The sequence below is a fragment of the Tetrao urogallus genome, assembly GCF_951394365.1.
Source record: "Tetrao urogallus genome assembly, chromosome: 1".
In the NCBI taxonomy this organism is placed as follows: Eukaryota; Metazoa; Chordata; class Aves; order Galliformes; family Phasianidae; genus Tetrao; species Tetrao urogallus.
In genome coordinates this window covers 126,151,352-126,294,914 of record NC_136813.1, presented here as the reverse complement: position 1 = coordinate 126,294,914, position 143,563 = coordinate 126,151,352, and the positions used below count along the sequence as shown (strand labels likewise).

The 143,563-nt window shown below is 43.6% G+C and overlaps 3 protein-coding genes across 3 annotated transcripts; 2 read left to right on the top strand and 1 right to left on the bottom strand.

Annotated features, from left to right (window-relative positions):
• Nucleotides 1–60,667: 60,667 nt before the first annotated feature.
• PPFIBP1 (PPFIA binding protein 1) lies at nt 60,668–107,792 on the top strand (the record flags this gene model as incomplete). The annotated part of the gene is made up of 28 exons (XM_079548067.1): nt 60,668–60,731; nt 62,825–63,030; nt 74,175–74,261; nt 75,357–75,470; nt 76,003–76,134; nt 80,391–80,483; nt 82,723–82,837; nt 84,317–84,349; nt 85,718–85,779; nt 86,170–86,254; nt 88,019–88,176; nt 89,069–89,199; nt 90,344–90,397; nt 91,500–91,566; nt 92,664–92,696; nt 93,838–94,012; nt 95,507–95,539; nt 97,757–97,898; nt 98,306–98,434; nt 99,049–99,199; nt 99,647–99,758; nt 99,922–100,010; nt 103,895–104,017; nt 105,274–105,399; nt 106,222–106,410; nt 106,975–107,154; nt 107,503–107,568; nt 107,652–107,792. 28 exons carry the CDS (start codon nt 60,668–60,670, stop codon nt 107,736–107,738), a joined length of 3,036 nt encoding a protein of 1,011 aa, XP_079404193.1. The 3' UTR covers nt 107,739–107,792.
• A 9,617-nt stretch (nt 107,793–117,409) lies between these two features.
• On the bottom strand, nt 117,410–130,084 carry CYB5R3 (cytochrome b5 reductase 3; the record flags this gene model as incomplete). The annotated part of the gene is made up of 9 exons (XM_079538344.1): nt 117,410–117,582; nt 118,965–119,064; nt 121,393–121,478; nt 121,604–121,687; nt 122,016–122,145; nt 122,792–122,898; nt 124,905–124,977; nt 127,884–128,015; nt 130,064–130,084. The coding sequence occupies 9 exons, from the start codon at nt 130,082–130,084 to the stop codon at nt 117,410–117,412; spliced, it is 906 nt and encodes a 301-aa protein (XP_079394470.1).
• A 156-nt stretch (nt 130,085–130,240) lies between these two features.
• On the top strand, nt 130,241–143,075 carry LOC306959043 (poly(U)-specific endoribonuclease-A-like; the record flags this gene model as incomplete). Its single annotated transcript, XM_079550724.1, has 8 exons — nt 130,241–130,285; nt 131,419–131,519; nt 138,526–138,625; nt 140,024–140,135; nt 141,298–141,419; nt 141,496–141,608; nt 142,222–142,375; nt 142,818–143,075. 8 exons carry the CDS (start codon nt 130,241–130,243, stop codon nt 143,073–143,075), a joined length of 1,005 nt encoding a protein of 334 aa, XP_079406850.1.
• Nucleotides 143,076–143,563: the final 488 nt, after the last annotated feature.

Sequence of the window (143,563 nt, the reverse complement as noted above, 5' to 3'; positions counted from 1 at the left end):
ATTATTCAACGCATTCAGCTCCAATATTCTTTCTGCACATATAGAAAAATTACTGTTATCAAAAGCTGGTTCAGTTCAGCCAGTTCTTGTTCCAGATGTTCAGATGGTAATTCCATCACTTCAGAGATTTTATGTTCCTTTAAAACTTTAACAGCAAATGCTTATGGTTTTCACCTTAGATTTTATGACACTCATCTTTAAAATTATATTGTTTCAATAGCGCATGGAAGAATGTCACACTTGATTTTAAATAGGCTTATCTCTAAGTAGGATATTGAATTACTAATAAGTCCAGTTCAAGTGTTTACATATGTATACGTAAAAGCATACAAATATACTTTAAAAGAAAACAAGATTTTTCAATGCCATGTAGTCTGAAGTCCTAGTTTCCAGAGATTAAGGGGAACACTTATGTTTGCAAAATGCCTGCCAAAAGATAATGGGTACTTCTGACTCATGCTCTATCTTAAATGTGAAAACACCATTCCTCAGATGCCTAAGATGGACTGAAGCTTCTTTTGAATGTTCCTTGTATTTGTTTTGTATATGAATTAAAGACCTCATATCTGAATTTAATGACATATGGTGTTGAATTTTAGGGTGGTTTATGTATGAATACAGCAGTGCTGTATGCAGCTTTACAAGAATCCATCTGAGGAGGGGGGAATGGGAGGATACATTATTTGGAAATACTAAAATGGTTCTTACCTGCATCCAGGATTAGCAGAAATCGGGCACAGATGTTAAGAAGAAACAAGAATAACTTTGGTCATTCAAATTTGAAACTTTCTGGGAGAACTATTTTAAAATTTAAAATTTTAGGAACCAGAGACTTTATTGTAAAAAATGGATGTAGGTGTTCTCACTGAAGCAGATTTTCTGCACTCATTGACTGAATTAAAGGGGAACTGTTGCTTTAAAGATGTTAACAGAAGTTTTTGGCACAGAGACAAAAGCCTCACAACAAGGCCGCTGGTGCAGAATCCCGGCCCTGCTGCCTGTGCATTAACAAATTGTGCATTAATTAGCTGATAGGGCTCACAAAACCACTTCGAGAACAGTGTATAGCCATTGAGGAGCAACAACCACATGTATTTTTGTGAAGCTGCAAGGGAGGTGTGCCTTCCATCTTCAGCAAGATTAGACTGAGAGCGTAATTAATCTTATCTGAAATGCACATTGGCCATGGGCTTATCCAGACTTTGTTTTCTTGTACTCTGTTTTCTTTGCCTTACTTTTTCTTTTGCACAAGTTTAGCTTTTTATCATTCATCAGCCTGCTTGTTTCTGTAAGATAATTCCACCCATGTGTTTGTCACAGTGAAGGAGATGCAGCAGGAGACCTGAGAGGCACAAAGAAGGCCCAGCTCCATGAGGAGGAGTGCTCCTGTGGCCTGGCAGAGCTTCTGTGCTGCTCTGCTTGCCCATGTGTGTGCATCCCAGCACGGCCTTCACTTTCGATCTTGTTCATCACTGCTTGTCAGATTGAAACTTGAACAACCATTCACATATTCCCATGAAATACCTCAACACCTAGATTCTGATTTTAATATTAACTTCCTTGCCTCCTGTTCTTGGAATATTTCATTTCATGAAAATCCTCAATATTCATCTCTTTTTCCCAAATGCGTTGCTCTGTTTCTCTGAATGTGAAAGCCAGTGCTTTGTCTGGGTTGGAAGCTAAAACATGTAAGCAACCTTAATGGAGACAATGCCAAATAAATGCAATCTGAAAAAGCCTTCTGGTATCTAAATTGTTATATAACTTCAACAAGATACTTCTGTAATGGGAAGAAGCCACCATTTCTCCCACGAACCAGCAGATAGATGAAATTGTGATCATCCTGCACACCCTTTGATGGGAAAGCAGAAGTACGGTTTTAATTCCTCCCCACTGTTGCCTTGTGAACAATGCCTGAATGGTTCATTTTAGGTAAACAAGGTAATGAGCTTTACAAAGTCCTATTTATAAACCCTTCATATCAGCCATACTAACTCAGATATGACTTATTACCCACTTAAACAAAATCTCTTTGTCTCTTCCTTACCCTTAATACAAAAAGACAGGGCTCACAAGTGATGCAGAGAATAAAGATCATTTTGATGGTTTTTTTTGTAACCTAGAGAATAAGTATCTTTCAAAAACAAAAGCTTTATTCTCCTTCTGCCTAAAGTGAAAACTCTCTGGAAAGAGAAAGAGAGAGATAAAAAAAAAAGTTGCAAAATTGATGATCACCACCTCATGAGGTGTGTTTTCCATGTTTCCCTCTTCTTTCTCTAAAATAATCCCCATGTTTCAGTTGCCTGGCACTTTGCACTGAGTGAGGCAAGTGTCCCATTGACTGATGCAGTAAGACAGCATGGTCACCATATTTGTCATCCCCTAAGACTTCCCCTACCACCACCTGTTTTCTCTAGACCAGAAGATTTTAGTAACTGGGGCTGATGAATTGGCGTGGTGCTTGCTGCCTGTGGCCATCCCTTCCTACCCTGCATGTCAAGGGTGACTCAATCCCGCCGTCCGTCACGGTTTCCCACGCCTGTGAATCACCATCAAAATGCGTCCCACCAGAAGTCACTGGTGCAGGAACGCCATGGTTCAAGTACCTCATGCTGCTTGAAGTGGGAAGCAGGCTCAGTTCCTGTTCTCGTTGAGGCAGGATGTGTCGCCTTCCCCCGAGGCACTTGTGGCACTAGTATGTAAGGAATGTCTGAACCTGCCTTGTTTTCCTCTTTCGAAGGCCAGCTCTGCAGTGAAAGCACGAGGCCAGCTGGTCGTCTGGCTTTGACACTGACTCATTGTCAGATCCTGAGCAAGTCACTACAGTTATGTCTACAGCGTGCCAGGCAGAGATATCTGCTGCTCGGGGCTGGGGCTGGCCCCACATCCTGGCTGCTGTGAGTGCAAGGACTGGGCAGTGTGAGCACAAATATTTGGCTTCTCCATGTTGTGCAGACATACTGCCTCATGCAGAGGTTTGCTCAGTGGTCTCTCTGTGGTGTTACGCTGCAGGCATGGAAATATCCTTCACCTCTTTATCCCTTGTTTTCTCCCTTGGCACTAGAGAGCAAATAACTTCTCTGCAGTACGGTGCAGTATTTTCAGACTCCCTTAAGAAAGGCACTTTATTGATGTACTAGTGCTTTTACTTGCTGAAGAGCCCCACTAAAGGGATTTGGGGTGTAGCTATAAGCCTGATTTTAGCAGAACTGTAAGAAGACTACATGCAGCAGCACCAGCTGCTGTTGGTTGGATTTTTGTGTGTGTGGTGCAGTCTAGGAGTTGGTGCAGGTAACAAACTGGCTAAGAGACGTGCCTGGAAAAATGAAGCAGGCATCATTATGAGAGGAACTGATGGATGACAGTGTCTGCATGCAGTGTGAGGCAAAAGGGAGCAACATCAGTTCAGAATTAGTAGGAGGTGAATAGTGAGAGTTGTACTAAAAGTCAGGGCACAGAAGCTGATGTCACCACCAGCCAGGCAGAGATGCAGGGAAGTGGTGAGGCCAGATGTGAACAACACTGTGAGTTGCACAAGAAATGGTCTTGCTTCTATCTAGAAGTGAAGCCTCTTCAGATCAGGCAGGTGCTACAAAGGGTTTTCAGTAAGCACCAGGAGAAGTCAGTGCTGTTGGCTGTGTGTCCTGTGTGTCCACCGTGCCTGCTTTTCTCTGATAATACTGTGCCATGCTGCATGGACTCAGGTGTTTGCCCTGCTGGCTGATCACTGTGCAAGCTCTGTGTGTGTTTAAGTGGAGATGTGCTTAACTGGCACGTTCAACCAAGACCATATCAGTAAAAGGTAGTTCCACTACCTGTAATGCCTCTCTCGCTGACTACTGAGACAACACCAAGTTGTTGAATGTTTCTTTCTTGTGTCTGAAGCTTAACATTCTGGATACCCAAAAGGCTACTGCCTCGCACTGGACCAAGCTGTCATGTTTTACTGAGTACATTGGGAAGCAGCTACAGAATGTAGGAGTTATCTTCTGGTGCAGAAAGACAGCAGTGAAAACTGCATGGGCATGATTCTAGAGGGTATTGAGCCCAGTGAAACTACATCTATAGCCACATGAGTGAGCAGCAGAACTCCATATAAAGAAAAATATGTTTTATATACTTGCAGAAATTAAAGAATGTAAATTTTCTGCTTTTAGTCATAGCAGTCAACCAAAATAATGGGAAGACAAAGCCCAGTTGTGCTGTTGTGGACACAGAAGTTGTTCGTATTCCTCCATCAGAGCCCACAGTGCTTCCCCTCATGCCAGGAGGGTGTCTTGCTCTCCACGGAAGGAACACCATCTTCTTCTCCCCAGCAGTATTATTTTTGTGGTTGGGGTTTAGCCTGGCAATTCTCTGAAGTTCACCTCAGTATTCAGGCTGGAGAAGTTTCTGCTGTCGATTACTTTGCACCCTCACAGATACATAGAGTTTTACAGAAAGATTATGTGTCCACTTGAAAAAAAACCTTGGGTTTGCTTTTTCTGGTAACACTTCCAAGGGTAACTGCACAAGCTTCCAGATAAAACAAGCAAGACTGCTCATCTCATTAAACAACCTCACGACGAGGAACAGATTGGTCATCTCTTAAATGGCCTTCTTCCTTCTGGGACACTTAAAACTGGAGAAAAACCTTGGAGCTCCTTGTGTCTCTCTGGCCAGCAGAGGCAATCCGAGGCAGCATCCCATCTGAGCGCAGTAGTGCATGCAGTGTGCAAAGCTTCCTCAGCATTTTCAAAAGCTGAGCTGCAGGAAGAGGCAGCGACAGGACAACCAAGGTCACAAGTTTGGCAGTTCTTGGAGCATTATATACTGAGGTTGCTATGCACTGTTGATGCTCTTAGCACTGAATCTCCTCCGCTTTCCTCCTCTCATTTTTATTAAGAGATTGGAGGGGAATTTAAACACGTGAAGGAAAGTAAAATTGTTGATTTGACAGCTATAAGTGGTTTGTACAGTGCTTTGTCCTAGGATGTGATAGATGAGCTCAAGTTTGTGGCTCAGACAGCCAGCTCTGTGATAGCTAAGGGTTTAACAGGCAGGGTACCTCAGGTAGCTGAAAGCCAGGGCAGCTCGGACAGCACAGCTAAATGGCAGCTCAGAAAGCAAACACTCCCAAGGTAGATGCAGCCGCTAATAGTGAAAGTGAGCTTCTGCTGAGCAGTCAAATCCCAGCTCCCTCAAGCAAAATAAGCCACCCTGACAGAAGCATGGTTCTCCTGCATGAGTGCTGGCGCTGGCACTGCTCTGCCACCAAAGGGCAGCTCTCAGTGCAGCCATAGCTGACACTGCTGTGCCAGGGGGAACAGGAGCAAAGACCTGGCCCTAAACCACCTTGACTCAGCTTTGAGGTTAACCCTAGGCTGGGAGCAGCTTGCTGAATCCACTTTTTAAGTTCTCCTAAAATGAAAGCATGTGTGCAGCTTTGGTGTGAAATTACCACCTGTGTGGAAGGAGATCTCTCAGCACTCCCAGCTGTCACGTTTTGGCAAGTGATTTAAGTCTAAATGTAAAATTTCTGGGGCCCAACAAAGCGGTGAAATTTTAAAGTAAATGAAATAAAAGAGAATTGGCTTCAGAGTGCACAGCCTGTTGTTGTAGTTAAGGGCCCTGCCCATAAGCCAGAACTGATATCAAGGAATGGGGCTAACGATGGATGGCTGTGCTTTTAAAACCAGAGGAGCGCAAAACTGGAAAGTGAATCACTCCCAGTTAACCAGTGTGGGTCACTTAAACTGTGCAAAGTGTGATAGCGATGCCTGTGAGAGGGTGCTAAGGATAATAACATTAAAAACTGTTTTAAACAATATTCTTATCATTCAGGAGTGAAGCTGAGGCAAAAACATTTAGAAGATACAGCACAGATTTAATAAGAGTGCTGGTAACATGTTTTGCAGCGGGTTTAATCTGCTCTCAGAGTTGCTGAGAGTGGACAGCACAGTCCTGCCCTGGTCCTTTACATGCTGCTTTGCACCAGCAGTCCTGGGAGCCTAATCCAGCTGAAAAAAAATAACACTGTGAAAGAAAACAGTCATTTTTCTACTAGTTAAGATGAACAGAATGGGGAAGCTCCTGGTCACTTAAGGCGAATGCAAAGGAGGGGCTGGCAGCAAGGATGTGGCACTGTGGAACACAGCCTAGTGGGATGGGCTGATGGTTGGACTAGATGATCTTAGTGGTCTTTTCCGGCTTTATTGATCCTATGATTCTAGTCCATGATTCTAACATGATGAGGAGATAGAGTGATGATAGGAGCTGGAGGAGCTGACATGCAAACCCAGGTCCTGTGTCGTACAGCACTGTGAATATACCAAACACTCCAAACACTACCTGCAGAAGTCAGTGTAAGACAGTGTTTGATGTGCCTTCAAAATGCCTCCAGCTGCTCTTGAAATACTGGGCTTACCACCACTTACTGATCTGTGTTACGACTGCAAAGAGGGGAAAGATCTTTCCCTCACCTCCTTAGGCAGTGAAAAATGCAGAGAAACGCTCCAATTTGTCATCATGTCCCATGACCCTCACAAGAGGGACGTCTCACGTGTTTTCACAAAGGTATAGAAAATCAGCTTTTCCTTGCAAAGCAGCCTGGGGCAACAAGGACTAAGCTATTCTGGGAGATGAGAGATAAGCAAGCTAGAAAACCTTATCAGAGATTTGCCTCAACTTGCATAGGTATTTTCTGTAACGCAAAGGTATTTTCTCGGACTGATGGTTGTTTGAAAGCTCTGTCCACTCAGTTTCTTTCAGATGAATCTCACTCATGCACTGTCCTAACAAAGCCCTTCTGAGCCAGATGCTGTAAGAAGAATCTTCACTTTCTGAATTAAAGGATTAATAAAAATGAAAAAGGAATTAACAGAAATGAACAGTTGACTCAGAAAGCAAAGACTGCTGAATGTGGGGCTCCAGTTGGGATTGAAAGCTGTTTCAGGAGTTTGTTATGATGCAAGTCCAGCTCCAGTCTGCCCTGAGATGGGAAATGGACAGAGAGCAGGACAGGGAGCCTTGTGTTTGAAGCCAACAGTAAGATGCAGAGCAGTGCCAGCCTTGATGGATTAAATGAAGACTCAAGAAAATGAGCAAAAAACAATGGCAGAAATGGATGTAATAGGGTTGAAACTTGCAGTTGGCCACCAAAGCGTTGAGATGGAAGAGCTAAAGGACAGCAGGGAAGGAGGGGGATTAGGATTGCACAGCTGCATTTACTCCTTTTCTTGCAGCCTGTTCAGTCAGTGATGTGTGGAGCTCTGTGCCCTATCCACAGATGGGTAACCTGATACAGGAAGGTTTTTGGATCAGCTTCTCCCTGTGCACACTGTGCTTGAACAGCAAGCGGTAGACTCCATGTTTTGCTGAGAACCCAGAATGTTTGCTTTCCACACAGTTTTGAATGGAAAAAAAAATCACTTTAAGAAGTTACGGTCAGAAGCGAAGCAAACCAAAGTCACTTTTTCCACATACAAAAACATCAAACCCAGCGTTCGCACAATCCAGCTCCGGGAGGAGGGCACGGGACAAGCAGAATAACGCGGTTCGGGGACAACCGAGCCCCAAGCGCAGCTGGCCGTGCCCAGCCCTTCTCCACAACCGATGCCATCCCAAACGCCCACCTGAGCGTTTCGCACCGCGTCAGCGCAGCTCCACGGCCCAACGCTCGGCCGAGGGCCGGCCGCCCAGCCCGTGCCGAGGCGCGAAGGCGGCGGGAGGGACACCGGCACCACCTCCCCCTCCTCCCCTCCCGCCTCCGCCGGCTGAGTGACCGCCGTCGGACCCAATCGGCTTCGGCTCTGCCCGGAGCTGCCGCCCGCCCCGTCGGGGAGGCCCGGCCCCGGGGCGGGGAATGAGGCGAGCGCCCGGCGCGGGGCGGCCCCGCTGGGTCCCGGCCGCCGTGTGCCAGGCGGGGTGCGGGCGGGGCGGGCCGGAGGCCGCCCGGAGCTGGCGGAGGCGGAGAAAGGGGCGCCCCGCGGGAGCCCGCCGGGGTTTGGACGCGGGTAAGGGGGCACCGGGCGGGCGGAGGGAGGGGGTCTGGCCCCGCGGGGGGGGGCCTCGCCGCGCACCCTTGCCCCGGGGAGGCGTGGGGCCCGCCTGGGGCGGAGGAGCGCGGGTTCCTCCAGTCCGGCTGATCCGGGCCGAGCCCAGCGTGCCCCGCTGCATCCGGCGGGAAGGGGACGGCGGGGCAGGCTGTGCGGTGAGCTGGTGGGAGTTACTCTGCGCCTGGCGGGGAGGCGTGCGGGGCTGCGTTCCTCTCTGCGGGGCGCTGCGGCTACAAGTGGTGGGGAACTTCGACCGGGAGTTGTGTCCCGAGCGGGCAAGTGCGTTTCGATGTAAGGCCTGGGGGTTCCGGCATCCTGTAATGATTTCTTTTAGGTCTGTTTCTTTTAGGTTTGCCACTGGTACGGGCCGAAATAGCCGTGCTGGCTCACGCCCTGGCTGGGTGCAGCCGTGGTAGTGAAAAGGTGCTTTGTAGCTGTTTCCAGGGGGGAGAAGTGAGCTGTGCTGTTAGTGCTCCGCTTCGGTGCGGCACCACGCGTGTGCGCTCCTGGGCAGGGGCAGCGCGGCTGAAGCTGTGCTTGGGACGCGGGTTCGGCCCGCTCTGCGGCTGTCGGGGGCTCTGCTGTGTCAGCCCAGGCACGACAGCAGAACGTACAAGTGTGGTGTGGATTGAAATGGCAGCACGACTGAGCAGTGTGAGTGCACGTATTCCAAAAATGAAGCAGCAAAAATGGGTCACCCGAAGCGAGACTGTTCTTTGTGCTTCCGTGATGGAGTGTCTGACAGCAAGAGGTTCCGGTGTGCAAAACCCAGATTTATTGCTCCTATTAAAGATAGCGGCCATCGCTTCAGATTTATGTTTGTGAAAGACAAAAGTGGTTTATAATTGCCGTAAAAACCTGAGTGTGGATCTCACGGAAGCAGCGTGCACGGGTGGCAGAGGCATCCCACAAACCAGGTGAGCTGAAGTCTGTGTGAGGTCTCAGCTCCAAACGCAGCTGGTGTTTCAGTCTCTTGGATTCCCTGTGTCAGTAGGAAGCAAGGAGCCGCAGCACTGCACAGTTTGGGTGGAAGCCATCCCGGCAGAGTTTTAGTGATAGGGTTTAGCACAATTTCTTAAAAAGCTGTATGATGTAGATCAGCTCCTAGCAGCAGGGGGATCGTTTGGCGAATGGGTGACAGTCACTGTGTGCCACATGGCTCGTGCATTAAGATCGCTGCTTCTGTGCCTGGAGTACAAAGTTGCTGCTGTTCTCCTCCACGAAGGAGTTGCACGTGTTTGCCTGGCAGCAGAGCTGGGCCTCTAGGAGCTGTCTTTCTCTACGGCAGCACTGCTTATGTTTTGAGGCACACTGCCTGTGAGCTAGGCAGTGGTAGGTGCTCTGCTGCCACGATAGCCTTCCAAAGTAAGATAATGGTGAGGGCGCCAGACAGAACACACGGGGCCAGATTCAAGTGCTTTCTTGGCGAGTTCTGGGTTTAGCAGTTCATCTGAAGAGCATTTGAGCTGCTCTGTCCTGCGTGTACATATCTTGTGTGGTGGAAAAATTAGTGAGTAACGTTTCTGCTTCCATTCAGGGTGGAGTGCCTTGAGGTCGGGTGTCACACGAGGCAGAAGGCTCTGAGTGTTGTCGTTTTTTCCTGAATCCTCTTTCTGCTGTGGCCTGTGCTGCCTGCTGCAGTGTAAAACACATTGCGGGAAGTGATGTGGTCCTGATGAAAAGGCCTGCAGAGGTGTTGTGGGAGACCTTTTTTGCAGCAATTGGTGTTCCTGGAATTACAGACACTCTGGGAGATGGTCTTGTTCTGCTGTGATACTGCCATCCTGGTCCCATCAGGACCACTGCTTTCTGCTTACCAGATAGGTCAGGATGGTGTGAAGACATCTGTGTGCTGACGTGCAGACCCAGCATTCTGCAGAAGGCTTTGTGTCTTATATTTGCACAAGTGGGGCTTCTGTGGTGTTTTCATCTTTTACCACATCAAGAAATCAAGGTGGTTTCAGTGAGCAGAAAGTTCTCTCCCTGAAGTAAGAGGACAGAAAGCTTAGTCACTTTCTTAACAGTGAGTGATGGCATCAAAATGTACCTTTGGCTTACTGGGGGCTAGCAAGATAGCACTGCTCAGAACCTGCCTGAGTTCTGCAAACCCAACTGATTTTTGTTGTGCTTCATGTTAGGTCTCTGTAAAGGTGAGGGAGCACCGGGAGGTGCCTGGGTCATGGCTCTGGTGTGATGGTCAAAACATTCCCTTGACTCCTGTGGTGGGGTCTGGAGGGGGGGGGGGGAGGAGAGGGGTGTCTGCTAGTTCTTCCTAGAAATAGTTCTTACTAGAGAAAGAAATAGGCCAAATATTTGCCAGGATTTAGGGAGAGAATGGAGTATCCTGGAAATTCCTCGTGGAACAATTGAGGAAAGCCCCCATTCCACTGCTGAATCTATGGGCGTTTTGGCAAGATCCAAGGTGCCTTGGCTCAGAAATGGCCATGGTGGTTATACCCAAGACGGCTTCTTCCCTTTAGGGTCTGTACCTTTGTTATTTTGTGCCCTCAAAGCAAAACTCCAGTGTTGTTGCCTCTTTAAAGCTGTGCAGACATATTCTGGCCCATTTTCGTTTGGCCTCACTACATCCATAGCCTTGAAAAATGCAGTAGTTTTTTTGGAAGGGTCAGGCAGGTTTTGTTGTGTTCACTCCTCTTGTATGGCATCTGCATACAACCGCATGTTAAGAATAAATAAAAGCACTTAGTACCTTAATAATAAAACTGCTTAATGCCTTTCTGCACTCAGGCTGAGCAGTGCCCCTGACTCCCCCCCCCAACTGTAATTGTGAGATCCCATTAGTCATCTCATTAGCAACTGTACTCTTGGGTGCAGTCCAAGAGAGGTAAACTACATCGCCTCGCCTTGTGTTTACTGCTGGTGTCTGTACCCAGGCGGTCACTTAACGTTTATTGAACGTGTACTATAAATTCAAACCCTGTCCTGCCCTGTGGTCACTTTGTTTGCGTGCCCAGAGCTGAGCTGGTGTTCTGCAGCGTCTCCTTAGCAGAAATACCGTGTCTTTTTCTCCTTCACCAGTCTTTGCATTCGCACCGACTGTTCTGGTTTCAGTAGGATAGGGACATCAGCCTGCCCTGTGTCATGGTAGGAAAACGAAGATTGTTGTTGGAAGGTTCACCGCTGCCATTTAATCACTGCCTCGGGAATCGGTGGGTGTCACTGTTCAGGTAGCTCTTTGGAGGTGGCTGATTTATAAACAGCACTCATTGCAGCCTGTGCTAGGAAAGGCTGTGTATTCCTTCTGAGAGATCATATCTGCCCAGTTTATGAGAAGTCAGCATCTTGTCCAGAATTCAAGCCTGGTCTTTTTGGGTAACAGTGTTTCTCTTGCCACAGGGTTGTCTTCCACAGCTGTTGCATCTTTAATTTCATTCAGCTGTTGGTTATGTTAAGTCCTAATGCCTATCTCAGTGGGTTTTTCCTTGCTCTGAAGACTCCAGCAAGGGTGTTCAGCGATGAACATGCTGCGAGGTGCAGGGAAGGATGCATCCATTCTCTCTTTTAAACACATTGATGTATGGTTTGGTCCATCTTGGCCTTTCATTTTTCTGGCACCATCATTTTTCTGACACTGCTGCCTAGATTGTACTTCACTTCTATGTAAAGGTTGGAAGTTTCTCTTAGTAATTCAGTCATCGCACTGGGTTTGCTGTTGCTTCCCCACAGTTTGTGTTGCCCTTTCTGTGGGCATGTATGATTTCCCCATATCTTTGGCTTCCAGAGTGTTTTGTTCCTCTCTGTCTTCTGTTATACTTGAAGAAAATGTGGTGTGTTAAATCTTTGTGCTTTTTCCCACTGCTCTGCTTCTATTTCTGTAAGAAGACCAAGATAAACCAATTAAGAAGAAGAGATGATTTCTTCCCTCAGTGGAAACACGCTAGGTACAGAACTTGACATTGGCTGTAGCTATAATCTTCTCCCTGTGCTTCATCTGCCATCTTCATCTGCTGCAGAGGAGGCGGGAAGAGAAGTGGAGGGGCACTGGCTATGTGATACAGCGTTGCAACCTTTGAATGAATAGTGTATCCCACTGAATGCTATTTGTGAGCAAAGGGTTCTGAGATCAAGCATGCTGACCCTGAAGTTGGTGTAGACTCGCATCTTTAAGTAAGGACTTTTTCTTTGATGGTAGTAGAGAGCTCACGCCAGAGAATCGAGCCAACTATTGCAGCATCTGAACTCTAAACTGGAGAATCTTTGCGTTGTCAAAGGCAGCCATCTAAGTACATCTCAGGATGATTTAAAATGTGCTGATTTATGGCAGTGGTTATCAGATTTTCAGAGCTTTCTCATCGCTCCAAATGTGGCAGATTTGGGAGAGCAGCTTTATTTTCTTGCTTTGTAACAGCTACAGCAATGTAAGAGGAAATCATGATAACGATACAGACTTACATGCCTTTTCTCAAGGTGATGAATTCTGAAGCGAAACTCTAGGGAGAAAGTATAGCATGCATTTTAAATATGAAGGTAGAATACAGCCCCAAATAGTTCCTAGGACAAATGGTATTGAAGGGAGATGCAACATATGTGAAATTCAGTTGGTAACAGAAAAATAGCTTTAATGTGGTGAAAAAGAGCAAACTGCCAAACATCCCCCCCCCTCCACGCACACCCCCATTCCTTTCACTGTCAAATTGTTTCTCTGCGTGAAGGACAGAATCAGGAGCACATGTGCACTTACTAAATAACAGAGGGATCTGTTTTTTAGTATGAGGAAGGGCGATGCCTTTTATCCCATGACAGCTGTGCATGTGGCTGTCCATGTGCTCCATGTGGTAGGCATGCTCTGTGAACCCAGTTCTCTCTTGGTTACTTAATTGGACATTTGTGACAAGGCTGAGGGGCTATCCAGCACACTGAGAATAGTAAGACATTTCATAGTAAGTTGTGAAATGCAGAAAGAAGGTTCTTAAAAATTATTATGTATGTTTTTTTCCAAAAAGAATCGTTTAGTAAGTAATCAGAACCCACTGTGTTGGCATTCACCTCTTGAAGCAGAACTCAGCAGATACTTCAAGGCTGGCTTCTCTGGAGCAGAAAGATGCTGTGGAGGATTGATCCTGTTTGCATTTGGAGAGTCCAAGCCATGGCTCACAGACTGTGTTCTGTTCATCACGGTAGTTTCTGTGGCTTGTGGCTTGCTGCTAGCTGCCTGTTTCCCTGGGCACCCACTGGAGTGCTCCACGCACACCCAGCAGTTGGGCAGCTGTTCTCGCTGGATGTGCAGAGTTTACTCGGTGTGCTTTGACTACTGTGTGCCATTGAGCAGCTTTCTGCAAAACAGCTCTTGACTAGAGCAGAATCTGCTTGGAACTTAAGTCATTCAAAGAATCATAGAATGGCTTGGGTTGGAAGGGACCTCGAATACCCTCTAGTTCCAGCCCTTCTGCCAAGAGCAGGGTTGCCAACTGCTAGATCAAGCGCTGGATCAGGCTGCTCAGGGCCCCGTCCAACCTGGCCATAAACACCTCCAGGGTGGAGTATCCACATTCTCTCCAGGCAGTCTGTTTAGTTCCTCACCGCTCTCTCAACGAAAAACATCCCCTGACATCTAATCTAAATTACCCCTCTTTTAGTTTAAAACCATTCCTCTTGTATTGTCCCTGTCTACCCATACTGCTGGTTCATGGTAAGGGCTACAAGTCCGTAAACGTATCTGGGATTGCTACACCCAGGTGCAACATGGATTCAGAGGACCTAGAATAATCCAGGAATTCTGCGTAGGTGTTTATCCTGACGTCTTGACTTGGTATTTTCTCTCCCAAGTGTATGTAAGCATTAGCAGAGGTGGATATGTTGAGCAGTTGAACCCCAGGAAAGGCACAGGCGAGCTGGATACCTCCTGATGGGTTTAGGAGCTGGCCTTGTAGTGCCCCAAGTCCTGCTTCCAAAACAGCATTAGTTGGAGGTTATTTCTTTACTCTTAACTGTGGGAAGTTGGTTTTGCTTCAGAGCAGAGACCTGAAAAGGCTTGTCCATTCACCCTTTTTTTTTTTTCCCCCTCTCTTAACCATAGCTCATTTGACTTATGACAGCGCTTTTAATTTGCTATGTTTCTAAAGGAAACATCAGGGCAAGGTTCAGAATTGCATATTTATGTTTCTTGGCTAAGTGTGGATCTGAAAACCTGTTTTTCTTATTTCAGCAAAGGAGATTTTGTTGTCTTAGGTAGAGCAGTTTTTTCTGTTTGTGGTTTTTTCCTTTCCAAAAAGAGCATGCAGTGGCTTTCGCTCGTCTGACCTTCTTTTGGGCGTGAAACTTGTCATTAACAGGTCCTAACCAGAAGTGTCCTCTTGGACTTCTCCTAATTCATTCTGGTGTTCCTCCCACCATGTAGTCTGGACTGGTGCAACTGTGCCCATGCTGATACAGAAACATGGCTTCGGGAGCATCCTCAGGCTAGGAATTTGGACACCACAGGCATGTGCAAGGAGCAGTAGCAGATCCCTCATGGGTGCAGATGCTTCTGCAGCAGCTTGTTGTGCTGGCTATCCCTCCATTTGCAGCATTGCCTGAGAGCATCCTTTTGGTGGGACAGCTGTGAGGCTTAAAATGCAACACGGAGATAAGAGCATTGTGATTTGTTTTCAGGGTGGTGCTGGTAAACTTCCTGCTACTTGGTGGGAAAGATAATCCTGCAGGTTCAGGCTCCATTGTTGTAACTGGGTCTAAGGTGAATTTAAGAAAAATATTTTGGCTGAAAAGGCTTTTCCTCTCTGTTTTATCCAAAGGGAAAAATCTGTTTCGAGCCTGATATGTCGTTCTCATTATTGAGAGATTCTGAATGGGACCTGAATCCATAATTACTTGCCTGTCCTTATCTGTGTGACACAGTGTTTTCCAGCTTGGTTGCTTGGGTTTTGGAATTGCGTGTCACAACATGCGGTCTTAAATCCACGTATGCAGAAGTGTTTGATGTCAGAATGGCAAACGGCGTTTCCCTTGGGGTTCTTTTGGATATCAATGTCCTTTTGACCTCTAAAGGACAGGGTTTACTCTGCTTACAGCAGGCTCTTAGAGCTACTGTTGGAAAGGAGAGCGAAGTGCAGAAGATGTTGCCAGGATAAAGTCTCACAGCATCTCTAGAGAGCTTTGTGTCGGAACAGAACAACAAAAGGCCTTGGAAATTACCTCCTTTTCCACGGGATGGTGGCAGACAGAGCTGCAGGTGTTATTCCTTCTGGACCTGGCTGGCAGGCTGTCCCTCTTCTGCCCACATGTTGCATAGCGGTGAATGTTTGCTACCTTGCTTGGCTGAAATACTGGCGCAGTGCCTGGAGCTCAGGGCTTCTGTGCTGCTGTCTCCATCAGAAATCCTTCTGAACCTCCTTCAGCTTCCTGCTCTCAGTCCTCGTGGGAAGCTCCTTCTTCTTTCCCTGCTCTTCCAAGGAATTTTTACAAACAAATCAATAGCTGTCTAGTTATGACAGAAAGAAGAAGGTGGCAGTAATGTCTCCATGGCTACCTAAAAAGTACTTGCAAAATGCAAATGGAAGAGAGTGCCCTCCAATTATATCTTATGTTCCTTGCATGCAGACTGAAAATCGTTTGCATTAGTTAAGTCATTGTTGCACGCTTGTCCAGCATTTGATTACTGCAATAAATTGCTGTTCTTTTAACCTTGCGAGGCTGAAAAACAAGCTGTTTTAAATAGAAAACTAACTGACCTGAACTCCTGGTAGATGAGCTGATTGTAAGTGCTCCAGCTTAATCCAGTTTTTCCTCCTCCTTTCGTGTAGCATCTGAAAAGAGACAGCTTGTGGCAAATTAGCTAGGGTAAGGCTACAAAAAGATTGAATTATTCCTGTTTGAACAGCTCCCAGCATGCGAGCACTTGCTGGCTGATTTGTACATAATCTGTATCTTGGGTGAGCTTGCCAGAGCTGCCGCGATTGAGGGGAAAGTAAATAATTTCCAACTGGAAACCTTGCCTTTGATGTAATGATAATTTATACATTCATTGGTGAAAATACCACCGAGATACGGTGAGCGGGAGTCGCGGTGAACATTTGTTCATGTTCTGGCAACAAATGCCTGGGCCCATTTTGTTTGGTGAAGAAAAAGCAAGTGACGTCCCTGTCCTGCGCTGTCCTGTAAAGTCACTTTGCTCCCAGTGAAATACAGCACTGGTAGGAAAATGCAGCTGTCAAAGTATATGTGAGGTCGCACTGTGCGCGCCGTTGATCTGCGTGCTGCTCTGCTCCAACTTCAGGGCATGGCACAAAAATAACAGGCTGCAGAGCTGGGTCTGCGGTGGTTAGGCAGGGCTAATTGTACTGTCAGGCATCTGTAAGTGCAGAAGAAGTTGGAACAAGATAATGTTTCTGTAGGGACTTGCCTCGATACGCTGATTTATTGCAGTACCTCTTTGGGAGGGGAGGGACTGGACAGGGAGGGAAGTTGCAGCGTGTGGCAATAGCTGAGGATTGGATACCCGCTTGTTTGGGACGGTGCTTCCAGCTGAACTGCTGCTGCTAAACTGGAATTTGACCGTGATATTGCAGTTAATTCCTCTTCGTACAAAATGTACTATGCCATTTTTTATGGCTGTGGGGATTCAGGCCTGGCCTCATTGTTGCATGCAGTGGAGTCCTGCCATGCCTTACCCTGAAAAGTGAGGAAGTGTCCTATACCCTTGTAACACCTGGTACTGTCAGGGAACTGAGACAAGCAGTCGCTCAGACTAATGCTTGATTAAAAACAGCAAAGGAGGCCCTTCCACTTTTGTACTGGACATGCTTACCCTGTTGGCTGCCTTTCTCTCTCCCTTGCATGCTAACAACACTGTGCCAGTGTCCCTGGCTCTATTTGCTGCTCTTGAAATCAAGGAGAGGATCCCGCTCTGGTCAGCTCGGGGTTCTTCCTTTAACCCTTCCTGTCTAGCTTGCATGATAGGGCCCTGAGGCAAGGGCTTCGTCTCTCATCTGTGCAGGTTCCTGCCTGCATCTCGCCTGTGTTTACACAGAAGTGTGAGGGCAGCCAGAGGTTCTGCGGAACCTGATAGAAGCCATACGTGAGATTAATCCCAATGAAATTATGTTACGCCTTCTACAGTAAGCAGGAGATTCAACATGTTGCATAGCTTTAAGACTATGAAGGATGTGAAGCCAATCCTCCTCCAACAGTTGGCTGTGCCTGTTCAACTTCACGAAGTTCTGAGACGAGCCAGAGCTCCGAGTTCACTGTGTGGGTGTTTGCAAGAAGCAAAGCTCCTTGGATGGGTTTAGGAGGAGGACTGTGGGTGCTGGGAGGTGGAGTGGTGTCTGAGATATGAAGTAAGGTAGCAAAACGTAGCACAGACCTGCTCAGCATGAGGTTGTGGTTGTGGGCTCGTGTGCTCCTCCCTGCAGCACGTGGAGAGGCCAGGTTGCATGCCGCAGACCATCCTGGAGCTGGTTAGCCTGCCTGGTGGGAGCTTGCTTATCATCTGGATGGGTGTGCTTTATCCTTGTGCTTGACAGTGGCCGAGCTGGCAGCAAAGACCTGGCGCAAGAAGAGAGGTGTGCTGCTGAGGGAGCTTTCCGGGGCTGCCTGTGGTCCTGAGCCTGTTGGCCAGCAGTTGGGTAAAGGTGTGGAGGAGCATCCAGCAGGAAGGACAGCCTCAGTGACCAGCAGGATTTCCCCTGGATGGGATCCAGGTCACCCTGCACTGCCACAGTATGGTTTCAAACTGCACATCAGCAGGGGAGCACGACAGTCTGGTGGAGGGAAACAAGCATGCAGCCTGTCTGTGAGGCTGTGCAGGCTGAGGGCAGCTGTGATCCCACACCCATAGTTGAGAAAAGGAACAATTCTGTGTTGCACAGTGGGAATCACATGTTGGCTTTTCAAGCATGCTTCTTAGGAATAAAGGACAGAGGAAATGCTGCTGAAGGCGAGGAAGGAACGTGCCAACTCTGTCCCATGTACCGGCGGGGTCCCTCCTCCCTTTCACTGCTTGCTCAGCATACGAGCATGTTAACTACTTGTGGTGCATTTCCAGAGAGGAGGCTGCCTCTCAGGGCTTCCTTCCTATTGTAACTCATGTATGAGGTGCATGCAGATGCTGCGCTGCAGGCAGTGATTCATGTCCAGCTGTGTGCATACAGAGGGAGAGGTGTTATTTTGGCTTCTACAATGACAACTTCCTAAAAATAGTCTGAAGCCATGGACTTGGCAGCAAAAGGAGTTGTCCCCAAAGTCTTGCTTGATGCATCTTTCTGATGGCGTGCTGTGCAGAGCCCTTGCCATGTACAAGTGCTGAGTGAAAGCAGTGTGTTTTTGAGGAGGCAGAGCTGGGGCTGTCACGCTTGGCATTGCCGTCATAAGGTTAGTAAGGCAAGAGGGGCTGGGACCTCTGGTGACCAAGGGCTGGCTTCATTTTCAGACAACAGAGTAAGGCTGATCACTATTAGCTTGCCTTCACAAGGCTGTGCTGGCTGCAGCTTAGCTGGATTGTGTGAGCTTGTACCCAGGGACAAGCAGGCTTGAAGACTGAGAATCAACTGTGACTTTGAGCAGAGGGGGGGTGGCTCTCAGCTGTGCTCTTGTGGTTGTGTTCTGTTCATTGACTGTGTGGCTGGGAATAGTAAACAGTAGTGTTGGATTTCTGGACAGGCTTTTCAACAAGAGCTTGCCTCCGAACACTCTGTAAACCACCTACTGTAGTTCAGAGTGCTGGTCTGTTGTTTTGCAAATTCAATTGTTGAAGAGCTCTTAGGAAATTAAAAGATGCCATGTGTTAGTTCAATTTCCTGCATAAGACATAAGCTTAGATATTGGAAAGAAGCACTGGAGATGCTTAATCTGAGTAGAAGTACAGTTTCCTTGTGTATGTATGTGCAATACTCAAAGGCTTCCAATGGCATAGTGAGCAGGGAGAATGCATAAAAATACACACCAGAACGCAATCCTATAAAACTGGTCTGTTTTAAAGAAAAGCCTTGTTAGTGGGGAGCTGAATTATGGAAAACAGTCAAAATAAGAATGGAGAAAAATATTTTTGGGGGGTGACGTTACTTTTCATCATCTTTTAAATGAGATTAAAGCCATATTGCTTGTGAGCCATCAAGATTCAGTGGTGATTTTGTGAGCATAAAGACCATTATTTGGGCTTCCTGCCTGGGTTCAGAGTTGAGGGATCCTGACTCAGGACATAATGCCTGCTTGCCTTAGGCAAGTGTAACTGTATATATTCATAATTAAAAAGGCTTAGTTGCTTTCTGAATTTGTTCACAGGATATGCGGTTGTTGTTCCTTCCCACCTGTGCCCATTTTGGGGAAAACACTGGGGCAAACTTGCAGGACTTAAGGATACCCCAGTGCTGCCTGCCCCTTTCGTGTCTCTGGAATGCTCTTAGTTGAGCTGTTGCCTCCGTCTCCTTCTAACACAAATTAAAAGAGCCATATTCCAATTAGAGATGCAGATGGGAGGTCAAGCTAGGGGCACCGCTTCAGTTAAGTTTTTCAATGTATACAAGCTCTCTGCTAATTAGTCTGTTTATCTAAGTCCTGCAGCAGTTTTGTGTATTTGTTGTGCCGTTTTCTTCCTCAAAGTCTGTCTCGTTTCAGAAGTGGCTGCCTATCAATAATACATCAAGTGGTGCTCCTCAGGCTGCGTGTATTATAAAATGTATTGTGGGTATAGCTGCTTGTATTGCTTCCAAACGCTTTTTATAGCAAGGGCATGACAATACGGTGTGGTTAATCATGGATTGAATTCACCAGAGAGTAATACCACTGTTAAATATACCCAGCGTGAGTGAAGCTGGGAACAGGGGTGGTGTGTGTACATTATCTAGTTAGCGCTCGCTCGGCCCTGTGCTGTGGAAGAGCTTTCCTGTCGCTTGTCCCTGCCCCAGGCTTTGCTCTGCATTTGTCCTGTGGGAAGCAGTTACTCAGTTCCCTTATGGATGAATGTTTGGGTGAGCACCTTTCCAGGACTTTTCTGTATACTGCCCACAAGTGAGACCCTGCTCTGCGTGCCCCCCTGCTGATCGGAGCCCCTTTGGGTTCAGCACTCTGCTCACACAGTGAGGGTGGCAGAAGCTGTTTCCGTGGGGTGACCTCATTTTGCCAAGCTTAATGTTACGGGTCACAGGAAGTACCACTATGTTGCTTGGTTCTTCCTTGTTGTTTAAAAGGAGATCTTGGGAATAAAGGCTCTTTTTGCTTTATTTCTTTGTTTTCTGTCTGCTAACAATCTTGGCTGCTTGTTTTCTATCTTCCCCCTCCTTAAAAAGACCAGGAAAACAATGGCTTCTTTTTTTTCTGAAATGAGTTTGCTTCAGTGTCTGTTGAACTAATAAATCTCCTTTTGCTTTTTTCCTGGATTAAAAATACCCTTAGTTGGAGGGAAGCAATAAATTTGAAGTAAAGAAAATTATAGCTTGACCTTTTTTCGTTAGGAAAAGACTGATGTAATGAAATGGCTACCGGGAGGACCAGCGAGATAAACTGTATGGGCTTGAGGCCTTTTATTTGTCACTTCCCTGGCTCTGCTATCCAAAAAGCCCCGTGCTGAGCCAAAATCAGTTCCCTGTGGCTGCAGCCATAATGCTACATGGAGCTCTAAGCTTGTTTGCGTGGCCACTCATCCAACCATCATCTCTGTTGTGTGTAGGCTGAGTGACGCAGGACAGCTGGCGAGGGGATGTGACAGAGCTCCCTGCTCCTGCACCTGACCCTGAGCAGTTCTACCCCATAGGTGCCAGCTGTGCACATCTGGAGCTCAGCCTGCTCTAGCCCAATTTCCTCCCCTCCAGATAAGTGGGAACAGGAGTGAAGAGGGATGGATCCCAGCCTGGGCCTTCACGAAGCTCTGGGTGGTGGTCATGCAGCCCTTTTGCTTCTTTGGCCATCCCACTGGCCTGCTGGCCCTCCTCTGCCCCATCCTGCCCCTGCAAATAATTTCGGGGATAATTATAGCTGCTCAGGAAAGCAAACAGCTCTGGCCATTGGATCAATGGTTACCTTGTGTGTTGGGATCATCTTCCCTTGGAGTTTCACGACTAGACTGTGTTTTCACAACTCCTTCTGTAAAAAAAAAAAAAAAAAAAAAAGTCTGTCTGACATGAAAGAACCTAATGAAACATTGAAAATTGGTTTAGCCCTACAAGCACCCTCTCGTGTGCTCTGATGATATGCAAGTATTACAGTCAAAATTCTGGGGCTAACTCAGTGTTGGCTCAAGCAAATGGGTGTTTGTTCCATTAAGTCAGTGATACAACCCTGTCAAAATTCCCCTCGAGTCAAAACTGTCTCCTTTATATTTAGACAAAGAAAATGCTTGCTGTTAGCAGACCACAGTGATCTGTTCTCTCTCCCTTTCTTGACTTTGCTGCACCTCATTTAGGCCTCAAATGAGGTGTTACCTTGTTTCAGCTCTTTGTGTTGTATGATTGCCACAGAGGAAATCTCGGATGAAATCCTCAACCTGCAGCAAATCCGATGGAGCACGTAGTGGTAAAGTGCCCTGCTTAAGCAGGGAGCTGGGGAGACGCACAGTGGCTCACAGACCTTGTAATAAGACTGAGGTTGGGTTTGGCAAAGCTTAGCCTTCAAAAGCATTTCTTGTGCCTTCATGTATTTTTCTTTCTGTACTAACAAAGCTTATTTTTAACTGTATCACAGATCTTGCATGGAAGTTCTAAGATTACCTGTGCATTTATTAGCGCTGACTTCACAGTGTGGGATTTGCATAGGCTTAACAACCCTGCAATGTACTATTTTAATTAAAAGTGGTAGGACCCTTGGATAGGAAATCAAATGCTGAGTTGTTAATACGGCGCAGTTAAGTTTCTCTGTGCCTAGATAGTAATAATACAAAACTCACTGCGCCGTGGAAAGGCTGTTTGGAAACCTGGAAGCATAGAAGTGTGTAATGGGATTTTTGCAAATGCTGTCTGAATTGTCCTACTATTAACAGTTTTCTTCTCCCTTTTATGTCAAATAGCACTATTTTTTGCGGGTAGGAGTTTGGAACTATAGTCTATTCCTTTGCTTGGGCTGAATTGGTTTTAAGCAGGTAGAGCAAAGAGGTTTGCATGTAATGAGGCGCTGAAAGCCAGCAACAGGGTTTCCCTTCTTGGTGAGAGCAGACACGACATCTGAGGGCTCAGCAAGGACAAGGGCTCAGCCATGAGCTAAACAGTCCATCATGGGTACTTTACGGAAGGTGGGATGCCAATCTGTATCTCTATTTTAGCCTGTCTGCTAGGGAGTGGTAGCCACTGTAGGACAGTGATTATTTCTGTAGTGACCTTTCTGGCACCCAGAACATCTAGTGTCTAATAAAAAGCTGAAAAAGCTACTTTGAGACTGGCCGTTAAAGTGTGGGTTGCATGCACAGGACCACAGTCTTAGTGTAGAGAAGGAGTTCTTTATGTAGGCTGTCTTTCCTTGCTTTATTTAAGGAAGAAATCACAGAATTATAGAATGTCCCAAGTTGGAAGGAGCCCACAAGGATCATTGAGACCAACTCCAGGCTTCACAAAAAAACCACCATAAATCAGACCATAAGACTGAGGGCGTTGTCCAGACAACCACAGGGGAGCCTATGCCAGTGTCTGACCACCCTCTCAGGGAAGATCCTTTTCCTTATATCCAACCAAACTTCCCCTGTCACAGCTTCATGCCATTAAGTTTGTGGATTTCTTTTGGCAAGAAATGCCAGTCGAATTTAGGGATGTAGAGTCTCCTCAATTACTCTTCTTTTCCACTCAAACTGCCTTGAAACATTGTGTTTCCATGATACCTTCTTTTCTAGCAACCCAATGTATCTGGCTTCGTAAAGAACATCTGAAAGAAATTTTGGGGAAGGAGGGCCGTGGAATAAACAGCAAATAACTATTGTTATTTGCTGTTTAGGGGAAAAAGAAGAGTGTAAAAAGGGGAAAAGAAGAGTGATTGCTATTCTGCAAATTAGACTACACGAGAAATTCTTTATAAAAATTATAGTAAGTGCCCTCGTGAGTAACAATCAGTGATGCAGGGGGGAAGGGAAGTGCTTTGTAGGGGCTGCATTACCGTCAAGTACGTAATAATTGCAGTAGTTTAATGAGCCTGGTAGGAGCTGCAGTGAGCTGTCTGGCTAATTTCAGCTTGCTGTAAGTGATCTCAGCCTGTGGATCGAAGAGGATGCATTTTAAAAGGTGGTATTGCATGTTGGTGACTAACCAACTAAATATGAAACATTTATCTACTCAGGGTGAAAATACTGTGGGTGAAGTGGGAGAGATAACAGGGCTGAGATCAGGGGTGAAGGTAGCTGCTTTTGGGGGTCAGATGTTCCCAGTCAGCTGATGTGTTTTTCATTGGGGGTTTAGGGCTTGTCATGCTTGTTGGATGCTTTTGTGTCCATGCTCAAGCTCTGTCTTGTTCCCAGCCCGTGTTTCTTAGCTTGATGCCATAAACTTTGTGTTATCTTTCTCTGACATGCTGCAGTGCTTGACACGGAGGCTGAGCTTTAGGTGCCAGCACACAGCTATTAATAAAAGGAGCCAGACTATCACAGCTGAAGAGAGATCATCTCATCGCAGGGCAGATCCGGTGACAGGATCAGTGCCTTTTTCACACTGCTGTAAGGATGCATGATGCTCTTGTTTCATCTGGGGCATTTACTGCAAAGCAGCTAAGGCTGCTGTGGCTGTCCAACTCTCCTGGCTCTGGTTATGTGCAGCTCCAGTATGTATGCAGGGATAAAATGCATGCTGACGTGTGGGCTATCATCCCAAGGAAGGTTTGCATATTAATACTGTGGAGAGGGTGTAATCATTCTGGGCTTGATGTGATAATGGAGAAGGGAAGAACTATTTTTCATCTTGTTGCTTATCCCCGAAGTCTTTTGCTCTGCCAGCAACTTTTCTGTCTCTTGAAAATGTGTTCTTGTTCAAAAAGGAACATACAGCCATCTGTTTCTTGAGCATGATCAAACGGGTTTTAAAAATCTTCTCTTGAAAGTATGTTCTTATTCTTCCTGATTTAATTACAGGCTACTTTTCCTCCAAACGTGATAACTAAATGGTGGAACTTGTCTTTTTCCCTCCCCAGTCAGTACAGGCACCACTTCATTGGTATTTTTGTTCCTGATCAGTTTGGTCAGTGCTTCCTGGGTATTTTCCCTGGGTGAAAAATAGTTGTTCTGTTGTTGCAAAACACTGACCTCTCTAAGGAAGGAGAGAGTCCAATAGCTGATGAAGTTTTTCCTCTGAGGATAACACATTGTAATTGCCAGTGGCATCATTCTTACTTGCTCCTTAAATGAAGTGCTCTAATAGATTGATTATGATAAAATCAACCTTGACTTGAGAGGCTTGGTATATTAGTGGGGAGGAGGTATTGGCATTCTGCTTTCACATTACAGAAATGTTTGTAGAAATGAATGCAAATAAAACCTCTGCTTATGCTATGCTCTGCCAGGTACAGAGAGGGTCTGGGCCAACCTGGTTTGCCAGTATTGATGGAATGTGCCTGGGTGCCTATTCCTGACTGGCCTTGCAGAGTGCTTCCATACCTGCCCCGGGGCACCTCTGAGAATGGCTGCTGCTGGCCCTCAGTTTCCCCTGCTTCTGAATCAGGGATAATAATAACCCAGGTTAGGATTAGGGTTAGTTAGACCTGCCCTGTCCTTGTGCTGGCAGGCCAGACGCTGGGATTAGCAAAGCCAGGCACTGCTGAGCTTCTGCAGTAGAGTTTAGCATTATGTGAGGTTGCTTTGCATGCTTGTACTCTACCTACCTACATGTTAATGTCTCCCGAACATGTGGGAGTGTGACATCTAGATCTCTTTTTCTTCTACCAAACACGGTCAAAAGTGACTACTGACTCGAATGTTTAACAGGGTGAGGGCTTACAAGCAACACTAACATATACATTCAGTTCCCTTGAGATTCCAAGCCAAAAATATGTGGTGAGGGTTTTATTCTACAATCATGTGCTTTAATATTGTGTGGAACAATGTGATTAGTAGAAATAACATTCTGAGGATTATTGGCAGTGCATATGGAAGCACATAATCTGAATCCTGTTTGCGTATATATTAACAGCTTAAAAGGGCTGAAACAACTGACATGTCTGTATAGAGAAATAGCAAAGTAAATGTATGAAACTTGCTTCTGTAGCCAGTAAAGCATCTAGTTATGTTTATCTTAATTTTTAGGGTTTTTTTCCTCAAATCACTTGACTGCATCTTTTTGACAGCAAAAGCAACAATGACAAAAAAAAAAAAAAAGTTCTTTTTGTTGGTAAGTGCTTTGATTTTTTGCTGTTTGTATAGCTTCTGCCTCACATCTTGGCTTTGGAAACGTAGAGCTTGTGTAGACGTGCCTCATGAACAGGGTTTCAGAAGTTTGTGGTGTTGGAGCTACTTAAGTTCCATCCAGGAATGGCAAAGTATCACTAGTCTTCAGAGTGCAGGATGCCTGGAACAGGTGAGGGTAATTGAAGAGCAGGCATCTTTCTGGAAAATGTTACTGCAAACCCTGCATGTGAGCCCAGATCCCTTTCTGTCAGGGGAGTGTTTTGTGCTTATTTCTTATAAAAATACTTTGAGTGAACCAAGGCTGAAGCTGTCCCATAAGCTTCCAACCTGGAGGCGTGTGGAAGCTTTTCCTGGCTCTTGCCTTTGTAGAAGAATAAACCCAAACCGGTGTCTGCGTGAGATGAAATCCCTTTGATAATCTGCGTTAGTTTAGTGATAGCGGTGTTACATCCCATTGCCATTATTTTACCCTTAAAAAAAAAAGAAAGTAATTGTCTCTAGGAAAGCTGCTGCAGCCTTTTGGCCTCCAGCACCAGGGCCACCTGAGACACAGTGGGCAGCCGGTGTCACCTCAGAGGCAGGGATCTGGAGATGGCAGCGTGCGCCAGCTTACCGTGTGGTTTACGAGGTCAGTGAGTTTGGTCACCTTTCTGCTAGCAAACTCGACAGAACTACAAAAGAGACAGAATCCTGGCAAGCAGCTTTTGTTGGTATTAAATTCGTCCTGTGGAAAATTGAATTATCTCATTTCTGATTGCACAGACTGCTTATCACAACACTTCCATAAGACAGGCGCTGTGCACGTGGGATCTTCAGTGAAGTTCATAAAGTAATCTCCCATGTCTTTCAGCTATTTCCATATACCCCCAATGGACTTCTGTTTTCACAGGCCGCAGCCTTGCTTTGACTTGCAGAATTCAAGCCAAGAGCTGACAGAAACTGTGCAGTGTGGGGCTCCGCTCACAGATTGACTCAGTCAGTGATTAATACAAAATTAGTCATAGTCTTAAAATTCTTCCTTGCCTAGATCATGTCTATTTCCACTTCAAATCACTAACTTAAAAGAGTTTAAAGGTGTTGTTTAAACCTTCTGCAGTTGTAATTTCATTATTTGTACTGTTTCTTGCAGGCGCTTTCTTAAATTATCTATCTGATATTCTCCTTTGACTCAGAAGATTATAAATATTATTTATTATGATCCCAGAAAGTGTTAATTTGCTGTGCCAACTGGCTGTGTTACATGTCCTTTAATGCTGGTATGTTGAGTCAGTGGCACTTGTGTTTGTTTGTTGTTTAGATTCACCATTTGGTGGTAGGAGATGTTGTTGCATGATGTATCAGCTGCTTGGGGCACTGGGGTTAACCATGTGGTCAGTTTGCTCAGGTCTCTTAGTATTCATTTTGAGTTTCTTTCTGGGCCAAAAATTCTCAGGTCTGGATGGAAGCTTTGTTTTTCAGCCCATAGCTGGCTCTTGCAGATTGGACAAGTACAGCTTCAGGTTTCAGCTGTGGGTGCAGTAATAGCCAAAACCGGACTGGGTTGTTAATGTGGATGCTGTGTGTTTATGTGTGCATCAAAAGACGTACAGCCTTCTAGAAACCAAAAATAAAGGGCTGAAATAACTGCTTTTGTATGTTTTGTTTAAGTGCGGCTCATCTGTCCCACTGTTAATAAGAGATCAGTTATGTGATCTGCAGCAGGTGAGAAATGCAGGGACAGGATGATTTAAATGTGAGAGAGATTGGGTGTTGATAGATGATACTTGGTGTGAATAGGTGATGTATACAAACGAGGGTGGAATTATTCAAGCTGTAGCAGTAATTATTTAATTCTAAATATAGAATTAAAAATAAAGGCTAGATTCAAACTAGCCTTTCCTAAAAGGCCTTTTACAAAAAATTATACCATAAGTGTTCCAAAGTAAAAGACATAAAATCATAAAATATTTGAAGTTGGAAGAGACCCATAAGGATCATCAAGTCCAACTCCTGGCTCCACAGAGGACCACCCAAAAATCAGACCATGCATCTGAGAGTGTTGTCCAGACACTTGATGAACTCTAGCAAGCTCAGTGCTACGACCACTTCCCTGGGGAGCCCATTCCAGTGCCTAACCACCCCCTTGCTAAGGAACCACTTCCCAGTATCCAACCCCAAACTTACCCTGTCAGAACCTTGTGTCATCCCTCGGGTTCTGTTGGTGGTCACCAGAAGCTCCTGCCCCTCTGCTCCTGCTCATGAGGAAGCTGTAGGCTGTGATGAGGTCTCCCCACAGTGTCCCCTTCTCCAGGCTGAACAGAGTGCATCAAGGGACTAACCCCTGGAAAATCAGTGGGTTCCCAAATCATTCAAACTGTGTTTCTTCATTGCTTTGCTATGTGACTTCAGATCCCCCATCCACCTTACCAAGGCAAGATGACTGGATGCATGCATCTTGCACTGGTGACTTCCTAAGAAATTAATTAATATATTTGTTAACATTTCTTCATAAAGTTTTGAGACAAGTTGTGCATAGTAGCATTGATTCATTCGTTAAAGAGAAAAAAAGAAAAAATGGTCTGTTGGCATGGAGTAATGACAGAATTCACAAGATCCAAACATGCTTCTCAAGAAAGAATCTTCTCAGTGTAAGCGTTTATACTCAGTGTAAGCTAAGTATTACTGTAGGGAAATCTGAAAGTTCTGCAGAAGTAACTTGTAATGTATTCAGGTCTGTTGGAAGCCAAAGAATCAGGCTGCAGAAGCTTTCATGCAGGTCTGGACAAGAAGGAGCTATGCCTGCACAGGAGCTGCTGGCTGCTTTGCGAGCCCAAGTGGAGCTACAGCTTGGCCAAGCTGCTGCACATGCCTCTGGGCTCTCATGAAGATGTCCTGGCTGCATCTGGATGGTCAGGCTCTCCTTGCAGACTGAAGGAAGCAGAGCACTCAGTTGAGCTTTCTTGCCTGGAGGTGTGTGTGTAAGGCAGGATGGGCCAAGGAGGCTGCTTCTTGGCACCTCTTGTGGCAGGCTTGCTGCAAAGAGGGCTGGCTCACTGGAAAGATCCAAGTGAGAAACTGGAAACTTTCTCAACCTCACTCTGAAGGGCCAAGAGGTTAGGATGTGTACAGAGCTGCTTACAACTGGGGAAGCCTCAGCTGTTGTCAGAGGTTTCCCGAAGAAGCTGCAGTGCTGCTTCAGGTTGGGAGTGCAGTGTATTACAAATGATGCCCTCTCTCGTTGAAGGGCTGAAAGTTTGAATATCCCCAGTGGATTTAAAGAATGCTCCCTGCCTGTGAAATTTTGGCCACCTTGTTTTACACTGTCCCCTGCTTCAGGATGAGCTGTGTGGCCTGGCTGATGTCAAATCCATCCCCCCTGTGTGCTTTGTTTGTCTGATTTCTTGATGCTGAGAGAGCCCTGGCTGTAGCCCAGATAACTTAAGTTGCTACATCGTGTTGACCGCATACATCCTCAAGTGGTCCAAGCAGCCAGCAGGCACAAAGCCTTGTTGTCCTGAGCAAGGCTGGTCTCTGCATTCAATTCAGGCTTCCGTGTGTAGGAAGTTCAGCTCATGAAGTGCTTTGGGGTGTGAGGGGGTGGTGGGAAGTAATGAAATGCAAGCTGCCTTGAGTTCTGCTGCCTGCAGAAGATGTCACATGGTTTTCCTTAAAATGTAGGAAGGATGTCATAGTGGCTTTTTAATTTATACACAAACACCCAGACATGAAGCAAGTGTGTGGGAAGGAAGAGTAATTTGAATTGTGCTGTGATTGCTTGGGTCCCATGTCACAGAGGCATTTTGAGTAGAATGGTGTTCTTTCAGATCTTGCAGCTCAAAGCCCTTCTTTTCTTGATCAGAAATGTTTAGGGAAAACTGATCTTTATTTATATCTAGCAAAGAGCAGAAGGAAATCAGATTATTTCCTTGCAGTGCACTGGATCAGATTCCTCCAAGAGCATTCCTGAACCGCAGCTCCAGTAGGTACGAAAAAAGGAATCAGGGCCATGTACTAAGAGAAAAGCAGTAGCACTAAATACATTGCAACTTCTGAATATTTCATGTATTCAAGAGTGGGGTTGTGTCTCTTTCAAATCCAAACAGCAAGTAATTGCATGCAATTTTGTTTCCATAATTCAAAAAAGAAATGTGTAGCTGTTGGAGAAAACCTTTGATTGGCAAGGTAAAACATTGCTGTGGAACATGGAAGATTGCAGGGTTACGATTTGTGTTTTCTTCCTGGTTAAGAGATTACAGTTTGATAAGGACAGAAAAATGTAATGTTTTGTGCCTGTCTTTTGTTTTGCCTTTGTTTATGTTTGTCTTGCAGTACTTCTCGGTGATATTGCAAAGTTCCTCCAGGGCAGCTATATTTTGCACTGGTCTCTGCATGAGCGTCTGATGGCCTTTTGTTTCACCTGTTGTGCCTCGTCCTGCAGTTAGTAAATGGTGCTCCTAAAAATCGGCTCTTGATTATGTATGGGCTTTTCTCGGCGGTTGTTTTTCATGCTGAACTTGTAGTGAACTCTGCCTGGAAGAACTGAGATTTGAATCTAGGCTGCAAAATTAGAGAAGCTACAAATGGTATTGTGTCAATCACTTTTCCTAGTAGATTTAGAAGCAAACTGAATCCTTCTGGAACACTTATCCATGTAGTTTATAAGGCGGTTAATTCACTTCTGAGAAAGGTTTGCCTGGTTTTCCCTTTCTCATTAGGTAGCCAGTGCCTATGCTGCTTGCTAGAGGTGTGGGCTGGGTCTGTGTAGCTCTGACTCTGCTCAGGAGGAAATGACTAAAACTTTCTGACAAACCACAGGAACAAAGAGCATCTTTGATTTACCAAAATAGTCGTGGTCATGAGGATCAGGATGAACTGCTGAAGCCTTGAAGCCAGCACTCTAGGCTGGGAAGAGCAGATCAGCCCAAAATTGAAGGGAGGGAGACCTGGCAGAAGAGTGAGGGAGCTTTGGGCTGAGAGATGTCTGGGGCTCCCTTGTACTTCAGAGCCCTTCTGTGATGGAAGAGATTGGGTCTTTCCCTTCTACTCTACTGCTCCTTTTGGGTCCTTGCAGCCTGAGAATCCCAAAACTCCTTCATAACTGCGAGCCTCGAGTGACTTAGCTGGAGCTGAACATTGGGAGTGAAGAGGAGAAGCTCCATTTAATGATAGATGTTTAGTTTCTGTGCATGGTATTACTTTAAGCAGACTTGCAATAACACCATTAATGTAGCTTTTTTCTCTAGCTTTGTAAGCTTCTACATGACGTTCTGCAGTACCCTTTATAGAAACCTCAAATATTTTTCTTTCCCCGCCTACCATGTTTTGTCTGTTTTTCCATCTGACAGATGTTTTTTTTCTTCCTGTGTTGCACAGGGCATAATTATTCTGTTGCAATAGCCTGAAACCTTGGTCCTGTGACAGTCTTCTAGCAGAGACTTATATATCTCTGTCCTTCATGGTCTGTGTACGTTGTTGTTTTTTTTTCCTGGTGTTTTTCCCAGTCTGTTTAAAAAAAAAAAAAAAAAAAAAAAAAAAGAAACAACTGTTCTGAGAAGCAATGAGCCAATTAGAATCATAGAATGACGAAGGTAGGAAAAGACCTCCAAGATCATCCAGTCCAACCTGTCTACCTACCCACCAGTATTTCCCACTAAACCATGTCCCTCAACACGATGTCTAAACATCCCTTGAACACCTCCAGGGTCAGTGACTCCACCACGTCCCTGAGCAGCCCATTCCAGTGCCTGACCACTCTTGGAGAAACGCGTTTCCTCATGTCCAGCCTGAATCTCCCCTGGCACAACTTGAGGCTGTTCCCTCTAGTCCTATCTCTAATTACATGGGAGAGAAGACCGAACCCTACCTCAGCACAACTTCCCTTCAACATCCTTTGTATGCTCCAAGACAATCTGTTCTACATTTTTAATATTTAGACCTGAGATTGCATCTTTGTTTTTGTGTCCTATTACCATATGCCGTAAGTCAGCTGAATTCTCTCTGTTTTAGCTCACACTTTCTGGATATTTGCAATCAGTGTTTGTTGTCGCAGATCAACTAGATAGTCTGTTTCTTTAGTCCTTAATATTTCTGAGTCAAGTGTTTGCATTCTGATGATGTTGCTTGCTTGTCTGAGCTTCTCTCAGCTTGCCAGTATCTGCTCTTGGCACAACTGTTGTTCCATGAGCAGTGTCTCAGCCTGCCAGGGCAGCATCCCAGTGGTACACCGAGATCATAACTAGAAGGTTACTGACCTTCCTGCAGAGTGATGCACAATACCTTTCAGCAGCATTCCTCGTTGCTTCAGTCCTACCGGATGTATTTCAACTGAGCACTCATATGGGAGTTAGATTTTTATATCTTAATGGAGGCTTGTGTAATTGCCTAGGCTTGGAATTCTTTAACCTTTCCAGAGTTTTATTCCCAGACTTCCCCCAGCATTTCTGAAGTTCATGCAGAACTTTATACCAGAAAAATTTTGTCAAGCTTCCTGCACCAAATAGCATTTATTTTGACCGAAATCTTTAGATGGGACTATCATCTGTGATGATGGGAAAGAGCTGTAGGATTGTTTCAGTGCCCTGTTCTGACCTTCACTGGCTTCTCTTCACACTCAGAGCTCTGGTGGTTTAGCTCCGTGGGGCGCTGGGCTGGCAGTTCTGCAGGTCACAGTAGTGAGAAGGAATCGTTTCAAAGCATCATTCACCTTCCTTGCTTTGTGTTGTGTAGTTATGATCTGCTGGGAGGTGGAGGCAGGCACAAACCTGGCCACTTAATGCAGAAATTACTGAGCAAGGATGTTGCTGTGAATTGTTAGGAATAAGTAAGCTCATTTCTTATTTGTACATCAACTGTCATCCTTTAATCTCTTGGCACATTTTTTATTGTTGTTGTTTTTTTAAATGCTGTTACGTACATCATCCGCTGTGCTTCCTGTATCCCACGTCACTTCATCATAAACTTTTACAAGATTTCACTTTAAGCCTCCTCAGACTTTGTAGCAATTAATTAAATTCTTTCTTTCTCTCCTTCCAGTGTCAGAAGCTTATATGGATCAGTGGAATTGGCTCAAGCGTAACAGCGGATATCAGCATTGAGGTTGCTCCCCTGGGTGAGTAACCTAAGCCAACAGCTTACTCCTCGCTATTGGATGTCAACATATCCTCTGGTTTTTGCTTGATACCTTACACAACAGCTCCTTTAGGCTTTTAGTTCAAACACTGGTAAAATTACAGTGCATTACAGCTTCCTGCAGGAGCTGTAGATGAACATCATGCTGCGTCTGCTTGTGTGAAAACCCTTTTATTTGACGTCTTTGAAAAGGTAGCCATCCCTTATACATTCTGAACTGCTGTTCAGGTTGAGGGAGGCTTTCTGCATTTTAAAGACAGAGGCTTAGGAGTTAACATACGGACTGTGGCAGTATAATTGAGTATATTTTGGTGATCCAGGAGATAAAAAGGAAATGACTGCTGGAGCCATTCTTGTGGCACACTGTGGACTCAAAAAATGGTGCCAATGCTTCAGGATGGGCCTCGCTGCACTTGTCACGCCTGTGTGGTGTGGCAGTGCTGTGTGTCTGCAGTTAATCTAACTCGACAGGTCTGTGGCAACGTGTAGAGAAACTGCCCAGGGCTTTCAGATCACTGGGGCAAGTTTAAGTTTATGTGAAAACCACTCTTGACAGAGTAGACTATCTGTTGCATTAGATGTTGGAAATAGCCCAGTTTAGTAGACTTCAAGGTGTGGCATTTTGCATTTGGTCTAGACTGATTTGATCCAAGTAGCGCAGTGCATATCAGAGCTGCCAGTCTTGTTTTGGGGATGGTTATCTCCTATCTGCTTAGTTTTGGATATCGTGGTATCATCTGGCACGTGAAGGACTTGAGGCTTCTAAATTCCAGCAGGCTCTTTGCTTGGAGAGCTGGGTTGAGTTGCTGCACCTGCACCTCAGCTTTGCATGCCGTGACTGGGATGCACCAACCCCTTACTATAGCTATACCAGCTTCTGCTTTACAGCCCTGTTGTGCTTCTTCTCAGATGCTATCTTTGCGCTGTAACTGCTTCATCAGGCTGCTCCCCACTCTCTCCACTCCAGCTGGGACCTTTTTTTGTGTGTGCTTTCTGTTGTTTTTTGTTGCTGTGCAGCCCTCCCATTTACCTACGCACAATGGTGTGCCTCACACTCATGGGGCTGAGACTGTCAGTGGTGACTGCTGTTTTTAACAGCCTGTGTCCCAAGGATTTACTTGCCGTGTCCCCAGAGATTTACTGTCTCTTTGGAGAGAGCAGAAAGTGCCCGGCTGCTGCCTGGGACTGCTGGTGTGATCAAGCTCCAAAGCTGGCTTTGGTCATTGCTGCTCCACAGTGCCATCCTGCATCCCCAGGCCTGCTGGAGATGGGGCTGTGTCTTGTTCAAGATACTATTTCCCTTCTCTTCCTTTCCTTCCCCCTGCTACAGTCCTTGGAGTGCCTCTTTTTGGGCCTCCAACCCTTCCCACTCTAAATCAGTATGTGTGAACTCTGTGGGATTGGGATCCATAGGCTGCCCAGGGGCCTGGAAAGAAGCGAGTGATGCTCTTTGTTTGTCAGGAACCCTGAAGTCTGACACCAAAAGCTTTTATTCCCCACACTCTTAATCAGTGGCCTGCTGGCTCCAAGAGCAGTTATCACCTATTGTCCTCCTATGTGGGTCCCATTTCTTCAGTTTTATTGCGTATCAGAGCTGTGGGATTACATTCCAGCTGGCCAGGCACTCCAGCTGGATTTGAATGGGTCATGACTATAAAAACGTCACTGAAAGTCTGATGTTGGCTGGCCTCCACTTTCTGCTGGATGTGTGTTTGGGGATTTTCAGTCTGCTGGCATGACTGTGCGAATGTCTTGCCTTCATTGAAAATCTCCGGATCCTTGCTTTCCAGATGTTGCTGCTTTTCCTTCCCTAGGAATAGGCAGAAGCACTGGGAGCTAAATCTGCCTTCTCTTCCACATTGCTCTGGGAGGAAGTGTGTGCTCGGATCCCTCCTAGTTGGCACCTGTGGATGCTGGATTCTCTCTCTGTTCCCACAGCCTGAGTGCCAGTGTATCTCTGCTGTTTGGAGGCTTTCTGCTTGAGTTAGTCCTGTTTCCCTCACCAATCTGTCCGGAAGGCTGGAAGTGATTTCTCCTTCTGCTACTTGCTTTCACCATCCAATAAGTAAATAAAAGCCTCTCCTAGTGTGATGGCCAGAAGTCCCTGCCTCTGACTCAGCACTGGGCTATGTTACGAGCTGCTGTCTGCTGCTCCCAGTTGGGCAGATGAGTGCGAGGGCTTCCCGTTGCCCTGTGTGTACATCTCATCATTGCATTTATTAGTGCCTGTGGCTTATCCTGTGGGTACAGCCTCTGTGCAGCTTTTCTTGGGCTTTTAGTACTTGTGCTAGACTCAGATATGCTCAAAATAGTGCCGAGTGTTTCCTCTGCATGCTTATGGGAGGTGTGGCACTGGCCATGGCTGGGGTGGGAAGGCAAGGAGTTGGGGTGTGCTTGCCTAGGGCTTGAGGTTGATCGTGGCCAGACACTGGGGCAAGGCACAACATGGGGACAGCTGTAGCATGTTTGGGTGAGGGTGTCACTTGTGTGTCAGTGTGTTACCTGGGACCACCGTGTCATCAAGAGTGCAATGCAAGATAAAGCTCCTGATTGGCAGGAGAAGTTGCCCTCTCCTCAAATTCAGCCTTGTTCAACCCCATTGTGCTGCCCAAGCAGTGCCAGGGCATTGAATGACATAGGGATGCTGGTGAAGGTCGTTTTTTGTTGTGACTCACTGCTGGATTCAAGAAAGGTTAAAGCCATGAATCTGCTCATTTATTTTTGAGTTAACATTTCTCTTGTGTGAATGGCACCTCCCTTTAAACCATTCGTAGGAGAAATGAACTTTGGGCCAGAGGGGAAGAAGTGTGTCACCCTTGGCATGCAGTGGGGGGGAAGGGGGCAGGGTTTTTATGTTCGGGTTTTTTCCATCCCTTTCTTCCAAGAGGGAATATTGCAGCTTACAGAAAGCAGTGTGCATGTCCCTGTGCTTTTGCTCTGATGTTTTATGCAATGTGGTTTGAGTAACGTTAACATAGCTTCACATTATGTTCACCCACAGTGCTGAAGGCAGCTCTGTAATACACATAAAAGTCTGTACGGAGAGAAAGGGAGCTGTGTTTATCTGCACACATTAGCTTACTGCCCTGTTTATCTCACATGTGACCTCTCTGCTGCACAGAGCCTTTCCCTGCTTTTCCCCGACTGCTTTTTTCCTTACTTGATTTTCCCAGTCCTGACAGTTGCTTTATACTCAGAAAATAAAAATTCATCCCCCACAGAGCTTTCAAATCTAATTCCATTTCTTCCCTTACTTCTCTGAGAAACTCTTCTTGATTTCTTCAAGACTGAGAATGTGTATTCTCCCCGTTTATTTAGGCAAGCTTATTTTGTCTGCAGAAACCTGGTCAACTGATATGGTTCAGTTTGTAAATATATAATCCTGTGAAGTTTATGTGTTGAGAATAATCTTTCTGAGCTGGAAGAAGATTGTCCAATCTGTTTTAAGATGTCCCACTTTCTGAGTAGTGCATCTCATTAGAAATAGGACTGTCTGCTTGCATGGCTTTTTTCTTTCCTTAAGTAGCTTGTGGGAAGAAATCTATCACTGCATCATCTGGTAATAATACTTGGCACTTTATTTGCATTTTCAAAATGATACAGCTCTGAATTAAACAATTTCTATATCACTGTGTAGTAGTTTTTATTTGCCCCATTTTACAAAGGGGAAAATGAACCACAAGTCAAGGGACCTTAGGCCGTGAGAAGAGTCAAATTATCACCCTGAGATCCTCCCTGACTGCTACTGGAGTAGCACCACACCTTCCTTGTTTAAATGAAGAAAAAAAAAAAGTAGGAAAAAGTCATGTTTGATTTCCATCAACAACAAAGGAAAAGGGAGAGATGTTTATCGTGAATGATCTTGCCTAACCTTTGTTAACTAAGTGAAGTTGTTGATGTTTCTGTATTTTTTCCTCTTATTTGGCAGCTGAGGCTGACACGGGAAAAGAGAGGTGTCCTAAATGGGAACTGCGTTACTGCACAGAAGTTATCTTTATTTATGTCCCCCATCATGTGCCACAGCAGTATTCTTGTTTTTTACCCTCCTATTGTTGGCTCTAAGTGGTCTCTGGGATGTTACAGAATCACAGAATGGCCCAGGTTGGAAGGGACCTCAAGGATCACCAAGCTCCAACCCCCTGCCACATGCAGGGCCACCAACCTCCCTGTTTAATACCAGACCAAGCTGCCCAGGGCCCCATCCAACCTGGCCTTGAACACCTCCAAGGACGGGGCATCCACAGCCTCTCTGGCCAGCCTGTTCCAGCACCTCACCACTCTCATAATGAAGAACTTCCCCCTGACATCCAACCTAAATCTTCCCTCCCTCCACTTAAAACCATTTCCCCTTGTCCTGCCATTATCTACCCTTTCCAAGAGCTGACTCCCCTCCTGTTTGTAGGCTCCCTTTAGGTACCGAAAGGCTGCAATGAGGTCACCCCACAGCCTTCTCTTCTCCAGGCTGATGGAGAGCCCAGCTCTCTCATCCTGTCTTCGTAGTGGAGGTGCTCCAGCCCTCTGATCATCTTGGTGGCTCTCCTCTGGACCCTCTCCAACAGCTCTCTGCCTTTCTTGTACTGGGGGCTCCAGGCCTGGATGCAGTTCTCCAGATGGGGCCTCACAAGAGCAGAGTAGAGGGGGACAATCACCTCCCTGTCCCTGCTGGCCACCCCTCTTCTGATGGAGCCCAGGATGCCTTTTGCTTTCTGAGCTGCAAGAGCACACTGCTGGCTCATGTTGAGTTTTTCATCCACCAGGACCCCCAGATCCTTCTCTGCAGGGCTGCTCTGAAGGACTGCTCCTTCCAGTATGTAAGGATGCCTGGGATTCCTTTGGCCCAAGTGCAAAATCTTGCACTTTGCTGTGTTGAGCCTCATTAGATTCACCTGGGCTCACCTTTCAAGCCTGTGGAAGTCCCTCTGAATGGCATCCCTTCATCCCTCCATCGTAAAAGGCCACCAGATTGGTTAACCATGACCTTCCCCTGGTGAAGCTGTGCTGGCTGTCTCCGATCACACTCGCATTCCTCATGTGATCAAGCATGTCATCCGGGAGAATCTGTTCCATGATTTTCCCAGGCACAGAGGTGAGACTCACTGGCCTGTAGTTCCCTAGGTCCTCCTTGCTCCCTTTCTTGTAAATGGGAGTGAGGTGACCCTTCCTCCAGTCATCCAGGACCTCACCTGACAACCATGACTTTTCATATACAACGAAGAGTGGCTTGGCAACCACCTCAGCCAGCTCTTTCAGAGGAGATCTGTAAGTTATTGCAGCAATGTTGATAACTACTGCTTTGCATTTGATTAAAACTCCTTTTTTTTCCCCATAATTTTTCTTTTTTTTTTTAATGAAATCTAGAATAAAGTGCCTCAGAGTTCTGAGCTGCATTAGAAGAGTTTAGCCCTGCTGAGGAGGACAGATAGCCTACTTGTTGATGAAGTGGCGTGATGCATAAAAGCAGAAATCACATTTCTTCATCTTTGGAATATTTCTGCTGCTTATCCACAGGTTCTCAGATACTGCCTGTCCGCCTTCTGGCTGGGTTCAGATGCCTTGTTTGATAAACTTTCTGGCGAAAGGCTTGCATAACTTCAAGCAACTTTATTCTAGGCATGCCTTGCTAGTAAAGGCAATGAGGAATGCAACTGTCTTCAGCCACGCGCTATCTGGGAATGCAAAACATTGCCAAGCCCTTTTAGGGGCTTGAGCTTTAACTCTGTGCATGTATTTTTTTTCTGTGTTGGACAGGTAGGACAGATATATTCTGATGCCTTAGATGGTATCTTCAGCAACAGATTGCAGCATCCAGGTACCACAGCCAGCTTTTTTTTTTTTTTCTTTGCTAGGAGGGAGGTTTGTGTTTTTATTTTCAACTCCTAAAATCACACATGGTGGAGCGTGCTCCTGAAGATAACTGGGCTGGTGACCTGGGCAGCTCTGACCACTCCCTCTATTACCTCATTTGTGCATGCTTTCTTCTGGCTCTGAGAAGAGCTGTCTTGTTCCATGGCATGTTTGCAGGGCTCTCATTTCATCCATTGTTTCACATGATACCTGAATTCCTTATGACTTGTCAGCTGATTTTTTTTTTTTTTTTTGAGGAACTGAACGTGGCTTATTCTGATTCTGGATATTTTCCCCTCATGCTGCTTGGGAGCCCACAGGGCTGAGTTGGGATCTGAATTTTGCACCAGGAAGAGCAGAGCAGCTGGTATGCAGACTTTCACGCTTTACTTGCAGTGCGTGTGCTCCTGTTGTTGCCTTAGTGTCTTTCCTTTATTATCTGACCACTTCTCTCCCTAGTCTTTGATTTCGACAGCTCAGGAGAAGAATCTGTGTGGGGAGCTGCACGTTTGCCTTGGACTGTTTTGTTTGTGGGTTGAATTTTGTGTGTGTGTGTATGTTTTGTAATTTTTTTGAGATATTGCACCCCAAAGGGGTGAATGCTTTTGTGAACGTGTCCAGAGCAAGTTGCTGGGATCTTGCTGATAACCCCCACCAAGGAATTTCTTGGAGATACTTCAGTATCTCCATGTGTTGATTAGGTATTTGAAATTAAAAGAGGGAGGGAGCTACCTAACTCTCCAGATATTTCTTCCTTTTCCACCCCCACTCCTCTAGTACAAATTCCCCAGAAGGCTGTGGTTGTGCCAAGCAGGAAAATAAGCGTTTTTTCTGGTGGTGGTGATGGTGGTGTTTTTTTTTTTGTTTGTTTGTTTGTTTTCACATTTCTTCCAAACTGTTTCCAAGCAGCAAAAAGAAGCTGTTGGATATTATGGGCTGATGGCAAATATCACTGGCACTCAAGGAAATATGAATGAAGTGGGAAGAGTGGGCAAGGTGGAACATTAGGCTTCTATGTGGAACAAAAGAAGCAGTCGGAGTTGGAGGAGGCAGTAAACTGCTGCCACTGGAAAGTGGGAGGCAGTGGGTACCTGAGCCAATGAGGTTCCCCACAGTAACTTGATTACTGCCTGCCCTGTTCTGCTTGCATAGCCAAGAAATTCCATTCTAAAATAACGTAAGCGAACACAGGGAGTTTTTTAACTGTTACAAGTTTAAAATTGCAACTTCTTCCACGTCCAACTGCTCATATCCCCACACCCTCATGAACGAGTCCAGCATTACAGTTTAGCTTCTTGTTACAGTTGTACTTGTTGGAGTAAGATGTCTAGGCTACCCTATCTCTAGGATTCAGGGTAAGTCTGGGGAACTGCTAGAGTTTCTGTGCCAGATGGTGATCCTTATGGCGGATCTGAGTGGTACAAGTGGATGTTTATGGAAACTGCCTCACATATGGCCTAAGGGATGTTCATGGGACCCTTGTCAGCATGGGCCTTCATATGGCATCAGCTGGGCAGCCCTGAGTTGGGAGGGCTGACCCAGGTGTGCAGACGCTTCCTGGGTATGGAAGGCTGGGTTACACTGCCTGGGTCTGACTAGCGGAAGCATGATTGTTTTTCGCTTTGCTGTCAGAGCTCTAAGCTGGCCCTTTGAGTTTCCCAAGGCAGTAGGTTCCAGACTCAGATGCCTGAACAGTGTTGAGGACTAGGCAACAAGGTGTGGAAGGCAAGGACTGCTTCAAAAGATGCGGCCGCTTCAGAAATCCGCTGGTTGTTTGCAGCTGATTGCAGGACCTCAGGAAGGAGTTTGCTCCACTGATGGCATGGCTCAGCTGGGGCAACACGAGTCACTCTGGTTACAACAAAAGATGTGCCTAAACAGGATGTCTGTATCGACCATCCTTGAGCCTTTCCAATTTGTTTCAGGGAGGCTCAGATTCATGCAGCATAAAATTGACATTTGTCTCAGGTCTGCCTATCTCCCTGCCAGCATATGCTCACATCTTTATTTGAAACAAACAAACTCCCAGGTGTTCTCTTATCTCAAAACCAGAGATTCACCTGAAATTGTTTTTTGGGGAATTGGAGAGGTTTTTGAGTAAAGCTGCCTGTCTGTAAGCATTTTTCAGGGCTCGTCACACTTTGAAATCATGGTATTAAAATAATTGCCTCTGAAACGAAGGGAGGGTCATATGCCCTACATCAGAAATTCCTCTTAGTACTTATTAATCCAGTATATAAATGTCATGGCTTACATCCACAGGGTGTTTATATTCAGTTTTTAGCTCTAACAGTATCCCTTACTGTTCAGAATAAATGCCATATAATCTGGTTATGAGCAATATTCTTAATTCAGCTACTAAAAATAGGACATAGACAGATCTGAGTTACTTTAAGAAAGTAGGAGAGCAAATAGCTTTGTCTGATGAGGGGAGATCAAGTTCACTTGAATCACTTAGTGTTCAGTATAATGGTAAAGCCAGAAAATTCTGTCTGTTTTGTTGTCATAATACGATTGCTGCATTTTTCTCTTCTCCTTGGTTTAAGGGCCTGGTTCTCCACTATCTTGCCTCCGGTTATACCTCTTCTGGAAATTATAAAGAAAGTGTAGGTTGAGAAACATCATGTTTTTTTAACTTTTTTCCCCCTCATTATTTCAGTGCACAGTGATTTGAGGTATAGGAAGCAGTAGGAGATGAAGTTGTTCCTAACAGCCTTGCAGTGTTGCACTGATGAGAACAAGATGCACATTCAGGGAGGAGAACTGTCTTTTTTTGTGGTAGGTGGACATCATCCAAGAGGCTTGGACACTTGGAACACTTTCCTCACTTAACCAAGTCCATTGTCTTGTGCTTGGAGGCGGTTGCCGTGATGCTGGGATGTTTGTCACAAAATGCTTTCTTATGCATTTGATGGCTGTTTATTTAAATATATAAAATATATATATAATTATATATATTATATAATTTATATAAATAAATATTATTTATATATAATATATATTATATTATATATATATTTTTATTTATTTATTTATTTAATATATATTTTATTTATTTATTTATTTATTTAATATATATTTTATTTATTTATTTTATTTAATATATATTATATTATATATTATATTATTATATATAAAAATTATTATAATTTATATAAATAAATAGTAACAAGAAAAGAATCAGTACCTAACAATAACCAGTACCTGTAAGCTAATGAAACTAACTTTCTTGACTGTCCTTGCAAATTGCTGGATCAGTAGCCAACTTCTTGCTCCTTGCCACCAGCTGTGAAGGCTGTTAACTTTCATCTGAGTCATTCTCTGTTTTCTGGGCAAGGGATGAGCTTCCCCAGGGCTCCCAGTTGCTTCTGTGGAGGTGCTTCCTGGAAGCATTTTTCTACCTTGTGAGGGCTTAGCATAGCCCCCATGGTGAAAGATATTATAGAACATCATTTGTTTACCCTGAATCTCTGAGTAATTTTTGTTATCTTTTCTGTATGGACTCAAGCTAAGTGGTCACAGAGGTTCTGTGTAAACTGTAGTATATTTTACCTAGAAATAGCCTACATAGTGGTTACTCTTTTTATGAAGTGGTGATGTTACACCTGGAGCAATCCAGAGCAAGATCACTATTGACTGTGTCTTTATGGCAGACTTTATTTGAGTTTTCAGCATTTTCCTTGAATCCAGCACACACGCACACACACACCAGTAGCTGTGCTCAGAAAGTCATTTTCATTGGAGAGGGAAGGAGGACTGCAGCCACAATGAGAAGGATGCTTGTGGGTACTTGATCTCATTCAGTTTGTGACAGAGCTCACATCTGGTGGCTGCTGGACTGAAGTCATTCAAGGTAAGGAGAGCTAGTATTTCACTGTGAACCTTATAACAGTGCTGATACTGAAAGCACCTGCAAGTTGCACAAGGCCAGCAAGATCTGGAATCATAGAAAATCCTGTGATAGATGGGACCCACGAGGATTTTCAGGTCCAACTCCTAATCTGTATTTTGAGGTTCTGTTTTGATCAATCAGTTGAAGAGGCACTCAGTGTTTAGCAAGTACTCAGTGCCACTGGCTTCAGTAGCATTAGGAACATGCTTATTATCAAATGTGGATTTATGCAACTTGCTGATCTCAGTCTGGATGGATTTTGCTGAAAAAATCCTGTGCCAATGGACAGATCATCATCGCTGTTCCAGGCTGTGGTTCAGCTAAGTTGTCAATCTAATTTCAGGGGAACGGATTATAAACAGGCAAAATGTTGAGCTTGTGTAAAGCCACTTTGTTTGATAAGGAGCTGCTCAAAATATTTTGAAAGTTGAATTCTGTTCTGGGACTGGGCAGCCAGTGTTAGCTGTGCTGATAAGGCTCTGTGCCAGGGCATTTTGGCTGCTGTACCTGCATGGCTTGCTGCTGAGCAGTTGGATTTGATGTGCTGTGGTGTCATGCTACCCAAGGTCTACCAGGCAACAGCTGTAGTAAAGCAACCTCAGGGATTCTGCCAGAGCCACCTACCCAGGCAGGCACTCCACCACCTTCTGTCTACATGCTGATGGAAAATAAGCTCAGCATCCCATCGGGTCCTTCAGTGTTGTGGGGAAAGCAAAAAACAAAGCAAAAAAACAAGCAAACATAAAAAAAGCAAACAACAAAAAAGAACCACTTATGGCTGCTCTGGTGTCCTTTGGATCTACTCCAGGCTCATAGCACAGAGTGAAAATCTTTCAGGTGAGAGATGTCACTCTGCCACATCTCTGGCTATCTGGGAGATAGCCTTGTTCACTATCAGTATTTTGGCCCCCCAGAAGTCTAGCAACAGAGCAAAGCTGGTCTGCAGTTCTGAGATTCCAAGTTCTCCTAGGAGCCTCTTTGTGGGTTTGATGCTTTCTGTCTAAGATCTTGGCATGAATTTCTGTTATTGCTGCCTTTTCTTTCCTCCCTCTACTTCTGACCTCTGTCAATACAATAGTTTCGTACTGGTTGCTGCTTGCAGGTTTGACACTTGGAGATGTTAATACTATTATAGTTTGCATCTTAGGAGTAGAGTAGCCAGCTTTGCCTTTGAATACATCTTGAACTTATTCATAGCCTATCTCATGTGTGTGGCCCATGCTGTGCAAAGAAAGAGCTCTGGTATGCAGCTGTGTTCCTATTTACAAGACCTCTGCCAGGCTTTATGCTGTGCTTCAGAGCTTTGGGAAGAGAAGTAGGAGCAATGATGTGCACCAGTCACTGGCATCGCTTACTCTGCATGGACTTGTGAGTGCTCATTGGGATCCTGTGCCTCACGCCATAGGATTTTCTTGCTGCCAGGATCTGGTGCTAAAGTTATGCTTTCTTGTTCAGAGGGGTGTTGTCAGATAGCAGTAATCTTTTGTTATTGAAGATAGGCACAGTACAACTAAGAGTAACTGCCTGTGGGAAGGATGGGAAAGAGAAGCCCACCAACGTTGCTACATCAGAAGAAACCATTGATGTAGACACTTGTGATGATGAGAAACCATGTACATACATGACAAGAACTAGTAATGGTAGAGCCATCTCTTTTAATGTTCCTGCTCTCAGATTAGTCGTCAACATCTGTTAATTCCTGCAGCCACAAAATACAGAGACAGTTCTGAGCTTTGCATTACTAAGAGTTAAGTTGTATGTAATTTACAGTGTATTATGATAGCCATAGAGGATGCTATGATCCACACAGTGAAGACTGTAGCACTGTTACTGCCTTGTGTGTTATCTATAACAAGTGTGGGGCTTTGCTTTTATCGCAGTAGGAAAGGAAATACACATGGTCCTATTTCTGTCTCTAGGTGTTTGCAGAAGGCTCTTTGGAATGCTGCATGGTGCCAGATGCTGCCAGCCCTACCAATTTCTTGGGATCATGTCAAATCTTGCAGAGAAATGCTGGGGTGGGCCGCAGTCCTTATGCGAGCACCTTCAAGACACAGAGACAATGAAGATGTCTTTTTTAGTGCCTTTGTGTTTTAATGTGCATATTGGATGAGAAAGCACCTGCTTTCTCCCTGCTGTTTAGAAAATCATAGAAAAGAATCATAGAGTCATTAGGGTTGGAAAAGACCATTAAGATCATCTAGTCCAGCCCTCTAGCCACTTCTCCCATAATGACTCATTAAGGGGTGACTGCACAGGCAGATAAATGTGCTTCACTCAGGTAGGCTGGTCCATCAAAGTAGCAGTTTGTGACAGGATTCCTAGCTCATATGGGTGACTTGTAGCTTAGACCACCCAAAAGGGCTCAAACTGCTTGTTTTAATGAAGCACTTTCCTTCATTTTGATGCCTATTTTAAGCAAGGCTAGCTCTCTTTAGTTAGGCAGATGTAATTAGGAAAACTATATTATTCTTAGTGTAGATGTACTCTTTGTGTTGCCAGACTGTTTGTATTATGTTCAGTCACATTATCCCCACTTAATTTGGAAGCTTTGTACTTGGACCACTGTGCTTTAGCATTGAGAAGCCAAACTGGCATCACAGTGCACAAACAACAATTTAAGGCTTCTTCTCCTTAAACAAAGAAGATTTTGTAAATCACAAGCAACTTTTCCTTGAATAACGTTTAAGAAGATTTGCAGAAGCTTCAAAACGGGCACAAATGCATCACAAGTGTGCCCAAGTTACCAGCATTTGTTTCACTGATAACAGATCCCTGGCTTAGGAAAATGGAATGGTGTTTAAGTAGCTGTCTTGTTCATATTATTTCCCAGCATCTTTTTTTAGATGCAATAATGCAATGCAGGCAATTAGAACTCTACTTTTTGAAGATTTTTAATTAGCTGACACTACTGATTGAGATCTTACAAGCTGTAAAATATAGCATTTATTTCTCTTCATACTACTTTGTCTCCTATGGCACTACACTTTCTTTTAAAGACGTATAAATAGGTTACTAGGGGGAAAAAAACCCTTCAAAACAAACCAGGGCACAGAAATGACAATTCAGTATTCTTGGCATTTCTCAGAAAGCTGCTTAAGATTATCTCCTTAAAATGACTTTTTTTTTTTTCCTGCAAGTTAAATAGAGAAGTGAGAACTGATATTTCATTAAAATATTGTTAGAGGCCTGAATGCTTTTATGATCCCTGAGACATTTATAGGAAGCAATAACTTGCTATTTATTTAGAACTGCAGAAAAAAATTATCAAAGAGCAAAAGGCTGATCTAAAAGGCCAGCTGCATGGTTCAGGTACTTCCACTTCCAGAGTTGTGGTCATCACCACACTGAGGTACTGGATCCTGTTAATGTACGTATCTGTGAAACTTTGGTTAGGCATTGTATGTTGAACCAGAACTTAGATAAACTGGAGTGATGATTGCCAGCGTTTGTTGTTAAATGTGTGGCCAAGTGAATTATCTTCTGAATATCTCTCAAGAGTTGATGAAAAATGAGGAAACCACAGCTTTCTCACATATGTCATGTGAGCAATGCTTCTTTTTGTTTGTTTTTGGTTGTTTGTTTTTTTTTTTTCCATTGAATTCTGAGTTTTTCCAGATTTTTTCCATCTCTCACTCCCTTACATCAAGGAGTTAGGCTTCTGTCAAAGACTTCAAAATGTAGTGGAAAAAAGGTTGTTGGAAAAGTTGGGAGATCGGAAGATAATTTGCTGGGTAAGGCCAATAGCAGCAGGAACAGTTGCATAGAGCATATTACTGTACCATTTTGGTCGTACTATTTTGATATTTCTATCAACAAGCACCAAAGGCAACAAGTTGAATGTTATCCAGCTGAATTTGCCACTCAGATTGCATTGCAGTAAATCTTAGGAAAATAGAAGGAAACTCTCCACTAGATTTATGTTGTAAGGTGTGTTCCGTCACAAGAATTTTTTTCTTACTAAAAAATAATGTTATTGAACTCTATTTGTAAAGGCTTTAACAGGGGTAATCATATACTTAGGTGCATGCATTCAAGAGCTCTTTATAGTTAGGTGGATTTCCAGCAACTTCAGCAGAATTTACTGTTGAACTTGCAGCTTGTTTGCACGCAGTATTTATTTTCAGTGATCAAGTGAGACTGTTTCCTTTAGGAAAACAGTTAAATTGTACAGTGAATTGCAGGAGCATGTAGCTTTTGCAAACTTTGGAGTACAGTTGCAGTGGCTGGTCTTAAAAGTTTGCCCTAGAATAGTTCTTATATTGTAGCATTTAAGTTACTAGAGCTTTCTGTGGTCTTGCTTTTTGGACTTCTCGATAGAAACTCGATAATAATAGTGTTATTTCAGTAACCCTGTATTTCCAGAGTATTTCAGTCCTTCAGAACTGTATATGGTGTATGTGAAGTGAACATTTTTGACCGTGTTGAATTTACTTTTCTTGTATCATATAGCAAGAACTTCAGAGTTGGGGCCTTGGCCCTGTCTTTTGCAAGCTCAGCCTGGACAAAGTGCTTTCTCTGTGTTCATCAGGGTAAGGTGTTCAAGGGAGCTCCCAATCCTGTGGCTGGGCAAGCAGTGTCCATAGTTGTTCAGAACTAAATGTCACCTTTCTGCAAACAGTCGCCTTACAGATGGCTCAGTAGGCAGGAGGGTAGTATTTCCCTGACAAAGGGAATTACAGGAACAATAACTTTGCTTTTATCAATTTGCTACATATGAAGCCATGATCAACCTTATAAAACTTATTCAGTCCTTGAGAACCAAGACGTCTCTCCAGGTAACTCCTGGGTCTCAATGTGTGAACATTGGAGACTTGGCCCCAGATGTTCACGTGGCTGCCAAGGAACTTGCTGGTTTGTGGGAATGAAGAGAAACTGTCATTACTTGTTTACTTTCTGTTTTGTTTTGTTTTTTAACACCTGTTAAACTTTGTAAGAACTTTGACAGTGCAAGTGGACCTTTGTTTTCCCCATAAACAGTTTTCTCCTTCCAGTGGCCTTCATGAGCCATGCACTGCCATTAATTACAAACTCAACCTTGATGTCAGCAAGACTGCATCCTGCAGATTAAGCCTGTGCTGCTTGCTGGGACAAGGATCTCAGCGAGAGGAGGGACTGGGACTTGTACCGTGGTATGGTTTCCTTTGACCTTTGATAGCTGAAGAAATCCTTCTTGGGCAGCTGCTATAGTGCAAACCTGAATATGGTTAACATATGATTTTCTGTGAGACTGAGTCTTCTTCCCCCCATCAAAGGTTGGGAATGTATGGAATAGTTTTTTTGTCTCCTTTTAGCATCAAATGTCTGATTTAATTTGTATGTAAGTGGGAAAACTTTGAAGTCGTTGAAATACAAAGGGAAAATACTTCAAAGAAATGTAGCATTAAAAGTGTATCTGATCCCTAGAGGTTTTTGAAGTTTTATCTTGAGAATGAGCATTCAAGGCAACATTTATATGAAAATACTGACTGCTTAATTCATCCAAAATATTTTGAGTGTAGCCTGTCAGCATTCATAGAACTGTGCTGTACTAGTTTTGATTTTACATGGAGGCAAGCAATTGTCTGTCTGCATTGCAGCATCCATCACTCAGAATTTTATGTAAAGTCTGACAGGGAAACCAAAGCATGAAGCTGCTGCAGCGTGAGATTAAGTATTATTACCTCATGCCCAGCATAGATTACTGGATACAGCTGAGTAAAGCTGCAGTGTGTTAAGCTCCCAAAACTTCAGGCTGAGGGAGCTGGATTTGTTCAGCCTGGAGAAAAGAAGGTTGTGGGGTGACCTCATTGCAGCCTTTCAGTACCTAAAGGGCTTATGAGTAGATAACAGCACGACAAGGGGAAATGGTTTTAAGTTGAGGGAGGGAAGATTTAGGGTTAGGCCCTGGGCAGCCTGGTCTAGTATTAAATGGGGAGGTTGGTGGCCCTGCATGTGGCAGAGGGATTGGAGCTTCATGATCCTTGAGGTCCCTTCCAACCCTGGCCATTCTGTGATTCTGTGAACTTCAGATGGGCTTCAGTTGCTCTGCCAGGGAAAGGGCAGGGTGGTCCGTGGGAGTCGATGGGGTGGAGCTTGCCACTCCAGTTTGATGGTGGATTGCGCATTGCTAATAAGTGTCTTGAACTTTGGGAGAGTTCACATCTTAGTTCTGAGATTTTGACTTTGCTCCTGTAAAAACATGCCCCATGTGCTGGAGCAGGGGGTGGTGGTTTTTCCTTTTGGCAAACGAATTCAGGTATCAATGTCTTTAATTGCAGGAATTATACTAGCATTTCCCAGGGCTCAAGGGTGTGTGTGTGAGGAGCTATCTAGGTGTGTATAAATCATGGGTGGGCAGAACTTTAAATACTGGACATATTGTTCCATCCTTGCAATCTGTTACAGTGGGGCTTCACAAAGCTGGAAAATTATGAAGTTTCATAAGAACTGCTTTTTCTCAGCACAGCCATGAAACAACAGTGAGGTTCTTCAGGCCTCAGCGTAGTAAAATCAAATTTATGGAAAATAGTTTTAAGTGACTTGTATTATTTTTGAAGCTTTATTTTAGTTACATCTTTGGTTGAGGGAAAGGTGGGAGAAAGGAAACAGTTAAGCAGCCTATACTGTTGTGGTTGTTTTTTTTCCAGTGTTGTAGACTTTAAGAAAGCAGGTGATCCTTCTTCCCCTCAGTCCCCAGCCCTTCTGTGCCTTATGATGCTGCATTTTAAATGAAGGGCTTCCTGTGTTCAGACTCAGGATATTCTCAGCTGACAGCAAGCTTTCTTCAGCAACCATGAGATTCAAATATGGTTTGTTATTTTACCTTTTCTTTATGAAAACTGAGATCCTAGTGGAATTACTTCACTGTAAGATCTTCGAGTCTGGGAAGAAATCAGATATTGCAAGGTTTGTGGTAGAACAGGCTTTCCAACAGTCTGTGAACCCAACTGGAGTATCAGAGATGTAAACTGGCACAAACACATTAGATATGAAAGGATGGGAGAACAGTGAATGGGGATGTTTCTCCACTGTTACTGTGTGATTTAACCATACCTTGATTTGTTTCAGACTTGCTGACTTGGGTTGTGGTGCTGCTGGCTGGGCAGCGCAGAGGGACATATGCTAAGCCATTTGCTGCTTACGTGGGTTCCTGAGAAGACCTAGGCTGCTCTGGGGACCTCAATCAGGTTGTTTATAGGTACATGGGTCTGTGACTTGGTTGTAAACTGGCTTGTACTGCTCTTTAAAATGGAGCACAAGATCATTTTTATGCTTTAGAGCGGTGTCTGCTAAAGGCAGCCTACTGTTAGTGAAGTCAGTAATGAAGCACAGTATATTACTGTTATCTAGTGAAACAGGCGTTTTTCATTACACAATCAAAAAAACATTGTTTCATACTTAGCAGATTATCTGTAGCAAGTAAACTCAAGTCTTGTAGGCTTTTTTTAATCACATCAGGAAAACATTAATTCTTAAAACCTTTAGTTAAGAAACTTCAAAGGCTTCTGGTGCTGTGCATTGTCCACCTCCCAGCAAGGCTTTTCCTTGCCAAGCCACTCATGTCAGTGTGACCCATCCCCTCATGCAGGGCACTGTGCTGAGTTGGAGCGCTCATGCCAAACTCCATTGCTAACACAAATGAAGCTATTATCAAATATGCAGTGACAGTCTGTGATGTGTGGGTCCACTTCTTTTTGGTATCTTTGCCTGCTTCAGTAGGAGTATTATCAACATAAAGGACAGTACTGGCCCTTAATACTACTAGTTCTGCACTCCATCTTTCTAGCTTTAGCAAAATAGCAAACTGCCTTGAGTTTAATGACGTGAGGTCCTTCAGAAGGCCCACGGCTTTGTTTATCCTCTGGTGGATTTGTGTGATGCTTCTACCCCTTGTCTCCACCTCAGCTCCTTCCAGTGCCTCTGAGAGACCGCTGGCTGAGCAAGCTGGCAGGAATAGGTGCAGGTGGCTCTTGGCATTCGAGCAGTAAAACTTGGGACATCTTTCAAAACAAACATGTTTGTAAAGGATTTTTCTCTCAAATTATGTTTTTTATGAATGAGAAGAGCTGGTGCAAGGGAACACCTTCTGAACTGAGCTGGTGTACCAGAAAGAAGGCTGCTGTATTCTGTGCCATGGGAACGTACCACATAGCCTCCCTTGTTCCCATCCCATTCCTGCTCTGTGCTGTGGTGACTGTAAGGTAGCCAGGTAGGACAAAGCATAGTTCTAGCATGCTTCTATGGAAGCTGGTTGTACTGCTGTCATCCTGTTGGCTGTCAGTGTGGAGCATGCGCTACCATGTTCCTTGCACCTTCAACAAGTCTGCAGATGACATTCAGCTGTGTGGAGTTGTTGATAGAACAGAAGGAAGGGATGCTATCTAGTGGAATCTGGGCAAACTGAAAATTGGGCACATGTTAACCTAATGAGGTTCAACAAATCCAAGTGCAAGGAGCTGCACTTTGGTCAAGGCTGTTCCAGATGTGTGTACTGACTGGGGGAAGAACTCATTGAAAACAATCCAGTGAAGAAGGGCTTAGGGGTCCTAATGAACGAAAAGCTGGACTTGAACCAGCATTATGCTCTCGTGGCCCAGGAGGTCAACAGTATCCTGGTCTGCATCAAGAGAGGGGTGGCCAGCAGGGTTGAAGGAGTGATTGTCCCCTTCTACACTGCCTTTGTGAGGCCCCACCTGGAGTATTGCATCCAGGTCTGGAGCCTGCAGCACAAGAAAGATGTGGAGCACTTGGAGTGAGTTTGGAAGAGGCCACAAAGATGATTAGAGGGCTGGAGCACTACTCTCTTAAGAAGAAAGGTTAAGGGAGCTGGGCTTGATCAGTCAGGAGAAAAGAAAGCTCTGGGGAGACCTCATTGTGACCTTCCAGTACTTAAAGGGAGCTTAGAAACAAGAGGAGAACCGACTTTTAACACTGTCTGATAGTGATGTGTCAAGGGGGAGTGGTTTCAAACTAAAAGAGGGGTGATTTAGGATTTTTTTCTTTTTTTTTTTTTTTTTTTAAACTCGGAGCATGGGGAGGTACTCACACAGACTGCCTAGAGAAGTTGTGGATACTCCATCCCTGGAGATATTCAAGGCTGGATTGGATGGGACACTGGACAGCCTGAGTTGGTGCATGGCAGCCCTGCCCACGGGAAAGAGCTGGAACTAGGTGTTCTTTAAGGTCTCTTCCAACCCAAGCCACTTTATAATTCTCTGTTATACAATTGCCTGTCAGACCTACCATTACAGTATCTTCACATTCTTTATCGGCTCACTGCCTCCTTCCTTATCTGTATTTGGCGTGCTGCCTCCTCACCATATTACGTCATGTGGGTTATATTCCCACAGAATTAATGATCCCTTCCATTGCTGTGGCATTTCCCTCTGTACATATGTATGCTTTGACTGTTTTCCTTGTTTCCTTTCCCTGTGCAACCATACTGTGATATTTTGAAGTTTCAATGGGTCCCACGTAGAACAGGTCACTGTACCACCCAAGCCCTGTTTTCTACAGTAAAGCTAACTGATGAAATTCAGCCAACTCTTTCTCTTGTTGGTGAATCTCCCTCAAATTCTGTAGATGCTTTTTCTTGACTCTCACAGATTGCAGGTTTACTCCATCAGTAATTTTCTCATCCTGCAGAAGCCTAGATAGGTTTGTGTCAGCTACAGAGCTGTCCTGGCCGGGCTTCAAAAATGCATCAATGCAATTATGTTCTAAGTTTCTGGCTGCCAAGATTCTTCTCGGTCTCATGAGCTGCATCTTACTCTGTTGTTAAGCTGACACTGTCTGCTCATCCTGCTGCTGGGACTGTGGGTGACACATGGGATACTTCTGCCTCTTACGTACGCACAGAGGCTTCTCCATGATTCAGGATGGAAGGAAGCAGCCACTCTCCATGGCTTTCTCTCCTGCTGGAGAGGAAGCAGAAGCAGGTCACTGTTTCCTCTGCCACCTTCCTTCCCAGTTTCCTTACTTTTCCTGCTTCAGAAGAAAGGGAAGACAATAGGGTTAAGACCAGGGTGGGATTTTTTTCCTGTTTATGAAGAGGTCACAGCTCTGCCTTTGTGCTGACTTGCTGCTGCCTCCCATCACCTTGCTGGGGAAAACCCTCCTACCCTTCAGTGCCACCCATATCCCGTGTCCATATTACCATCAAGGACACATGGCTCCTAAAAATTACCGTAATAATATAAATTTGTATGTTCCTCATCAGTGTGGCATTTGGAAGAAAACCTGCCCTTTCTCAGCGATGTGGACAAACATGCAAGTTTTAGGTATACATTTGGTGCATGAACTTCTCGGGCCTTTTCAAAGCTGAGAGTTAATTCTAAATTCAGGGTTTGAAATGCACAGTACATATGTCTGATATTTCAGTAAATCTCCTAAGTAGAAGATCCTTTTCAAATAGCATTTAAGACCACATGCTGCCTAAAAAAGGTTGTCTTGATGCAGTATTTCAGATTCCTGAGTGTACTACTTGAAAACAGGTTCTTGGCAAAGCTTTATCGTAAGGTTGATGCAGTGGAATTACAAGATACCGAGTTTTTAATGTTTTTGTTGTTTGTTTGTTTATTTTGTTTTAAGTGTTTGAAAACACCAATCTAGTTAAATATGTTTTCTTGATTTTCTGGTCTTTTGATGACTGGTGAACTCTACTTTTGCTTCGCACTGTGGTGACTCTCAAAGTGTGGATCTTGAAGGTCTGAAATCCAGGTTCTAGACCTGAAGATCAAAAATCCAAATCTGAAGCCTGTCAAATTTTTAAGTTTGTGAATTAGGTCTTTGGATTCATCACATTAAAAGAAGGAGGCATGAGCTGTAAAATTGGATCTAAACATGGGTTTATACAGCAAATTTAGTGGTTCTTAAGCTATTTTGAAGAACTACCTTCCAGACTCTGGATCAACAGTGCCTCTTTGTTTCATAGGTTGTGTGGCCACAGAATGTCAATAACATGTTGATGGGGAATGTGAGGCATTTCCTTACTTGCGATAGCAGTCTCAGAGAGAGGAATGAATATCTTAATTGTTTTCTAACCAGTGGACCCAAGTAAAATGTGAGAAAACATTAATTTCTCAGGCCCTAACGTGAGTAGTGGAAAGGATTTACTGACTAGCAAACCAGTAACATTTGAACAGCCTTAAATGAAGTGTTCATCTACTCTTCTATAAGCCTCAATTTGACCTTGGATTATTGTTTGTGCATAAATGGTTAAAATGAGTTTATGTAGTTTATACAGGCAGGTCTTCACATGACACATCTTTGCAGGTACGTGCTCCTGTGGCATGCAGAGAACACACATCTAACTTCTGCATCACAAAACAAAGGAACCCATCATATGCTTTGATATTATTTTTTTTTTTAATTTCTTTCAGTTAGAACAAGCAAAGCACTACTAGGACGTAGAATAACAGAGGTAGGCACCCTGAGACTTCAAGTGTTTACACAAACTGTTTGCTGTGTGCGTGTCTCTGTCAGAGTTTCTGAAGGATGCTAATCTTGTCAAGGCTTAGCTTTTGCACCACTTCTGATATGTTTAACAAATTTTAAGGCAAAGTGCAGAAAAATGTGTGCAGCTAAGCTGGTTGGTACTGAAGTTGTTTCATAGTTAGAAGTAAGTTTTTCCCAAATATTAACAATTATAACTTGGAAGGAACTTTTGTGCTTTATGCAATTAAAATAATTCAAAGCGTTTTCTATGGCTTAATAACTTTTGTGTCAAGAATGGCCATCCCTGGAGGCATTCAAGGCCAGGCTGGATGTGGCTCTGGGCAGCCTGGTCTGGTCGTTGGCGACCCTGCGTATAGCAGGGGGGTTGAATCTAGATGATCATTGTGGTCCTTTTCTACCCAAGCCATTCTATGATTCTGTGAGGACGGTGGGATAGGCCTTCTGCCTCTGTGTGTTTCCAATCAGCTTTATCAGTAAAAGGAAGTAAGTAATGATTGTAGGATAACGGGAAATAATGAAATTCAAGGAACAAAGTAAAGATCTAGAGTTAGGAAACAAAGGTCTTGCTTAATACAGGTATAGTATTGCTTTGATATCACTGAGTTTAACAAATTCAAGAAAAAATGTATAGAAAAAATAAACAGAAAACTGTTTAAGTCTTTGCCAACATTTGGATTGTTGTTGTTTTTTTTTTAATTCATTGCAGTATTTACAGTATATCCTTTTTGCATGAATGTGCAAAATACTGCATTTGGCCATTTCAGAAAGACCTTGTAGATGTGCTTGAAGTCAAATTTTTTGACTGATGCCTAAGCCTGTTTCCCACCCTCTAGCATAATGACAGTGTCTGGTGTGATGAGCACCTATCTGTTCCAGCATTCCTCCCTTCTGTCTGGATGCTACAAGTGCTTTGTGCTGGCATAGGTGGGATGTTTGGTGCCAACAGACCTTGCATCCTTAACGGGTGTGGCAGTTCCCACCTGCCAAGATGAGCCCACTGGAAGATGATGAAAACTGTGCTTCGTGAGGGACACCTGACATGTGGAGGAGCCACGTGTCTGGCCCTTGGCTGGTGCTGAGCCTGCAAGTTGGTGGCGGCTGGAGGGCGGCCACACTGGGCTTCTACTTTCACTGGACCATACAGTGGCTGAGGTTGGCAGCGCATTTGGGTCCATCTGCTCCAGCCCTTGCTCAAGCAGGGACACCTAGAGCAGGTTGCTCAAGGCCGCATCCAGGAGACTTTTGAAGATTTCCAAGGAGACTCCACAACCTCTTTGGGCAACTTGTGCCAGTGCTTCGTCACCTGCACTGGAAATTAGTTCTTTAGGGATGGGTCTCCTTATAGCCATCCTCCTGAAATGGAGCAGCTACCTTTTGTGTGGAAGGTCCAGCCAAGGGATGTGTCCTTTCTCATCAGCCCTTCTTGCTTCAATACGACTGCTCTCTTGTCACAGAGGGAGTAGCCTCCTTTCATGGAGAGATGCTTCACCATTTCCCGCTGTGGTGTGCGTGTGGGTTTCGTGGTTCTTCATGAAGGCTCTGGGCAGTCAGAGTGATGGGGAGGAAATCAGCTGTTGGATGTTGCAGGCAGAGGTGTCCACATACCACATGCCCAGGAGGGGACCCTGTCATAGACCAGCCATGCCAGCAGCTTCCTGGCAGGTGATCTTCAGGTGTCAGTAAGCTTCTTGATGCTTCATGCCTCTGAGGTGGCAGACAGGATGTGGTTTTCTTCTCGTATTCCTGTTCCAGACGTAGACACAGCTCAAAACATACTATGGGATGAATTTGGAATCTTAACTACTTTCTTGTCCTTGCATCATGCTGAGATTTTTCTCCAAGTTATTCCCACTAAGATATTTCCAGCATTTTTTAAATTATACTTTTTAAACTTCATCTGTTTTGCTGTAAAATACCAGGGCAATATATTCAACAAAGGTCCATTTTCTTTTTTAAGGATTTTTTTTTTCCAGGCCTGAAACATATGAAATGAAGTCGTCTTTTTAACTTAATTGTTAATGACCCCTAGTGTAAATGAGCTGAATGTATTCATTACTAAGTGTTACAATGCTGCTGACTGGTAGCACTGTAGTTGAATATCTTCGAAGCATCCTATGAGAAATGATGCTGGGGATTAACATGGAATTCATTTGAAGTAATCTTTAATTGTTATTGTAACATATTTCATATATAAGACTTTCTGTTCATGTTTCTGTTCTGATCAGCAAGTAAGAACACAAATAGGTGTCATTGTGTGTCTGAAATGACATTTATCTTCTTGAAATAGAGCTTTACCATATAGAAGTTGATTGCAAAGGTGTGTTGTTTTTGTGTTGTAAAGTGGGATTTGCTCCAAAAGACTCTTCAGGCCTCTTACACAGTCATCTCTTAGTGCAGGACTGAGTACGGTGACATTAATTTTTACAGCAAAGTGAAGCTGGGGATCTTGCTTCTGCTATGGAACAAGTTCTCTCCCCCCATCCTGCCCATAAAATATGACTGTAGTTTGTGGGCTTTTTTATTGCATTTTTGTGGCAGACTGCTAGGGCAATAGCTTAGTCTTCAGGGTTCTTTTTTCATTCTCTTCAGCAGTCAGAAACAAGACCTAATCAAGATTTTCCATTTCTGTGTATCAAAATTTCCTGTTTTAAAGACTGCTATGTAGCACTGGGAGAGCTGAGAAACTCAAGCCATCCATCTTATTGCATCACATTGTAAGAATAATCTGTAGCTGATGCTTTCTTTCCTAATGCCGAACATTTGCAGAGCGTGTGCATGGGGAGGAAGGCAAGTAGGATGAAAAGGCCAGACTGCAGTTCCCTGGGCTGCAATCAGGGCATAGTGTGTCCTTCCAGCTGCTGGGCTGCAGCTGATTCACCACAGCTCTGTGGACCTTTGCGCTTTAGAGCCAGGTGCGTCTTCTACCAGATGTGGACATTCAGAATAAGGCCACCCCAGAATTAAAAAATAAGAATAATTAGAGGATGTGGGACTTAGACGTATTGTCCCTAGATGCTTCAGGGTGTGTTATTTGATCTGGGAAAGGGAAAGCCCCTGGGTGGGGAAAATATAATTTCCTGTGTGTAAAACATTTGAGCACTTTTTTATTTTTTATTTTTTTAAGGTCTGCCGTCTTCATTAAATTCTGATTTTGAAATCTGTATTCAAACAGTTTTCCTGTGTGACTGCAGTTGCCATTTACAGAGCTTGCAAGCCCCTTGTTTTTGTAGCTTTCCTTGGATTCGTTTGCAGGGGAGCGTTCTGTTTCCTCTGTAAGTCGTTTGGAATATATCTTCACTAGCTCTGTAGCCGGAGGGTTTGTATGTCATTCAAAAATAAAAATAAAAAATCTCCACCTACTGAAAAGTGAACAGCATAGCCCTAGCAACCAGACTGCTGTGTCGGGACCAGAGGAGAGGACATTAAACAAGTAAGGCCAACTAGCATAATCTCTCTAACAGACAGGGATGCAGTGGAGATGTAGTCAGTGATAGGATTGAATGCAGCCGATAGAGCAGATAGCTGCATGTGTTTGTTTTCAATTTTTTTTAAATGGTGGATTGTAAACACAGCCTTGATGAAGCAGAGCTTGTTCTTGTCAGTATGAGCTCAGTGTTCAGCTGGGAACTCTTAGAAGAGAGACCTGCTTCTTTAGAAAAATAATTGAACAACCCCCCCACCCCATCTTGCACTGATTGTGCATATTCACAGGAGGAATACAAAAGGTAAGTCATTTTCTTGGAAAGCAAGGGAAAGCTTGTTTAAATGGTCTGTCAGACAGAGTGCTGTCAGTGCCTTCCTCCCAGCTGTGCTCTTGGCTGTGTTCTGCCAGGAGTGTGTTTCATGTGTCTGCCTTCTCCCTGGGCTCTGTGTGTGCCGTGGTTTCTTGTTCTGCCATGTCATAGATCTGTCTGCATTAAAATGATTTCCCTTTTTGATTCTTCTTGTGAATGAAAGAAACTGAAACCACTCAATGTCCTCTGAAATATTACATATTTCTTATTTCCTTAAGGAACTTTTTTTAGGATTTTTGCTTGTTAGCTGATACTGGAAGGAAAAAAAAAAAGTCCGTGAGTTTTTTCCAGGTTATCTTTTTATTAGAACAGGATTGTAAAAAGCAAAGAAAGGAGCATTTTTTACAGGAAAGGTCAATTGGTTTAGTGGTCAGCAGGGGCTTCTCTCAAGCCTTGTCAAGTCGATGCTCTGATAAGGCACAGTGAGTAATCATTTGCTGTTACAGTGTAGTCTTTCTATAATCCACAGAAGACTCTGATTTACAACTTCTGTCTAATAATTGCATTTGTCTACTCCCTGCACCTTCCCTTCCCATGTTCTTCCTCCTGCTGTTTGTTGTCTTTTCTTGTTTTATGCATTTTGGTTCTTTAGTTTGCTGGTGTATGAGGTCTTTGATTTCCTCCATACCCATCCATTCCCCGTGTGCTAGAGGTGGTGTGCAAAGGGTAAAAGCGATTCTGTGCCATTACAAGGGAAGAATGCTTCCAAAATTGTTTTTTATTGCAACAGTTTTGCTTCCTGACTGCTGGATGGGATGTACTGTGCTGGGAGAATGGCCAGAGCAGGATGTGCTGTTCCAGCCTAGTTTTCAGTGACCACTTTTAGGACCAAATAGCTGGGCAAATGGGATCTCATTGCATCATGTCCAGCTGTTTGGTTAGGGGCTTTTTTTTTTCTTTTGCTTCTTCAAGTTTCTCAGCTGTAGGCTTGTTCTGGCAGTTGAAAGATGCTCCACAGATGGTGGAAGGGTTTTTGGAGAGCACTGTGATCTTGTGGTCTTCACCAAATTTCATCTTAGAATTTTTCACTGTTGGTCATGAAGGTGCAGCTCCTTTCAGGATAGCAGGGAAGGAAGCTGTGTGCAGGCTGACATCTTGCTGGCCTCAGAGGGTAGGGCCAGGTAATAGCAGGGAAATGCTGGAGGCATCCTGGTTGCTGTCCCTCCCACTGTCTGTCCTGCAGCTCTCATCAGTACGCAGTAACTGTCTTGGGGATTTTTGGTCAGCACAGACAACACTTTTGTTTAGGAAGAACAAGAAGTGGGTTTTTTAGAAATTGGCCTGGGGGGCTGTGCCTAGATGAAGTGCAAAGGGAGATTTATCTCTTGCTGTGGCTGTACTATTGAAGCATAAAGTAGCAGCTCCTTGCCTCCACTTAATGTCTTTCCAAAACATAAGGTAAAAAATGGGGTGCAGTGTGAGCAGATGTGGTAAGGGATAAAGTTTTCCCTTATTATATCAGACTTTGAGCCTGCAGATAAAATGTTTCCTGGAATTTCCTGTGTTTTAATTTGTTCCCGCTGGCCGATGTTCCTGTCACTGCATGCTGCAGAGAGTCTGGCTCTGTAGTCTTCATTGCTTCCCATCAGGTGTTAAAGCACACTGTTGAGATAGGCGCTCCTAGTTCCCATTTATTAATTGACTGTTAGAATTTTGTGGGTGATCCTTTACCACATGGAGCTACAAGGAATCAGGATTTTGTCTGCAGCATCAGCAGCAGTTCTGTGGCTGTGTACTCTTGGTTTGCAGAGAGAAATCCAGTGTCAGTCATTCACACTCTGCCTATACTTAATAGAATTTGTCAGGATCTGGATATTGCAGTGAGGAAATCCTAAAAGAGGAAGGATGAGACTGTTTTCAGAATTGTCCGTGAGAATACCTTTGCAAAAATAGTTTCCTGAACCTCTTAAGCAGGCATAGAGGCATTGGTCTATATATCTTGCAGGAGCTGCATATTGTGCAGGGTTGTACTGCTTGAAGTTTATTAATTATACGTTGTTTAAAATCAGACTCTGCCTCCTTGAAGGCTGGAAGTCTTCAACTGTGGTGTTTCCACATTTCTAAAGGTTTGCAGTGCTTTGACTTCCAGCTGTTTTGACTTTCTGAAGTTCTCTCAAGCTTTTCTGAAGTTCTCTTGGCTTTTATAACTCTGGCAACTAAGTAATAATAAAGCTAGGCATTTGCGAAAAGAGCATTAGTCTTTGTGTTGTCATTCAAAAGTTATCTTAGAGTTTGGACCTTTTTTATATGTGCTGTGATCGAGCAGATGAAGTATTTGCTGGTGTTTCAGGTCTGGCATTTCAGCAAAGCTGGCTGGCAGCCTCCAGTAACAGCTACCTCATGCTGGGTCAAACCAGTAAGGTGATCTGTAGGGGGGAAAATGTAGTTTATAAACATGTATTTCTGGTACGTTTTGGTTTTAGTAGACTCTGTTCCAGGACTTAAACCAGAGATACCGTGAACAACTTTCTTAATTGCTTATGTTGGGGCAAATGTCAGCAGCAGTGCGGCCTAATACAAAAACCAATTAGCAGGATATGCAAAAGGTTAAAGTGCATTTTCCTTCCTGGTGTTTGTTTAATTGCGTTCTACGAGTGTGCTTATAGCAGAAGTAGTCTATCCTGTTCTAGATGAAAGCAGTGGCAGTCTGGGCTGTTTCCGTGGCTTGTGTCTGTTGTTCTGGGCTGGAAGGATCAGCTGCACCTCAGACCTGTGGCCTCAGCTCCACCGAGCACCTGAGCATGTGCTCATCTCACAGCAGTGCTGTCCTCGAGCCCACTGTGGTTCCAGCTCCACTCCATGAAGACAGCTGCTCTGCTAGCTAGTTTTTGTGGACTTAACTGGGAATACTCTGAGGTCCAGTTCTGACTTTCAGGAGCTTCATGGTGAGAGCGGGTGCAGCATTGCAGCATGGATCAACACTAGGCTGGAAGTGACATCTTTAGTGGGGTTTAATTCTGACTTCTTGCTTCTTGTTAGCGTTAGGCCTTTTGTCTTCTGTGCAAGGTTCTCTGAAGTGCCAAAGAGGAGCCTGGGTCATTAAGCTGGTGTTTTGATTATTCAGAATGCCTGTCCAATCCTGATGATGAATGTCTCACATCTTGTGGACAGCAAATGTCCCCAGTTTTGTTATTGGTCTAGTGATGGTGTTGTCTGAATTCAGAGAACATGCAGTGAAGTGAAATTCTGTTTTGCAGATTGAACAGCTGACTTGAGGCTCTGGATCCAACTTGCACTGCTGGTGTTTTATTGTTCCTTGTGGTGTAGCTGGTGATTGTCCCCAAGAAGAGAGAAGATGATGAGTGATGCAAGTGACATGCTTGCTGCGGCCTTGGAGCAGATGGATGGCATAATAGCAGGTAAATGCTTGGAGCTGCTTGTTCATTTAACTGCTTCAGTTCTCCTTTTTCATAATCAGAATGTGGAGTGCCAGGCTGGGGTCAGAATGTGCTTGTGATTTTGCTAGGTATCTTGCCTTGTGACTTAGACATTACAGGCATATGGAGTGGGTGTATTGCACGCTCTAACGCACAGGCACAGCTGAATTGGTTGCAGGTTTTCTCCCAGCCTGTATCAAAGTGCTGATCGCAGAGGCTGAGTTCTTCTGGTACACACAGCACCCTGAAAGCCAAGGACAGTGCACATTTCAAACCGGGGTGTGTTTGAAGAGCTACTGCAAGGCAGGAAGAGAAAGATTGACTAATACCAGCTATTCTGGCCATCACTTAATTCGCAGGAGTTAAAACATGAACTGATTTTTCCTTTTCTCAGAATTGGAATGCTGTGGGTCTAAATGGTTGATCTGGACCTACCTTTAGTATTAACACTTTTTATAATTACCTGTAAATTTTAAGTGCTCTAAAGAGAGGGATCAAAAAGTACACAACTTGGACTTTTTATGTTGAATATAATGAGTTGGAAAATAATATGAATTCACAATGCAGGGGAGCAAGGCAGCAATAAGTTAATATTTCAATCTTATTCCTGCAAAGCTATGCAGACAACTACCCGGTTTGAGAAAATATTCTGTAAGAGTAGCAACACGGTTATGAAATCTTTAGCAGTTCCACCTAAAATAGTTTCCCTTAGGGAGGAAAAAAAAAAATCATACAGTGTGTGTGTTTTGCTTAAACAACAACTTTTCTCTACAGTTTTCTTAAAAGTATTAAGAACATATAGCAGGCACATGTGTGAAGTGGATTCAGTTGGATCATAATGACCTCTAAAAATACATTTAAGCTGTGACTTTGGAAATTTCCATAAGTAGATACTGGTATTCGGATCAGATAGTGCCATCTGTGTTTCCAGGAGCCTAAGTTGGTTATGGTAGGATAAGATTTAATATTAAAAAAAAAAAAAAAAGCTATTGAGGTGTTTAAGTTACCACAGACCTAATTTATCTATGTGTCTGAGCAGACCTAATAAACAATATAATAAAAGCATACCAGCTCTTATGCTTTTGTGGGGATTTTTCTCTATTTTTTTTCTGAAGGGAATTATGCTTGCATTTTTTTGGCTTCGCAGATGAGATGAATGAAGGTTCATGGCAGGGCATGTATGCAATATCTCTGTAGTTTCCAAAAGTTGACAGTACAAAAGCTGATGTTCTGTGATGAGCACATCTCATTGTGCTGAGGCTTTACAGTATTAAGGCCACAAATCAATGTGCTGAAATTCTAGTTGGAATTAGCAGGGTTTAGTAAAATCAACTTTAATCCTGAATTTGTAGTTTCCTTCCTTACTTAGCGTACAGCAACTTTTAATGTAGGTCAAACATAAATACTGTGAGTTTATGCAAATAAGAGATATATTTTTCTTTATTAACATGCAAACATCAGTGCTAACATGTCTAGCTGCTGAACTTTATTTTTTTTTCCTTGTTGAAGTGATTTAGTCTTTTTAATTGTCTTCATATGTCTCTATTCTTGAAAAAGTAAAACCAAATTCCATGCACTGGAGCAGCGTAACAAATTTCTGCATGAAAAGTACTGAGCACAGCTTCCTCTGGAAACCATCAGTGTCTGACTTGGGTCGTGCAGCCTCTACAGGGTGACTCAGAGCACTACCAGCTGAGCCTGTTCCCTCCACAGTGCTTTCAGCCTCCAATATATCCTTGAGAGCAGCAGCCCAGCTTATGCTTTGAGCTGTTGGGCACTCTTGTGCCACGTGTCTTCTGTCTGATCAGCCCACCTCCTTCTATCCACTAAAACTGTCAGAGATGTTGAAACTCCAAACACGTCAGCAAGGGCTTACCCCTCTCCAAATTGCAAGGTGATACAGGGCACAGTGCATGGAGGGGGCACAGTGCAGCACGTGCACTGAATTTGTTTCAGATCGATTCCCACCAGCAGCAAATGCCACATGACATGTCTATTTCTTGCTGCAGGTCTCCCATCACTGCCTGTCCTATTTGCTTGTCCTGTGCCTCACTGTGTGGTTTTACTCTACTCAGGTTCGAAGGCGCTGGAATATTCCAATGGCATCTTTGACTGCCAGTCCCCCACTTCCCCTTTCATGGGGGGCCTGCGGGCGCTGCACCTGGTGGAGGACCTGCGGGGCTTGCTGGAGATGATGGAGGCAGATGAGAAAGAGGGTCTGCGCTGCCAGGTCCCAGACTCAACAGCAGAGGCTCTGATTGAATGGCTCCAAAGTCAAATGGTATGGTCTCACTTTCTTTCACCAGTGTTTTATGCTGGGCTGTTGGAAGCTTTTGGGTTGGTTTCATAGAACCAGATGTACATGGCTTTGTTTCGGAGGTGCTGCTGTGGGGCCTCAGAAAAGCTGCTGCCCAATATCTCGTGCAGTGACTTGACCTTTGCTTTCTTTTATGTACACTGTGTCTTGTTTTGGTGAGCAAAAAGTTTTCAGTAAATGAAAGGATTGAGGAAAGGCATTTTATAGGAGTCAGACACATAAATGGGAAAAAAAATAATGTTGCTCTCAATGTGAACTTTTCACTAAAAAGCTTTTTTGGCAGAGTATTTTCTACAGGGGCCAAAGTTGTTACTGGGTTTCTTTACCTGATTTATAACAGAAGTGAGTGGTAAAAGCTCAGCATCCCTTTAACCTAGAAACCAAACAGTATTTATATTTTCTGTGTTTATAAATCCACCATTTTTTGTCATCTCAGTTTTAAAAATACATCAAAATATACCAAGTAAGGTTGTTATCTCCTTACGTGTGTTGGCTTTCCCAAAAATCAAATAGAGTTAAAAACAGAGGCTACGTGAAAAGTACAGCGGGAAAGAACATGTGTTTATCAAAAGGCAAGTTACATGGCATCATTGTCTAAGCTCTGACTGGTTTTGCCTCTGTGTGCCCTGTGACTAGTGACATCCTAGCAGGGCCACCAAGGAGTCATTGTGCTCAAATTGTGGCAGTTTGCCTTGCTGTAGTGGCATAGGTGTGCATAGATTTGAGATGCTCTCACGTTGGAAGTCAAGGCTTCTTTCTGGAGGCTGTTTCAGGGCTTAAATCAGCCTGCAACTGCTACAGCAGCTGAGGATGTGTGCTTCTGCAGATCATATTGCCATATCTGCCTATGACAGTGCTCTGGTCTGTTCTCCTGACACACGTGACATTGGCCAAAGTGATGCCGTGCTGCTGGTTTGAGGCTTGCTAGCTGATGAATGCAGGTCTGATTCTGAACAGGCCAGCTGTGGTGGCTCTGTGTTGCATTGCTACTGCTGGTGGCTGTCAACATGGGAAGCTGCCAATCACCTTCTCCCTTTGCAGGATGGATGTGATGCCTCCCCTCAAAAGGGACTTGGTCTCCATGGGGCTGTGGATGACAGTATGGGATGGCATTTCTCTCTCGATTTTATCTCTGTGCCCAGATAGAGCAGGCCACACCTCAGCCCAACGTGCTTCCCCGCCAGCATGGCGGAGCTTGGCGTGGAGAGACCTGATGTGCCACCTAGCGGTGTGCAGGCTGGGTGCAGCACTCTGGGACAGAGAGGGAACCAGGGTGACGCAGCTTATGTAGCTCTTGTGAAAAGATTTGAGCGGAGAGTGGTGTTTTTTTGTTTGTTTTTGTTTTTTGGGTTTTTTTTTTTGTTTGTGTGTTTTTTTAATGATTTTATTCTGCTTTCAACTACTCATTTCAGAGTACCTCAAACTTACTGAAACACACAGGAGCTTTTCTACTGACTCCACTGGTGCTTGGCTCTCACCATCACTGTCAGTATCACAGTCACCATTATTAAGATGGGGAGGAGGAGGCAGAAGTGACATTCAGTCAAATCTTTGAAAAACACAGAGATCCTGCTAGCATCAGCATTTCATTCTCCTGTAACATGCAGCAGTGAACATTGCTGTAACTAGTCTCTGCTCTGTCTGGAGCAGAAGTCAAGAGGCTTCACAGGTTTCGTGCAAGTATGGCCTTGAAAAATAAATGTTCATGTGCTACATAAACAGTCTTAGAAAATTAACCTTTCCCCGTGGGGTGCATAGTTAATGGTAGTCCATTGTTTAGCAATGCCGGTTTAGTATTTACTCCCATTCTGGAATAAAGGAGCCCAACAGCACAGCTCGAGGCTGCAGTGTCTGCTGAGATTAGTGAGGTGAAGGGCAGGCATTGCCCTGTGAGGCTGCAAATGTGTGATTCAGGGATGCCTGGCTGCTAGGAGCTGGAATAAGATCCTTCAGACTCATCTGACATGGATCACCGCATCTTGGTGAGGCAGTAATGGTTTTCATTGGAGCTGTGAGCTGAATCTGGAAGAGGAAGGGCTCTATTATGCTATTCAGCTTACAGCCACCTGAGTACTGAAAACAATTCTGCAAAAGGCAGCAGAAAATAACTATTATTTCTATTTTCCTCAGTCTGCCTGAATGATTTCTCTCTGGCATCCTTAAAAACCCCAAGTAGGAAAAACTGAAACTTGGGCTTTGTACTCTGCTACAGGGATTTACAGGTGCCAACAGTATCACCATCCCTATCTGAGCAGGGCAGGTGTTAGGTAAACTGCCCAGGCAATTTGCAGGAAGGCTTTCTGAAACAGTGTCCATTCTTACAGAGGAAGGGAAAACACCTCCCTGGAGTGAAATTGGTTTAATCCTCAATGCATGAACAAGTTGCAGCCACCAGGCTATTCAAAGCTGCTAGAACTGGTGCATGACATCCCATCCAAAGCTGTAACCACGTCTCTCATGTCTCAAAGGAAAACAAAAATAGTGTTCACTGCTGCCAAACAGTGTGTCACAAGAGAAAAATCCTCCCCTGGTCTCCAGAGAGAAACTGCTGATGCCCTAGTTGGGAAAAGGGTCTGAACATAGTCTCCTGAAGTTTCTTGCTCCTGTAAAATAAGGCAGAGGATTCAATTTTGCCATGTCCAAATGAGCTGCCTTCTGTCCCTGTGCCACTGCGATCTCCTCCTTTCTGTTCTTCTCTGTGTGCATGGGTAGTACTAGGGAAGTCTGTGACATGTACTCAGAAAGGACTGAAGAGTTATAGTGCCTTATCCTGAATTTTTTAACCAGTGGATGCCAGATGGCCACGTAACACCAGAGCACGTGTACAGAGTGCTGACATCTGGCAGAGCATTTCTAGGAGGAGTGGTCAGATGGTTCCCCTGGGGAATTCCGAGGAGTTGTAAGTGCGGCATTGTCTTGCACAAATAAACTGGTTTAACTGCAACATGTCACTTCCACTTGTCCGTTTACAGCTGAAAACTAATCTCTGTGTTGCTGAAACATCTCCCTGTACAAATGGATGGCAGGTAAATGCTGCAATTTAAGCTGGAAATGAGGCCGTTTGTTCAAAATCTAGAAAACAACTGAAGCCTCCCCTAAGCTCAGAAGTGCTAGGACTGTATGCTTGCTCTGGGGACCAGCTGTGAAACGCATTTCCAGATCACAACTATTCCAGAGTCTTGGGGCTTTTCAGGTCGCTTCTGATCAACAGAAATGCATAATATATTCTGATGTGTGCTTTAATGAAACATATGCTGTAGCCTGGTTGTGGAGCTTCTGGTTTGAATACAGACATGTAAGCAATCTGTAACATGGTCACCAGTAACAAGACCATCTCAGTTGAAATTCTGCCTCTTGCAAGACCAAGCCCATGGTGTTGGGGTTGTTGGAAATGCCAATGGAAGTTGATCTGTTCATTTCTTGAAGAACACTTCTCAAAATAATTGCTTCTGGTTGTTGCAGTTTCTCTTCAATTGAAATAAGCAAGACAGTTTTATTTCTGATTTTTTTTCCCACTTTAAAAAAAAAATACATTTTATTGAATCGACCTTCCCAAAAAGAGGAAACCAGATGGGTCTTATTGAAAAGGGGGGTGAAGGGTAAATGTGGACGGGCAGTTCCTGAGTGTCTGAGGCCCCTTGGTGTGCTCAGCCCAGAGCAAAGGAGCTGAGGGCAGGCCTGATGGCGGCTGCAGCTCCTCACAGGGAGCGGAGGGGCAGCGCTGAGCTCTGCTGTGTGACAGCGACAGGGCTAAGGGAACGGCATGGAGCTGTCAGGGGAGGGCAGCTGGGGGTCAGGGGCAGGGGCTGCAGCACTGGGCGGTGGGCACAGCCCCAGACTGCCAGAGTTCAAGAAATGTTTGGACACTGCTCTCAGACATAGGGTTTGAATTTTGGATGGTCCTGTGTTAAGCCAAGGCTTGGACTCAGTGATCCCTGTGGGACCCTTCCAACTCCAGAGATTCTGTGACTTTTTCTGTAAAACTCCCCGTGGACCATAGCAACAAGTGCAGCTGTGATTTTAACTCTCTGTGGCACTGTGTTGAATATGATGAGAGTATTAAAAAAAGAGAAACTTAATGGCCTTCGAAGATTTCTCAAAGAATGCTGCCAACTCGCTTGGGGATGACAGTGTGAGCTGTGGTCTCCATAGAGACTTGTGCAATCCAGAGTGGCATCTCACAGACCACCCTCAGCTTTTGACATTCTTTCAAAAGTCCGTTCTTGAGTGTAGTGAGAGTTAATCACAGAGGGAAGTTTTCCTGCTTGGATAAACACAGCTTGTAGTCTTGCAGAGATAGACTAGCCTGTCTGGAAGATGGTGATTCCCAAGTGGTGGAAGTGGTTTGGTTAGCCAGAAGTCATTGCATGTTTTTTATTCATGGAAACATCTTGTCTTCAAACCAAAGTTTGTTATTTGATTGTCTTAGTGTGGGCGTGCGGTGCATTCATTTGGCTCAGCTTGTGTTTATGTTGAGTTTAGCTATTGAAAGTAATGTGTTGCACATCGGTTTTACCACCAAGCACCTGTCTGAGATCTCTCCTTGAGCTAAAGAATGAAAGGAGTCTTGTGATACTCCACCAGTCTGTCATTATAAACTGCCTCCTGGTAATACTTTTTGTTCATGAGAGATCTACCTCTGAAAACTCTTGAAATGCTTCTTGGTAAGAATGATCATCCAGACTGGTGTGCTTTTAACATTGGAAGATGATATAGGTTCATTATCAGCATGTCTTGGCATGGCATTGTCATGCCTGGCAGAGTTCATCAGCGGTGAGAACCACCTGTACAGTCATGCCCTGGAATGCAAGGTAGCCCCAGTGGTATGGCAGTTGAAAATCACCATTCTGACTCCAGAACGCATCTGTTTAGCTTGAAAAGCACAGCTGCTGATCTTCTTCTGCTCTATTTTTTTATTCTGGATTGTTCAGCATTCCTGTTTTTGAGACTTTTTAGTCTACCAACATTAGTAGTAAACGTTCATTTTTCATATTGAAAGCTGTGCTTTTTTAGATAATCATGGGATTTGCAGAGCTAGGCTCTAGTAGTCAAAAATACAAAAATAGTTGGGATTTATTGTGCTGCTGAAGGTACTGGGTGTATTGGGACTGAAACGTGAGGGTGAACACTGGTTATTATTGTCGCATTTTACATGGTTTAGAGTACAACATAAACTTGAGACGAGCCGCTGGTAACATCTGGGACCAGTTAGTCAGCTCCTTCCTTCCTCTTTTTCTTGGCACCTACACATGAATTACATGTGCTCTTCCTGCTCTCACGATTAAGAGCCTATCGAGAAGCGAAAGCCTTCTGCTGATTGTCCTGCGGCAGGGAGAAGGGAGGGGTGTGCATACTGTGCATACCAGGGTCCCTGCTCTACTGGCAGACCTAGGAGGCTCCAGCTCCTCTTGGCAGAAGAGGGATTGAGTTTCCCGGGCTTTGATGTGTTAATTCTTGAAGGAGCTGTTTGCTCCGCCTGAGGAGTGCTGCAGCCCAGCTCCGCTTCCCACATCTCCCGCCTGGTGCCACCTTCTCCTGCAGCTCTGGTGAGACGGGGAGCCCTGCCCTTGATTAACCCCCTGTCCGGGTTTGGAGGAGCCCTGACAGCACTGCTGGGCGCTGCTCCTGCTGCTCTGTACCTCAGCTGCCTGCCACGGCTGCTCACATCCCTCTGTGCATGAGGATAGCTGCGAGCAGCATGGAGTACAGCTGGGACATCCACGGGCACTGCGTCTGGCTAAATAAGGTAGGGTATCTCTGCTTGCTCAGGCTCCTGCTTTCTCCCCGTGACGAGCCATAGCTGGGCAGCGCTGTCAGGGAGTTAGCGTTTTGTCTCCTGTGCAAGAAACCAGCTGAGCTGCTGCTGGAGAAACAGAATATTCTGAGACGATTGCATCTTCAATTCAAGTGCAATTCAACAGCTGTGCTATTTGTATTTAGAAATGTTTCAGGTAATCCTCACAGTGAACCTCTGGCTCAATCTGTTTTTCTTTTCAGAATTCATTTTTATTTGAAAGGCTTTAAAATACAATGCAGAGATTTTAAGTGTGTGCTTTTTTTTTTTTTTTTTTTCTTTTTCCCTGCTTTTCCTGTAGGGAGGATCTATCTGTGAACTTTGGGAAGCCTCAGCATGCCTGCTGTCAGCATGTGGAGCAGGCTGAACATTAGGGGGAGGTGCAGGTTCTAGAGGGCAGTGATGGGCTTCCGTGCAAACTGGTTCAACACTGAGAAAACAGACCAAGCAATGGTAGCTGTGCTTAGCTAAGTGTAGGTAATGTGTGTTATAACAATCTGAACAACTAAAGCATGTCGATGAGCTCTAATTTAACTCCAGATGGTCAGGAAAGAGATGTCAGGGAAGGCCCACTTGCCCGACTGTTGGCTGGGCTGTGGTGGTCAGAACTGTGCAATCTGCTGTACGAGGGAATAATTCTGTGGAGTGGCAGTGCCTCTTAAAAAAATCAGCTTGCATCTTCGTCAATAACAGTGTGACTTGTTCTGCTTATGCTGTCTCAAAAGCAGAAAAGAAAATGAAGGATTATAAAGGAATCGGCTCCATAAGCTAAAACTGGGTTCTATTTTTGAAAGGAGAATTCAGCAAGTAAGACTTTTTTTAAAATGTTTTTTGTTTGTTTGTTTTAGAATGCTTAAAGAGGCAGCTGTTGGAAACTTTTTCTGTGGCTTGGAATGTTAGCTTATATTTTAAGAAAAATGGATTAAAGACTGAGGACAGGCAAACTGTGAAAATTTGTGATGCATCTCCTTATTATAGGAATAATTCTCTGTAGAGCAGTGTGGGCTTTGACACACGTCTGCAGACAGAGCTTACAGATACACAGCAAATCAGCAATGGATTGATCTTGCAGAGTTTTAAGTGCACTGAATCTGATCTTGTAAGGCATTTTAAGTAAATGCCTAACCTCAGACTTCTGAGAAGCCTCAGTGGCATCGTGATAATTGCTCTTTTGTTTTTAGGATTGTATTGGTAAATCTGCATTCTCTTCCCATAACTGCTATGCAGTTAATCCCTAAATTGAAAACACATGCAAAGTCTAACCACTTAATTGAAGATAAATTCTAAATTGCTGATGAAAAAGACCCTTTTGGAAAATGGAAAAGCTTGTCTTCCACAGCTTGTAAACTGTGTTAATCTGGTATTGACTTTGACAGCATACATTTGGTCCAGAACTACCAGCTGCCACAAATACTCTTTACAGTTGCTATTGAATCAAATGCTTTCTTTTTTATTTTTATTTTTTTAGTAGGTGCGTGATGCAATGGTTGCTGGGCTCTATCATCTACTTTGTTCTTCCTGGGGAAAGAACAGAGCAGGGGAGAGATGTGATAGGGCATTGAGCAGCTGTTGTCCACAGCCTGATGCTCCATGATCTCTGCACTGCTACAGAAGGGACTGGGGCTGCTACTCTAAAACACTGATGTGGTGGCCTCTCTGTGTTGTCATTTGCTGTCATCTTTTCCTCTAGGGTGACTGAAGATAGTGACTGCCTTGTCATAGCTAAGATGTGCTCTGATATTACAGTCAATCCTAGGTATTATGGAGAAGTTACGTTTCAGGTGGAGGACAGCCTGATGTTGGGTTGTACACAATGTTTTGTTTTCAGTATACTACAGGAGGTCATCTTTTATGCAGAGTGCAGTACTACTGCTTTACTGTGTAAAGACATATTTTTGTTTGGTTTTGTGGCAGAACAGCCTTTACTCCAGTTCTTTCCAGGGCTCTTACCATTTCATTTCCATTTCTGTTGGCAAAGTGCAACCATGTCCTGCCTCCAAATAATTCTACTCTAAAATCGGGAACAACATGCTGAACAAAAAAAGAGTTTTTTGAGGAACGCGAATGGAGTTTAACAACAAAAGTGTCTTGGCAAGATGTTGTCCCAGTGACTAACATTATGCTTTAACACCTCATCGGTTTTCACAGCACTGTAAAGACATTTTCATTGCAGTGTGAAGCTACTATTTACCTCTTCACACAGTCTGTGGTTTGAGATAACTTCTGTCTGGTCACACTAGAAATTGCAAGAGGTTCAGTGGTTAGGGCACTGCTGAGTTGTTTGGGAGGCAGGGAATTGAGCATTGTGCTTTGGGGAGGATATTGGTGTGAGCCCCAGCAGAATCGGGGCACCTTTAGACCTCAGCTACCTTCTTGCAGTGGGGACTGAATATCCCTTTTCTACATCACAGACACAATGCTTTGTTGATAAATGTGTTCTGTGTTACAGAGTTCAGACTAAGAAATTGATACTGAAAGACTTCACCAGAGAGCTACACAGAATAACAAAAGTACAGAAAAACCTGTTTTTTGTAGTATGCATGGAAGTCAAGTCACAAAATTTAAAGCATAATCTTCTACCTGAGCTGCTAACAAGTTTATATTGGAAGCTCTTTGACTTGCTTCACCTTAATTTAAAGTGTTAAAAAAAAACCTGAAGATCTTGAATGGGAAGCCTATGATATGATGTGAATTCTGGTAGAGGTCGGGGAAAAGCATTCATACTCTGAGCATTCTCAGAGGTGTAGATTACTTGTGCCTTGGTTTAGTTTGTAGATGGTTAGAAAGCCTGGTATTTGCTGCTAAATAATTCAGGTACAGGGTATCATTATGGTATGAGGTTTTAGTACAAATTTTCAGGGAGCATTCTTCATTAGTCTGCAGTAGCTCTGATGATTTCAGGGGAGATATTATGGTCATCTTGTGACAGTTAAACATGTGTGCCTGGAAGATCCATTTGCTACTAATGTAAAAGCTGTCCAACACAGACTGATTACCTGAAAATAGTGCTAAGGTAAGCTCAAACACTTGATACCTCTGCCTATTTGCTTTGCATCCAGTCTTCAGCTGATGATGTCGAGTGTTTCGTTCTTCCAGTTTCACACAAAGGAGTTCCTCCCCCCGGCCCAAACTCAAGCACATAATACAGAAAAGGTGTTTTAGCCAGCCGGTCTCCTGAGACATGCTCTACAACACAAGGGGGTACAACCTGCTTGAAAGGGAGACAAACAGAAGCCTGAGCCTTGCGCACAGCTTGTATGCGCGATTGGCCTTTCCTGCCAGGGTAGTTGGGGCACTGCAGGCACTGGCTTAGTTTCTTTCCACTGCACGTTAAGCAAAGGCCAGGGCCTCTCAAAGTCAGTGGGAATCTCAGTGCTGAGCATGCCAAATTTCAGAACAGCGTCACAGTCTCCTCTAAACAATTCATAGAATTTTTTGAGTTGGAAGGGACCCTTACAAGTCTTCTAGTCCAACTCCTCTGCAATGAACAGGGATATCTACAGGAGGATGAGGTTGTTCAGAGCCCCATCCAGTCTGACCTTGAATGTCTCCAGAGATGGGGCACCATCTCTCTGGGCAATCTGTTCCAGTGCCTTACCACTCTTATTGTAAAAAAAACTAATTAGTTATATCCAATCTAAATCTCCCCTCTTTTAATTTGAAGTCATTCCCTCTTATCATATCGCAACAGACCCTGCTAAAGAGTCTGTCCCTTTTAGATACAGGAAGGCCACCTTCAGGTCTCCCTTGAGTCTTCTCCAGGCTGAACAGCCCCAGCTCTCTCAGCCTGACCTCATAGGTGTTATTTGTTATATATGTTAGAATGAGATGTCTAACACCTCAGAGGTCCATGTCTCTCCTGTACTGAGAACTCCACGTCTGAATGCAGTTCTCCAGTTGAGGCCTCACCAGCACAGAGGAGAGGGGCAGGATCACCTCCCTCGCCCTGCTGGCTGTGCTTCTTTTGATGCAGCTGAGGATATGGTTGGCATTCTGGGCTGCAAGGGCATATTGCTGGCTCATGCCCAGGTTGCCATCCACCAGTACTCCCAAGTGATTTTCAGCAGGGCTGTGCTCCATCCTTATATCCCACATCTTGTACTTAGAGTGGAGGTTGCTATGCAAGACCTTGAACTTGGCTTTCTTGAAACTGAAGAGTTTCACTTATGTCCATGGCTTGAGCCTGTCTGGGTCTATCTGAGTGGCATCCCGTTCCTCGGGCATATCAACCACACCACCCATTTATGCAATGATGGGAACAAGAACTTCTTTCCTGAGCTGAGACGTTATTGTGGCATACATCACAAAGGGCTTTGAGACAGCTTTGAATATGGAGAGAGGAAAATCCTTCTCCCAGCTCGAGAAAGAAAGTAAGTTGCTGATTCCTGTAGACTTTGATAGCATTAGTATGTATTTTTGTTTCCCCTTAGCTTCAGGCAGCTCTATAAGGAGTTGCATTTAGAATGCAGATGCTCACCCATACCCAGTAAAAGGATGTCTCTTACTGTATGTTTTTTAAAAAAATAAAATCATTTGACTTGCAAGAAGCATAATGCGCATTTTGTGGATTCTAAGTTGATTTTGTCCACTTGCTGAACGTCTTGTGGTATTTGTCTTTGCAAGTGTTGTTCGGCATGGTACTCCACTGAGCACAAATTTTGCTAACAAATGCTGAATGTGCAGTAAGTGAATTCTGCAGAACTGGGTCACCAGAAGGTTCTTCCCTTCTCGTCTGGTGACTGACACCACTTCTCAGTGGTGACTGAGAACAAAAGCCCCTGAACAACTCTTGTCTTAAATTGTGGTCACGTATCTGTTGACAGTATATTTGGTTTGTATCATTTTGGAGACCGCTGAATCTCTAAATCCAATCTTGAATGGTGCATACTAATAGTAATCCTCAAAAGTGTAGATAGCATTAGGTTTTTCAATTGGAAAATCTTAACGTTATCAATATTGAGAGTCCACAGATGAAAAAGTCATTATTATAATACAGTTGCTTATAAAGCTTGTCTGTGTTGATGTTACTGTTAGTGTTTGCCATTGCAAATTATTTATGATTGTCATTTGAAGCTGATGAAGTGTACAAGACAAAAACTTTGTCTGATCTTGGGAGAGTGGTAATCAGTGTAAACCTTTTGATTAAACTTATTGCTGTCAGTGAGTTATGTATGGATCATAATACTGCATGTTGTATGTTCTCCTTGCAGTGCTAAGTGTCACAATGTTTGGCATGGAATGATTTGAAAGCTGTACAGAAGAATGCTGCTTATCATGAGATAACTGGCAATATGATATTTGCTGTCTTTTTCAGACTAATGGACACATATCTGGGAATGGAGATGTGTATCAAGAAAGGCTGGCTCGTCTGGAAAATGATAAGGAATCTCTTGTTCTGCAAGTGAGTCATCACCTAAATGATTTTTTTTCCCTTGCATTTATAAGACTTTTTGGTATTATGTGATTACACTTCTGAGGATATATTTGCAATAATGTTGTCTTGGGCAGTGATTAGAGAGCTTGCTAATACCTGCAAGTTAAACCAGATTAAGATATGTTATTAGGTTGTAGTAAAAGTCTAAATGCCTTTCTTTCTGTGGGTCTGCTGAGCAGGTCTGTAAAGCCACCAGTGGCTCACATATCTATCCTTAAGATCACTGTTTTTTTGTGGCTGTTTGCATGCTGTTCACATCAGGTGACATACTCTTCTCATGCAAGGTGACAAAAGCTGTGAGGGCTTGCTGATGGGCAGAAGGAAGAGAGCGCCTCTTCAGAAACCCTGCTGTCCTGTCAGGCTGCACTGGGCCTGAATAATCAGTTGTCTCGGAGCTCAGCCCCAGGTGCCTGGCCAGCTGGGTTACTCCTGCCATCATTGTTGGGGTTACCTGGCACCTCTCTGTCTGTACAGGCATGCTTCAGTCCTCAGTATGCATCCAATGTGAGGGATGCCTGTGGAAGCATCAGGGTGTGCTCCAGCCAGCTTGCCATCCCTCCCGATGATACTGCAGGCTTCCTCAAAATAACTTGTTTGAAAATGTAAAGTTTATTCGGAAGCAGTGTGAAAGGGAGAAACTGTACACTGTGCTGTACTGTGTGCAATCACTTGGAAAGCAGAATAGCTGGCATTTGGTGAAGTTCAGCAAGTTGGTTGTTAAGGCAGGAGCTTTAGTCAATACACTGTCACAGGCAAAGATAAAATTGTTGGCCATAAAATGCAACAGCCACTCTGGCGAAAACTGTCAAGATGAGTCAGAAGGGAAGATGAAGAATTGCAGTGTGTCAACCAGAAGATTGGCAGAAGTTTCCATAAGCATGAGCGGAAAGCTCCAACAGCTTTGCCATGCGTTGCATCCATTGCAGAGCTCCTCTGTCCCATCTTCTTCCATGGTCCCATTTTGTCCATATCGCAGGCAAAGCTGTTATTCTTATAAAGTTTTTCAGGTGATGCATACTGTACTAGTGCAAGTAAGTGCAGCTCTTTATCTCTGTTGTGCAGGTGAGCGTACTTACGGACCAGGTGGAGGCCCAGGGAGAAAAGATTCGGGATCTGGAGTTTTGTCTAGAGGAGCACAGGGAGAAGCTGAATGCCACAGAGGAGATGCTGCAGCAGGTATTTCACAAACACGTCTGTTGCTCCTAGGGAACAACATTTTGTTTTTGAAAGAGTGGTGTGCCTCAGTTCAAAGTGTATTCCTGATGACACTTAACTAAGTGACAATTTTCTACCATATTTGCTTTCAAGTCTTTGTACTTAGTAATGTCAGTGCTGTTTTACACTATAGGAATCCAGACCTGCTCTGCTTTGAGCCTTTCCCTACTGAACTTCAAAGAGACTCGGATGAAAGCCTCTGGCAGGATGGGTGGATTCCCCTCAAAGCTCCCTGCTGCCCAGGGCAACTGTGATGACAGACAAGCTTTTTTCTCAGCCTGGCAGCCAACCTGTGATAGTGATCCAGTGATCTCAGCTGCATCCTAGCTGCCCAAAGTCTGTCAAATGGTTAATTGCTGTGTCCTGCACTTCAGGGAGCGCAGAGTGTATGACAATTTGCTCCTGAAAGGGGCCTTTAGCTGCTGAAATAAATGACTGATTTCTTTCCCCTTGGATGAATAATCCTGTTTTGTTCCTCTTTATCTTGAATCAGGAGCTTTTGAGCAGAACATCCCTTGAAACTCAGAAGCTGGATCTTATGGCAGAGATTTCCAATCTGAAGCTAAAGCTTACATCTGTAGAGAAGGATAGATTGGACTATGAGGACAGATTCAGAGATACGGAGGTGAGTGAAAATCAGTGAAATAAATTATGAAAGCTGTGTGTGCTTCACATTACCAGAACATTCATGGGAATGTTTTTTGTTTTGCTTTGTGTTCGTTTGTTTTTTTGCCAGACAAAGAAGATATTCATCTTTAAGGTTAAAACGCCTGTATCTCAAAATCAGTGTCCCCTTTGGCTTGGTAAACCAAGATTTTTACAAAGAAAGATTTCCCTAAAGAGTTTTTGATTCTTGCCCTCAGGTTTTCAGGCAGGTGGCATTTAGGATGACTTTAAATATAACTGTGTGAGTGCACTGCACTTTTCCATCCCAGCTTGCAGCTGTCTTTTTTGAGTAAGGCATGTCTGTTTGAGACAAACTGTGTCCATTGCAAGGGCAGAAAACATGCCAACACATGTGCCATGTCTTTGCACATGCTAAAAGGCATAAATTTTGTTTTCAGTAACAAAGAATGAGGTGACTTTGTGAGGGCATTTTGAAGCCTCGCTTCAGACCTCAGCTCCATGGAAGGGGGCTGCAGATATTCTTCTCAGCCTGGCTTTGGCCCAGAGCTGTACAGTGCCAGGCTGAGCTGCAGCCTGAAGCTGCCATCCTTGGAAGCACTCTCCTCAGCCATTCGCCCTCTGTGCCCCTTGGATTGTGTAGCTGACCCTTGTTTGTCTTTGAAGCTAGAAACCCAGAGACTGCAGGTTGGCGAGCTTAGTTTTTACAGGAAACTCCAAGAATTAGGCTGTGCTTCACTGCAGGGGTAACATACCCTTGTCAGAAATACCTTGGAGCCTGCCAGGGAAGAAAATTTCAAATACTGTTTTTTTTCTGAGGATTTATAAATGAGCTGAAATGTCTGATGTTCATATTGTAGGTGTTCCAGATGTCATTCATTTCTAGAAGAGAAGCAGCTGTAACAAAGGGCAAAGCTTGACCCTTTCACTTTAATGTATTTTTTAATTCCCTTTCAGGTTCCTACATGTTAGCCAGTGAAGTTATCAATTATAATTCATATTAAATCCTTCATGTCATCCAGTTTTTAATTATGTTTCTCATTTCAACTTCCCCTTCTAGCTTGGTAGGTTTCTTATGTTCACCATTCTTTCTTTACAAAGATGCTTTGCTAGATGTGTTAGCCTTTTTTCCTTTGTGCTCTAGGACTTTTCCTGTCTACATGCTCAAATACACAGCTTTTTCAAAGCTAATTGTATAATTTATAGAGATTTATAATTGATCTGTTCTTTAACCCATTCCAGTCTTTCCACTTTCTCAGCAGACACTAAGATTATTTTCCATAACAAGCGTGGACAGTCTGAGTTGAGCTTGGTTTTTGTAAGAAAATATATTAGGGAGTTTATTTAGGGAGGAGTCCATAACCAGACATGGTCTTTGAAGCAGGAGCCAGAGGTTAAACTTGCTAACTCATGGAGAATTCTTCATAACTTAAAACACCACCAGGCTCCTTTGTGCGGGTGAATTTCTCAGTGGAGGAGAATTATGAACATAGTTTGCATTCCCAGTACTGGTAAGGAAGCCTCTGACCCTCAAAGTCTTACGCTGCCCTTGGTTTTTTGTGCCTCTCTGGCCCCGCAATGGAGAGCACAAAGTAATGCAATCAGGGATGGAAAAGAGTTTTGGAAATCGGAGTCCATGTCAGCCCCATCAGATACAGTTGTGGGTCCATACAAGGAAAAACTGTTGCTTGTTTGCATGGAGGGATCTGTCTCTGGATCAAAAGAGGACTACTGTGCATGTTTTTTAGTGATTCAGCAGCAGGGGAGGCAGGGCTGTTTAGTATTTTTCTTTTTCCTCTGCTTTGTTATGCAAAGCCTGGCTGTCTTGTTTGTACTGTTGAGGGTCTCTGTGGAGCCTTGTGAATCTTCAGTGTGACTTTATGCCTAAAAAAAGCTGAGAAGGAATGTCATTATAGTTACCATGCTTTAGATAACCTAAGACATGAGAGATGTCTCTTGTTGTATGTGAAGGTGAGTAATTAAAAGTATTTTTAGGGCAAAACATGCTATTAGGACTCCTCTTTAGTTCTATTTAGCCCTTGGGTGAATTGTACAGTATTTTTGGTGACCTGTTGCTACTGATAAAGGATTCAGTTATGCAAGGCCCATATTAAAACAGGAGATTTTTGTTTCCAATACAGGATCTCGTGCTCTTGTTTGCAATATAAGTCTGTTTCTCTGACAGTATGAGTGTATCTTGACACTTCTGTTAATGTTGTGTTGTGTTATTTTTTTCAAAAAAGGAGAATAATTTTGTGGGTTTTTTTCATTGCTTCACTGTGGCATTTTGAATATAGATGACTGAATATGGATAATATGGATTTCCCTCTCCCCCTCCAATATTTTAAAAATCATGTAGCTCAAGTGAGAAGTACGTAAGCAACAACTTCAGCATCTATTGCCATGTGTAGGATATTTTGACATTGGATCATAGCATAGAAGAAGTGATAGCTGCAGGAGATAAAATCTGAAACGAATTGTCAAAGTGTCAAAACTAACTCTCAGACCTGGAAATGTAGATTTGTTAGAGGTCTTTAGCACCTAGCACTGTTGAGAAACAACTCAGTTAATAGTGACGTGTGTGTATTTATAGTTGAGTGATGTGATTTATAGAAGTTGTGGTTTGAAGAACCAGTAAGGAATTGCAGATGTATTGAAATTAGTCATACAGAGAATCATAGAATCACTCAGGTTGGAAAAAACCTTAAAGATCATCAAGTCCAACCACAGCCTAACCGTACAACCCTAACTCTAACAACCCTCCACTAAATCATATTCCTGAGCACCACATCCAAACGGTTTTTAAACACATTCAGTGATGGTGACTCAACCACCTCCCTGGGGAGCCTATTCCACTGCTTCACAACCCTTTCTGTAAAGAAATGTTTCCTGATATCCAACCAAAACTTACCCTGGTGCAACTTGAGGCCATTTCCCCTCATCCTGTCACCTGTCACCAGTGAGAAGAGACCAACCCCGCTCTCGCTGTAAGCACCTTTCAGGTATTGGAAGAGAGCAATAAGGTCTTCCATCAGCCTCCTTTTCCCCAGACTGAACAGCCCCAGTTCCTTCAGTCTCTCCTCGTAGGACATATTCTCCAAGCCCTTCACAAGCCTTGTTGCCCTTCTTTGGACCTGCTCCAGCACCTCAAAACTGAACACAGTACTCGAGGTGAGCCTCACCAGTGCCAAGTATAAGGGCAGGATGACTTCCCTAGTCCCGCTCACCACACCATTCCTCATACAATCCAGGATGTCATTGGCCTTCTGGGCACACTGCTGGCTTGCATTCAGCTGACTATCCATCAGTACGCCAAGGTCTCTTTCTGTCAGGCAGCTTTCCTCCTCAAGCCTGTAGGGTTGCCTGCAGTTGTTGTGACCAAATTGCAGGACCTGACTCTTGGCCCTATTGAAACTCATGCAATTTAATTTTGCCCATACATTAGTAGCAGTAATTGTTATTACCATCTTCAAATGTTCTATGTTTTCATTGTAGTTGTGATAATAGAGCTTGGACTGTGCTAAGGAAATACAGGTTCTGCTTGGTCGCTATCAGATTCATTATGCATGTATAACCAGAGGTTTCTAAGTTAGGAAAATATGGAATGGGGTGGGAAGGTATTACCAGGGACCCACACAACTCCTGGTAGTGTAGAAACCATTATGAAGCAGTTTGAGTCCACTTCTGTTTTATAGGGTGCCCAAAGAGTTAATCTTCTCTTCTAAAGAGTTTCCTAGTGATAAGGCACTACATTAGCTGTTCAGGAATGGATTTTTATTTTTAATTTTTTAACTTGCAAGTGTAACACTTATCTGAGATCCATGCATAAATGAAAGATCGGTGCAATAAATGTGAAACAGAAGCTTGCTGGATGTCTTGAAGATGTGCAAAAACCACAGCTTTCTGGTAATATGCTCCCCTTCAGAGCAGAGGGGGTGATTTTCCCCAAAAACTGTAGCTCTTATTCTCTGTCTTGTATGGAAAAACACTCTGTCCTGCCTGTTGCACAGGCTTCCTACTCTGTTTCCTGATCTGGAGGATGGGGAATCTGGGGGAAAGATGACTTTGTCCATTGGTGGGACACAACCTTAGCATTCAGTTAACCTCTGCAGGAAGAGAATGCTCACAGTTAATGTCCAAATGTGGTAGGTCTCTGCTGTTGTGTTTTTACGGTCTCATCAAAGCATGCCTAGTCAACTGTCACTCTATTTACTGATTTTTCCTCTTGTTTCTGGTCTTGTTTTCTCTTTCACTCAGGACTTGATCCAGGAGATAAATGAATTACGATTAAGAGTAGGAGAAATGGACAATGAAAGACTACAGTACGAGAAAAAGCTTAAAACAACCAAAGTAAGTGAGGCTGAGGGGAAGGTGCAGAGATGGGTGCAAGTCACAAGTTTTAGAACTTCTTCCTGTTTTTCCCCAGTCCTTGCCTGCACCTTGCAAAATTCTGAGCGTGCTCAGGCCTAGGAGTTTCGTGGTGCTCACTTAGAAACTCAAACAATACGTAAAAAGGGATTATTTCCAAATGTCATGGTTTTCAGATCCAGACATTGTTTTTTATAAAGGATAACTCACCACACAGCTGGTCAGTAACCGTAAATATTTTATTGGTTAGACCCTTGATTCACTCGTAGGTCAATACCAGTTGTGGTGCATAAGGCATGTGCCATGGGTGAGATCAAAGCTGAGTGTTTCTTTTTTCCTAAATGTGCTGAAAATCAGCCACTCCTGAAAACATTCCCCTAACTGACTGTAGCACTTTTTTTGTTCCTGTAAGTTTCTGACTTCTCTTTGCCATTTAGCTTTGTCTCTTTTCTGTCTTTAGTTTTCTCTCACTCCTCTATCTCTGTTACCAGTCTTTAATGGCCAAACTTTCTAGCATGAAAATCAAAGTGGGTCAGATGCAGTATGAAAAGCAGCGGATGGAGCAAAAATGCCAGATGCTAAAGGTGTAGTAGTTTATGGGTAACATTTGGCCTGTTTCAAATCCTTCATGTTCCACCATTTTATGGTCTGTCTTGCATTGTGCTGTCATGCTCTGTTCTTCATTGATTGCTGTGTGTTGATATGCAGTCCTCCCTTTCTCATTAGATTGCAAGGCTTTTAGTGTAGATATGATTTATAAGCTTTTATATCAAATGGGAGAGGATTTTAGTGTCATGAACTTTGCATGGGTTATTCGTAGTTTAATTAAGCTTGGATTAAGTTCATTCCTCTTCCAAGGGAAAGCAGCTTCTTCTGTAATTTACTTCCAATATTCAAAATGAACTTTTCCTCACTTTTTTAAAGAGAACGTTTATTCATTTCTAGCTAGAAAACAGTGATTCTCTTTCACTGTCCCCTCTCCCAAATGTTAGTTTCATATCATGTTTCTAAAGGAGGAAAGATAACATAGCATCAACAACTACAGGTAACTCTAGTTGCCCTTGATTTACCACAGCTTTCATATGACTGAGAAAGGGTCTTGTTTTGGAGAAGCACAGGTCTTACACTGTCAGAAATCCCATCAAAATCAGTACCAACTTGAAGCACTGGAGAATTGTTTGGGCCATTGTTTGGGTTACAAATATCACTTCCATGCATATTTGTAATAGATTGTTTGAGGGAAGCTCATGAAAAATCTAAGCCATCACAGTATTCTAGTTGATTTGTTCCTTAAAGAATTTAACACTTACGTAGGAGCTATAAATGCCAAAATTGAGGCTTGTTTTGTTTACAAATGGAGCAAATTAAATTTTTAGTGTTGGGTACCTTTGCTCTAGGGGTTCCTGTCTTGATGATGCTGTTGCACAAGATATCTTCGGACATCAGGGAAACATTTTACTAAGCTGGATAGGATTTGACTCAAATTTTTAAAAGCTACATGCGTGGATCCATGCCAGTCTCTTGCTGGGTGCAGATGGTTAGATATAAGTTGTAATTTGACAGCATTTTTCTAATATACCCCAACTCCCCCAAAACACCATCTGTCTTGTTCCCATGAAACTCAACTCTAAGCCTTCTTTCCCAATGCAAAATCAGCAAATCTAAACTGTGGCAGAGGTACCATGTTTTTGTCTGAACTGCTTTTCAGTATGTGTTTGTGTTTGATGGCATTACAGTCAATTTGTGTGTACAAGCAGTGATTGTTTTTGAAACTGTCCTCAGCCTGTTCCATGAGAACAACTCCATAATTGTCCGACTTTGAACCTGCACAATGTTCTATAAAAATCAAAATAAGTACTGTAAATCTTAGCTGTCAGCCTCATCACTTGAAATTTTTCTGTCTGTGCAAGTTTAAACAAGTAAGAAAACTGCTTTTTTGCTTTACACTTTCTTCTTTAATTTAAATGTAAAATCTTTTTTTCAGATAATTCATGAGACTGACACTTTTGTCCATTGGTCCTCTGGTTTTGCCCCCTTGAGAACTCAGTGGTCTGTTTGTGATACTCAGAGGCAGAGTGTCCCCTCAGCTAGGGTAAATTTTAGAGCCCTTACTCACTTCCACTGTCTGAAGAGCTGTTCACTGTGCTTCATACGATTGATTTTTGAAAACATCTCAGATGTGCATGGAAACTGTCACTGAGTGATTCTGTGTCTGTTACAGGATGAACTATCGGCTTTGAAAGAGAAACTGGAGCAGAAGGAAGCTGAGGTAAAAAGGTTGCAAGAAAAATTGGTATGCAAGCTGAAAGGAGAAGGAATTGAAATACTGGACAGAGGTAAGAACATGGAAGGCTCTCTTAGGACTGTGCAGAGGCAACATGTCCTCCTCAGTCCCTTCATCAGAGGTAGTGCTTCTGGGTGTGAACTGCAAATAACAGATAAAATCCTCAACTTTCATGCACTTTCTCTTTCTAGTTTACTTCTTTTACCACATTTAGTGAGTATTCACAGTGCTGCTGCTGAATCTACCATTGGAATAGGTTCTTGATCAACACTGAACTTATTCTGGTAATCCCTAGTTACTACTTCATGAGGCTTTTGCATCGTGCCTCAAAATACACAGTTTATGTTGGCAAAGAAAGCCTTGAACTGATTTCAACCTGTTTTCTAGAAAGCTTATACTAAGAAATTCCCTCCTCAATATATCTTCCACAGTGTTTGTGTCTGGGCTTTGCTTATACACCCCTTACTGTTAAGGAAGAGGAAAAGCCATCCTGCAAACCTAAGTATGATGTACTCATATTCAGTGTGGCCCCAGCCCTAAGAAGGATTGAGGATTGGTTCTGGATTTGCCTACTGGTTAATTCTAAATCCTAACTAAACCTGAATTAGCTCTGAAATGTAATGTCAAATACTTCTTTTATTTGCTTGCAAAGAAGAAGCACAATTGGTATTTATTTGGAGGAAACTCAATTTCAGGATCTTCATTTGAAAATAGAAAACTTTCTTTAAGGCCTCAAAAAAAAATTTCCAGTTTTTGACTTGCTGAAATTTCATTTCTGAACATATCTCACAAATAATTGTCCCAGATTTTAAATCCAGCTTCAAGAGATTGATTGTTCATTTCTGACCTGAGGTAGAAAAAGCTATGTGTAGGTTGTCAAATTTTACTTAATAAAATTCTGTTTTTAAAATTTACTCTGAAAGAGCACTAAAAGTGACAGCACTGAAATGTGATTCCTGTTTTTAAAATATTTAATTGTAAACAAGGTCTTGCTTTATTGGTTTTTTTACTACCTAAATGGAGCTTTTCTTTCTTGGGGGCTGCTGTATACATTGAACCTTCATTACCCTTTGGTTCTCACCTGTAGGTCAGTTTTCAGTATAGCTCAGCAGAGGGATCTTCTGCCATGATGAACCATGGATTGTGCTTTCTGAACAAATTTTTGTACATTATAACTTTTCTGTCTTTCACATAGTGGTAGCTTAGGAGTAACTATTGATGTAAGCTTTTTCTGAGACATTGTTACCACCTGTTTTTTAACAGGTGGAATCAAGTCAATATCAATAATAATCAATATCAATAATATCAATAATCAGTAATCAAATATCCTTGAGATAGGTAGACATATATCAGCAGGGAGACCATTTGAGTCATTTGGAAAATCAGCAATGAGAGTGCAGTGCAAAACATGAACTGTTTGCTTCTGCAACACTATGTGAGGAATAGTTACTCCTTAAGTAGCAATGTTTTGTTTTTATTTAATTCTGTAACCTTCGTGCTAATTTCAAATCCAATGGACTTTTCTGCACAGATGAAAATTGTAAAAAGAAGCTCAAAGATAAAAGTAAGGTTTCTGATGTCTTTCCACAAGCATTCCAGAAGAGCTTTCTGCATGTGATTGTGAAACTGCTTTAACAAGCACTCTTGGGTTGTGTCATCTGTAACCCTTAGTTACGCTTACCTGTCCATATTCTCAAATTTTACTGTATATCACACTTGAAATACAAAGTTTTCAGAAGAAAAGCTAATAGACAAAGATTTGATTTAGTGGAGAATCACAAAATTCTGCTTCAAAGTGGAGTGCACAGATTTTTTGCCTTAAAATGCACACACAAAGAAAACAGTTGCCTCCTAGTGAAATGCAATTACATTCCAGTAGTCCAGATTTGCTGTAAGCATAACTTAGTGAAAATCGTTGGAACTGTATCAGTTGCAGTATTACCCAATATACCTAAATGGCTTTTATCTCGAAAGGCAGCTTGTTTTTCATTAAGGAGGAGGGTGTTCTTCCCACTGTGGGTTTTTTTTGTTGTTTTTTTTTGTTTTTTTTTTCCAAAGGAATTTGAGGAGGTTAAAATGCTTTCTTGCCTGTGCATTTGCCCACCTCCAAATGTTTGTAATGATGTTTCAAGTTTATTTCATTTAGGCAAGATAGATTTTTAGATTTAGAAATTGAGATCATTTCAATTCTTACATTTCTCTAGTCCAGAACACCTCCAAATTCAAACCACATAGACTGTTAAAAATACATGGAGACATTTATGTTCTGTTTCCTCATAAATAAGGATTACAGATGAAACTCTGATGAACCACGATCTCTGTATTAGGGACCTCTTTCAAGTCTGAACTACAGTATGTATTCTAGCATGACTGCTTGTCATAGCAAATACTTGCATCATTTCTTTGTGCCATCCTCATTTCTACATCCGTACTGAATTACGACTAAACACCACTGCACAATCCTTTCTTTGTCATGTTTGTTAATCCTGTTGCTTTGTATAGTGAGTTTTTGAGATGTCACTTGGGTGTTTGTTGACTGTTGTAAGGAGGATGTACGTTGTTGTGCTCCAGTTGTAGTATTTTGTATTTTGGACCTCTTGTTTTGTGGTTATTAGATCATATGAAGAACAGAGTGATATTCAAACAGTAATTGTACTCTTGACTTTCATTTTTCTTGAAACTGAGGAGTAGGTAAGGTAATTTCATGAACTTGGTCATTTCCTAGGTTAAAGTCAGAAAAAAAGGTTTTGGAGAAAAGTAGTCCACATATTTCCATCTAACATAGACTGTAAGTGGCTTGTATTTTGCTTTAATTTGTAAATTTACCTTCAGATACTACTGAGTTGATTCTAGGGTTGTTGTTTTTTTTTTTTTCTTATTTCCTTACACTGTCTCATTTAACTTGACTTATGTAACTGTGTTGTGTTTTTAGATATAGAGGTACAGAAAATGAAGAAGGCGGTAGAATCTCTTATGGCAGCAAATGAAGAAAAGGTAGCAAAGCCATTATTTTTTGCATTAATAATTTTTTAGATTCAGTTATATCTCTTTTAAAAAAAAACAAAAAACAAACTATATATGTGAACTTCTCACAATTCTGTACAAAATTAAATCTGTAAGAATCAAAGCATCACTACAATCAGAAGTGTTGTGGAGCCTCTTAAGGGGGTATAACTGGGCATTTATTCCCATGCACACAGAGTCCTTGCAAATCAATGTCACGAAGTTCAATGAGACTGGAATTTACACCAGAATTCTGCACCCTGTCCCATCCGTGCCTCCCAATTTCTTTTAGTTTTGCAGACAATTATTGAGTAATTGTATTTATTATTTTTGATTTACTAAAGGAAAAAAAAACATAATCACAATTCTCTTCTGTTTCAGGATCGAAAGATAGAAGAGCTTCGACAATCTCTGAATAGATACAAGAAAGTTCAAGACATGGTGATATTGGCTCAAGGTAAAAAAGGTACTGTGCAGTTTATGAAGTTATAAACTCTACTCCCACTCAAATAGTAGGTGCACTGTGATAGCGTTACATCAAATCTTAGACTTACCTTTGGAGGTATCTCTTAGAGTAAAGGCCAGTTCTTCAACTGGTGCAGTCTAGTAAATTGCCTTTTCTGACCATGCAGCTGAACATTTGGTTCCTCTGGTAGTAGTAATTTTCTACTGTCGTGTTGCATATTTGACTGTTGTAAAGTTAGAGTGTGATGAATTCCCGTGCTCATTCCATTGCCTCTTGAAATACTGTTCTGGGCTAGGTACTATATTAACTGTTAAATTTCACCATTCCCTTCACTTGCATGTGTTCCTTGGGAGGCATTGGAAGCTGAGCAGAGCAGTCACTGAGCAGGCATGTTCCTTCAAGTCAAACCAGCATTGCCACAGCAGCTGCACACACCGTAATAGCAATGCCCAAGAGCTGCAAAAAATATAAGTAGCAAAGTGGACATCCTGCCAAGACTGTGTTGCAGTGACACACCATGTCTTTGGCATGTGATAGAAACTTCACAAGCTGCCGAATACAGCAGCTACAGAATAATTCTCCTTCCCTGTTACAGGAGGGCAGGCTGGCTTTTCCTCATCTTTCTTAGTAACCTCTTCTGTCCTGCACACACACATGTAACATGTAGTGTTACAGCCACTGTAACATGCAGTATCGCACATCATATGTTCAAAGACTGGTGGAGTATTCCAGATCTAGGAGCTTCTGATCCCCAAAGGTTATAAAGGTTGAGGGTGGTCATTGTCAGTTCAGTGTAACAGCCCTCAGTACCTCTCTTTCTCCTTTCTCCCTGTAAAGAAAAGTAAAAGAAACACAGGGAGAGCATGAGTCATGAGAGCAAAGCAGTGTGCTTACTGTTATGGAGAAGGAGGAGCATTTTTGAATTAGGGATTGCTTTTTCACACAGTGCCATGCCTTCAAAGTCTGGAAGATGTTAAAACAAACCTCAAGTCTACCTGCCCTCTACCTCAAGGATAGATGGTAACGAATGGGCAAGGAAGGATCTGGTAAACAAACATGGCTTATTTTTGCACCAAATCTTTGGAAATAAGTGCTGGACTTCTGCTTGCCTTTTAGAAAACATTGTTCGTCTTGAACCAGTTAACTCCTATTGGAGTCAAAACTGTGACACTATGATGTGTGGAAATCTAAGTCCTGAGGTTGTAGTGAGGCAGTTCAGAAGTGGCAAATTGTTCAGTGGGCACAGAGGATGCCAAGTGATGTAGGCTACTGTGTTAATTAAATGAGACGTGCTTAATTTATGGCAGTCTTTAAATGTAATGCAGTCACTTAAAACTGGTTTTAGGCTTTTAGACTGTGGGCTGTTTTTTGTTGGTTTTTTTTTTAATGGATAACTTAAAGATACCACAGAGGCAGGTTGTTTTTCTCAGCACAGACTTTGACCCTCCAAGTCTTTCCCTAGTGAATACAGGGAAAGAGGTACTTAGTATGAAAACCCAGGACGTGGGACAGGAAATAACTACTCCAGTTTATTCAGCTTTTTGAAAATGATCCCACTGAACGTTTTGAAGAGGGGTTGGGCTTTTGCTGTCAGATGCATATTTCCACCCTGCTCCAACCCTAGTGTGCTGTGGTGGTTGAATTGGGAAGCAATATTTATTGATGGCACCCTTCTCCTATTGTGCTCTCTCCTGAAAGTAAGGCTGCATTGCATAAGAGCAAGGGTAATTGTGTCAGATAAACTTCCATCTTCTCTCCCTCCAGGCAAGGACAGTGACAGTGAAGACTTCCTGAATTCAGGATCTATCTCCACAGTTTTATTGGACACACCAAGTCTGACCGACCCAGAAAAAAGTCCATCCCCAACCCCAGTAACAGCATCGCCAATCCACGATGAATTTAACACAAATATTCATGAAGAGGTGTATTTTTTGCTTCCTCTATTAGTGCCATTACTCCTTGAAAGCTTGCTTGTGCTCCACTTGTGTTACAAACACCAAGACTCAAGATTTTTTCTGGGTCACACAGTTTTAGTAATATATTCTTTTTGATAATGTCCTTTTGATTATCCTTCTGGATAATGTGAACTTCTTGTGAAACCTGCTGGGGAGTTTGATTTGAGTTCAGTTTAATGTATTTTTCTTAATCAGATGGAATCAGGAGATAACAAATCACTGTATTTGTCATGAGAATGCATCTAAACTATTTCTTGTATTAGACATAGCTATTTTAGGAGCTACATTTCATTTGTCAAGAACTTGAAGTAAACATGCTGGAACTTGTTTAATGTATCCTGTCATATTTAAAAGGTTGCAATCATTGTTTCATGTTTACATTCAGTGAAATGAAAAATCTCTGATTTTTACAGTCACATTTTCCAGCAGTAAAATTATAGATCTCTTAAAGCTCTGAGTCAAGATAGGGACTTTGAACACACTATGACAAACTATTAACTAAATTAAATATTCAGCTGCTGCTTGGTATCCTCTGAGTAGCACAAGAACAGAAGTGAACCTAAAAAGTGAACTGCTCTTCTTGGAGACTGGTGGAGAGAAGTTTAGCAGGCAGGCTCTGGAGGTTTTGAAGATTTTTGCCTGTGCTGTAGCTTATCAGTGCAGCAATTCACGCTTTATCTTCCAGTGCCATCTTTAGAGTAGTAAACCTCCACTCTATGACAAAGGAAAGAAAGCAAATATGTATTCTTTTTATTTTGGAGCCTTCTTTCCATAGTTTATCTATTACGGTTTTCATTTTTGGCTGCTACTTTTGAGCTCATTTCAATGTAATGGATAATGTTCATTTTTTTTTTTTTAGAATTCCTTACAGATTCATAAAAGTATTCTGCAGATTTCAATCCCATCTTTTTCATCAACGTCCAAGAGCTCAGAAACTGCTGCAGAGAAAGTGAAAACACAGCCCAGACCAGATCCTACAAGTGATTTGAGGTATTACTGTTTCCCCACATATTCTTCAATTTTGAATTCAATATTTGGCATTTAATGAAAGTAATAATCTGCCGATTATCATACTGTAGAGTTATTAAGTCCATTAAACCAGGGTAGCATTCACTTGACTAGCAATAGTGAACTCAGCTTATGTTCATAAAGTACATTGGTTAAATCTTTTTCAGTAAGTAAGCATTAGTGTGTTGGTTGTTGCTTGTAGCAGCACTCATATTCTATGCCAGCTGCTTCACAAGTAATGAACAGAAGGAGAGAAAAACTGATCTGATGTAATGAAGAACACAGAATTTTTATTTTTATCTGGTTTTACATCATGTAGGACTGAGATAGCGTTGTCTGTGCTACCAAATGTGTTTCTGATAATTTTCATCCAGATATTTTCCACAGTTGCTAAGGATTGGTGTAAGTGCAGCAAAAAAACTGTCCAGCACTAATCTTGGGCTGTTTCCAGGGGTACAGAAAGAAACTAAGAGGCGTTTGAAAAGATTAGAGAAGGAGATAAAGAACCACACTGAGTCTGAAACAATGAACTGCAAAGATATTTCTTTGATTGTTCTTATAGGAACCCTGGATGAGGTACTCCAATGCCAGGCTAAATTTGTCAGTGCAGAATCCCAAGGAAGCTGGGGCAGTAGATGTGTAGCTCTACCCTGGGGCTGTGGCTGAGCTGTAGCTCCTGTGCCCCATACCACAGCCTGCTGGATGAGAACCTCATGCAGCTCTAGCCATTGCTGGCAAGGGTTTATATCCTGACTCTGAAGAAGAAAACAAGCAAAGCACCAACAGCAAATGTCCTAGCACTGTGGCTAAACTGCAGGGAGCGGGTCATCTTTGCCTCTTGGTGCTTCAGACTCTCTGCATACTGTATCCTCTGCATTTATTTAATCTCAATGTGCAGCATTTTCATGCTAAGAGTGTTTGTTTTCTTTCCTGGTCCACTTTAGCTCACCTTTGTCTTTTGGAAGACTTATGACTGCAGAGGAGAAAATTTGGTGTGTTTCAGTGCAGTAACAGCTGAAACAAAAACAGGCTTAAAACATCATGGGTTCATGGGTTTCTGTATTAGCAAGACATTTGGAGATCCCATCCAAATATTTTATTTTTTTCATGTATTTCATTTTTACAGTGAAGTAAGATCAACACGTTCCTCTCCAGAAACTCAGCCATGTGATAGTCCAGTGTAAGTATCACAACCAAATATATTTGGGAAACATTTATATGCAACTTTTGACTCAAACCTCCTGACCCATGTTTCACAGACACATGTAAGTATGTTAACTAATTCTAGTCAAGATGATATACAGTGGTGGTGTTCTTTTGCTCATAACTGTTATTTTCCAGTGCTTTATTTGTGCAGAAGTACTCGCAGTTTATTTTATGTTATTAAGCATCTCTAATTGAGTCATAAACTGTTGTTGTACCTGCACCCTAGTTTGGTTTTTGTTCTTCTGGTAATGTGGAAAGGTCAATCAGATGACTACAATAAAAACATAATTTTAACTTCTGCCACGTAGCCTTACTCCCCAGTGAAATCAGTGGGACTATTTCTGAATGTGCATATGTGTCAAAGCTATTTGTTAGCAAGGAGCACAAGACAACAGGGCTTATCTGCTACACAGCATAGGATTCAGAGCCTGATTTTATTTTGAGTGACTTAGTGCTGTGAGAACAACAAAGTCAAATTTTATTCTCTTTATGCTGGTATAAAGATAGATGACTTTGTGAGATTAAATGAAGTTATTCTTAACTTAGACCTGGCTTTGGGGAGTCTTTAATGATAACTCTCTTTTCAAACTTAAGCACTCTAGACTTTGTCCCATCAGAACAGACAGATATCTGGTCTGAAATGAAAAACAGAACTGTAGATAAAATACTAAACCATGATTCACTTAGCGTGTTTGGCTTCTTTAAGGATTAAATTAGTCAGAAGCCTGATGCTAATAATACTGTTTTTCATAGCTTCTGTTTATAGCACTTCCTTTTGCCTGTGTAACTTCTGCTTGTACTTCTGAATATACTACTTTAAATAAAAAGCCAAAAATATCCCAGGTAGGCATTAAGTCACTGCAGCATTAACATCAGTAATTATGAAGTGGAGATTTGTAGAATGTGTCCTAAAACTGTGTGGGCTCTGATTAGTGCGTTGATTGCATTCATTCAAAATGTCTGTGTTTTTGAATATGTTTCATCACATACTGTTATTTTTAAAGCTGTCTCCTGAGAGTGTATCTATCTTTAAAAATTTAATGGAGTTTTTCAGCTCATTTTTTGTGTTGTTTCAGGACTTCCTCACTGCAAAAGTCCAGCAGTCTGAGCAGTTTGAAGAAAGAGACATCTGAAACGGTGCGTGTGGGCTCTCACTTCTCCCTCTCCCTTTGAAATGCGAATGATATCTCCAGTGGGGCTCTGAACCTATGAATGTCCTATTGCCTTCCTCAGGGCCAGAGCAGGTGTAGCAATTGGACAGGTGAATATGATGGGAAAGGCATTACAGCAGAGGTACAATGACAGAAGGACCAGCATGATAGAAAGGTGCTATAAAGGAAGGGAAGAAGATTGCTCACCTGTATCAAAAGATTCCAGGTTCAGAGGAGAAAGCTCCGCTAAGGAGGGATCTCCAACAAAAGATCCTTCCCCAGTGGCAGTCAGCCCTTAAATGAGGTCTAAGAGAGGTGCAGCCAGGCTCCACCCCTTCTGGTCACACAACTGAATTGCCTTTATTTGTGCTTCCAGGGCTGACCAGGTCCTTTCCCCAGGTACTCAATCAGTGGTTCAGGCCATGACTCAACAGTTCCCATACAGCAGGGCTCCTCACATCATGCGTTACCAGTGATCATAGACATGTCACATCTTGCAGATTTAATGAAAAAAACATAGGTTTTGCTAGGAGGTGTTTACGTGAGATTCTCGTGGCTGTTTTTGTTTATTGTTTTTTTTTTTTTTTTTTTGGCAACCTGGACTGTTAAAACTCATAAATTCTCTGATATTCAAGCAGCTGAGCTGTGCTTTACAACTTAGAAAAGATGTTGATAGGATTGAAAGTGTGAGCAAAACTTGATGATAAAAGCTAGAATTCTTGAGTTGTTGGGGTGGGGAGGTTGGTTTGTTTGAACAGCCAAGGAATGGAGTCTGTGGATATTTGGCCACTGCCCTGTCTGATTCCTGGTTTGGGTCTCCTCAGCTGACTGAGCTGCAAGTGGCTAATTATATACACAGCTAATCCTTTCCAAAGTAAACTAAAGCAACTGTATTTTCATGTCAGCTCACTGACCTCAAAAAAGTAAGAATTAATCTGAATTAATACAGCTTTGAAGAGATTTCTTTTGGGAAAAAAGAATGCAGAGAAGGGTATTTCAGTAAGAATTCAACTTAGGGTAATGATGATGAACTGAACACTTACTATAAACTGTGAATTCTTAGTGTGTTTATTAATCTTTCCCAAACAGGACAGAGATGCTGCTTCACAAAAGCCAACAGAGGTAATGTTTGTGTGTGTGTATGTGTGCACTTGTGGGTATACGTGGAGAAGCGTGGGCTGCATGGATGTTGGAAGGCTCAGTCATCTGAAATTGCTGTATTTGGTTCCAAAGGGGGAATAGCAGACAGGCAGACAAGATAGTCAGGAGTATACGATGATTGCTGCAATCACTTCTGCATCGGGCTTAGGGTGTCTCACACGTTCTTTTCTTTTCCCACAAGGATTATCTTCCAGTCTTGTTGAGCATAAGGTTGCCATCTCATCTAATGTTTCCCTCACATGTTCTACCACTTGATAATTAGCAAAGCTAGCCATTAATTATTGTACTGACTCTGTAATTACCTTTGATTAGTATCTCTGAAAACCCTTGGTTTCCAAATTGCTTTCTGTAACAACTGTGTTCTTCAAGAGACTATCATTACGGAACAGTTACCCCATGGTACTGTATGGCATAGTTTGCATACAGCAGTCATTGCATGAAGACCTGAGCAGAGAACACCTACATGAGAAATCACTGTTAGCTGAATGCTTTATCCATTCAGCAAAAGCCAAAGGATCTTGTTTGGATTATGAATGGATTTTTCTCTTTTTAAAGAGACAGTGAAACAACCCAAAAGGTTGAAACTATTACTTTAAATTGGTTATGTGATGTTTCAGATTTCAGTTCCTGTCATTTTTACTCTTTGCTTGATGCCTACTTTCCTTTCAGCTTGGGCAGCTGGCAAAGGCAATTAGTTAAATCATTCTGAAATTGCAAAGCGATGGCAGATGAAAGGGGCTGTTCAGCATTTTCCAGAGAACCAATTCAGCGTGAGGGTCTTGTCTCCTCCTTTGATTCCACTGTTGTCAAAGCCTTACAGGTCTATATTTTTACCTTTTTAATATATGTAAGCTGTACTTGCAGAAAATGAGCAACATCTTTCATATAGCATGTTATTTTTAGAATGTAGTGATAGTAATCCCAAGTCCTGAACTTGTTCAACTGAAGATCTTGTCTGTTCTTCATGGTTTTTGCAATGCTTTCTCAAAGTAACACGTGAGATCAAGTGACTCTCCAGATTATCTGTCAGAGGTCACTTTGCATCTTCCTCAAAGGTCTTTTGCAGTTCCCTGGTATTGACTGTTTGTTTTCCTAACTTAAGCAGGTTAAACCTCGCATGGAAGGTAATAATTTTGCCACTCTCCCTCCAAAATCTCCTTCTCATGGCATCACAGGAGATGAGGATAGTTTTGGCACCCGTAAAGCCAGATCTTCTTTTGGACGGGGCTTTTTCAAGATAAAAAATAATAAGAGGACCGCAAGTGCCCCCAATCTAGGTAGGTATTGTACACCTAGATGCAGGTCATGTATGTGTTGAGCAATGTTTCTGATAACAGGAAAATTAAGGTTTATTTTTCTGAGTGATGTAACTGTCCTAAAAAGCTGAAAAGCCAGCCTTCATCTTGTTTATGACATGGTGGTATTTTTCTCGGTAGAACGGTTGGAAAAACTCAAGAAAGAGCAACAGAAAAACAGAGAACCTCACTGATGTAACAAAGTAGTTGGTCTGTTTCCACCTGTGCTGTGTTATCTCCCCTGAGACCATGTAATGCATTACTGCAGTTTTCAATTGCTGGCTGTCTAGCCAGCAACTCAAATGTGGGATTCGTGCATATCTTTTCCCTTGGCTCCATCTCCAATTTATCTTTCGTAAGATTTTCTGATGTACAGAAATGAGGCAGCTGCACTCAGTCTTCCTCTTTGTTTTATTTGTTTATGTAGTCTTGCAAAAGAGATTGTGACAACAGGAACAATATTGGTAAGGTTATTTAACCTCATTTTGAGTTCTGGACTCATGTAGGAGGGTTTTCTGTTTTGGTCTTGTCAGTTGCGCAGTGAAGAAATGAACAAAATGTTCTGCTTAATACAGTATTTGCTTTTACCAGCAGTTGAAACCTAACTTGCATTAGCTGATTTGCTCCAGTATTCTTTCCACGTCAAGTTCAATCATCGAGTGAGTCCATGAATCAGAACTATTGGCATTTATCTACAATTTTTGGCTCTGTTGCACAACAGAGTTTGTTTGGAGTTCAGCTCTGTCCTTCAGAAGCATAAAGGCAGATAATGTCTTCTATGTTGAGAAAAAGTCTATTGCTTTTACTTGTCAATGACCATTCTAGATCTTTTTCAAATGAAGCAGCATACCCACACATTTATTATGCATTGCCCCCCCCCTATTTTATTTTCCCTTGTCATATGGTATGGGAACTTGCTAGAGTACTTGGGGTAGATGTGCAGTCTGTTCTGAGGGTTAGACTCTCTGCTTTGGTTTATTTTGTCTGTGTTTGTGTGTAATCACCTGTTTCATCCTGTGATTAATTTGTCTAACAAGATGGAGGTCTTGTGGCTGTCCTAAAGGATTGGAAGATAAGCCGTCTAGAGCAGGCTCCTGTGAATTTGAATGATTTGTTATCCAGATTTCAGTGCATCCACCTATAAAGTTGGTGCCCAGATTCTTGCCACCTCACAGGAGCCCGTGTGAGTCGCAGAGTGGGTGGCCTCCCTGCACTACAAGGACTGAGGTGCTGCTTTACCCTCTCCAACAAGGAGCTCTACTGCATTTATTTTCTAAGAGAGAGATGAGCAGTGAATTGTTTATCCTAATCTCTGTGTGATTCATTGCTGTGTGTGACGCATGCGTCTCATTTACCTCCTTCCTTTTGTCTTGTATTTTGTTGATGTAAGTTTTGAATTATGTTTTACCTTGTCCTTCTGCGTGTTCTCTCCCTTTGTGCTGCGTGTGGTTATGTGCGTTGTTTGGATATCTGAAGATCGCAGTCGAAGTGCAAGCGCCCCTACTTTAGGTACAGTAATCCTGCATGTCTGCCTGTGTCAGCAGCTGTGCTGTGGCTGTTGCTAATGGCTGGTTATAGCCACGCACTTTTCAAACAAAAGCTAGGCACCAGAGCTCTGCATCAAACTCTTGTGCATCACTAAAAGGAGTTTTCATGCAACATCTGTCCTCTGCTAAAAGTCAGCTGTGCCATTTCTTGATAACTGCTACTAATGAGATTGCGGGTTAATTTGCAGAGACCTTTACTGTAACTTTGAGCACAAAATTACTTACAGACCAAGGCAGCAACAGGGAAAACAACAGTGTATGAACACCAGGAGTGCATCTGTGCTGTTATCCATAGATAACATATGGATAACATGTCATAGAGCCCCCTGGGAAAGCTTGAAGGGTTGTGAAACAGGGAATTGAATGTGCTTATATCTCAGGAATTAATTTAGGGGTACTCTGAGTGAAAGAGTAAGTCCTCTTCTGAGAAATAGCTACGTTTATTATGTAGTAAATGAATGAGAAATAACTGGGACTGATTTAGATGGAGCCATTCATATGGTAAAAACTGCTCATGTGATGTGGGTGTTCCCTGGGTGGTTCTGGCAAGGGCAGAGAGAAGCAGCAGGGCCAGGTGCTAGCAAGGGGAGCTGTATCAGCTTTGTTTAGCAGGTGTGGTGGCACAGCAGTCGCATGTGGCCCTTGCTGACAAAGAGACACAAGTCCTCTTGGCCCTTCCTTGGTTTACCTTGGTTGGTTCCTCTTAGGGGTTATGCATCTGGGAGCAAGGTGTGTGGAGCAAACATTGCAATACCCGCTAATCTCTGCTACTAATTAATCCACCTTGTCCTAGTATTCTCTCTTTAGAGTGCTGTTTAAAGATGTATTTTTCATTGTTTTTTCTAAGCTAGGACTTTTTCTTACACAAGTAAAGCAGAATCCACAAGTGCAAAGGCTTTGTTTGATGTGCTGCTCTCTCTCACCAGCAAGATTGCCTTGTTATTCTGCAGCAGTCAAACCACAGTGCCCCAAAATCATCTTGCATATGACCTTGTTCCCTCACTACAAGGTTTTCACTTTCATTGAAAGAAAATGGGCCAAGTTCATGCATAGTCCATCTAAACGCCTGAAACTTTGCCCTACGGGAAAATACTCTTGAGACCATGTGTCCCAGCAGTATATGCTCTAGCTCAATTCATATGATTTGTTTGGTTTTCTCCTGCAAGTTTGAGGGTCCGTTTGAAAGACACAACAGTCATCTTATTACATGGCTATGTGAAAAGGTGGTAGAAGTGGCTGCAGGCCTGACTGCCGGCCTGCTGCAGGCTGCCTTGCCACGGCTGCTTCATCTCAATAAGCTTGTGTTGACATTGTTCCTCAGCAAGCACCATCAGCTCCATATGGTGACTTTCTTCAGCTACCTGGCACTTCGCTGGCACACCTCTGCTTATGTAGTCTTATAGATATTGCAATTTGTTTACTTTTCTTTTTAAATGGTCTTACGTAGTCTTATGCTTTGTTATTTCAGCTTTTACTGAACAGTGTTGTCACAATTTCACTTTCATAGACAGGAACCTTTAGGTTTGTTGTGAACAGAAAACAAGGGCTACAGATCAAACTTTTCATGTGGGAGGTAGTGTGTAGGCTCTGTGCATCCCTTCAAAGGAAAAATGCAGTTCAGAGTGTAGACTTCATGGTATTTCTCTGCAGAGAAACAAAATGCTTCACAGCTAGAAGGAGAAAGCTTTGTTTCCACCAGCAAGGTGAAAGGGCCCTCCTGCTCCTAATGTGGGAGGAATTATTCGTTGCTGGAATTTCCTCATCAGGGAGCACAGAGATAATGGAGGTAATTAGGAAGGTTGCCCACTGGGAAATAATTTATTTTTCTGTGTTCTGGGGACTCCTGGTTGAACTCCTGCCATGGACTGATTTATTCCTGGGAGATGGTCCCCAAAAAAGAGTGAACCTGGGATTTGATTCATTGATCAGTTCACCAAATATTTGTTGCCTGGTTTGGATGCAAGGCACTCAGCTAGTGCAGGGCTTTGCCTTGCCCCTACAGTCAGGCCCACGAACAAGAAGCACGTTTTATTTCTCTTGTTTTTTTCACATCACTCTTTGCCTCATTTTATTAACATGGAGGCTATCAGTAATTTTAGCAAGAGTCATTCCGGAGTTCAGGAGTGAGCCTGTACAGTCCTGCAGAAGTAAGTCTTGACAAAGCTTTGTTTTCTAATAGCGGAAACAGAAAAAGGATCTGCAGATCACCTGGATCTAGCTGGTTTGCCCCCTCGACCAAAAGAAACAGATAGCTTGCAGATGACTCCACCTTCTCCAGATTCCAGGAAGAAGGCCAGAGGAATCAAGAAGTTATTTGGAAGGTAAGCAAAAGATGTGAAAGTACCATTCTGCAGAACTCAGGCTTGCAGGGAATCCAGCCGGGCACTGGAGTTGCTCAAGCTGATGACTCTGGGAGGAAGAAGGTGGTGGGCTTTGCTGGGGCACTGCTGCCCCTTCCATCTGCTTTATGCAGTTTTTCTCAAATGATCTTTCCTTTTTTTCCCTTTAAACTTGTGGCTCTGTAGTCTGTTCCAAAGCAGGTTGTGGACACAATTGGTGTGACCATCACAAGAGTGGGAGCTGGCATTTGAGGGACCCAGTGATGGGTCAGTGTTGGGTGGAGGAAGGGCTACAAATGCCACAGGAAATCTTGCCTGTCTTGGCCACAGTGGTAAAAGCATACCTTTTCCTTAGGCCCATGTTAATATGCTTCCTTTCTTTAATCCAGACTTAAAAGAAGTCAGTCTACAACTTTCAACCCAGATGACATGTCAGAAACGGAGTTCAAAAGAGGAGGGACAAGAGCAACTGCAGGGCCACGGCTGGGCTGGTCTAGAGACCTGGGGCAGTCTCGCAAGTAAGACAATTGGTGGCTAAGTGTGCTGTGCATGCCTTCCTGGCAGCTCCAGTCAGGTGCGGGATTAAAAGGAGGAGTGCAGTGCCAAAATAAAACGTCTCTTCTCCTGGTGAATGGAAACAGGTGGATCCAGGCTGTTTCCTCCCTTGAGAGATGATTTTGGCAGGGATGAGGCTGGTTGGTGGTGGGAGTCCAGGTTCCTATTGCTGAGTGAATCTTGAGTGCATCTGCAAGGCTGTGCGAAGTGGAATGTGAGCCCTCATGTGGCAGTGACAGATATCCTCCAGTGTGTTTCCTGCTGCATTTCTGGGATTACAAGCAAAAACGATACATTACAGTTTTTCTTTAGCGTTTTAGCTACTCTAGGCAGTAAGGGCAATTATGTCAGCAGTATTAGTAGATAGTGTTTATTGTGGTGGTGACAAGAGGTAGAGACACACTCTTTCTCATAAGGCTCACCTGATTGTGATGCATGTACTTCCCTGGAGATTATCCCAGCTCCCACAAAATACCTATGAATGAATGGCTCAGATTTTGGTTGTTTTATTGGGTATGAAAGCAGGAAATTTGAGGCATGGGATTTATCAGTCTCTTTTTTAAAAAATCTTTTGTAGTGAGCTGGACATGCCATTTGCAAAGTGGACAAAAGAACAAGTTTGCAACTGGCTGCAGGACCAGGGGCTAGGCTCTTATATAAGTAACGGCAGACACTGGATACTATCTGGGCAAACCCTTCTGCAGGCCTCTCAGCAGGATCTGGAAAAGGTGAGAAGTACTAGAAACACTACTTTCAGTTCAACTTAAAAGAATGCTTTTAGCTAAACAATTCTTTTAACCTTGCCTGCCTGGGTAGGAGTGGAAAGTAATCCAACCAAGTATTTTTCTGAATACTGACACATTTTAAATTATTTGTGTGTTGTGTTTTTGTTTTTTTTTATATGCAACCTCTGATATGAGAGTACTAAGTCTGATGTTTTCATATAGTTTTAAAGAACCTGCATTCCTTAATCCACTGCGGTGAGCAGGTGTTTCCTAAAGCTGAGTGTGTGCTGAGGTGGTGTTGGTACTCAACAAATAGAAATACAGCACTTGCTGGTGACTTGGCAGATGTATTCAGTGAGACTCTCTGAAACAATTCTTATTTCCTACGTAACAGACCAATAAATAAAATACAGTATTGTATCAAGCTTTGCTCTTTCCTTTCTTTCACAGGAGCTTGGGATAAAGCACCCATTGCATCGGAAGAAGCTTCAGCTTGCTCTGCAGGCACTTGGGTCTGAAGAGGAGAACAATCATGGAAAACTGGATTACCATTGGGTTACCAGTAAGACTGTAGTACATGCTGAATCAGCAGCTTTTTGTAGGGGTTCCTAATCATGTCAAGTGTAGGGTTCAGAGAGTGAGAATAACACCTGACTGGTGGTGTGGACATGGTTGCCATCAAGAAGAGTTTTGCCATGTTAATGTTGGTTCTGTCTCTTTGTTAGGGTGGCTGGATGACATTGGCCTCCCCCAGTATAAGACCCAGTTTGATGAAGGAAAAGTGGACGGCCGCATGCTCCATTACATGAGTGTAGTGAGTAAATGGCTTTTCTTGTCTTGACGTCTTTGTCATGTTCTTAGTTTTTACTGACATTTAATGCACACTAACATTCATCCAGACAACTCACTGAAAATCATGAGTCTGGAGAGATCTCCTGCATAGCTGTTAGATTCACTTAACACTTAAACCTCTTCCACTTAGCCCTTCTGCAGGAGCATCCATCAGCCAAATCGTGGCTGACCTCACAAGCACCCCATTAATAGAGCACTGGAGGGCACGTGGGGCTGCTAGGGCATCTCTGACATTGCAGACAGCCACTCTCACATCCCTCTGGGGCTGGCAGAACCAAACAGACTTCTTACAGGGCCAGTCGTCTGTGAGGAGCCAGGTCACAGCAATCTGGCCTGTAGCTTCCTAGAGCAAAAAGTTGGCACATGAGCCACATGGTCACCATATGCAGGCTTGACTTTTGCCCCAGATAGACAGGATCTGAAAAGAAGCTCAAGCTGGCGGTTACTCTTGGAGAACTTACACGTACATGTACATGATGTACCAGATGCACAGAGCTCACTCCAACAGCTAACCATGTCTCATGAAATGCTACTGTTTTCAGAGCATAGTTCATAAATTGGGAAAGGAAATTCTCTGCATAATTGCAGGGAGAAAATCAGGAGAGTTGAGAGAGTCATAGACACTGTTAATGCTGGAAAGATATTCCAGGATCCTTGATTTGTGCACACTACCTCAGAGTGTTTAGAGGGCTGCTTGAAACTGTAGTGAGTGTCCTGTGCCAAACTAATGCTAATAGCCATAACCTAAAGTAAACAGAAGCCCTGACAGTAGAACTCACCTGCATGTATTTCCTGCATTCTTTCCATCTTTAAAGACAATATCTTAATGTGGGAGAGCAAATAGTAAGCAAAAGCCCAGTTTTAGGCCCCTCACTGCAAGAAAGACATTGAGGCTCTGGAGTGGGTTCAAAGAAGGGCGACAAAGCTGGTGAGGGGCCTGGAGCACAGGGCTTACGAGGAGCTGCTGAAGGGGCTGGGAATGTTCAGCCTGGAGAAGAGGAGGCTCAGGGGAGACCTGATTACTCTATAACTACCTGAAGGGAGGTTGTAGTGAGTTGGAGTCGGCTGGTGATAGGACTAGAGGGAATGGCTTCAAGCTGCAGCAGGGGAGATTTAGGCTGGAGGTTAGGAAATACTACCTTTCTGGAAGAGTGGTCAGGCACTGGAATGGGCTGCTCAGGGAGGTGGTGGAGTCACCGACCCTGGAGGTGCTCAAGGAACGTTTGGATTTTGTATTGAGGGACATGGTTTAGTGAGAACTATTGGTGATAGGTGGGTGGTTGGACTGGATGATCTTGAACGTCTTTTCCAACCTTGGTGTTTCTGTGATTCTGTATGTGAGAAGTGGATAATCTTGTGCTTAAGAGCTGTGCATGACATTGTCTGATATGCTCAGGCGGCATCTGTAAGCATACAAAAGTACACAAATGCTGTGGTTGCATTTCATGCAGCTTTTTACTGTTCAGATTACTGTCAATTAATAGAAGTAGGTGGAATGTTTTTCTTCTCAGCGAGCCAATGTTGTCTAGTTATCTATTCATGTGGATTCCTAGCGTAAGAAAACCAAAGCAATTTTCTTTGAAGAGAATTGCAGTTTTAAGAGCCAGCTTGTTTGAAAACAGGATTCATTATTAACATTTGTAATACATAGTTAACATTATGTATTTAAAAATGTACAGCATGGTGTCAGCTCCTCACTTTACTGCCTGTCAAGTGAAGCCAACCGGTTCTTCTCTGGAGATGTAAATGAAAACTGAACGTTGCCAATGTTATTTTCTTCTTTGTAACAAAGGAGAAATCAGTCACACCCTGGGCTCTGTAGAAGTTAACTATTTTATGCCATATTTGCATGTTTTGTATGTTCTTTACGTTAGATTGACTACCTGACATGATTTTGCTGTTTAGTGCATTTCAGACAAATGCTTAGTACTGGCTGCTTACATAGTGTTTTCACATTTGTTGGCTCTAGTTTATTGAATTTGCACATCAATATGAAAGTAAAGGCAGCTTGTTTCTTCTGTTAAATCTTGGAGATCTGATGCCAGTAAGTTCTGCTGAGCTCAATCTCGTGTTGCAATGCTTTGTTGCTGTATTGAGTGGGTGAGCGCCGGGTGTTGGTAAAATGCAGCATAGGCAGCAATGTGAAGGATCTTCACATTATGCTTTTTTTACTCTAAATGTTAGTCTTTTTTTTCTAAAAAAAAGAGAATCCATCTGATGGGTGGACAGAGGAGGAATAGGCAGTGGAAGCTTTGCCTTTGAACTAGATAACTCTCCCTGTCAGTTCCTTTTAAATTAAATCCCTAGGAATTTTTTTAGGCAGTGTTTAACCATCAAGTTACAACAGCAGATTCTGTGTAAATAATCAGCTAAATACAACTGTATGTAAAATGAGAAAGAAAACTTCTGAAAACCACATGGAAATTCACCCTTACTCAAGCTAAAATAATGAAATAACATGAAATAGAAACTCTAATCTTAAGTTCATCATAAGGTTAGCCAAAAGCAATGAACTGTTTGGACAAGCATATAATTTAATCTTCACTTATTCTGGCAAAATCATAAAACAGTCTGCTGTTTGTAACACACAAGTGGTGTTAACACATAGCCATCTAGGTTAACCCTAGCAATAAAGATACATAAATTCGCTTGTCAGCCAACTTGCACCAACAAAGTACCAGACTTTCAGACACTCAGTGACATAATAAGGATTGAATTATAACTGAGGAGCCTAGTTTAGCAGGAATGCAGATCTCACAGCATGTGACCACTTTTGCAGGTTAGGACAGGTTATTTGTTTGCAACCCTTCCTGGAGCTATGGATCTGGATGATCTGGGAAGTCTTGCCAGGCTGGTCACTCAATCCTGTGTAAACATTTCCCACGTTTGAGCTCCATGAATGAGAAAGAATCTGTTTTGGTTTTGACATGCTACATTTCTGGGGCTAGACATTGGAGTGAAATCAGAGAGAGGCAAAAAGGTGTCATCTTCTGTATTGCTCATGCTGCAAGGTTGTCAGCAGGTCAGGATGTTGGGTTGTACCAACAATCTGCAGTAACCTGTGAGCCTCATCTAAATTGTGTATCTTGTTTACTGTTGTTCACCACGTGTGTCCTGTGAGTTAAGTTCTCTTGGTTGCCAAAAGTCTCTCCCTCTCACTTATCAGAGATTTAAAGGAGCTCTGAGTACCAGGAGGTGTAATGGAGCAAAACTGCTACTTTCTGCTGTAATCATGAAGGGGGAAACTTGCTCTTCCCAGCTTTTGACATCTGAAAGCTCCTGGTCCAGCCAAAGGCTGTAGTTGGTGTCAGTGCAGGGAGAGCAGGCTTTGTGAGGCAGCGTCTCATTCCTTGATGTGGCAGAAATTGTCCTCAGGAGATGTCTGACTCTTTCTGTGAAGGCTGGTGGGAGCCTAAATAGCTCATCTGTATGAGCTGTAAAAGGAGTTCTTCTGTGAAATTAATGTTGAAGTAAAAGTTGTTGAGAGGATTAAGATTTTAGAGAAAGAACTGGCTGCTTTTGTTAGTATCACCGATGCTTTGCAGGGGGGAGTGTGGGGTTGTATCTTGGCATGCTCTTGCCCTGCTGAAGGTGAGAAGGGATTCATCCTTACTGAAAAAGATCTGGCTGTGCAGTTATGCCTTACAGTACCTTGTCACAGAGGCAAGCACCAGGCCACCTATGGGATGGATGGCTTGGCATTAATCCCTTGTCTCATGCATTTAAATTCTAGGATATACTAGATGTGACATTTTAAGCCACAGTTCAAAGCTGTTGAGGAAACTGAGTGTTGGTTCCACTACTAAGTGCTTTTGTGTGTATTAAATCCTCCTTCCTCTTTCACAGGATGACTTGCTGTCCTTGAAGGTTGTCAGCGTCCTCCACCATCTCAGCATCAAAAGAGCTATCCAGGTTCTGAGAATAAATAACTTTGAGCCCAACTGTCTGCGCAGGAGGCCATCAGATGAGGTACTGCTTTAGGATGGAACTGTGAAGAAGAATCCTGTAGGGTTTTTTCTCGGTGTTTTTGACTATTTCTCCTCTACCCTTTCCTCTTATATTGGTTGCTTCCTATTTTGTTTTATTTCAGTTTTGGTTTCTTTTTGTCATTTTATTCCCAAGGTTCATGTCCTGCTGAGGCTACCTTGAACACAACTTTTTATCCTTGACCTGCTGTGGCCCCAAAGTCATGTCTCCTTACCAAATCTCACATTTCTTCTTGCTAAACAAGTGTCCTTAGTCTTTGATGTGGTTTCTTCAAAATAAATAGTACTGAACTTGGTGCACAGCTTCTGTCAGGCTAGCATAACTGTGAAGTCTGTGGCTGTGTCAGAATTTTCTCTGTAAAACAAGTTTAGTCTTATCAGGCAGGAAACTGCCACTGGTTTGTGTTGGAAAGAGCATACACCAGCTAGGGCAGTGGATGATGAAGCAGCCCAGAGCCTTGTATTTAGATTCTAATGCATATCTGCAGGAAAAGCACACCAGCTCATGGAGCTAGTTAGTTTTCAGCTCTACTTGTAGAAATTGCAGCTAATCCTAGTGTGCAGCAAGATCCTCAGGCTGCATGAAGAATGATACAGACCTGTTCACTGCACTCAGGAATACAGCTCATGTTGTTTGGCACAACCATCCTGCAAGCAGAGTGGGAAAGATGATCGCTTCCCAGTAGGATAAACACAAGCTAAGCTGCTGTGATAAGCTCTTGGCTTGAAATTATTAGAAGGATACTGTGTTATGAGTGAATAGTGCTTGAATCTGACTGATTTCAAACCCTTCTGCCTCGATGGAAGGCTTTAGACTTTTCCTGCAATGATCAGGAAAGTGTCAGAAAGATAGCTTCGTGTCAGTGTCTCCATCAGCTAGCATAAATATTTTAACTCTTAAGTGAAGAATCAGCTTAAGAAACTCAGAGGGGAGCTCAGCATACTGTATGCAATGCTGAGGTAGAAGATTTCTCATGAAATTGTGATTTACATCTGCTCTGAAATCTTTCAGTGCTTTGAGGAATGTATGAGATTTGGTCCAGACCCAATTCTACTTCAATATTGCTGCAAGATAGCAATCCAAAGAAAGCAGAAATCTTTTTTTTTTTTTCTTTATTTCCTCAAGAGCAAGGTGGGGTCATATGCATAAAGGGCAGGGGAGGTTTGTTTCAGTAAAGACTGGGGCTGGGGCATCTGTGTTCAGAAGCCTCCTTAACTGCCTGTTCTTCCTGTTTGCAGAATAATGTCACACCTTCTGAGGTCACCCAGTGGACCAATCACCGCGTGATGGAGTGGTTACGCTCTGTTGATCTGGCAGAGTATGCACCTAATCTGAGGGGGAGTGGTGTGCATGGGGGGCTGATGGTAAGATACTCACAGGCTTACTTTATTTGATTTAAAGTAAATCATGACTGAGAATTACTAGTTCTGTCATCTTTGCTGCACACATACTTCTGTCTTCTTTTTCTTCTTAATAATAAGTTGCTGTCAATATTTATTACCCAATAGTTTTAAAGGCACTTTTAAAAGGCCTAAAAGTGGCTTGGACAAAGTTTGTTTGGAAAGCTGTGAATTTGTTTGCCTGCATCCCCTTCACAATTTAATGGCATTTTCTACCTCCTACCTACAACACAATCATGCTATTATACAACCACCATTTTCCTTCCTACACGTGAACATGTTTTTATTTTTTGTGGGGAATGCTTGATTCTTTAGGAAAACCTGCAATTTCAGTGTCAAAACAGCATTGTTTTTAATTTCTCTAGCATGAGATCCTCCAGGCTAGAGATTTACGCTTGTAGAAGTTTGTAGTGGTTGAAACTTCTATCCCTTTTCCAGAAATTTTATGTTTATTTTCCATCACTCCTTTGACTACATTTTCCAGAATTAAAGAGGATGCTGGATAAACATTTTGCTAGAGCTTTCCATATCACGTGATCTAAGGGTGGATTTAGCTCTTCTTTCTATTTGCCAGTTTCCTTCTGTTTATAATTCAAGAAAGAAAGGCTGGAAATAGCATTCTATGAATCCTTTAACTCTCTTTTCTCTGTCTTCATTGTATATTTTCTCTAAATTAAAAACCCAAAGCAACTTTAAAAAGTGACTGAGCCACACATGCCCATCAGCATCCTTAAGACCTCATCAGACAGTGTTGACATCAGCTGGACTCTGTGGTTTTGTTAATAGGTTTTGGAGCCACGTTTCAATGTAGAAACCATGGCCCAGTTGCTGAACATCCCACCAAACAAGACACTGCTGCGACGGCACCTAGCCACTCATTTCAACCTCCTCATTGGGCAGGAGGCCCAGCAGCAGAAACGTGAAGCCATGGAGTCCCCAGACTACGTCCTCTTAACAGCAACTGCTAAAGTTAAGGTAGGCCACTTGTTCTGGGTTCGTATGTGAGCTTCCAGCAGACATTTAGATCTCCAGTGTGTTAGTTTTATCCATTCTTGGAGGGCTGTTCAGTAAGGTTTGAGAAACAGGGTTGGCTGCTAATGTGAAAACAAATGAAAAAGCATTAGAGCAGGGCTCAGCAGATATGGGTTTGACTCTTTTGTCTGCTGTGAGCACACCACATCTCAGCTCCTCATACGTGCCAAAGAGAGATGGCACTCTTGTGGGTTGTCCATCTGACTGTATGATAACGTGCTTGGGACAGAGGTGGTCTCTTACTGTTTACATGCTCGTGATTTTGTGCAATGGGATTCTGATAACATTTGGGATCCTTTAAATATTATTTTTGTAGTAATGATGGAATGAGGGATGCATCTTGTTCTTATGGATGCAGTTATCTGGAACTGCAGCTATTCAGAAAGCTGTAAGCAAAGCGGTGGAGTCTTAACCCTTCAGCATCTGCTTACATTGAAGCATCAGTTGCAGAGACACCTGTTACTTCTTTGCTGACTCTTAAGTTTTTGCGAATTTTCTTTTCACAAGCCAAAGAAACTTGCCTTCAGCAATTTTGGGAGCCTGAGAAAGAAAAAGCAAGATGACGTGGAAGAGTATGTGTGTCCTATGGAGCTGGGGAGGGCCTCTGGAAGTGCATCGAAGAAAGGTTTTAAGGCTGGCCTGGATATCCGAGTATATGATGATGATGATTTGGACAGGCTGGAGCAGGTAAAACTGTAGTACTTAAATGTGCTGTTAGATTTGGTGGGAAACTTCTCTTTCACAATGAAACCTTTCCATTCCTTTAGCCTGTGAAGATTCTCAGTTTTGACAGTCACAAAGCATTACTCACAAACACAAACATGTCTCTCAGCCCAAGAACTGCAAGCCACAAATGCAGCAGCTGTAAGACTGTCTCTGACATAACTCATCTTCTGCCCCAGCAGGGCACACTCGTCCCTCACTCTGAGCATGTGGGACTGTAATAAAGCACTTACATTATTTGCTGAACTTAATTGCCACTGCACGCAAGGGATTCATTATTCATTCATTATCCATTATCTGTTTTTTTTGCAGATGGAAGATTCAGAAGGGACAGTGAGGCAAATAGGAGCATTTTCTGAAGGCATCAACAACTTGACAGTAAGGCTTAAAACTGTGATCTGTAGAATAAAAAGTCTTTTTCTGTAAAAATGAATTTGACTCTTCCCTCATTTCCTTTCTAGCACATGTTAAAAGAGGATGAAATGTTTAAAGACTTTGCAACTCGCTCTCCTAGCACCAGTATAACAGATGAAGACTCCAATGTGTGACAGCAACCAACAGGCACTGATGAAGGCTCGCTTCCTGTGTGCAAGAAATGTCATCACTAGATGTGATGGGCAGCAGATCATATACACTATGCTGCTCTTGCTTCTGTTTGTTAGAAGTAATACTGGGGGGTGGAAAATTTAAAGAAGAACTGAAAAAAAAAAATAAAAAAAGGTGCCTACTTTAAAGTTGCCATAAGAAACACCCAGACACTGGTGAATGGAAATTGTTTTTACTATATTTAATGTACAAACTGGTGATACGTTTCAGAGTGTTGCATTTAAATTGACGTGGTATCATAGTGCTCCTTTTTCTTATTCATGTCCTGAGATAATCCTTTGTACTATTACAAAGTAAAGCAAATTGTTAGATAGAAAAGCATTGCACCTGTAGTTGTCAATCAGCTTTCTCTTATTGCTGTCTTTTTCAAAGGCCTTTGCCCCACGCAAATGCTAGTTCTGCCCTTCCTTTGGTATCCAACATAGGATTTTAGCCCTGCATAATCTCCCCAGTAGCTCTTTACTGTTGCTTTTATTTTTATACTGTTTTATAAAAAAAAAAAATTAAAAAAAAAAAAAAAGAAGTATATGAAGTACATCTAAAAGCAAAAATTTAAATTTTGTGATGTAGAGTAATGGAAAGTTCAAGGTAAGGGGAAGGGGGAGAGAACTGTAAAAGATTATCCCAGTTTGCACACCAGCTGGTTACTGGAAAAGGCAGGCTGACCTTTGGAACTGTTTGCTTTTGTTGCTTTTTACTGAATTCACAGTTTAATGATCTTCCATTTGGGATGGAATAGTTGTGAAGCATGTTTCTTCTAGCAGTGACTCCTTGGGAAGCTGCAAATTTCAAAATGTCTTCTTCCTTGTTTCCAGCAGCAGTAGTTTTATAGCATTTGAAGTTAGTAACACTTCTGTGACTTAAAAATGTTCTGGAGAGTTTTTCTTCAAATTGAGAGTACTCCCTGCACGTGGAAGGGATGTTTCTGTGCTGTGACTAACGTGAGGATGGTGTAGTTGCAAACAAATAAAGTTATATAGAGAAATGTATAGGAAATATATTATTTCATTATATTAAACCCAAGGTTGAACTTTTCCTTAAAAAATCCAAATATCAAACGTGTTGCTCATCATTTTGCCTTCTTAGAGCATAACTATTTTTCCTTAAGGTCATCAGACTTTAAAAACATTAACTAGCCAGTGGAAGTTTATTGTCAGGCTTTCTGTATTGCAAGATGTCCTAGCCAAAGCAAGGAAAAAGTAACTGTTTATTACAGCAGTCTTTTATACAGCGTTGAACATAGCATGTATTTTAGCACAATAGCATGAAGCTTCTTTGCCTTGTAATGGGAAAAAAAGCCCAGCTGTTCTTTTTGGATACTGCTTGGCTTTTACAAGAATGTGTCGCTCGTTTCATCATTGCCCGTGCTAGAAGTGAGATCATGGCTGACACACTGATGTGTGGTATCATGGATCATGGATTTGTGCTGGTCCTGTGGGTAGGAAAGGAAGGAAGGGGATTCCATGGACCTTGCACCAGGTGTTGGGGGTAGACCAGAGATGTGTTCTAGCACTCTACTTTTGTAGCCTTATGGGCTGTAACCAGTCAGGTTGGTTTTTCTGTTATTGTTGTTTTTATTGTTTTGAAAGATATGCAGTTTGGGCTAATTTTCATGTGCAAAGAAGAAAACTGTGATGTGGACCAGTTGTGTTATATACAATATCAAGTGCTGCCATTCTCTCTTCAGTAGCTGGAGCCAGGCAAATGAGCCATATAATCATGAAACAGTTCGTGCCACTTTACATTTGTGTACAAACAGATCACACCTGGTGCTTTATTCAGAACTTCGGACTGAGGAGCATTCACAAGTAATTTGCTGCCTGTTGTTTCTTCTGCAGTTCTGGGGGTGGCTGAGCTATTCCAAATAGGCAGAACCGCCCCATTCTGTAATGCCTGCTCGCCACTGTCAGGTACAAATCCTCATGTTTCGGTTCAGGGCTTGCTTTCTGTGAATACTTTGCAGTGCTTGGCCCAAGACCCTGCTCTGCCATATGCAGCAGAAGCACTGGAAGACATAGTGCAGGCTTCTGAGCAGAAGTATTCCTTCAGATTCTCCTGAGCAGACGCTGGCTAGTGGACACAATGAATGAATATTCACAGTAGAAAAGGGGCTAATGACACTGTGCTATGTGTTGAAGCAGGTACAAGCAAATGCTCTGAGATTTTTTTTCTCACGCTGGTGCTGCTAACAAGCCTAGCAGCAGCAGCAGACAATCATTTCTTTTTAAGTCCAGTGTAAGTAAAGTTCTGCTTCAGACACCTTGTTTCTGGGCCTCCTGGGTGGAGAACAGGTTGTCATTCAGAGCTGCCTATCAGCTGAACTATGGCTGTTTGGTGGGGGTCTGTTAGGAAAGCATTGTTAACAGTGGGAGATTTTTGCGTGCATGTGCACACAGCTGATACCATTGTGGTATTTTGTGTTTTTGAAGAGGCAACGTAACTACTGTGTATTGCCATGTAAAATCCAATAAAAATCTGTGGAAAATGCTGACTGCTTCTGGTAAGTTTTGGTGTGGGTTTGTTTTTGGTTTGTTTTTTTTTTTTTTTTTGTAATGCATCCCTAATTTCTTTTTTTTTTAAATTCCTAGGAAGCTCATTGTGTTCTACTTAAAAGATGAGGGACAAGGGGCAAACAAAATCACAGGCAGGATTTACCAGTTCATCTGTTGATGGTGCCAGCAGGAAAAGTCAGGTAACAGTCAAGAAATACGCAGGTTTTTTTGTTGATTTTTGAGATCCAGATTTGATGCACGCTGGGTTGCTGGGCATGTGTGACAAGGAGGTGTGTCCCAGCCCCTGTCTGCTCCTCAGTGAGCCCTCGTAGGGTGTTGGAGGACCAGCAATGTTCGTCTCCACTGCAGAGAGTATCTCCAGCCCCAGGTGTCATCATCCTTCCCCATGTCCTTGTAGCCCTCAGCAGCTGTAGAAGTACCAATTGTCTTCCCCACTTTGTTGCTGGGATGCAGGTACAGATGATGATAAATGTTTTGCTTGGAGTAGCCCAGGTAGCAGTGCAGAAACTGCAGAATTCCTCCCTCTTGTGACCCTCATTTCTGTTTTGTTCATCAGGTCAGCTTTTTTGTGTTAACACTTGGGATAAATGCTTTGAAATTAGATAATTAGATAATTAGATAAATGCTTAGAGACAATATACCATTTTTGTCTTTATAGTGACATGAAGCTTTATTCTTCAGTATTTTGCCATTTTCTTTTGCAGCAAGAGCTTTTCCTATGGAGTCCCTTTATCATCTTCTTCCCGTTGGAGGACAGCATTCTTTGATGCAGCTGATGAACACAAGCCCATAGAATTGCTTAGACGATTAGGAGAAAAAGCTGGCAAGGAGGGAGTGTTGGTTGCTGGGGAGTGCTGATGTAGAAAGGAGGAGAAATTGAGAGTTAGAGTCAGAGGTAATGGGAGACTCAGCAGTGTATCCCCTGCTGATTGCTGTAGGATAGTCACAAAGGAATGGAGGTGAGACAAAGAGACGTGAAGATCTGTGGGAGAAAAGAAATGTAATACTTAGGGCATGGTCTGTTTTCTGGAGAGAGGGACCCAAGTGTGACCAACCTGAGATGGGGTGTCTCTTGGGGGTTTCAGGAACACCAGGACATCTGTAGGCAGTAGAGATGAATCACAGAATGGAATAGGTTGGAAGAGACCTGGAAGCCCATACAGTTCCACCCCTCTGCCACGGGCAGGATTGCCATCCACCAGATCCAGGAAGGCTGGACACTTCTCAAGGAGGTGTTAGAGATGCAGGGGCAGCCTCCAGTCAACCTCTGATCAGGCTGCCCAGGGCCCCATCCAATTTTGCCTTGAATGCCTCCAGGGATGGGACATCCACAGCTTCTCTGGGCAGCCTGTGCCACTGCTTCACCATCCTCTGAGTAAAGAATTTCTCACATCTAGACTACATCTCCCCTTTTTTAGTTTAAGATCATTCCCCTTGTCCTTTCACTATCAGACCATGTAAAATGTTGGTCTTCTAGTTTATAAGCTCACTTTTACGCAGTGAAGTAAGGGAAGTTTTGAGCAATTAGAAGAAAGAATGCGGAGAAAGATCCTTATCACTTTTTTGTTATTCACTGAGAATGGGGAGAAGGAGGAACAAGAGCAGCACTCAGCAGGGTAGAGTGTTTTCTGGGAATGCTGGTGAGATCCTGGGACAGTGAAGAGATGGTTGCAATGTATTTGCACTAGCAGCTGACCTGCCTGATGCCTCCTGCAGCAGAAACATGCAGTCCAACCTTAACAGTTATGGAAACTGGATTTTGTAACTTTAAGAATCTTGTTTAGTTCTAACTGTGCCTGGTGTGTCACCTCTCTGAGGTAACCCAGCTGCAGGTGGCAGCAGCAGCTCAAGCTGCTCCTTTCTTTTCAGAAAGAGAAATTGGAAAAGGCTGCTCAGGGAGGTGGTGGAGGTGTTCAAGAAACATGGAGATGTAGCACTGAGGGACATGGTTAGTGGGCATGGTGGGGATGGGCTGCTGGTTGGACTGGATGATCTTGGAGGTCTTTTAGTATTCTGAGTGGTTAAAAGAAATAGGTTAATTCATCTCTAGGTAATACTCAGTGCCAATAGAAGTGGCTTCTTTGTAGTAGTCCTAGAAATGAGAGCGAGCAAGATAAGATCAGGCTAGAATGAGATGGGATCATTGAAAGCAGGTGAGCTCAGTAGGTGTGAAAGCGGCGGGGCCTGCTGGGCTGGTCCCTGCTCAGGGAGATGCAGGGGAAACATCCTGCAGCGCTGCCTGCCAGCACTGCCAGGCTCTGCTGGGCACAGCATCTGTTGGCAGTTCTGTTCAGCCCACCTCATGGCTCTGACAGTGCTCAGTTACCACAGAACCTTCACTAAGGAAGGGATTTCCCTCAGGTTATTGCATGAGGAAATCACCTGTGCAGAGCGTGAGTCAGAAAGCATCACACAGACACAGCTGGGAACACGGCTGAAACTCATTATCCATAAAGTCTTCAGCTAAGGCATGGTCCGTTCACCTCAGAGGCTGAAGGACTAGCTTGGCTTCACAGATCTTCATACGAAGTCCTTCTGTTGAGCAGGATCCTCCGGGTCAACTTCATCAGCTTCTGTGTGGAGAAGGGAGTGGAGGAATGCATCGTGACCAGTAAAACAACCATGTAACAGGCTGTGCTCTTTGGAGTGGATTGGCTCTGGGCGCTGTTGGGTGCTGACACGTGCATCGAGCTGCAGCTGAGTGCAGATCCTACAGCTGGCAGAGCTCTGCCAGAGCGGGATGGCCCCACAGGAGCACTGGGGACAGCCTGGAGACTGTACTGGTGGGCAGACACTGCTGGTGCTGCTGAGAGAGTCCAGACAAGATCTGCTGTCTGGTAGGATGGGACTGCAAGGGCTTGTTTGCCATGTTTGGCATGCCAGGAAACCTGAGGACCAAATCCTGCTGGATAGCATTGTGAAGGAAGAGCAGAAACACTGCCTGTTGATCAGGCAGCTTCCTGCCCACAGAGAGGTGCTGGAGAGCTGCATTGGTGCAACACACGGGCTGAAGGAGGCGGGCAATCTGTCCATAAATCTCTGTAAACCTCGAGCTGGCAGCAGGGTGTCTGCAGGCCCTCACCAAAGGCTGTGGGTGGTGCTCAGCCTCGGTGGGCTTCGTGCCCAACATCACTCCACCCCTATTTCTCACCTTCCCCCTCCACCCACTGTACTGCCTTCTATTGTGCAGCAGCCAATCTGACTCAGTCTGTCCAGGTTTTAGAACAACAGCACACTGTTCTAGAATACAATCTGCCAGAAAAACTGTTTATAGAAGGCGTGGAGCCATCCCAGGACATTTTGTTCACCAACCATGGAGCCTTGGCTGGGGCCATGAAGGCTTTATCAAATGGTGCCTTCAGGAGGAGTTATTAGGCTTGGCTCAGCCTCTGTGTGCTGTGCATATAGAAAGGGCAGGCTGGTTTCTTTTTTCTTTTTTTTTTTAAATGGTATGTTGAGTCTGTAGTAGAGAAAACATGCTGTAACTGCTGTCAGAGTGGTGGTGCAAGTAGAGAAAAATGCAAGGGCTTCAGAACACTGTTGTGAAGGAATGGAGCTCGTTCTCCTAATGGAGAACTCCCTGTCCTGAGATAGAAATGAGCCAAATGAGAACCCTATCATCTGCCCACAGGAAGGCAACCAGCACCAGGCTGATGCTGGGACTGGAGAGCCTCAGAGCTGTGACCCAGCGCTGGGCTCTGCCACAAACCCTATTCTTGCTGGTGGCAAAAACCAGCTGCAATTGTTTAAGGAGACATGGGAAAATGAACCCATGGAGATGGGGGCTGGCATCCAGGGCAGTCTTCGTCTTTCAGTGCAGCAGAGAAGGAAGGGCTCCTGACAGCCCTGGCAGCAAGCAGAAATCTGGAAGAGGCAAGAATGTTCGCTTTGTCTTTGGTTTTGGTATCTTAGCAGCTCATTGTGTTTATGTAATGGTTTACTCAATTTCCCTCAGGTTTTAGCTGACAGCATTTCAGGTTGCACAACTGTAGTAGCTTTCTTCCAGCTGCTGTTAAGCAGCAAAGGGAAGAGCTCCACAGGTTTCAGGCTGGCAAAACCTCAGTGTTTGTAGGCCACAGGTAGGGACTTAACTGCTGCGTACACTAACAATTTGATGGTATTGACCTCCTGGGTGGTGGTTTTCCTTATAATTTTCTTTCTTTCAACAGAATAAAAGCAGTTTCAAAACTGTCATTCATATGTTACTGTTTAGTTTCTGAGTTATAAAATGGGGAAGCTGTGACAGCTGCGAATTAAAGGCTGTAGTCTGCACATTCAAACAAAAGGGCACAGTGAGGTCCAGCATCAGTGCAGGAGCTCTCCATGCAATAAATCCTTGCTCTGAGAGAGGCCAAGCTATGCGAATCACATACTGGGGCAGGTGGCCTCCTGACCTGATCCCCCCAAAGGCTCTGCTACCTCAGGTAAGTCATGCTGCTGCATTCTTGGCTCTGGCAAGAATCAGTGCTGTGGGTAATAAAGGCAAGGATGAACAGCAATGTATTCGGTGAAGTCAGTGTGACTTTTTGCTCATTGATTCAGCCCAGCTGGTGTGTTGGCCCAAGTGATTCACAGCCAATCCTCAGGTAGTGCTTTTCACCCAAAGAATAAGAACAACAGCAGAAAACCTCACCCCCACCCTTTACTGGGGGCTCATTGGCTGTGAGAAGGGCCTCTTGGAGCACATTTCTGAAGCTGTTTCAGTTTTCCAGGTCCCGTGAGAATGTTCTCCCCTAACCTCCATAACAGGTAGGAGCTCGCTGACGCCCACTCCGCTACAACTGTAAGAGAGATGAATCTGAGAATCAAAAACAATGCAAAACCAGCTTTTATTACTTGTTTAAGTGCCACAGTACAGGACCAGCAAGCAAAAGGGATCGGGGCACCATCTTTTCATCAGATTATATAAAAATCTCCTTTTTAATTAAAGATGTTCGCAAGGAAGATGTACAAAATAAAGGCAAAACGAATAGATTCTGGTGACAGACAGAAAACAGTGGTAGTTTAATCCTTGACTCAGCAGCTTGCACCAACCTCTCACACAAACAGTTGGGTAAACAGCAAACAGATGTTTTTAAGCATTCTGAAGTGCTCTACAGACACAGTTTGTCTCTTCTGAAGTGGAAGGTGATGGGATAAGTAACACACAGGTGAGGCACCTGCATCATCATTTATTTCTGACAGATGTGGAAAAAAACAGTAATTAGAAAAAAGGTTCAGTTATACAAAAATGTTGACGTGTTACCAGCGAGTTATTTTTGATATGAACACTTCCTTAAATACAGTCATGTAAAAAAAAAACTGTTTACTCCACAGTGATGTAAACCAGCAGCAAAACAATTCATCTCCAATTTCTGCTTTTTGCCTCACAAAAAGATAAAGGAACTGACCTCTGGAGCACAATATTAAAATGAGTTTCAGAAACGCACATCAAATGCTGAAGATTTCAGAGGCAAGTGTCTATTTAATAAACTTAATAGTATTATTCTTTGCAGGTTCCTTAAGTTAACTGTAGTATCCTTTTCTCCTTTTAATTGATGCTGAAGATTCACCTTTTAAGTGTACAGTACACAGCTGTTGGCTGGGCACAAAAGAAAGCGGGGCAAGTTACAGCCCCAAATAGTGCCCAAATCTTTACAAAAGTGACACACATGGCACACCACTACCTGCAGCTAACTCGCATCCACGTGACTTCAGCTGTGGTACTGAGGGACGTGGTTTAGGGGGGAAATATTGGTGAATGGTTGGACTGGGTGATGTTGGAGGTCTGTTCCAACTCTGGTGATTCTACGACTTCATCCACCACCACCCACCATCCTTTCCCTCACTGCGATTTCATCATCAGACCACGACTTTGTCTCCTGGATTTCTTGCAGGACAGCCCCAACCTCAGTGTGTGTGGATGCAGAAGGACAGCACACAGGAGGCATGAAGTTTTGCTAAAGGTCAGGTGAAAGGCTGCTGTAAAAATTATATTAAGAAACAAATGGAAGCTGTAATAAACAGCACGTAAGAAAGAGTTTTAGATTCAGAGATACATTTGAATCAGCTGTCAGTTGGGTGGCTTAAGGCTGTTCCCATGCAATCCTCTTTCTTCTTTGGAGCTCTTCCAGAGCAAGATGTGCAGGCATATCACACCTGCCAGGACCCACTGCTGAGCTGGACCACCCAATGAACCCCAGTCTGGCTAACTCAGCTCTGGTAAACAAACTAAAACCAGATCCAGTTTTCACCCAGCACTTTTTCACTGCACAGAACCTGCAGAACAATCACTTTCCCACTCCTATGGTACTGCCTGTTATTTAAAAGTAAATGCACACGTCAGTATTTTTTCAGTATTCAGCACACATACAAGCAAAGACTTCCAGGACAGTCAGTAAAGCGCCTGCTGTCCAGAGTTTCTTTCATTGCCCAGGGATGTGAGCAGCTGGAAAAGTGTTTCCACGTAAAAGAGGCTATTCCAAAATACACAGGAAACAAACTTTATATAGCTGTCTACCCCTCTATTTTGATTAACAAGGCAACTTCCTTAAACAACTTCAGTCATACGTGGTTAATTGTCATCCTTCAAATGAACACTCTTAAGCTCCTGATGGTGCAAAGATTATGCATACCAGGAAAACGCTCCTGGTCCTCACACAGTAACATCTCTTTAAAGTTTGATATAAGCTCATTCCATATATTTCATACTTCACACCAAATAAAATACTGGGTATGCACAGTGTTAGGAAGTGGCATATTACTGCTATTTGATTACAGTGCTAAGAAGAGTGTAAATGAGTAGTTGCTGCCCTAAGAAGCTTTCCAGCCTCGAGATGGAATATAATCTTTCTACAGGACAGACGTGGCAAGCACAACACAGCTGAGAACTGCGCATGGCTACGTCTCTGCCAGAAGGCTGTTTGTGTGTAACGTACAGTACGGTTATCATATAGTTAAGCTTAAGTGTCTAACTTGCCAGAGATTCAGATAAAAATGAAGTATTTCTAATGTAAATGTAGCTTCCCAGCACTGTGCATCAGCCATCTCTAACTTTCTCTTGTTCCCCATTAACTGTTTTTCTTTCCTTCCTCACAAGACCACTGAAGTAACAGCCTTCATTAGAAGGAGAACCTCATGTCCTTGGCATAGCCCAGTTTGTCCAGGTTGGGAATGCACGCGTACTGGATCATGGGAGGAGGTCCACACATGAGGATCAGAACATCGCTCTGAGGTGGGGGCAGGTGGTCTCTGATCATATCTTGATTCACAAATCCTTGGCTGTAATCCCAATCTGTTGGGGAAAAAAAGAGAAGGAGAGAAGGAGAGAAGGAGAGAAGGGGAGAAGGGGAGAAGGGGAGAAGGGGAGAAGGGGAGAAGGGGGGAAGGGGGGAAGGGGGGAAGGGGGGAAGGGGAGAAGGGGGGAAGGGGAGGGGGAGAGGGAGAGGGAGGGGAGGGGAGGGGAGGGGAGGGGAGGGGAGGGGAGGGGAGGGGAGGGGAGGGGAGGGGAGGGGAGGGGAGGGGAGGGGAGGGGAGGGGAGGGGAGGGGAGGGGGGGGAGGGGGGGGAGGGGAGGGGGGGGAGGGGAGGGGGGGGAGGGGAGGGGAGGGGAGGGGAGGGGAGGGGAGGGGAGGGGAGGAGAGGAGAGGAGAGGAGAGGAGAGGAGAGGAGAGGAGAGGAGAGGAGAGGAGAGGAGAGGAGAGGAGAGGAGAGGAGAGGAGAGGAGAGGAGAGGAGAGGAGAGGAGAGGAGAGGAGAGGAGAGGAGAGGAGAGGAGAGGAGAGGAGAGGAGAGGAGAGGAGAGGAGAGAAAGCAGGGGGAGGCAGAGAAGGAAAAGATAGATACAGGTCACTTTATTATAAACTGTGTGCATCTGTATTTTTTTTAGTAAAACTGCAGCCCGTAGCATTTGCGCTCTCCTGCTAAAAGGAAAATGTGCCCCTTATGCTTTTAAAATGGGATTGATGCATGGAGAAAACAAAAGTGAATTTTTAAGAAAGCGTTCTAAAAGCCCCAAGGAAATATCAAGCAAAGTTGTGAAAAGAATATGAATCTTTTGAGCTCCAGCCGCATGAAACAAACAGCAACATCCATCCTCCTTAATACACTGCTATCCAAGCTGCCTTAGAAATGCAGGGAGAACGCTTATTGTAGAAAATGACATGGGAGCACCAGACTCCAGGGATGGTTAAGACTCTCCCCACCATCATGTCACAGTTCAGCCTGGTTTCCGTGGCCAAGAATATGCCTTCCACAGTGTCATGGTCACAAGGTAAGAGAAAGCACGTGGCTCTTCCCTCTCTGCTCCAAGCTACCAGTGAATGGAGTGTGACTCTCCTCTGATGGGGGTGGGCATGACATAGCAGGAGAAAGGAAGGTCACCTTGGATCACAGTAGATAATGGTTAATATTCACGTGTAGTCACAGGATGAACATAACACTATCGTTCCCTTCAGGTGAGCTTCATAGGTATGGAAACACTGTCAGATAACATCTAGAGCTTCTGTGCACAACTGTGTGAAGAAAGAAGCTGCTGGATGCATTCAGTATTGCGTGAACACAACTCATCAAGAAACAAAGGAGCTCAGAAATACACACAGTGCAGCATTTCTCCTGTCAGACATGTGCATTAGTACCCATAACTTAAGCTTCAGTAGAGATAGCGTGACAGATCTTACTTTCAGGTGCTTTATCCAGTGTATACCAACACTTAAAACGGTTGGGGTGCTGAACCTGAATCTCTTCCAGCTCTGAACGTTGCAGGATATCCTTCTCAGTCTGCCGGGTAAAGGAAACACTGGTTATGTTTATGGCTCTGCATTTGAATGCAGCCCTCAGATGGCCACTACAGTTCTGTGTAGTTTTGTGAGATGGTACAGATTATTTAACCCTGTTTTAAAGATTGAAGAGAGCCTGTAAATGCAAATTATTTCCATGATGATCCCATTGCAGAACTTGCCCAAATTCTAGCCCCATAATTCCTTCCTTCGAAACAGTAAGACAAAGCAATACCTGTATCAAAACACAGAACTCATTACAGAATCAGTGATAACACTTAAGAACGAGCCCTTCCTTAACACCTACATTAGAAAAGTGGCTTTCATTAAACAAAAACAAACAACTAACCATGACTACGTGTGTATTTTCCTACCCTCCAAATTCTGCCTTTCAATCAGGAAATAAAAAGGACAATTTTTCACCTCCACCACTTTAAATTTCATCAGCACTGCCATATGGAGATGCTCAGTTTTTAAACAAGATGTGGAACAACCAATAACCAAGGAGGTACTGAGATCTCACTGGAACAACAAAGGCTGTGCAAGTTCTGCTCCTCTCTGATGAAACACCATCAAAGGCCAAAAGAAAACCTTACTCCCATAAAAGCAGCCACAGTTTGGGAAGGAGGGTAAGGGCAGAGACTAAAACTGGCATCCTCCTCCACAGCCTTAATAATTTGGCACTGAGGACATGACAACGTCTGGGCTGTGGGGGTGATGAGGAACGTGCCAACACCTATTGCCAGGAAGGCTCCTGTTTCTGGACCTGCAGCTGCACGGCTTCCAGAAGGGCTGTAACTGGGTCTGACCAGCTCCAAGTGGGCTGCTATGAGCCCAGTACGCTGTCTTCTGTAACCCAACACAGCTCCTTCAGCAGGGTCAAAATAGAACATGTACAAAAAATACTTTATAGCATTAAATATTAAAAAAAAAAAAAAAGCCTAGTCTGTAGGCTTTCATGCCTGTCCATCTGCTTTATATTTGTGCAGTGCTTGGGTACAGGGACTCCTTAAAGCCAACAACTGATGTTTACACAGCCTGTTGCTAATACACAGGCAACTGTTTCTCTCAAAAAAAACCTCCTCCTCGCAAGAAGCAATAGGATTTCTAGGTTGCTAGAACAGCTCAAGTTCTATGTTAGTCATTCTGAATTAACTCACAGCAAATCCCAAATCCTGATCCTCTACCAGCCCAGAGACCTACTGCATTTTGTGCCAGCTTCAAGCACTCAGCAGACATCAAATGCTGCAGCTGCATCACCCAGTGCCCGAGGGCACTCCAAAAGCACTTAGGAAGGTGCCTTATTACTGTAGTAAAGCACCAGAATAGGGCAGTTGTTGGCACTTGGATCATTGCTTCTGGGTAGAAAAAAAACCAAAAAGTATTTTTTGTACATGTTCTATTTTGACCCTGCTGAAGGACCTGTGTTGGGTTACAGAAGACAGCGTACTGGGCTCATAGCAGTTCTGTAATACAGATATAGTCCGCAGGAAATGGGATACAGTGAATACCAGAGGAAAGAAGAACAAAGAAGGAAAGCCTAAAGAAGCTAAGAAACACAGGCAGGAAAAAAACTCTCATAATTCAGGAGCAGAAATTCACGATGAGGGAGTTTTGAAAACAAAAAGATGAGCACCAGAAGAATGTCAGGCCAAGGAGGGGCGTGCAGTTCAGCTGCACACCACCACTTGGATTGCCTGGTCAACCAAGAAATCCCTCTATCACAAGAACATTATGTGTCAAAAGGATCTTCCCTTTTTCCAGCAGCAAAGTATGATACAGCTCAAAGAGTGAACAAAACATATGAAACACTGATGGAGGGAATAAAACTGAAAGGAAACAGCTGTGCAGAACCCCAGCTCTATAGTCAAGGAAGCTGCTGGAGATCAGTTTTAATTTTAGCTCACATAAAGCATTCTCAAGAAGACTCCTCTTACAAAGCCTGCTCTGAAGTTGGGAAGATTCAGTTGCTGAAGGAGCCCAATGCCCACCTCTTCCATGTTTTCACTAAGAAAGACAGCTCTGAAAGTCTACCCAAAACGTATCAACTTGCACAGATGAATCCAGAGTTTTAAAACGTTCTAAATTAGAAACAGAACAATAAGATCCAGGACATTGAGCGTCAGCTGTGAGGACGGTAGCGCTTCAGCAGCCATGTTCAAAGAAGTAATTATAGTGCTTTAGATGGGAAGCTTTCAGCATTACTGTTCACTTCTCCCCTCGCAGCACATATTGCTGCACCACGCTTCCTCAGCAACAACTTCAGTTGCTGAGTGGAGCTGTGTTTGTTAAATAACACTTCATAAACAGAAATAAGGACAGAAATTACCTGGTTAGCAAACAGCAGCTGGCAAACCGTGGAGTCATCCTTGTCTTTCATGATTGCTCGAATGATCTGCAGCATAGGTGTTATCCCTGAAAGAGAAGTGCTGTAAGTGATGAGAGAAAGTAAAGGAGAAAGTGCAAAGGAGCAGGTGAGGGAAAGTATCAACAACATCTAGCAGGTGTCAGAGGCCAAAGATGAGTCTTCACACACGTACCAGTCCCACCTGCGATCATCCCCACATACTTCACTTTCTTAGTAACCGGTTGGGCTTTCTTTTCAGGTCGAATAGCAAACTCACCTAGAAGAGAGAGATGTGGAAAACAATGAAGTCAGCAGGAAACAGAGCCTGTGATCACTTCTCAGCATTTTTCAATTAACTGACGTTGTAAAACAGGGGCAGAAAACAGACAAAGGTGAACTGAAGACGTCACAAAGAAAAACAGAAATTCTGACAGTGTTTCAGGATCATGGCGTCAGACACTGACGTGAATCCTGATTCTGTGAGTACAGCATGAAGCTCTTACTAGTTGTATTTGTACTTGCTTAATACCCATAATGCCAATGATGTTCAGAAGCCCAGATTTTGTATCATTTACTCTGGATAAATTATATTTTCTGAGCTTTGCCTTTTCCTTTGTAGACAAGCAGGCCACTTGGTCCTCTGAAGTCAATGGTATCCCCTATTTTCAGGCTGTCTAAGTACTGAGACATCTTCCCTCCGTCAGGAAATTTCGGATGGACACCTTTCATGTAAACCTATGAAAAAAACAACGAAATAATTAATCTCACAGCACAAAAATGAGCACGTGTCCTTTTCTCTGCCATTCAGATATTCACGTAGCCATGTTCCTCATTCATAGGACACAATTACTACATAAAGAAATACTATCTAGACAGATTTGACTGACGATGAAAAAGAAGCACTGAGTTTTCCGATAAGGATTGAAATTACACTCTTGCCCTGATTTTGACCAAATCGGAATCGATCATCTGCCCTGTCTGCATCAGTAACAACAAAAATCCTCACCACCCTTAATAATGGTCACAAACAGCATATGGCATTAGCTGAAGAAGCAGACAGCTTACACAAGGTTAATCTCCTACTTCAGAAGCATTGAAAAATGCAAAAATGTATCTGCAAATCTGCAAATGTATACAGATTCTGGAAAATGGCCGTGTGCAAGTACAGGAAATTATGAAGTACCTTGTGAGACATGCTCACTAAAGAAGGGCGCGTAAAATGCCACAGGGATTGTAGATAATTGCACATTACTTGTTAGAATGGAAGTCCACAGGGGCACAGAGCAGAACAGAACCTGGCACACCAGGCTTCACAGGGCACTGCAGGCATGCAGGTGGATTCAGAAGTTGCCCAGCCTGTACAACAGCATGACATCCTTACCTTGATGACAAGATCCACGAAGCCCTTGTCATCGTCACTGGAAATCGGAGTGTAAGGTCTAATGACCAGCGCTCCATCGATCCGAGCAGACAGGTAGATATGCTGTCCTGGTTGTGGGGAGGAAGAAAAGCACTTTGCTTCCAAGGGATTTTTCTTTCGGTGACGCATCAGGAGGGCAGTTAGTGCACACGCCATTTCAAAGCTCTACCAACTACCTTTCTCCTTTGAAAGCAGCAATCGCATTTCGATCTCTCACACATTAGCTGAACTCTTTTCTCAATGCCTACGTTATAATGAAAAAGAAAATCCCTCTAGAATTTAACTCCTTGGAAAGGTTTTCCAATACCCTTACGAGACACAGCTGAAGAATACCCAGGGGAAATTTTTCATTATTTTAACACCATTAGGCCCCCACAACGGCTGTTTACAAGGGTGGATAGTGATAGGACAAGAGGGAATGGTTTTAAACTGAGACAAGGAAGGTTTAGGTTAGATATTGGAGGACGTTTTTCACACAGAGGGTGGTGACACACTGGAACAGGTTGCCCAAGGAGGTTGTGGAGGCATTCAAGGCCCGGCTGGACGTGGCTCTGGGCAGCCTGGTCTGGTAGTCAGTGATCCTGCACATAGCAGGGGGGTTGGAACTAGATGATCTTTGAGGTCCTTTTCAACCCAGACCATTCTATGATTCTATAACTAATGCCTCATAAGATGAACTTTACTCTCCAAAGATGTATGACACAGCTCCACTGCCTGTTGCAGGTACGCAAAAAGGGGACTTTACTGGGAGCTGTTTGTCACACTGGAGGGCCAGTGATGCTAACCAGTGGATGGATAAAGATGTGTAACCTGGTGACACTACCACTGTAGATCATAAATCTTGAAAGACAGGTATTAGGAAGAAATTCTTTATTGCGAGGGTGGTGAGACACTGAAACGGGTTGCCCAGTGAGGTTGTGAATACCCACTCTCTGTAATCATTCAAGGCCAGGCTGGATGGGGCTTTGAGCAACCTGATCTAGAGGGAGGTGTCCCTGCATACAGCAGGAGGTTGGAACTAGTTGATCTTAAAGGTGCCTTCCAACCCAAACCATTCTACGATGATTCTATGACAGTACTATTGTGCTTCTCTCTGAGGGAAAACATACTTTATGCCCTTATTCATTAGTGCTTTTCCTCCTCGCAGAAGGGCAGTTGCTGGGGAGCCTCCATAAAGCCACACAGAATCCAACTTTCCATGAGCAAGCTGTGTTTTTTCCTGTAACACCCTAGCTGGCTGGTAAAAGCCAAAAGCTGGTGCTGGACTAAACATGCACAGGACATTCCAGAATCTGTCCCATAGCTGCCACACCCACGACTCCCAGCTGCCTTGCTTCCCACGTCTTACACCAGCAAGCACCCCTGACCCACAGATGATCCAACAGGCATCTACAGCCTAAGTCCTTATTTAACACAAGTCACAGTGAAATGCACTTTACATAAGCAGTGAGAAGCAACAGCACTAAGCTAGTATGGAAGGCAATACGCCACATGGCAAGGCCTCAGGAAACATCTACTCCATGGTGACTAACAAGTTCCATGAGACTCAGAGCTTAGCAGACTAGCTGGTGAAATGCATGCCTTAGCTGGGAAGCATTGGGAACACTGCCTCAAGGGGATCACAGACGCCAAGTGCCATGGGACTAACACACACTGGAAAGTTAAGATTAGAAGAATACAAAGACCAATGCTTCCTTCTTCTACTGTCTTCCCAGAAAGAAGCTGGATGTACACTCTTGGTAAGAACACTGGATTTCAGGCACCACACTGACATCCAAGTCATTCAAGGGCAGGCTGGATGTGGCTCTAGGCAGCCTGGTCTGGTAGCTGGTGACCCTGCACATAACAGGGGGGTTGACACTACATGATCACGGTGGTTCTTTTCAACCCAGGCCATTCTAGGATTCTGTGATAATGTTATATGACTCACAGCACTGGGACAGTTTTGCAAAGCTCTAACAGACCAAGGCACACAGGCAGCATTGGAAATTCAACGGTTCAAAATGCAAGAAAAAAATCTCCCACAGTACAACTAACGTGGCTCTGATTCTCAGGAAGGAAAGCCAGAACGTACCTATTGGTAGACCCAGAACGTGATCCATGGAAGGGAGAGCAAACCGAAATCTCCTTGTGTCATGGCTTACTTCCTGAAAAACAAGAATAATCATCAGCTACATTGTTGGGATTTTGATTGTGATTTCTCCTGTAAAATCACTGCACCTGTGTGGCCTGCTGCAGGATTAAGTATTTAGGGGACAGCAATACTCTATCTGAAATTTCTGCATAATGTAACAACTGATCAACTGATAAATAAATTCTTGTAAAACTTAACTTTCCCTCAAAATGTTTTATTCATAAGTTTTTTACTTTCTTGTTGAAATTGAAGACGTACCGAAATACTGTTTTGATGAATATTTAAATGCTAATAGCAAAACTTAGTAAAGATACTCATACAGGTTAAGAATAAGCAATAGCTTTCTGAGCACTGTGAATACTACACTGCGTTCTATGCGGGGGCCACAAGTGAAAAACCTAAGCACTGTTCCAGATCTCATTAAACACACAGGAATTCAACAGCAACTGCACCATTTAAGATGGGCCAATGGTACTGGAACACGAGTATTTTGGTGCATCACAGCAGACAACTGTGAGCAACACTCAGAAATTCACAGCACCCCCATGCTTATGCCTAGTGCCTGCTGCAAGGCCAGGACGCGGAGCACGCTGCTCAGCAAGGTCTTAGACCGAGGCCACATCAGCAGCAGCCTTGAAACCATCTCCAGCACAAGGCCACCTCCCTGCGTTCCCAATGCCATCTCTCAGCATCTGGAAGCAAGCCCCTGGCCTCCAGCTGCCAGCGCATTTCTGCCTCAAGCTGTGGGTGCCAAGGACCTCACCAGGCTCACATCTGCAAACCGAGAGGTGGTGGACAGCTTTTTTGCAGGCTGGTGCTTAACTGTGTGATGCCAGCTTCTCCGAGTGCCAAATGGATCCTTACACTACTGGGACAAACACCAACCTTTCAGGTGGTGCCTAAGGGCAGCTGACAGGCAGAGGAAGCACTGAGTCTGCTTCCAACTGCTGAGCAAACTGATACGTTTGGCTTCCAGCTTTACCACAAAGATCTAGGCTGCGCTAATACACGCACAGACTTCACACAATGAGTTCCCCAGACCTGTGCTTTTCAAACCTCATAACTGCAGATACTGTTTCTTCCTACAGAACCTTTCTGAACACGCTCCTAGTGCTGTAGGGCAGCCAGTACACAAATTGCTGGCATTTCCAGCAATCACAGGACCATTTTTGTTTTTAGTAAAATCTAATCGCCTTCTGCATTTCTCTTGCCAGCCACACTTCTTGTTCTTTTGCTTCAGTTGCAAGCCCACAAGAAAAACTTTCTGCAAGGCCATATTCTCAACTGCACCATCAAAATACTTTCATCTAAGAAGAAGGAGCATATAGTCCCCAGCTACTCTCAGGAAAAAAAAAAGGAGTCAATTTGTTCATTGTTTTGTTTTAAACACAAATCATTTAGATGCTGTGTTGGTGAAGTCACCAAGAGCTTCACAGTTCCAAAAAGGGAATGATGAGTACCAACATGGCAATGGGAATAGTGAACACTTCTGAAATAGAAGGGCCTTTGGTTGGGCTGCAAGAGCTGCACTCTCCAAAGAAAAACTCCACATTTTCATCTCGCCACACGTCTTGAGTAGGCTCCACATCCACACTGAGTGCCACCACTGCCTTCCAACTTTTAAGACCTTAAGACCTTTAAGACCTTTTAAGACATTAAAAGGTTTCTGCGTAATGACAGCTGTGATCCAATTAAAGTGCTCCACTCGTTTAAGAGCTTGTAAATTACAAACTGTGGGTGTCAGAAATACTAATTTCATCCTCCTCGGACAGCTGGGTATGACAATCTTGAGTAGTTTAGTAGCACCAGATTTCTGGGAGGCTGTTACAAATTGCTGATGAAAATGCAGAACTACAGCTCTGCAGAAAAAGCACTTGTACCAAGTTAATCTCACTGATTAAACTACCACAGGCAGCAACACTTGAGGTGGTTATAGCAGAGCTGTTCCTTCCTCCCAAGATTAAAAAAGACTGCACGAAACACGACAACGGACTGAGAATAATCAGTATTTAGAAGAAAAAAAAAAATTGTGAATGATTTTCAGTTAGAAACAGATGCAGCAGAAACCTGCCAGCAGTCTGATTCTCAGAAGCACGTGCAGTGCCTCTAGCTTCCACCCCTTTCTGCAGTTAGGCAGCCTGTACCTGCCACCACGTGCTACACAGCTTATGAAAGAATGGGGAATGTATAATAACAGCATTGCTGCAGTATGCATGGGTAATAAATGCTGCATGGCAACCCTGCCCAAGCCATGGGGAAACTTTTGCTACCCAATAAACCAAAGACTCGGAACCAAATGATTGCTTTCTTTGACAGAAAGAACAAACGAAAGCCAAGCTCTCAGTGCACTCTGCATACCTTGAGGAAAGCTCAGTTACAGTCCAAAGTCCCTTTCATCAAAATCTTCTGATAACTTTTTGACCAGCTCATTGACTTAAGTCAACACTACAAATATCTTCAGGTATGACTACACACTGGAAAGCCAAGATTTCTGACCATCAGCTTATCCAAGGGAAATATGTATCTCTAACCTTTTGGGCCCTGTTTCCCCAAGCAGAGCTACCAACTTCTGGCAGCAATATCTGGTAATTTTAGAAATTCCTGCTGATGTACTCTACGACATGAGGCTCACTTGACAGAAACTATGAGTACAGTCATTTCCAAAGCATCCTGCACCACTCTAAGCTGGCTTGCAGGAATTTATGCCTGAGAACTCGCTCATGCTAGGCAAGGAGCATGTATAAATGAGTTCTTTGTTTAAAATACAGATATTTGCATGATTTTACCAGAAACAAAGCTAAGCAGCCTTCAAAAAATCTACTGTTCCCTGCTGCAACACTGCCCAAGATGTAGGCATCTGTCAGCATTTCACAGCATCCACGAGAGGTCCTGCTCAGCACTGCACATGCACATACGTACCTCTTTATCAATCAGCCTCAAAGCATACTTCACTTCAGGATCCTTCAGAGTGATTGCAGGACGAGGAGTCCCAAAAAGCCTCCGGACAGTGCTGTAGATGAGCCATATTGGGTATGTCACAACCCAACTCAGCTGTGGCACAGAGAGAGAGAGCATTAGACACATGTGTTCCTCAGCCCCTGCAGGCTCACACAGACAGGTGCCAGGCCAGCTGTGGGGCAGAGAGCTTCCTGTGACACCAGCTCAGTCCTCAGGCTGGCGTTGGGGTTTCCCTGCCTGCAAGCATCTCCCTGTGCTCCCCCATGTGCAGCAGAACCTCAGGCACCTAACACTGATACAAGTTCACCCAGTCTTGGGGAAGGAGAGCAAGCTGAGCTCCTGCTTCTCATAGCGATCCTCTTCAGCTCTATGATTTGTTATTTAATGCTTCAACACAGTAGAGGGGAAAATCACAAGGGTAGCCTTTGTGAAAAAAAGAAAGAAAAAAGAAAAAAGGGGGGGGATGATAGAGATCAAACTGAAAATAAAAACTGAGCAACGTACTTTGCCTGCATGCAGTGCTCTTTCTGATTCATGGAAGAAGGTGAAGTCTCAACTTTGCTTATAAAGGACCGGACCAGTGTTTTGGAATCACACTGCTGTCAGCCTGACAGCCTTCAGGAGGCTGCAAGGCGTACTACGTGACTGCCAAAATCATGGTAAGTGTACGATCAAGACAGTAATAAACTCTCGTCTCCTAAAATGCTGCTGCAAGAGACGTAAGAGCTATCAGCACCTGGTACAACTTGAAAGCATGCCATGCCACACGCACACTGCATTTTTCCACTTTTACTGCAAAAATTATGTCTAACGAAGCTGAAGCTCCTGCAGACCCATGAGATTATCGCAGCTCTAAGAAGGATTTTTGTTACTGAGTCACAGAACAGACAGACGGGGCATTTAAGACAGTGACAGAGCAGCAAATAACTCCTAATGGCAACCACAACAGCGAGGCCTAGTGGAGACAGTAAGCTGAATGTGGAAGAGATGCCGCTGCAAACAAGACATTAATGTATTAAAATAAATTAGTTTCATTTAAACACGTGGCTACCCAAAATGAACAAAGAGCAGCTGTGGTTTAGCAAATGAAAACGGGAATTAAAAACGCTTGGGCCTGGTTCCATTCCCAGGACCAATGTATAACAGGAGACAAGGGAGAGCTGTGTGTATATAACCTCAGAAGTCAGTTTCTCCACCCGTGTGCAGGAACAAGTTTTCTCCTATCTCTGCGAATAATTTTGAAGTCATCAGATGGCAAGCGTGAACTACCACAGCCACTCAGACAGATAGAAAGCCACTCTTCTTCGTAACCATCACCTTTGGAAGCAGGGCACCAACAGCTCCCACAGCATCGAGCTGAGTTCTGACAGTAATAACCACAGCCCCGCAAGCAGCCGTTTGTTACCCAGGGTTTAGCGGGACAGGAACGGCACAGCCGGTGTCTGACTGAGAACTAAAATAACTACCAGCTGATGAGCGGGAAAAAGAGAGCAACGAAGGGCTGAGCAGCTTCAAGAAGCCGTGCCTGCCATCCACAGCGTTCTCACACCCAACAGCGCTGGACGCGCCGCAGCCACAAAGCACGCAGCAACCTGAGCCCCCCGGGGGGGCAGCAGCGCCAGGCCGGGAGCCGCTCAGCGAAGCGCTGGTGACTCACGGCTGCTAACACAGGATAAGCGACAGAAAAAGAATTTTTATTAATGGCAGCAGAGCGGGGCGGGGGGCGGAACAAAGGCGGCCATGGCAGAAGCCGCGCTGGGGGCTGGCGGCCGCGGCACGGGCGGGGCAACGGCGGGATGGGGGCTCCACCCCTTCACACGGCCACCCGCGACGGAGCCGCGGCAGGAGGGGGCCGGGCCGCGCTCTCCCCCCTGCCTCGTCCCCGCGGCGAGGCGAGGCGCGGCTGGTCCCGCCCGGAGCACAGCCCGCCGCCGGGCCGTACCGGAAACCCGAGGAACCGGGAGGCGAAAGAGAAAAACCCGAGCCCCCCCGCACCGCAGCGCGGCTGCCACAACCCGGCTGCAGCGCCGGCACCGAGCGGGGCGAGCAAGCCGCGTCCGCCGCGTCCGCCGCGTCCGCCGCCCGCTCCCACGCAGGCAGATCCCGGCGACGCCGGGCCCCGCCACCGCCACGGCACTCACCGTGCTGAGCTGCGCCCCCATCGCTGCCCTCCAGCCCAAGCGCCGGCTCCGCCCCGCCAATCAGCGCCCGGCCTCCCCGCCGCACCGCCCCGCCGAGCGGTGCTCCGCCAATCCCCGCGGGCCACCAGGGGGCGCCGCGGCACCGCTGTGGCAGCGGGCGGGCCGTAGGCCTGCGGGATGGGCGCGGCGGGGCCGCAGTTGGGCCCCATCGGTACCGCCTGGGTAGGGCGGGCAGCTCCGGCCGCCTGAGCTGCAGTCCGTGCTGTTCCTTACCGCACAGGCTGGCGGGGATGGAGCGGCAAAACCGGGGTAGGGTGGGTGGAAATGGCGAAAGGAAAACCGGCCGCGTCCTCTGGACACGCTTCTGTTTCCCTCACCAAAGAAGGAATACATCTAAGAACCATTTCTGTTAGCTTCACCCCTTCTATGAGTCTGACCTTATCGCTTTATCATGTATACATATATATACATTTATATTCATAATGCTCTTTTGCCCATTATTAGCAAGATCATACAGACACACAATCATAGAACCACAGAATGGTTTGGGTTAGAAGGGACCTTAAAGATCACCCAGTTCCAACCCCATGCTGTGGGCAGGGCTGCCAACCAGCTCAGGCTGCCCAGAGGCCCATCCAGCCTGGCCTTGATTTCCTTCAGGGATGGGGCAACCACAGCTGCTATGGGCTGCTTTGCCAGGGCTTCACTGCCCTCTGAGTGAAGAGCTTCGCTTCGCTGTAACCTAAATCTCCCCTCTTTCAGTTTAAAACCATTCTCCTTGTCCTATCACTACACTCTCTGTTAAGGAGTTCCTCTACAGCTCTCTTACAGGCCCACTCTAAGTACTGTAAGGAAGATCACAGAATGGCCTGGGTTGGAAGGGACCTCAAGGATCATGAATCTCTAACCCCCTGCTACAGACAGGGCCTCCAACCTCCCCATTTAATACTAGACCAGGCTGCCCAGGGCCCCATCCAACCTGGCCTTGAACACCTCCAGGGATGGGGCATCCACAGCTTCTAGTAGCAATCGGGGAAAGCAAGAGGTATGCTCAGTAAACATCCAGTACCTTTGCTTCCTAAGCAACAGCTGAGTCCCAACATCTTTTCAAAATACAGAGAAGATAGCTTACCTCTATCAGCATCACCGTTCACTACACTGCTATACATAAGCCTGAACATCCCTCACTCATACACCTACAGAGTCAGTCCGTGCCTGCACCTCACTCAGAGTAAGGCTGTTGAGGTGGATGCATTTTTCAATGTGGTTCTCCTTATTTTCTGGGGAGGAAGTTTATGCAGCTCCCTGGCATCTGATTTTGAGAATAACATTTGGAGGAACTTCTTTCTTCCTAGGCAGTGGATGAAGAACCTCAGAACACATGCTCAATTCTCAGCTTCTGGTGTGGAGAAAAGTGCCCAGGTACCAGGGTGCCCAACACATGGCTTCCAAGTCCGTGAGTGGATCCAGTCCTTACTGTCTAGGCTGGAAGGCTAACAGCCTGGCATAGCAATGACAACATTCATCTGAAAAGCACAAGAATGGAGGTGTGGAACAAGGGAGCATGTTTTGGTCAGAACTCCTAAAATTTTGGTTTACACTGATGTGTACAAATTACTGACTAGTAAATAAATAAATTTGGAAGTCTGTGCTCAACACCTCAGAAACTCTTTCATAAATATGTAAACAGGCCTTAATTATTCCTAGACAATCTCTTCTAATAAAATCAAGGAAAGCATAAGCTTGAATCCTCGTATCAAGATAAAAAATAATGTGGCAACCAGGCACGGACTCAGATGTGAACGATCCAAGTCATTTATTACAGGTTCTCACATCACTTATATACATTCACGAGTTTCTTTTTTTTAGCTTTCCCATTTGCCTTTACATGTCAACAAAGTATTCCACAAACATTCCTTAAGCATGCCTACAGGTGCTTATCCGAAGAGAGCCATAGGCCATTTCTTTTGCTTTACTTCTAGAGATGTTCTTGGTTCTCAGCCTCACTTTCTCGTGCTGTTTATCTTGCTTCACAGCTGCTGCTCTGAATAGTCTTTCTTGTATTCCCACATAATAAAATAAAATAAAATAAAATAAAATAAAATAAAATAAAATAAAATAAAATAAAATAAAGTAAAATAAAATAAAGCTCATTTGTCCCTTTAGTCCCTCAGCCCAGACTGGGGTCCCAAGCCACCTGTGTCCCCAACCTCTTGCTTTATCCCAGTCTCTGGTTTGCTGGCTCCCTATCCTGTCAATGGAAATATTCATACATTCAGACGCCAACCATTAGTTACCTATTAAATCTGGGGATTAGCGCTGGTAAATAAAGGCAGGTCAGCAGGCCGAGCTGTCCACATCACCAGAAGGAAATGGGAAGGGTCTAAGTGGTGTTTGGCTGCAGGGATGGAATTACTCATTTCTGGCCTTTCTGTGACAGAGTTTGCCTGGCGGTGTCATCCTCTCTTGCTTTTTCCCTTTGAGGACAGCTGCTGCACCAGAAACTCCTAGCAAAAGTGGAGGAACTGTAACAGTATTGGCTGGAAAGAAGAAGGATTTTAGGATTAGTAGTTTGAAGCTTAGAAACCTGGGTAGGTAACTGAGAGACAGGCTAGGCACTGGGGCAATGGAACTTGGTGGGAATTAAACTACCAGGTAGGGCTCCAACTCAAAAATTAACTTTGTGAAGGCAGAAAGCTCCAAAGTCCCTGCTCCCTGCCCACAGTAGGGACGTGAGCTCCTCATCTCCTCCTCAACCCAGCAAGGTTCTTACTGGCCAGCCCAGGCTGCCTCTCTGCTGTCATTCTATCTGTCATTTCCCTCCTGGAGGAAAGTCAGGCAAAGGGCAGGAGAGAAGAGTTTCTCTAAACAAACAAACAATGGTCCATTGGCAGCCAAAGCAAAGCACTTTGTCCAGAAACACCCTCTTGGAGCAGCACAGACAGCCTATGTCCTTTAGAAATAGGCCTTATTCACAGGCTCCTGGCCTCGGTGACAGTCAGCACCTGATGCCTGAGATGGTTGTTCTGTTAGGTCGAGTGTCTGCCACATTCCCCTGGAAATGCCTAATATGAGCATGGTGACAGCAAATGTTCTTGCCATTCCCTTGCCAGAACAGAGCAACAGAGCAGAGGGAGTGTGATGTCATTTTTCTGCAACCAAAGCATGTTGCCTTATGGAAAGACTTGTTCAGCTTTAATACTGTTCTTGACAGGGAAACGTGGACCGGAGATACAGAACTATTTGTATAAACAGAAGTCTAGCGTCAAAATGTTTTGGCTTCTGTATACATACAAATATATATGTATATTCATAAACATTTATGGTTTGAAACCTAAAGCTGTGTTTTCAGGAACTAGTTACTACAAAGAAGAAAATGTATAAAAATATTAACCAAAACAAACTTTAAGCCACGCAAAGCTTTAATTTAGCCACGTAATGAATGCAAGCTTCCCAGAACAGGCACTGGCATGGGTGCTTGTGCACATGGCACCTGTCCCTGCTTGCTTCCAGTGATGCATGAAAAGGGCTGCCTTTGCAAAACATTTCCTGTCTATAATGCCTCCTGATGCTTACGAGGTCACAACTAACAATTATCAGCTGTTACACAGAGAGGCAAGCCACTTTTTTATTCCCCACCAGCTACTTTTTTGATCCATCTTTCATTACCAGCTTTCCTTCTGTTGTCATATAACAAGTGTATATAGACCAACAGCACTAGAGTCCACCTCAGACAAGTCCCTCAAACCAATAAATAATCCAGGGTTGATCCAGAAGTAATGACTTGACTCATGTATAAGGATATCAGGCTCAGACCTGAAAACCCTGACAGCGCGTCTCTGCTGTCGTTCCTGGTGCTATTGGTCCTCCCAGTCGCCTGCTGATAAGGAGCACAGTTGGTACAGGCAGCTCTGACTTCCTGGTCTGTGTGTGCATGTGGCAGCCAAGGCACAGGACGTGGTGTTGTGGCTGCACTCCACATTTCCTCCTGGGGTTTGGCACCTCCTGTCTTGTCTTTCTGAGTGACTGGAGGGGAAGGGAGGCAGCTCCACTTCCTGGACTACTGGAAGGACTTCTGAGCTCCAGCTTGCATTTTCCCTGCTCAGTGTTGTGCTACAAGAAAAACTCCTGCCTAGCATGGCTGATAGGTAAGAGAAAATCGTACTGATCTCTAACATGAAAGAGCAGTGGGAACAGGACATACTTGCATGGGAGACGTAGAAGGGAGTTGGGTGAAATGCAGTGCTGTTTGTATTCAGTGAGTTCTAGAACGTCCCTTCAGCCTGAAAAGGTGGCAAGTTCTGTAAAGACAAAAGAAACATAAATGGCTTTAACTAAATAAGGGAATGCTGTGATTTTGCTTGGATAGAGCTGATACGTAGAATCAGTCTTCCAAACCTGCACAGAACCTTGATGGTGTTCGCAAAGCAGCTGCCCATTGCCGTGTTTGTCTCTTGTAAAGGCTTTTTCATTTCCACCTACAAAACCCGCTGTATCGTGCTTTTGTATTTCAAATACTGAGTATATACTAAGAAAAGCATCACAGGAGAAAGACAGGCACACTGGCAGAAGTGGAAAACCAAGAGAATTGCTTATCTCTTCAATTAAACCTATGAGATGACAGCAGTATTTTGCATCATTTGAAATATCTTCTTTTAAGTGATTGAGAACTTCTTTTAAATGCTTGCTCATCAGACATTCCAAACTCTTTACTTCTCTACACTGAGATTAAAGGTTTTTTAATAATTGGATTCTGTTCAAAGGTCCTCTGAAGATAAATTTACTTCAGAGAAGATGCTCGACCAAATCTCCTTTTCCCTTGAAAGGCACCGTGTGACCCATTTGCAATACGTGTTTTTCTTGCTTTGACTTTATTGACTTTCTCACATGACTTTCCACAGATTCTTCTTACATTCTCTCCACCTCTTGAGTCATTTCTCATTTATAGCATTAAACACCTTCTTGCTGGGGAATTGTTTTATACATAATGAAAGTTTCATGCAGGAAAATGACTTGGAAAAACAAGCACATCCTCTCTAAGATTTCATGTTTCACCTGACATCTATAACAAGGTGCAAACATTAACTTCTTTTGCTCTAGTTGCACTGGTGTTGCATTGCGTACTATTGCAAGACCTTCCCCAAAAGCTTTTTTAGCTCTTACAACTGCAGGCCGAGTGTTCTTGGTTTTGGATGGCGCTTTGTGCACGTAAGGACCTCTGAGCAAGACTGCAGCTGGATAAGGTCCAATTGGGCAGATTTCTTGCATAGATCAAAGTTATTCTATGAGAAAACACCAGTCTAACAGCTGAGAGGCTTCACTGTAAGCAGGAGGCTGAGAATCAGTGACAAAAAAAAAAATCTGTTTTGAGTGATACATGCAATTATATTGAAAATCAGCACAAATACGCAATACTCTTTCTCAGGAAAGCTTTACTTAAACACTGCATGTAATGGATTTGCATAAGGATTTGCTTTTTGCATTTGTCCGACCTCATACGTGTAAGCTAAGTTTATGGTCCTTTTTTAAAGCAATAATCTCAAGAAAGAGCTTTTACGAGATGCCTATGTAAGTTGCTTTGTTTGGAAATTAGAGGGACAATTAAAACAGAGAGGAAGAGTCCACAGTGATGTTGCGGTAGCACCTAGCAGAGAATCAGGAAAGAAAAGATATTTATTTTATAAAATTAAATGCATGAAATATTCTGTAAGATTTCTAGAGGAGAAAAGATCAAGCAAAGCCCTACAGTTCTTTACAAATACAGGACAAATCTGTAAAGAGCAGACCAAGAATAAGCAGAAGGTATTGAAGGGATTACAGATTTCCTGCGTAGAAAAGAGACTTTTTTAAACTAAAATGCATACATACTAAAATATATGTTTATAGAATACTACACATAGAAGAAAAGAATATTGACAGCTCCACTGAAGTTTCACATACATTGGGTACATTGGATTCCTACCCACCACTGGTAGTTACTTCCAAGGTAAAGAACGTATTGAACATGATATGGCAGCACTCATCAGATGGAATGAGCTGATGCAGAGGAGCAGAGAAACCAGGAGTCCAGAAACCAGGAGGAAAGTGATGCAATAAAATTAGATGAGTCCAAGGGAACATGTAGTTCCCTTCTGGAGTTTGAAAACCAGCTCTTTACTGTTCTGGGAACTTGCTGATCCTGTTTCTGAGACTTCAGCCAAGCTGTTGAGATGAGCAGTTTTCTGCCTAATGTTGGTTTGTGAGCTCTTCTGAGAAGGAAGTCTTCTTATGACCCTGGAAAGAAGGTGGAAATACTACTGATATCAAATAAAAGCAAATGTGGTGGTGGCCTCTGTGACAGGTTGTGTTGCTGACTCTTGTGAAGCTGAGAGGCTGCACGGCCTGTGTCGATACCACAGTGCCACAGACACACATCTGCTGTGCAAGCAGAGCCAGGGGCTTGGGCAAGGCCAAACAGATATGCATATAAATACATCTGCTCTGTGACAGCCTCCTTCTGGTGCTCTGCAAGACCTATGCAAAAACTGTCCTTCTTTTAATGCTAGCAACAAACATATCCTTTGGCTCCCATATACTAGAATTTTTAGTTCTTCTCCTTCATTGGCACCTATTCAGGTACAGATCCAAATACATATACAGATACAGATTTTGTATATATACCATCCATCATCTTGAGGTAACACAGAGCTTGAGCCAAAACTGAAGGTCGGTGTCCCAACACAGCTGAGGTACACGTTGGCTCAGAAGTCCCATTGCAGTCAGACCTGGGTCTGGTCACCAAATATGACAGCTCTCAGCCATACCCTGCTGAGACAATTTGCTTTCCCCACTAAATAAAACCGGATATAAGATTATATAAGGCCCTTAACCATAGGATATGAATTCCTTTGGGCAACTGGCTTTCAAGGAGTTAAGTGCAGACTGCTTATGCTTTTCAGGATTTTAATCCTGGGTTGTTGAGCTCCATCCCACAGCTACTCAGACAATTCTGTAGAAAAAGTCTTGCTCAATATTTGTGAAAAATGTTCCATCTCTCCAGGCACTGTTTGCTATCTTTTGTTTCCTGCTGAAGCATGTAGCTTAGACTAGTATCTTCATATCCATCCACAAAGTACAATCCAGGACAGAAGACACACGATGTCTTGCTGTTTGCTTCTCAACTGATATCCAACTACTTGATTAATGCCTTTGTTTCTGCAATGCCTTCCCCCCTGCCAACAACAGGGTGTGCCTATCTGGCTCACTTTCACTCTTCCTTGCTTTCAAGCTGCCTTGAATCTAGGTTGCCAAGTCAGAAAACTGTGATCTTATCACTACACCTGCTTGCTCTTTCTGCTAGAGAGCATGGAATCTGTCACTGGTCAAAGGATGCAGCATGTGTCTCCATCCTGACCAGAACAGGAGAATAGGACAGAGCAATTAACAAACTGGAGGCTCAGAGCTGGACTTGAAGATGCCTTGGTCTGATATAAAAGCATCTGTTATTAAAATCATTAGAGATTTCTCAAATGATTGTTTGAAAGACAAATTTCAGCACTTCTTCATAACATCTGCTTTGGAGGAGAAATTTAAATTTATTGGGGTGTTCTCCTCTAGGCATTGATGCATGTGCAAACAATTAGTTCAACTGTCATTTCAAGATTAATTCACCTCTCTTTCTTCTCTCTGTTCTTGGTGGAAAAGATCTGTGATATTATCTCTTATTGTGGACATAATGCCCTGGACCTGAAGCTACCTTTGGGCAGTTCATCACAATAGCAAACCTCCTCAATTCTTGTTGGTAGGTGGATGGATAGACTTCTGAAATCTGTACACTACTATGCAGGACAGAAGTCCAATAAAATCAGGAAGGGACCAGTTTGGATAGATTTATAAGAAATATTTGAGGTCAGTGCATGCAAGGATTTTATTGTATACAGACACTATGTTTGGAGTCATAGTCCCCCTTCATCCTTCTAGCTTCATGCTGGGATAACTATGCATGTGGGTAAAGAAAAGCATCTCTAGTGTGGAGAAAGAGTGTATATAAGATTACTAGAAAAGCATCAAAGAGAAAGTTCTTTGCCTTCTGTTTTCCTGGGTGGGTAACAACCTTCTGCTTGCTTCTGGTTTGTACACAGAACCCTTCCCAATGAAACAACACCATCTTATTTTTATTTCACTGCATGGGAAGTACAGCATGTTGCTAAGAACTTTGTTAAAACGTGTTCTAAAAAAACCTTAGGGAAGACTCACATTTTCTTACAGGTTACCTGCATTCTTTAGATATTAAAATTGACCATAAGCTCAATGGTTTTTAGAGCAGATTGACAGAAAGATGTAGGGACAAGAGAAAGCCCTCCTGTTGACAAGCTGGAGTCCAGATCATGGTTAGAGTAACACCAGAAGATTCTATAAGTGACTTTCAAAAATAATAGTAAATGTCTTCTTTAACATGTGCATTTCTCCGTATTTCTTGGCAGGAAGGCCTTAAATCATGAACTTTCTAAACTTTTCAATGAGATGTGGGATATGGATGTTAATCGCTTTGCACCTGGGAAAGATTATGCAATTGAACTGCAGGTAACCAATTGCTAAGTGACATGAGGATGTGCAGAATGGTATTGTAAGAAAAAATGTCTGTGAAGCTGCCTTTTGCTAAATGAGTTGCTTATGCTTCATCATTTCTATTAATGGCCTAGGCAAGACTTACAAATGATAATTAGGAGAGGGAATAGTGCAGAGAACTTGTTAATGTTCCACAGTACCCAGAAGCTGGTGGCATCTCTCAGGTGTCTGTCCTGAGCCCTCAAATATTCATCTGTGATGAGAGCAAACTGTGATAATGCAGATGACATGCTCAAGGTCAGGGCTGCCCTTCATCTGGACCTCGGCAGGCTGAAGAAACATCATGAAATTCAAGAAGGACAAATGCAAATGAAACAAAAAAAGTTGTGAAATCTCCTTCTGTGAACGTTTTCAATATTCAACAGAATGACACCCAGAGCAATGTAGTCTGAATTCAATGTTAACCATACTTTGAGCAGGACTAGAGATGTTCTGAGGTCTCCTCTACCCTGGATAATTCAGTGCATATGGTTATGTGTGTGCATCTGTGTATGAATGCTTGTGTGTGCAACCTGGGTAGCTTGCATTAACAGACAAGTGGAGGCAGGTTCCAAGACATTTCTGAGGGAACGAGGGAGGAAAATGAAGAATTCCTGGTTCTCAGCTGGAGTGTGGAGAGTGGAGTAGCAGATGTGTGAGAAAGGAGGGTTTCAGGGTTGTTGTTGCTCCTGATGTTGATAATAAAATTGAAAGAGACTTACCTCTAGCCAAAGTGCATGCAGGGAAAGCTCTCTGGCACGCTTTCCCCATTTCACAGAGCAAGGCTCTAGCTTCTCCTTGCCTGTGTTAACTTGCATATATTCATCTTTTCTCTTCCTTCCTTAAGAATGCCTTTTGTGGAACAGAAACTTGAAAATCGTTGGAAAGCCACATCTGTTTTGGATGTGCTTATTGGTCACATTAATTAAAACATTCGCTTTTAAGCAATCAACCAGAAGTCTTTGAAAATTTTGGAGCACAACCATGCACCAGTCCGAAGATGACAGAACAGCACAGATGCCTCAGCTCCACCCTGGCACTGGGGCAATTGCTGGGACAGTGGTCAGAAAGAAAGAGAGGATGAAGGCTGAGCCTAAGGGAGACACAGTAGTTACTGATCCATCACAGGGATGCATTACAATCATTTGTGAACGAGAGTCAACAGAGAAATTTCAGTCTTCTGCAGTGTCAGAGATTATATCTTTCTTGCTGGCAGATCCTCAGTAATATCTTTTCTTGTTTTGTAGGACAACAGTTCCTAACATAAGACCCTGAGAGGATAGTGCTTTTTGTTTTCATTATTACAAAGGCAGCTGCTGTCTGCTCTGAGAACATTTTCCTTCTGTTGTTGTTTCATTCTGGTGTTTCTCCCAGGGAAAAGCAGATGCTGTACAGCAAGGTGACAGTGCTGTCCGGGACAGTGCAGCCAGACATCTGTTTCATTACGTAAATGAAGAACGCCTGAAGAACACAAAAACTTTTGCAAGTGAGACCTGTTCTTTTATTAATGGTGGAAGTGACATGAAGAATCTGTGTTGGTTTTATGTGTTTACCTAAAACATAACATTGCATATAATTTGGATGATCAGATGAGCAGAAAATGAGGTTCATCAGACTGCATGTCATTTGAAGGTAGTCTCCCCAGTGTTTACAGTCTAAGTTGTCTGTAGTCTCGGTGTCAGGAAGAGCACCCTTTTCTGCTATAGTCAAGATCTGAATTTCTCTGAGGCTCTCCAACTGCAAAGCAAAATGGATGAAAGTCTTGTCATTCCTTTGATGTTATTCCATGTACTGAAAAAGATGTTAAAGTCATCTTTCCTCCTTTGTTCACAGCTCCTAGCACTTCAAACAGCATCAGATTCACAGCTACGTTGAACTCTTGCGCTCCCATTAGGGCTATATTTCAAGCATGCAAGCATGTCTATCAGTAATGTTTCCTTTCCTGGCTTTTCTTTTCCTTAGGTGGGGCTGCAGTATGTTGCTCAGCCGATCAAACAGCTGGCATAATGAGCACATGCTGTGTTCCCATACTCCTCACTGAGCTCACAATCCAGCCCCTCATGAGCACAGCTAAGTACTGAACCTGAGCTACTTCAGCTCTCTAACCTGGCAGAGAATTACTTACATTTTGGAACTCAAGTGGTTTTTTTATTATCTTATGGGCTGAATCTATCTGCTGAATCTACTGGACCAGGGGCAGCTGAAGTGATGGGAGGCAGTGGGTGGCAAGAGGGGTGCACCAGGGAGAATAAAATCATCCATTCAGTGGCTGTGAGCTCAACCTCAGGTCATCTTATGTAGGTTCATGCTGAAATAATGCCTTCAAAGCCTTCTGCTAGCATAATGCAACTTCATAAGAGTCAGTCTGTAATTTAGGTGCTCATATATATAAATATATACATATTTAATTTATTTGTTTGAAGAAGCTCATTATCGTTTCAGCCAGTTATTTCCATTAGGGAGTACTGAGGTGTTTAACCTAAAAACAATTGATCTGGTACTGAGCCACTCCAGTGAGAATGAAATCTGACACATAAAGGAACGTCCTTCCTTCCCTATTATATGACAGCTTTTTATAATGACTCTAAAAACTGGGTCACAGGTACGATTAATGTCTTTTTTCATCATAAGTTTCTCTTTTTTTGAAGCCTTTATTTCCTTATTGGACAATTATGAGACATCAACTGGAGTAGAAGAAGTAGTGACTCTAGAAGAAATAGCTGAAAACAATTGCTTTCTTGATGCTATCTTAATGACTGGAGTAATGAAAGTGAGTAATGAATTCAGTTTTTGTCACTGAAGACACTGAATTACAGACACACATATCTTTGTTTTCTATCCTTCAGCTAGCTCATGAGTATCTGCTTAAAAAAAAACTAGCAAAGCCAAACCTTGTTGATTTCAAGCATCAGCTCTATGACATCTGGTTCCAGCTCTATCCCAGGAAAGAAGGAGACAGGTATGTCTAATGAATCTCTACACTATTCTGATTTATGCAACTGCAAGCCTGAGTTCATTAATTACACACTGAACTGGAAGGCAGTCTCAGGATGTGGCCTAAGGCAGTGTACGCTGATCCCACGCAGATCATGTTAAAGACTTACTGATCAGATATTAATGATGTTGACCCTTGGGGTGCAGTGCTGCTGACTGAGATCCAGGTGGACTTGCTATCTCTAGTCACAGGCGTTCAAGTGCAAACGTTGATCCACTTTTCAATCCCCTACACCATCTGCTTTTCTAAACTATACTTCATGTGTTTGTCCGTATGGCTGTTTCAGGAGATTGTGTCAAAAGCCTGACTAAAATCAGGATAAGCAGCAGTGATACATCTGTGGCTTTTACTAACAGTCTTCGTCATCAAATAGAGTTTTAGGCTTTGTGAATAGACTGCATTGGGAGTTTTGTGCAAAGCAAGAAGGAAAACCCAACAACCCCCAAACTAATCCTGACACATCTACTGTTCACAGATGAATCTAGACAAGCTTGTGCACTTTTCCTTTTACATTACTGAATTTTAACTACTTAAACAAATAAAATACGTATGTATTATTATTTTTTTTTTATTACAGACCTGATTCTTGTGGTTTTGAACATGTTTTTGTTGGAGAAACAAGGCACGGTAAACAGATCTTAGGTTTGCACAACTGGGTGCAATTTTATCTTCAGGAAAAGCATAAACAAATTGACTACAAGGGATACATCACTCGGAAGAATAAAACCAGGGTAAGAATGAGCAGGGTGGCCCTGAAAATAAGATCAGTAGATGCTCAGAGGAAAAGTGAGTTAATGAATCAGGGCACCATGATGCAGACAGTGTTGAATTTTTCCCTATATATGTCTAGTTACAGCTGCAGTCACTGACAAATACCCTCTCATCCTCTTCCTACCGTCATCTGTGGTTATTGTACATGCAGCAGGTGTCTGCATTTCTGGAACCCTTCAAGGTATCTTTGTGCCAAAAGGCTGGGAGCCCAGTTATTCAAACAAAACAAAGTTCACTGGTTTAAACTGCTTTCCATCTATTGTCCTCAGAGGTGCAAAGTTAACCTGGGTGGGAAAGGTAGAGCAGTTTAGAAGTTGTAGAACCATGAACAGGAAGAATTGTACCTGCAAGCCAGAATCTGATGTATTGGAGATTATTGCATTGTTATTTTTATGCTTTCAGCCTGATAGAGATGACCAAGTTTTGAGCATCCAATTCAGCTGGAAGGGCTCAGTCAAACCAATTGGAAGCACCTTTATTGGTGTCAGCCCCGAGTTTGAATTTGCCCTTTACACCATCATTTTTCTGCTGTCTGAAGAAAGAGTCACACGTGAAACAGTGAAGATAGAAGAGTATGAGCTACAGATTGTTGTTTGTCGCCATGGGCGCCACATTGGAACGGCATATCCAGTACTCCTCAACACCAGTAATGAAGACTAGTAGGCACAGTGATCAGGCAACATTTCTTCCTTTCTTTTTTGGTGGAGAGGAGGGAGTAAATTGATGTGTTGTTTTGTACAATTCATTTCTAGTATAAATTTATGAGTTGTTCCCTTTTGATTTGCCGTGAAGTGTTGAATCAATAACGTGCCACATTGAAGTGTCTGACCCACCTTGAAATATGCTTGTTTTCAGATTAAAGTCTGTGTTAGACTTGTATCAGCCTTCCTGAATGCATTTTACTTTTCACCAGAGAATAGAATTTAGAAAAGATCACAATTATTTCTCTTATTTGTTAGCCACTGCATATTTGAAAGAGCAGTAACCACACATCTCTTACATTTTCCCTTCTAGACAGGACCTTTGGTTTGGAACAATCTGAACCACAGCATTTTGTTTTTTTGTTTTTGTTTTTTTTTCTCATCTCCTCATTTCATTAGAGGTTAATTTCAAATGGAATTTTACAATTGCAGTGCCTGGAATATGCA